Below are 144,179 nucleotides of genomic sequence, written 5' to 3'. Positions count from 1 at the left end.
TTTAGATGTTATTTATTTTTGGACAGAGAGGAAGGGGGGTAGAAAGAGAGAAGGAAACATCAATGTGTGGCTGCCTCTCACATGCCCCTGCTGGGGACCTGGCCCACAAGCCAAGCATGTGCCCTGATCTGGGAATCAAACCTGCGACCCTTTGGTTCACAGGCTGGTGCTCAATCCACTGAGCCACACCAGCCAGTAATTTCCCTCCTTTCTTATAATAGTCTTAATCTCTTTGCACTTTTATTAATACTGGTTCATTTGCTGTTGATAGTGGGATTGTGGGTGGGAGTTATTTTTGCAAGTGTGGGTTTGTTTCCTGGGCTTTATGGTTTGGTTCTGGCAGTGCCTGCATAACAGCATACAATGTGGTGGGCAGAGGTACACTCAGTCAACCAGCTGGAGGGAAGGACCCACTAAAGAATGACCCAACTACAATCAAAACCCAATTACATATAGAGCCAATATAAATGGTGAAAAGGGCATCTTAAGAGCATCAAGTTCAGGAGATCACTGAATGCCACATGTTTCCTATCATAGAAGTTCACACCACAAAGAACAGAAGTCAAAACAGATCAATTAATAAGCAGAAGCAAACACATAAAGTCTCCAAAAAATGGGAAGTAAAGAAACAACCTCCAATTGAAAGGAATGAGGAATCATCAGAAAGAGTTCTAAATGAAATAGAGGCAAGTAAACTACCAGATATTGAGTTTAAAACAATGATTATAAGGAAGCTCAATGATTTCAGGGAAGATTACCAAAAACTCCAAGGAAGTGACAATGAATTTACTACAAACTCATCAGCATGAAGAAGGACATAGAAACTATTGACAAGAGCCAGGAGGAAATAAAGAATACAATTTCTGAATTGAAGAACATGGTAGGAGGAATCAAAAGCAGGCTAGATGAAGCAGAGGATCAGATCAGTGATTTGAAGAACAAGGCAGAAGGAATTCCCAGAATGAACAAGAAAAAAACAACAAAAAAACCCTCAAAAAGAGTGAAGAGAGGTTAACAGCTGCAGGACAACATGAAACAGTATACTATCCATATAATAGGGATACCAGAAAGACAAAAAGAGGATTGATGTATACAAAACCTGTTTGAAAAAGTAATGATGGAACATTTCCAAAATCTGATGAAAGAAAAAGTCACACAAGTCCAGGAAGCACAGAGGATCCCAATGAAGATGAGCCCAAAGAAGCCCACTCCAAGACACATCATAATTAAAATGGCAAAAATCAAAGGCAAAGAGAGAATCTTAAAGGCAGCAACAGAGAAAAGGGAAGTAACATACAAGGGAGCTCCAATAAGACTAGTATCTGACTTCTCAGCAGAAACACTATAAGCAAGAAGAGAATGGCAAGAAATATTTCAAGTAATGAAAAGCAAAGATTGATTTCTTTCAAACAAGACTATTCTACCCATTAAGGCTCTCACTTAAAATGGAAGGCAAAATAAGGAATTTCTCCAACAAAGAAAAGCTAAAAGAATACACCTACACCAAATCAGTATTGCAAGATATGTTAAAGGGACTGCTTTAAGAAGATGAAGAAATAGAGTGAGAGAGAGAGAGGGGCACAGGTACAAAGGGCAAAATGGCAATGAATAAGTATCTCTCAATAATAACCTTAAATGTAAATGGAATAAATTCTCCAGTCAAAAGCCACTGGATAGCTGAATGGATAAGAAAACAATGACCTGCACATATGCTGCCTACAGGAGACCCACCTCAGAACAAAAGACCTACACAGACTGAAAGTGGTGTGTTGGAAACAATATTCCAAACTAATGGACAAGGAAAAATTATCTGTGGTAGCAATACTTATATCAGTCAAAAAAACTTCAAAACAAAAGACATAAAAAGAGACAAAGAAGGACACCACATAATACTCAAGGGAAGTATCCATCAAGAAGATATAAATATGGTAAGCTTATATGTACCCCACATATGAGCACCCAAATATATAAAGAAAAATCTTGGAGGACTACAAGAAAGATACAGACAGCAACACACTTCAAGAAATATATAAACAACAACAACAAACAACATAGTAGAAGATTTTAACACTCCACTATCAACAATGGATGGATCTTCCAAGCAAAATATCAACAAGGATACTGTGGAACTGAATGAAGCACTAGATCAAATGAACTTAACTGATATGTATAGAACCTTTCATCCCAAAGAAACAAAGTACACATTCTTTTCAAATGTGCATGGAACATTTTCAAAGATAAGACCACATGATAGGACACAAAACAAGCCTCAACAAGTTGAAGAAAATTGAAATCATATCAAGCATTTTCTTGGACCACAAGCAACCTCAAGGAAAAAACTCAAAAATATTCAAACTCATGGAGACTGAATAGCACAATATTAAACAATGAATGGTTCAATAATGAGATCAAGGAAGAAATCAAAAAGTTTCTGGAAGCAAATGAAAATTAACACACAACAGCCCAAAATCTATGGGACACAGTGAAGGCAGTCCTGAGAAGGAAGTTCATAGCAATACAGGCCTATGTAAAAAAAAGACAGAAACATTTCAAATGGGCTTTATGGTTATAAACCTAAACCCTACATCTACAAGAACTGGAGGAACAACAACAAACAAAGCCGAGAGCAAGTAGAAGCAAGGAAATAGTCAATATCAGAGCAGAATTAAATGACATAAAAACTAAAACAAAAATTCAAAGGATCAATAAATCCAGGAGATGATTCTTTGAAAGATGAACAAAATTGAAAAGCCTTTAAGCAGACTCAACAAGATAAAAAGAGAGAAGACTGAAATAAATAAAATCAGAAATGAAAGAGGAGAGATTACAACTGATACCACAGAAATACAAAGGTTTGTAAGAAATTACTATGAACAACAATATACCATGAAATTTGGAACCTAGCGGAACTGGACACATTTCTAAAAACATAATCTTCCAAAACTGAATCAAGAAGCAGAAAGCCTGAACAGAACAATAATAGCTAGTGAAATTGAAGAAGTAATAAAAAAAACTCATGGCACAGAAAAGCACTGGGCCAGACCATTTTACAGGAGAATTTTATAAAACATTTAAAGAAGAGCTAACCTATATCCTTCTAAAACTCCAAAAAATCCAAAAAGAGGGAATACTTCCAAGCTCTTTTTATGAGACTGGTATCATCCTAATCCCAAAACCAGATAAAGACAAAACAAAAAAAGAAAACGTCAGGCCAATATCACTGATGAGCATAGATGCTAAATTCCTCAACAAAATATTGGCAAAACCACATCAAGCAATACATTAAAAAGATCACACACCATGACCAAGTGTGATTCGCCCTGGGATGCAAGGATGGTACAGTATTCTCAAATCAATAAAGGTAATATGTTACATAAACAAAAGTGAAAACAAAAATCACATGATCATATCAATAGATAAAGAAAAACCATTTGATAAGGTACAGTGCCCATTTATGATAAAAACACTCAGCAAAGTGAGAGTTGTGGGAGCATACCTCAACATAATAAAGGCCATATATGAGAGACCTAGAGCCAACATCGTACGCAATGGGCAAAAGCTAAATGCTGTCTCACTAAGATCAGGAACAAGACAAGGTTGTCCACTTTCACCCCTTCTATTCAACATAGTAATGGAAGTCCTAGCCACAGCAATAAGACAAGAAAAAGAAATAAAAAGCATCCAAATTAAAAAGGAAGAAGCAAAACTGTCATTGTTTGCAGTTGACATAATAGAGTACATAGAAAACCCTATAGACTCCACCGAAAAACTGCTTGACCTAATAAGTGAATTTGGCAAAACAGAGGGATACAAAGTCAATATTTCGAAATTGAAGATATTTTTGTACACCAACAATGAAATCTCAGAAATAGAAATTAGAAAAAACAACCCATTTGATATAGCAATAAGAAAAATAAAGTATCCAGGAATAAACCTGACCAAGGAAGTAAAAGACCCATACTCAGAAAACTACACAACACTGAAGAAAGAAATGAAAGAAGACAAAAATAAATGGAATCATATACCACATTCATGGATTGGATGGATTAACATAATCAAAATGTCCATACTACCCAAAGTAATTTATAGATTCAATGCAATACTTATTAAAATACCAATGACATATTTCCCAGATATAGAACAAACATTTCACAAATTTATGTGGAACCAAAAATGACCCCGAATAGCCTCAGCAATTTTGAGAAAGAAAAACAGAGTAGAAAGGATTACAATACCTGATATCAAACTATACTACAAGGCCACTTTAATCAAAACAGTGTAGTACTGGCACAAGAAAAGACACATAGATCAATAGAACAGAATAGATATCCCAGAAATAAACCCAAGTCTCTGTGGTCAATTAATATTTGACAAAGGGTGCAGAAACATAAAATGGAGTAAAAATATCCTCTTCAACAAATGGTGTTGGGAGACCTGGACAGATACATGCAAGAAAATTAAACTTGACCATCAACTTACACCATATAAAAAATAAACTCAAGATGGATAAAAGACTTAAATATAAGTTGTGACACAATAAAAGCCCTAGAGAAGAACATACGTAGGAAAATTTCAGATACTCCATGTGGCAATATTTTCATCGATATCTCCCCTATAGCAAGGTTTATAAAGGAAAGAATAAACAAATGGACTATATCAAATTAAAAAGCTTCTGCATGGATGAAGAAAACATCAGCAAAATGAAAAAGGAACAAACAGTATGGGAAAATATATTTCCCAATGATATACTGGACAAGGGTTTGATCTCCAAAATATACAATAAACTCACATGACTTGACACTAGGAAGACAAACAATCCAATTAGAAAATGGACAAAGGGTTTGAACAGACACTTCTCCAAGGAGGACATACAGAAAGCACATAGACATTTTAAAAAATGCTCAACATCAGTAGCCATCAGAGAGATGCAAATTAAAATCAAAATGAGATACACTTCAGACCGGTCAGAATGGCCATCATTAACATCATTAATCACTGGTTCAGCAAACATAAGTGCTGGCAGGGCTGTGGAGAAAAGGGAACCTTTGTGCACTGTTGGTGGGAATAGAGGCTGGTGCAGCCACTGTGGAAAACTATAGAATTTCCTTAAAAAATTAGAAATGGCACTGTTTTTTGACCCAGCAATTCCACTGCTGGGATTATACCCTAAAAGTCCTGAAATACCAATTCAAACCTATGCACCCCAATGTTCATAGCAGCACAATTTACAACAGCCAAATGCTGGAAACAGCCTATATGCCCACCAGTAAATGAATGGCTCAAAAAACTGTGGTATATTTACAAAATAGAATACTGCACAGCAGAAAGAAAGAAGGAGCTCCTACCTTTCACAACAGCATGGATGGAACTGGTACATATTATGTTATGTGGAATAAACAAAGTGGTGAAAGATAAATACCTTATGATCTCACCTGTAAGTAGAACCTAATGAGCAAAACAAACAAATGAGCAAAATAGAACCAGAGATATGGAAATAAAGAACAAACTGACCGTGACCAGAGGGAAGGGAGGAGGGGGATAATGAAGGAAATAAGAGGAAGGTTCAAGTCAAGGAACATGTATAAAGGATCCATGGACAAAGACAACAGGGAAGAGGATTGGAAGTGGAAGGTGGGGAATGGGTAGGACAGGGGAGAGTAATGTTGGGGGGGCGGGGAATGGAAACTGTAGTTGAACAACAATAAAAAAGATTATTTTACAAAAAATGTTAAGAAAACATTTTTAAATATACAGAAAAATGTAAAAACTCAGTATTTCTAGGCAACTGCTCAGGTCAGTGTGTCCCAAACCCAAGGTTATGAACTCTTTTTAATTCTTTATAATAACACTTTTTCTTTACTATCCAGTATGATGTTTATAAATTCAACAGCAGGCTATATTCAAATTTCAAACAAGATAAGTAAAATTTTCAGAAGTTCTTCATCTGAGAGTTGACTAAAACAGTAATTTGTGGGTTATTGCTGTATAGAAATATTTCTATAAGATTTATATAGCTCTGGTTGGGTGGCTCAGTTGGTTGGAATATCTTCCCATACACCAAATGTTGAGGGTTCAATTCCTAATCAGGACACATACCTATGTTGCAGATACAGTCCATGGTTGGGGTGCATAGGGGTGACGACCAATTGATTTTTGTCTTTTGTTGACCACATCTCTCTCTCTCTCTCTTCTCAAATTAATAAACATATCCTTGGGTGAGAATTTTTCAAAATGATTTATATAAAGAAGAAGATACATAGCATAAGATAAAAATTAGAGAAACCAGCTTGCTGGCAAGAAAAAATTCATCAAGAACAAAAATTATCATCCATCCAGGTGGCACTATATTTTCATGTATATTAGTGCTCCCCACAACCAGATGGCATGTCTGTAATACATCTAGTTTGGGGAAAGATTGGCAAAAAATTTGATTTTTTTTTTACCTATTTGCCTTATGTAAAATAAGTCAAACTTGAGGCTACATCTCTTGATCTCCCCTCTTATGTGGTGGCTGGGGGGTGGTCACAGAGTCTATAAGTGTCTAACAAATATTAATTGATTAATATTTGCAGCTTTATTGCCACTGGAGAAAAAGTGAGAATATGTCAAGATTAATTATTGCAACTTGGTTATTGGATAAACATGGGAAAGAAGACAAGCTGAATGGGACAATTAACATTCATTATGTCCTGATATTTTCCCAGCCAGGTGTTATGAGTATTTATAAGACGAAGATAGATCCCCAGGCCCTTACATGGAGTTTGGGCATATCAAGTGAGGAAATGCACATGAAACCTCCTTGAAAATTATCAGTGGAGTAAATGCTATCTTTGTTTGGGTTTCCCTGAGCAGAGCCTGACTCAGGGACTCAGGGTACACAGGGTAGACTGAGGTGGTGTGCTCAGGAGAAAGAGAGGGAGGGAAGTTCTATATCTTCATCTCTTCATTTGCATTTTGGAAGTAAGTATCAGAATTTATTCACTTATTCAACAACTGTTTTTGAGCACACGCTACTGGGCACAGTTCTAGGTGCTGGATATAACACAAACAAAAGAAACCAAGGCATTTCTTCTTGGAGCCGACACTCTTATGCAGTCCATTACTTCCAGGTCTCCTTAAACCCTTACTGGGAGTATACTGATTAAACTACCTTGTTCCAAGGTAATCATCCTAGAGTGAGGGGTAGGTGGCTTGGACTGGCATCTTCTGAGAGGCCTAGGGTTCTTGGTTGACCTATGTCCTCCTTGTGGCTCCCCAGGGAGCTAGAGATGGGGTGGGTATTATTTCCATGTTATGAACATGGGAATGTGGTCCCAGAAGCACCTCACAGTCACTCTTGGAATCCATGGCAGTACATATTAAAAGTAATGTCTCCTGCTTTCTAGACCGCTTCCTTCAGTCTGTCAGTAACCAGCATTTGAAGTGAAGGTGAATTTATATTTACTATAAAGAGGAGCTCATCAAAATTCTTCTGTGACATTTCAGATTCCTAATGAATACCTGGGGCCACCAGATTCACATTAGATGTGGATATTTGTGCTGCTTGCTATTGAGGACCTTGCATGTATGCCATGCTACCAAGACATGGAGTCAAAGCAGCTGCACCTAATACATAGAAACAAACACAGAGAGGCTGCCAAGATGAGGAGGAGTTGAGGAAACATGGCCCAAACAAAAGACCAAAACTTCAGAAAAAGAGTTAAATGAAATGGAGATAAACAATCTATCAGATGCAGAGTTCAAGACACTGTTTATAAGGATGCTCAAGGAACCTAGTGAGGACCTCAACAGAGTAAAAAACATCCAGTCAGAAATGAAGTAATCACTAATTGAAATAAAGAACAATTTTCAGGGAAACACCAGTAAAGTGGGTGAAGCTTAGAATCAAATCAATGATTTGGAACATAAGAAAGTAAAAAAAAAAAAAATCAGAACAACAAGAAAAAAGAATCCAAAAGAATGAGGATAGTGTAAGCGGCCTCTGGGATAAGTTCAAGCAATCCAACATGTATACCATAGGGGTCCCAGAAGAGAAGAGAAAGAGCAGGAAATTGGAAATCTATCTTAAAAAAATAGTGAAAGAAAACTTTCCTAATTTGGTGAAGGAAATAGACTTACAAGTCCAAGAAGCACAGAGAGTCCCAAGCAAGGCTGATGCAAAAAGGCCCACTCCAAGACACATCATAATTAAAATGCCAAAGGTAAAAGATAAAGAGAGAATCAAAATCAGCAAGAGAAAAGCAGTTATTTACCTATAGGGGAGTTCCCATTAACTATCAGCTGATTTCTCAAAAGAAACTTTGCAGGCTAGAAGGAATTGGGAAGATATATTCAAAGTAACGAAAAGCAGGGTCCTACGGCCAAGATTGCTCTACCTAGCAAAGCGATCATTTAGAATTGAAGGGCAGATAAAGAGCTTCCCAGACAAGAAAAAACTAAAGGAGTTCATCATCAGCAAAACATTATTATATGAAATGTTAATGGGACTTACTTAAGAAAAAGAAGAATATCAAAACTGTGAACAATAAAATGGCAAAAATACATGTCTATCAACAATTGAATCTAAAAAACAAACTAAGAGAAGAAGAAGAACAGAGACAGAATCGTGGATACAAAGAATGTTTTCATGGTTGTCAGATGTGAGGGATCTTTAGCAGAATGGGTGAAGAGGTGAGAGGATTAAGAAGTACAAACATCGGTAGTTATAGAATAGCCAGGGGCATGTAAAGTACAGTATAGGAAATGGTGTAGCTGGAGAACTTATACTAATGGCCCATGGACATGAATGATGGTGTGGGGATTGTCTGAGGGAGTGGGAGGTGCTGGGTGGAGGGTGGAAAAATCAGGACAACTGTAATAGGTAATCCATAAAATATAATGTAAGAAAATAAATTAAACCTCAATAAGACTTCAAAAAATCTTTACATTAAAAGTTGAAGTTGATAGTTTTTATAGCAAGGACAATAGGTAGTGAAGTATACATAAGCCAAGAATACAAACAATTTTAGCCCATTTCAGTCTTAATAGAGAGTTTGTTTGCTTCTAATTTCCAAATTTGGTAAAACAAAATAATTGACTGTTGCTTTGCCTAGTTTAGAGCTTTTATAAATGATACATTTTGTTACCTCAAGTCTTTTCACTGCTGTGGAGCCCCTAAATCCATGGTTCTAGGGATGTTAAGAAATGTTTTTTTTATCATAATTAGAACTGTTAAGATGAGTAAGAGAAGAGCCCCAGTGTATTCTCCCATGGAAATAAACTCTTGAAGTTAATGCAGAGAGAAATCTATACAGTTGTTCCCAGAAGCTAACACAATGGGGAAGGAGACTTCACCACTTAATCTCCTGGTGCCTTCGTTTTCCCAGGTGTGAAACATGATGGAGAGATAAGTCATATGAGATGGTTTTGTTACATACTGTCCTAGTCTCGGTCTAGTCCTGACTCATGACCTTCTCTCCCAGCCTATGAATTTATTGTTCTCTTGGATATTATATGGAAACCTGGGGTGGAAGGTTCTTGAGGGTGAGACATCCAAGTTTCAGTTAATTATCTGCTTATTTTCAGCTGACCAACTTGTTGAAGTAGAAGTCTTCTAGTGATATTGCAGGTATCTAACATTATGGCCTCCTGAATCATCATTACTAAGACAGCACACTCAGTGAGGAGAGGGAGAAGTGGGCTGCACACTTTTAGACTGTAGCTGCCCTTCTTCACTTCACTGGTAGTTTCTAACAATGGGTCTCATCAAAGATGTAACCATCAATCAGTCTACTTCTTAGAGGTTCAGCTGTGGAGATTTATTTTATTAGGTAATTCATCGTATACTAGGATTGTACATTCACCATAATGATTAGTTCTGAATAGACCATCAGGGCTGTTTTGGCATGACCAGGAAATTTTTAAAGTATAAGAATATGGAAGACCATGGTGTGATCCCTGTATAAAGCCTGTTCTAGAAAGACCTATGTCTAACTTTCTCAGATGGACAACTTTAGATGTTTCTGGTGCTGAGGCACAGGGTTCTTTTTTGAAAGAACATGCCACCTCATGGCCGTGTCACAGTTGACTGAAGTCATTTAAGGAGCATGTTGTATCCTTGGGTGTTTGAGAAACAAGTTGTCAAAAATAAAGTATCTTTGGAGAAAATCAGGTCATTGAGGAAATCAATGAGACCATCAAGTGCAGAGTGGGGGCTCTGCTGGGGGGGTGGGGAGTGGAGGGAGAAGAAGGGACAGTCTACTCTCAGGAGTCTGCTGGACAAGTTGGGCAAGCATCATGAATGCACCAACTGCAAACGACAGAAACATTTCTTTCATCGAAGACTTGAGGAATTCTAGGTAGAGTGGTGAGTGGTTAAGCCCTGAGAATTAGGGAGAAAGAACATGTGAAGGATAAGGGAGAGGATAGTGTGCACTCTGCTCTCCAGATAAGAGAATGACACCAGGGCACTTGGGACTTGTTGTCCCTGGCCCTGGTGTGGCACCAGGAAGGCACTCAGGGCATATGCTGAAACAGATGTGCTAATAATCATAGTGATTGAGAACCAAAAAGAGGTGACTGGAAAGAGTTCACAATAAAGGTGAGAGTCATCCACAAGTGATACCTACAATTAACTATAGCCAGCAGCACTCTAGTTCGGATGGAGAAAATAAGAAGGGGATAGCTATTATTATTATTATTATTATTATTATTATTATTATTATTCATAATTTCAGCCCAACAATGTGTCATGAGCCCTCCTTACATTGTCCCATTTATTCCTGATAACAACCACAGAACTGTGTATTAATATTGCTGTTGTGTGCACTGAAAACTGAAGTTGGGCAAGGTTAAATAACTTTCCAGGATCACATGCAGGTTAAAAACTAGTAAATAGTAGAATCAGGTCTCAAATTCAGGTGTTTGATTCCATATGCTCCTCCTTTTCCTACTGTGCTCTCGTGGTACAGAGGGGAGAGCATTAGATAGCAGTCAGGAAGCTGAGGAGAGTCAGTTAATGGTTTTGCCAGTACTTCCTGGTTAATTTACTAAAATGGCCTCTCTGTGTGTTTTTTCAACTTCTGAAGTATTTCAGAATCTGTGTTCCCCACCAGCAGAGGTGGAAAGGTTATCAATCTACACCAAATATATTTTAATGAAGTCCAATTAATCAATTTTTCCTTTATGATTAATTTTTTTTTTGCCTATCTCAAGAGTACCTCTGGAAGCTTTATTGTTTTGCCTTTTATATTTCTGTCTATAATCTACCTTGAATCAAATTGTGTGCATTTCTTTGCAATTTACTGTATGTGCAGGTATCACCTGGCCCTAACTGTGTTATCCTGTGAAGGCTGGAACTTGAAGAACTATTACAAACACACTAGTGTTTCATACTCTGGCTACAGCTATGACTGTGATTAATAGACTATCCTTCATCTTTGACCCAGAAGACTCATGTCTTCTACCAGCCTCCATGAAACACACAGGCTAATTTGTTAACTTGGAAATAAGGTAAAATCTCAAACCCTTCACAGTTCTTGACACTCATGCACAAGAAAACTGTTCATTATTATAAATTGCTGAGTTTGGAGTTAGTCATTACACAGCATTATAGTGTAATAGCTGACTAACAAAGGTGCCATTTAATTAGTATAATTTGACAGACTTTGTCAAAGTCTAAGATTATTTTAAGGTTCTTGATACATACTGTCAATTTGCTTTACAGGAAGGTTGTTCCAAAATCCATTCTCACCAGCCAGTGATACTTGAGTGGATTATTCCACAGAATGCTAAGGTCATCTGTCCTTTTCCCCCTGCATGCCTCCCCTCAAGTAAGGCAATGGGACCCAAGAAACAAGGTAAAGTCATGAATTAGTCTGTGAAGACAGAAGCCTATTAAGTTGTCTTGTGAACAGTGGGTGGGTCTGTTGCCAGGAATAACATCATGGCAATTCTCTCCAAGGCCCTGAGTAAACCTGCTAAGACCAGCCCCAGACTTATATAATCTCATCAATTTTTCTCTGGCACCTTCCTGGATAATCTGCAACACAAGCTTGGTGGAAAGTGCTAAATAAAATGGTAGGCTTGCCAGAGCTTCACCCAGAAGCCAACATTTAAACCTACTTTAAACAGGACTGTTTTGTGACTGTGCCACTTGTGACAAGGAGTGAGCCAGCTATCTGTCTCTCTCTGTGTGGGCCTTTAATTCCCAGAAGGTATGTTTGCTCTCTTCTTACTCATCCCCACTCAGAGATTACAAATTCAAATCTACACCACTTCCCCAAACAAAGGACTACCAAAAGCTTGGCCTGTAGAGGCTTTCAAGGACCAGGATGAAGGCCAGAGACTTTTTGGAGTCCAGGGGTTTTTCAGGCAGAGGATAACTGAGGCATTTAAATATGGAAATTCCACAGAAACCACCCCTCCCACCACCCTAGGTCAAAGCAGTTTGCATTGAAATTACAGTATAACCTTGTTTATGCAGGGTTTACAAAACTCAGGCCAGAAATCAATACACTTATTCTGGAAAAGTCCAGACAATAAATGTTTTAGTCTTGTAGCTGAAAGGATCTATAAACAACACACAAACCAACAGGTGTGGCTATGTGCCAATAAAACTTTATTTACAAAAACTGGTGACTGGCAGGCTGTAGATTAGCAATCCTGACTCAGGAGGAGGTAGTTAAAAAATGAGGGCATAGCCTGCTCTCAGCTGCTGAGGTGTAAGTATATGTTTTTCATGTCTTCATTTAAAAAAACACTTATATAGCCCCACTGTGTTCCAAACATTTGGGATAACCTTTAAATATTGATGCACTTAATTATCACAATGACCCTATAAGGCAAGTACAATTATTCTTCCTGGGTTGGTACAGAGAGGTTAGGTAACTTGCCCAAGGCCACACAGCAGAAAGTTAGAGTGTAAGGATTTGAATGTAGGCAGCTTATTCTCTTACCCATCACCCTGTGCTGTGGAGAGGCAAGCTGGCCTTCATTGAAAGAACATCCACTGTACAGCCTGCTCTATGTTAGACAGGGAGAAATGGGAATGAGCATAGAGGTGATTAAGACTCAGTTCCCCCCTCAAGAAGCTCCAGTCCTGTTGGGAAGAGAGTAGTGCAAATTAACAATGCATATAACCACAGCAAATCATGGGATAAAGGATGATTCCATTTATACAAAGGTCAAGAGCTTTGTATAAGTGGATGGCAAAAGTCATCTATGGAGACAGAGGTCAGAAAAGTGACAATCTTGGAGAGTACTGACTAGGAGAGGCACAAGAAACCTGCTGCAGTACTAGATAGAGCTGATGTCTTCATCAAGGCATCTGGTATAACTAGGTAAAAAAAATCACCAAGTAGACTAAAAATATATAAAATTTTAAAAGAAAAAGAGCATGGTGGTGTTGAGAGGAAGCTGTTCAGACTGCAGCTTCCTGAGGCCTCATCTGGGAGGCTATCACAATAGGTCCTTCTAGGAACTGGAAGGTCCATTGGCCCCAATCCTGTCTCCCCAGAGTTTTATGGGAGGAAATGGGGTCCTGAACGAGGGATGAACCAGTGTGTTTTGGGGCAACACTGATGGTCCCACTTGGCAGGAAGCCCCAGATAAGTGCTGGCAGCTTCTAGGCTAGAGTCAAGGCCTTTCCCACAAACCCCTTTGGGTTGGGCTAAGGTCCTTGACCAGAAACCTGGTCACAGATGTAATATCTACAATGTAGTCATCCAGGTGACCCCACAAAGAGGGATGGGGAAGGCCTCTATCTGGTCATCAGCCAAGACTTGAGCCTATAGGCCAAGTTCCTGACCTTTCCCAAGGCCCTTTGAGGGGATGCCCAGGCTGTAAACTCCTTTCAAGTAAGAGTCCTCTTAGGAATCCTGATACTCCACATAGAACTAGAGACATGGAAATTTATCAGGGCAAACCTTAAGACTGAAGAATAAAATTGACTCCGGGCACTCTCTCCTTGAAAGGAAGGAAGGCTCTGACCTCACCCTTCCCAGTTTAGAGGTGCAAGGTTGCTCGTCTCCCTGATTGGAAAGGATGTCTCATCATGGTTGGGACCTCAGACCTCAGGCCTTCAGCCAGAAGGGCCCAAGAGAGGCAACATGGAGGCTCAGATTTCTTTACTTCACACCTCTCACCCTCAGTAAAACCCAAACATGGATGAAATTAGAGCTGCCCTCAGGCCCCTAACATTATCTGCTTGCCCACCACTCATCTCCCATCCATCCTTGTACCCAATCACTCACCCAGCATGTCCACTCAACTCCCCAGTCACCTACCAAGCTATTTACCCACAAACTCACCTGCACAATACCTTGAACTTGTCACACATCTCTCCTTCAAGGAAATAAGGATCTTTGGCAATGATTTTCTGCTTGAGGTTGACTGGATGTGCTGGGGATTTTCAGAGAGGGTGAGGTTATAAGGGTTGCAATAATCAGGAAGCCTTAACAGACACAGAAAGATAGGAGGGCTAAATGCTTGGGTGCTGCTGTCTGACTTCTCAGGTTCAGATGTGACACTTGGCTTTGTGAGCTTAGATCATTTCAAGTAACCTCTTAGTTCATTGTTCTTCTGACCTGCAAAAGCCAGTGAATTATCAAAATGGTGACAAACCTTCACTCCTTCTTGTATCAGTGCCCTTTGTAATGTGACTGTAGCTCCTCCCATCGAGGGATAGAAGTCTATTTTCCTCCCTCCTGAACCTGGGCTGGCCTTGTGACTTGCTTTGGCCAATAGAATGTGGCAAAATGATGTCCCAGCTATGAGCTAAGAGTTTAACAAGCCTTGGCACCCTTTGTCTTTCACCCTCTTCTTCTCTACCTGTCTCCCACTCTCAACCCTGCCTCATCACATAAACAAGCCCAGGCTAGTCCTGTTGGAGGATGACATACTACATGGATCAAAAATTTCCATTGCTCCAGTCAACAGCCAGCCAACTATCAGAAGTGAGCTCCTTAGGTGAACTGCAGCTGACCCCAGACCCATAAGGGTGCCCAGATGAGACCAGAAGTCCTGTCCAGTTCAAATTATTCACTCACAGAATCACAAGCATATAATTGGTGAGTGTATTAGATCACAAGTTTTGGCATGGTTTTATGTAGAAATACTGTAGCAGTAGGTAAGTGATAGATCAGTATTATACCACAGTGCTGTGGAAGGAATTAAATGAGGTGGTCTGTGTAAAAGTATTTAATTCAGTGCCTGACATGAAACTACATTCCATGAATGTTAACTATTATTCCTGGTGTCAGGCATTGTGTCTATGTGGAGATCAAAACTATAATCTCTGCCAAATTATTTGTACTAGAAGTTGACTCCTCCTGAGCATCCATCTGGCTGCTTGTGGACCATATGTAGTCCCACTTACAAAAGCCTGGGCTCTGCCTAAAATCTTTAGCAAAACCTTTTTAAAGTTATACAATTAGCAGGCACCCTTGAACTAGCTGAGAAAGGATGTGTGAAGTTTGGTCAACACATGGTAATATTGGACTCATCTGCCATACAAAGATGAGGTATCTGCGAGAAGACAGCAGACAGGTTTCAACAGTGTCTTCATGTTGAAAGAGAAAAATGGTGTGGCTAGACTCTGAGAGGCTACTTTCATCCTGCTCTGGAAAATGCCAGGCTTGCGTGCTACAGGACATGAGGCGTGAGCAGATGGTCTCTGGAGATCAGCCTTACTCCCGCTGCAGAAGATCTCTGAACATAACAGAATGGGAAGAATTTGTGGTGCTGCTTGACAGATTGAAATTCTAATTTCAAAAGTGAATCACAAAGTACTCAGCTCCAATACAATGGGTTTTATGTACAAGGATGGTTTTTGGTGCTTTGTTTTATAGTGGAAAACTGTCAGAATATCCATCAATAGGGGGATGGTTGAAGAAATTGTGATACTTATAACACCTATGGAATGTTTTTCAGCTCTGTTTAAAAGGAAATTAAACCTATGCTGTTTGACCTGGAGGGATCTCTTTGATTAAGAGAAAAAATTAAGCTGCCTAATAATTAATGCATAAAGAATGATCCCATTTATATAAAGCAACAAAATCCCATCTACATGTATAAATATTAGCATATATCTGTGGCTAAGGAAACAATATGGAAGGATACAGACTTGGAGGATCGGAGTGGGAGCAGTATTAGCTCTTCCTGTCTATCTTATTTGGAATAATTTCAAACTTAGAGAACAGTTGCAAAAACAAAAACAGTACGAAGAACACCTATATATGTTTTACCTAGATTTACCCACTGTTACCCCTTGAGTTGTAATATTTGTATATGTTCCCCCACCCTCACTTATTCACTCATTCTTTTCCTCTCTCTCACTGGCTCATAATCTCTCTCTCTCTACACACACACACACACACATGGTTTTTTCCTGATCCATTTGTGTATAGGTTAAATACATCATGGCAAGTTACCCCTAAATACTTCAGCATGCATTTTCTAAGACCAGAGCTATTTTGTAACATAGCCACAGCATAGTCATCTGTTTCAGAAATTTAACATTGATACAAAGTATGTTCTCTGATCACAAGAGACTTAAACTAGAAATCAATAACAGAAAGGTATATGGACATTCCCCCAAGGCAGAGAAATTAAATGGCTCACTTCTAAATAAACCATGGGTTAAAGAGAATGTCACAATAGAAATTAGAAAATATTTTGAACTTAACTGTGTTAAAAATAAAATACTTTATATAGCATCCCTATTGTATAGGCTGCAGTGTTGCCCTGGGACCCAGAAGGAACACATGTGGACCTGAGCCTAACCTGACTATGGGCAACAAGCTGAATTAGAGTGGCCCAGCCAAGCCCCACCCATGTGCAGACACATGAGAAATACTTATTGCTACTGACCACTAACATTTTTGCATTTGTTTGTTCCATAGCAAAGAGCAATCAATGAAGTAGTTAATGTTTATAAAACACTTTCTTTATGTTACAGACAGTACACACAACAAACCTTTTTCACAGATGAAGAAACTGAGTTTAAGTGACTTTTCCAAGGTCATGCAGTTGACCATGGACATATTGCTTCTCGACTTCTGCTGGGTGAGACAGTAATTGGTGGTGGTGGTGGTTTGAGCCAGTTTGAGTTAGGGCTTACTTGCTTGCCTTAAGCATGCTGTCCAATCTGCCTGCATAATCTTCTCCATCTCAGCCTCATTTCACCAGCCCCAGAATCTGGCAAGACTGGGGAGAAAAACTTGCTTTTCCCCCAAATCATTTTATACTCAGGATTCTCCAAGGTGCACCAAGTGTTTAGATACAAAAACACAAAAGCCTGTGAATCTAGTTTTCTGTCTACAGAAGTACAGGAAGTAAAAGAACAACCACCAATATGATATAAGAATAAAAGTGGTTGTGAGACTAAAATGAAATCAAACCCTTTCTACTTAATTAGCATTGCTTAAGGAGGCTCTACTTAAAAAGGAGAAAGTGGGATCTCCTGCTTCATTCTGAGCAGATCTGTTACCAAATGCTCAGAGAGGCCTTCAGGCTTAGAGGAAAAATGCATCTCGAAAAGTGAGATGAGGAACCTCATACCTAAGTTAAGCAGAGGCATGAAATTGTGGCGTGGGGAGGGGTGTGAGAGAAAGTGCATAGATTTCCACTCTTGATTAGTCCCTCCAGCCTGTGGTCTCAACCTCAGCCATCCAGAAAAATCCCCTAAGCTGAGAAGTTTTTAAAATCCCTATGCCTGGGCTACCCCCTAGACCAACTACCATTGACTATCAAACAACTGAAGGGCATTAGGAGCACCCAACCCTCGCCCTCCCGCCCTGTGCAGCTGAAAATTTGCATGCAGATTTTGACTCCTCAAACACTTAACTATGTTCATAACCTACTGTTGACTGGAAGCCTTACTGATAACATAAATGTTCAATTTATACATATTTTATATGTTATATATTATATACTGTATACAATAAGCTAGAGAAAAAAGTTAATAAGAAAATCATATATAAAAATTTACAGTATTTATTGAAATAAAGTTTGTGTATAAGTGGACCCAAACAGTTTAAAAACATGTAGTTCAAGTATTCAACTATACATCAAATTCTCTGAGGATGGGACTGATACTGCAGGTTTTGCAGCCAAGGCTGAGATTTACAGAGTTCCAGTCCCATTTTAACTAGGGTTTCTTCCACTGCTTTAGCCCCCATTAGTGAGTGCCCACCAGCTACCAGGCAAAATGCTAGGTACTTCACATGCTATCACAAGTGCTATATTATTAACAAATTAGGGGAAATGAAGCACAACCAGCAAGTGGCATATGCAGGATTCAAGTCTAAATGGTCCAGAGGCCAAGTTTTTTATATATTTCTGCCTCACACCTCTGTGGCTCAAATGGCCAGAGAATTAGGAGAGAAAACAAATTTCCAAGAGGTTCAAAAGGGAGCCTGGGCTGGATAGAGAGAAAGAACAATCCACTGTCACTGTCTGGAGTGAGCCTGGAGAAGTGGGGTTCCTGGGGTGGCCACCAGGCTGAGAATAATGCAGGCATTCTGGGGATCAAGAGGCCCAAAGGTCCACAACCCACTGTGGCTTCATGCAGGAAAGAATTCAAAGTCAAACCAGCATACAGTTTAAAGTGAAAGTGAATTTATTAGTGAAGCAATGAGACAGAAAAGGCCTGCTTTTAGTGGAATTTGCTTCCTTTAGTGAGGCTCATTTAATCAGTGGTGGGGGAGGAATATTCAGGATCTTCCAGGGAAAGGGGTGGAGATTTCTCAGAGAAGTTATGTAAGCCATTTTATATCCTTTCTGATCACGGTGTTTGAGGGTGTGTCGTTTAACATGCTAATGTATTATGAGTGTATAATGAGGCTAGGAGATACCATTAAGTGAAATTAGTCCTTGTGTTGGATTAAGCTGGTGCCCGCCAGTTTTAAGCCATAAATCCAGTGGTGGGAATTGTCTTACAATCTTCTTGACAGTTCCTGTAGTTTTTATTGATTGCAACTATTTCCTCACACACCCTATCTCAGGACCAGGCCTTCATGGACTAATAATGGAGGCAGATGAAAGATAGAATTGGACTAAGCAGGTAGAACAAAAAGCCCTCAGAGGCAGAATTTGATGCCCAATTTTCCCTCACAGCCCTTTCTCCCAGGGCTCAGAAACAAGTATGGCAGTTGGTTGAGGACTTGAGGGCCTGGAAAAAGTGCTGCAAAATCTGCCTTTGGTTTCTCCCTCCCCTTACCCTGTCCCCACACCACATCCCTCTTAAATAGTCATGAAAAGTACTTTTGATGGACCTTCCCCACAAATTCTCCAGATGGAACCAGCCATCTTAGACTCAGATGAGAATCACCACTTCAAATAAATCATATAAATAAGTGTGGAGAAACATCAAGATTCCCCTATTCCCCTGAGATTAATGGATGAAGGATGCAATTTTTAAAAGAAGAAATACTACTAGAAAACAAACAATGGAAAATGTTCAACCACACTAATAGTTTTTTAAATGACAAATTATTGCCTATTTAAAATTCTCAAAAAATACTTTAAGTGATAATACCTGTCCTGGTAGTTTTGAGGTGAGATTGGTACCTTAATGCATTAATGACTAGATTGGCAATAAAAATTGGCAACAAAAATGTTTAAAGACTTTGAATTAAGAACTTCATTTCTGGGAATTAATCCAGAAGTAAAAAAAAATCAAACACATGGCAAAAGCCTTAAGAACAAATATGTTATTGACCATAAACAAAAGGTGACTAACAAAAAAGATTTATTTAAAACAAAACAAAACAACACAAAAAACAAGGACTGCGATATGGTATATGCAGCCATAAGAACCACATGCAAGAACAGAGATAAGGAGGTTTTTTTTTAGTGGGTTGCAGGGAGTTAAGGGGAGGGGCTTTTATTACCATAGAGCTCTGTTGTAACTACAGAGTTCTTCCTGTAGGGCTTTCCCAACCAACAAAGGGTGTGAGAGCTCCTTCCATGGGACCACACGATTTCTGTCTTGGTTAAAATCTCTATAATAAATTTTGACAATGTTTACTGTAATGTTATTTATAAAAGCAGAAATCTTAATGAGGAATAATAAAAGAATAATTAAGAAAATAGTCACTAGCCCTGGCTAGTGTAGCCAGTGGATTGAGAGCGGGCCTGTGAACCAAAGGGTCACCAGTTCAATTCCTAGTAAAAGCACATGCCTGAGTTGTGGGCCAGGCCCCCAGTAGGGGGCACATGAGAGGCAACCACACATTGATGTTTCTCTCCCCCACACATTGATGTTTCTCTCCCTCTCTTTCTCCTTCCCTTCCTCTCTCTCTAAAGACAATAAAATCTTTTTTAAAAAAGAAAATAGTCACTAAAAATTGGTCATGAAACCCATTTAGCAACTTGAAAAAAGTGACTGTGATATAACATGAAATGATAAAAGTAGGACACAAAACTCTGTATTACATAATAGTTGAATAGTTGAATAGTGCTGATTACATAATAGTTGAAAAAGAAACTTATACCCCAAATGAAAGCAAATTTAGAGTGTCAAATTATGTTTTTCCTTTAATTTAAAAATGTTCTATATTGTGTTGTATTAATTTACATACAAAACACTTGATTTATTTTAAAGAAGCACAGCCTAGTATGCTTACCTAGATGCAAGATGGAAGATGAATTGAAAATAAGACAATGAGAAAGCCAGCACAGTAACTAAGGCAAAATCTGCTCAAAGAAGGTGACAGAAAAAGTGTGAAGAGGGTGGGTCAGAGTTACACATTTAGAAAGTTGAATGGAGAAATTGGTCCTGACTGGCCAGGAGGGAGAAGGGTGGAATAAATCAAAGCTCAAGATTTGAGTTTGGGCAATGCATTGAATATTGAGTGGTGCTTCTCCTGAGTTAGAAACACAGCAAGAAGAGAAGACTAGAACCAAAAAGGGCCTGGGATTTCTTTTTCTTTCTCATTATTTAAAAAAATTAACAACTTTATTGTGGTATAATTTCCATACCATAAAAGTCACCCATTTTAAGAGCATGACAATAATTTTTAGCATATTTATAGAGTTGTGCAACCATCACCACAATCCCATTTTAGAACATTTCTAATTAGAAGCCTTGTACCCATTTACAGTCACTCTCCATTCCTGTCTCCACACTGGATAATCCCTAATCTGTTTCCTGTCTTTGTAGACTTGCTTTTTCTGTATATTTCATATAAAAGGAATCACACATGTTCTTTTGCATCTGAATTCTTCCATTAAACATAATGTTTTGAAATATTTTGATGGATGATGTTTTGTCTGTGTTGCAGCATTTATCAGTGCTTCACTCCTTTTTATTGCTGGGTAGTATCCCATTGTATTTGTATACCACATTTGTTTATCCATTCATCAGATGACAGACATTTGGGTTGTTTCAATCTAGGCAGTCTTGTGAATAACACTGCATTTACCATTGATGGAAAAGTCTTTCTGTGAACATATGTTTTCACTCATCCTGAGAGGATTGCTGAGTCATATGGCCTTCTATATTTAACATTTCCAAAAACTGCCAACCTGTTTTCGTTTTACTTTCTCACTAGCCATGTATGAAGTCTTTTATTACTGCACAGTGCCTCAACACTTACTATGTCTTCTTTTTTAAATTATATTTTATTGATTGTGCTATTATACTTGTCCCATTTTCCCCCTTTTGTCAGCCTCAACCCAGCATCCCCCAAATCCCTCAGACAATCCCCACACTGTTGTTCATGTCCGTAAGTAAGGTGTAGGATCTTTGGCAACTCCATTTCCTATCCTATATTTTACATCCCCATGGCTATTCTGTAACTACTGATTTGTACTTTTCAATCCTCTCACCTCTTCACCCATTCCCTCACAGGCCCCTCCCATCAGGCAACTATGAGAATACTCTCTGTATCCATGATTCTGTCTCTGTTCTTGCTTGCTTAGTTTGTTTTTTAAATTCAATTGTTGATAGATATGTATTTTTGCCATTTCATTGTTCATAGTTTTGGTCTTCTTTTTCTTAAATAAGTCCCTTAAATGTTTCATATAATAATGGTTTGGTGATGATGAACTCCTTTAGTTTTTTTCTTATCCAGGAAGTTCTTTATTTGTCCTTCAATTCTAAATGATCACTTTGCTGAGTAGAGCAACTTGGCTGTAGGGCCTGCTTTTCATGACTTTGAATATATCTTCCCAATCCCTTCTAGCCTGCAAAGTTTCTTTTGAGAAATCAGCTGAGTCTTATGAAAACTCCCCTGTAGGTAACTAACTGCTTTTCTCTTGCTGATTTTGATTCTTTTTTATCTTTCACCTGTGGCATTTTAATTATGATGTGTCTTGGAGTGGGTCTCTTTGCATCAGTCTTGTTTTGGATTCTCTGTGCTTCCTGGACTTGCAGGTCTATTTCCTCACCAAATTAGGGAAGTTTTCCTTCACTATTTTTTCAGATAGATTTCCAATATCTTCCTCTTTCTTTTCTCCTCCTGGCAGCCCTATGATGTGAATGTAGAAACTCTTAAAGTTGTCCCAGAGGCTGCTTATACTATCCACATTTTTTTGGATTCTTTTTTCTTCTTGTTGTTCTGATTTTCTTTTTTACTTCCTTATATTCCAAATCATTGATGTGATTCTCAGCTTCATCCACTCTACTGGTGTTTCCCTGTAAATTGTTCTTTATTTCAATTAGTGTATTCTTCATTTCTGACTAGATCATTTTTATGCTGTCGAGGTCCTCACTATGTTCCTTGAGTATCCTTATAAACAGTGTTTTGAACTCTGCATCTGATACCTTGTTTATGTACATTTTGTTTAGTTCTTTTTCTGGAGTTTTGATCTTTACTTTCTTTTGGCCCATTTCTTTGTCTCCTCATTTTGGCAGCCTCCCTTGCTTGTTTCTATGTATTACGTAGAGCTGCTATGACTCCCTGTCTTGGTAGTGTGGCTTAGTGTCTTGGTAGCATGGCTTGAACTGTCCTGTAGGGTCCAGTGGCACAACCTTCCCTATCACCCAAGTAGGATACTCGAGGTACACCTCTCAAGTGGTCTGAGTACACCCTCCTCTTGTAGTTGAAACTTCGTTGCTGTTAGCAGGTCAATGGGAAATATTTACCCAGGATAGCCAGCTGCAAATACTAGCTGTGACCATTGACCACCAACTTCTGCCCTCTGTAGAGAACTGGCTCTGCCCTCTGTGGAGGATTGGGTGGTGGTGTTCTGACATGGTCTGTAGCTGTCCACTGGGCATTCAGGCTCTGGGGTTTGCTGGGTAGTACAGGCCAAGTTCAGTCACCCACCCCTATGTGTTGCCTGAAGCCACCCTGCCTGAGCTACAAAGCAATCTGAGATAGCTGCTACTTGTGCTGGGCTTGAAGTTTCCTATACAAAGCCAGGATATGAATCTAAGCTGGCTGCTGCTCATGTAGGGCCCCTTAGCAAGACGTACAAAGTTTGGGGACTCACTTAGGTTGACTGTTGCTTATTTGGAAGTTGTGAAGCATGAGCCAAGACCAGCCATTTATGTGGAAAAGCAGTTTGGGTGGGCCCATATGTTGGGTGGGATGGAGTCTTTGGGATCTCCATGGCAGGACAAACAGTGTTAGCTAGGTTGATGGAGTCTCAGATATGACATCAGCCTGCTCACTCTGTGGCTTTGTGGGGTCAGGATTCATAAAAGGAACCATGGCCTCTGCCTGCCTTTCCTTCTGGGAGAAAGCTGACCCCCAGCTCTCATCTTGATGCTAAACACTTCACTTTATCCCTGTATAACACTGATGCCCTGCAAGCTGCTAACCCCAGTGCTGGAGCTAAGAGGGAGTGAGTCCGAGTAACTCTGTGTGTGGGCTCTTTAAGAGGAGCAGCTTGGGGCTCCATAAGTTTCTTCCACTGACTCAATTATCACTAGTTTTTGCAGCCAGAAGTTTGGGGGATTTATCTTCCTGGCACTGGAACCATGGGCTGAGGGCCAGGCGTAGGTATTGTATTCCTTGCTCCCAAAGTATCCCTTCAAAATTTTTACCCAGTCCATATAGATGTGGCACCAGCCCATTCCATGTTTGCTCCTCTTCTACCAGTCTGGATGGATGTGGTTTCTTCAATTCCATAGTTGTCAGACTTGTATTCATCTTGATTTCTGATAGATGTGATACTTTTTCTATATTTTAGTAGTAATTTTGATGTGATTGTGTGAGGAGGTGAGCCATGTTTACCTATGTATGCCACTGTCTTGACTGGAAGTTTTTCATTATTATGTCTTTTTTTTATTATAGCCTTCCTAGTGAGTATAATTTGCATTTCCCTAATGACTAATTATGCTGAGCATCTTTTCAGGTGCTCATTGGCCATTTGTGTATCTTTTTAGGAGAACTGTCTTTTTAAATCATTTGCCCATTTTTAAGTTGGGTTGTTTGTTGTTCAAATTGCTTTTTTTTTAGTAGACTTTTTTTTTAAAAGCAGTTTCACATTCACAGCAAAATTGAGCAGCAGGTACAGAGATTTCCCACAGATCCACCTTGCCCTCACATACACACAGCCTCCTGCATTATCAACATTCCACACCCAATCAGAGCATTTGTTAGTGGAACCTACAATGACACATCATTACCAACCAAAGTCCATAGTTTACATTGGTGTTCACTCATGGTGTTGTGCATTCCATGGATCTGAACAAATATATAATGACATATATCCACCATAAGAGCATATTATACAGTTGTTTCACTGCCCTAAGAATCCTGTGCTCTGCCTATTAGTTCCTCCCTCCCCCACCCCCAGAGACCACCGATCCTTCTATTCTCACCACTGTTTTGCCTTTTCCATTTGTAATACAGTATCTAGACTTTTCAGACTGGCTTATTTCACTTAGTAATATGCATTTAAGTTTCCCCCATGTCTTTCATGCTCGAGAGCTCATTTTTTAGTACTAAAATATATTCTATTGTTGGATGTACCAGTTTATCTATCCATTCATCTACTGAAGGGCATCTTGGTTGCTTCCAAGTTTGGGCATTATGAATAAAGATGCACATGCAGGTTTTTGTGTGAACATAAATTTTCACCTCATTTGGGTAAATACAAAGGAGTGTGATTGCTGGATCCTAGGTAAGAATATGTTTAGTTTTATAAGAAGCTGTGAAATGGTCTCCTAAAGTGGAAGTGCCATTTTGCATTTTTGGCCAGCAATGAATGAGAGCTCCTATTGTTCCATATTCTCATCAGCATTTGATGGTGTCAGGGTTTAGGATTTAAACCTTTCCAATAGATGTGTAGTGGTATTTAATTGTTGTTTTAATTTTCACTTCCCTGATAACATATGATATGGATCAACTTTTCATATGCTAGTTTTCTCTATATATACCTTCTATGGAGAAGGGTCTGTTCAATCTTTTGCTCATTTTTTATTGTTTTAACATTTTATTGATTATGTTATTATAGTTGTCCCATTTTCCCTGCTTTATCTCCCTCTGCCCTGCAAATCCCTGACACCCACATTCCCCCACCTTAGTTCATGTCCATGGGTCATACATGTAAGTCTTTGGCTTCTACATTTCTTATACTATTAACCTCTCCCTATTTTCTACCAACCATTTATGCTACTTATTCCCTGTACCTTTTTCCCCAGTCCCCGCTTCCCTTCCCTGCTGATAACCCTCCATGTGATCTCCATTTCTATGATTCTGTTCCTGTTCTATCTGTCTGCTTAGTTCATTTTGGGTTTGTTTTCTTTTATGTTCAGTTGTTGATTGCTGTGTTTGTTGTCATTTTACTGTTCAAAGTTTTTTTAAGAATTATTTTATTGTTCAATTATAGTTGTCTGTGTTTACCACCCACCACTCCCGCCCACCCCAGCCAAACCCACCTCCCTCCCTTGCTTCCACCTCCCTCTTGGTTTTGTCCATGTGTCCTTTATAGTTGTTCCTGAAAACCCTTCCTCCCTCCCCACCGTTATCCCCTCCCACATCATCTCTGCTTACTGTCAGATTGTTTTAATTTAAATGTCTCTGGTTATACTTGCTTGCTTTTTTCTTTTGTTGATTAGGTTTGAGGTAAAGGTGAGTTCATTTGGTATTTCTCTCTACTGTTCATGTTTTCTATCTTCCTTTTCTTAGATAAGTCCGTTTAACATTAGAAATAAGGGCTTGGTGATAATGAATGAACTCCATTAACTTGACTTTACCTGGGAAGCACTTTATCTGCCCTTCCATTCTAAATGATAGCTTTGCGGAATAGAGTAATCTTGGATGTGGGACCTTGCCTTTCATGACTGAATACTTCTTTCTAGCCCCTTCTTTCTTATAAAGTTTCTTTTGAGAAATCAACGGATAGTCTTATGGGAACTCCTTTGTAGGTATTCTCTCCTTTTCTCTTGCTGCTTTTAAGATTCTCTGCCTATCTTTAATCTTGGGTAATGTAATTATGATGTATCATGGTGTGTGCTTCCTTGCGTCCCACTTCTTTGGGACTCTCTGAGCTTCCTGGACTTTCTGGAAGTCTATTTTCTTTGCCAGACTGGGGAAGTTCTCCTTCATTATATTTTCAAATAAGTTTTCAATTTCTTGCTGCTGTTCTTCTCCTTCTGGTACCCCTGATTCAGATGTTGGAACATTTAAAGTTGTTCCAGAGGTTCTTAAGCCTCATATTTTTTTTTTAAAAAAATTGTTTCTTCATTCTGTTCTGATCAATGTTTATTTCTTCCTTCTGCTCGAAACTGTTGATTTGAGTCCCAGTTTCCTTCCTGTCATTGTTGGCTCCCTATAGATCTTCTTTCATTTCACTTTGCATAGCCTTCACTTTTCCCTCTATTTTGCAACCATATTCAACCAATTCTGTGAGCATCCTGATTACCAGTGTTTTGAACTGTGCACCTGATAGGATGGCTATCTCTTCATTGCTTAGTTGTATTTTTTTTTTCCTGGACCTTTGATCTGTTCTTTCATTTGGGTCAAATTTTTTTTTGTTTTGTTTGTTTTGTTTTGATGTGCCTGTTACATAGTAAGGGGCGGAGGCTTAGGTATTTGCCAGGGTGAGTTGTGGCACAGTATGTGGGGGAGGGGTCTGAGAGGGGACAATGCTGCTTATTCAGTTCTCTGCTGACTTTCAGTCCCTTCCTCTGCTACCCACAGCAAATTGGGCCCTTCTGTTTATGATTCCCAGGTGGGTGGGTTTGTGGACAGTCTAAGGCACTATGGGTGTCTCCAATGAACTCTCCTGTGAGGCTGGGAGTTTCTTCTGCCACCTCAATCCCCGCAGGTTTTTTTCAGTTACAGGTTTTGACGCTTTATTTACCAGCACAGGAACCCTGGGTTGCATGGTATCTCTTGCTCTTCAGTTGTTCCTCCTGGTTTATCCACATGCAAATATGGGACCGCCGACTCTGTCAGCAACCGCCTTGCCTCCAGTCTTCTCTGCCCGGATGCCTGCCGCCGCATTCCTACCAGTCTGGATAAATGTTTCCTCTTTAAGTGCTTGGTTGTTGGACTTCCATACAGTTTGATTTTCTGTCAGTTCTGATTTTTTTTTTACACCTTCGCTGATAGATTATTCTACCTCCCTGCAGAACATCCCATTTCATTTGAAGATAAATGATAACCTTCTCCTTAATCTTTAGGTTCTTCCAGGCTAAACAGTCTTACTACCTTACCTTTCTGCATATGGTGGTATGGTTTCAAGAGCTGTCACCATTCTAGCCATCTTCTCTGGACATTCATCATTTTGTTTGTCCCTAAAGAACAGCACTAGCACTAAAACAGAGGTTGTACATGTAGGCTGAGTGAGAAGTTTTCCTCTCCAGTTTGACATTCTACTTTTATTAAGGTAGACTGTGACTGAATTGACACTTTTTAAGTAACTCTATTCCGGACTCATTTCAATCTCTTAATCCACTAAAACCTTAAATTACTATTATATACAATATTCTAGTAAATTTCTTATCTTCTGCTTTACAGTTGGTTTTTGAACCAAAGTGAGGCCTCTACGTTTCTTCTTATTCACCTAATAAAGAATACTCCAGGGCAGTGCAGTCTTTTAATGTAGAAACTAGCATGTCTAAATATTTAGGAAAACTTATTTTTAAAAGTACGTAATATACATATGTATACATATGCCAAATTCATTTATTAGGTTGAGCAGTTTTTTGGTGGAGTCTACAGGATTTTCTATGTACACTATCATGTCATCTGCAAACAGTGACAGTTTTGTTTCCTCCTTTCCTATTTGGATGCCTATTTCCTTTTCTTGTCTGATCTCTGTGGTTAAAACTTCCAATACTATATTGAATAGAAGTGGTGAAAGTGGACAGCCTTGTCTTCTTCCTGACCTTAGTGGAAAAGATTTTAGTTTTTGCCCATTGAGAATGATGTTGGCTGTAGGTCTCTCATACATGGCCTTTATTATGTTGAGGAATGCCCCCTCTATTCTCACTTTGCTGAGTGTTTTTATCATAAATGCATGCTGTATCTTATCAAATGCTTTTTCCAAATCTATTGATATGGTCATGTGATTTTTGTCTTTGCTTTTGTTTATGTGATGTATTACATCTACTGATTCGCGAATATTGAACCATCCTTGCATCCCTGGGATGAATCCCACTTGGTCATGGTGTATGATCTTTTTAATGTATTGTTGGATGTGGTTTGCCAGTATTTTGTTGAGGATTTTAGCATCTATGTTCATCTGCAATGTTGGCCTGAAGTTTTCTTTCTTTGTTGTGTCTTTATCTGGTTTTGGGATTAGGATGATGCTGGCTTCATAAACATAGTTTGGGAGTCTTCCAACATCTTGGATTTTTTGGAATAGTCTGTGAAGAACAGGGGTTAGCTCTTCCTTGAATGCTTTGTAGAATTCTCCTGTGAAACCATCCAGTCCAGGACTTTTGTATGTCGGGAGTTTTTTGATTACTGCTTCAATTTCATCTGCTGTTATTGGTCTGTTCAGGCTTTCTGCTACTTCTTCATTGAGATTTGGAAGGTTATATTTTTCTAGAAAGTTGTCCATTTCACCTAGGTTTTCAGATTTCTTGGCATACGGTTCTTCATAGTAATTTCTTAAAATCCTTTGTATTTCTGTGGTGTCAGTTTCAATCTCTCCTTTCATTTCTGATTGTGTATATTTGGGTCCTCTCTTTTTGTTTTTAATGAGTCTGCTTAAAGGCTGGTTGATTTTGTTTATTTTTTCAAAAAACCAGCTCCTGGATTTATTGATCCTTAGAATTATGCTTTTAGTCTCTATGTCATTTAATTCTCCTCTGATCTTGGTTATTTCCTTCCTTCTACTTTCCCTGGGCAGTCTGTTGTTGTTCCTCGAGTTCTTGTAGATGTAGGGTTAGATCGTTTGTTTGAAATGTTTCTATGTTTTTTAGGTAGGCCTGTATCACTATGAACTTCTCTCTCAGAACTGCCTTGGCTGTGTCCCATAAGTTTTGGGTTGTTGTGAGTTCATTTTCGTTTGTTTCCAGAAACTTTTTTATTTCTTCCCTAATTTCATTCTTGACTCATTCATTGTTTAGTAGCATGCTATTCAATCTCCATGATTTTGAGTGTTTTGCGTTCTTTCCCTTAGGTTTGGTTTCTAGTTTCAGTCCCTTGTGGTTGGAGAAAATGCTTGGTATGATTTCAATTTTCTTGAATTTGTTGAGGCTTGTTTTGTGTCCTATCATGTGTTCTACCTTTGAAAATGTTCCATGTGCATTTGAAAAGAATGTGTATTTAGCTTCTTTGGGATGAAGGGCTCTATATATATATATCAGTTAAGTCCATTTCATCTAGGGCATTGGTCAATACCATAATATCTTTGTTGATATTTCGTTTGGAAGATCTGTCCATTTTTGACAGTGGAGGGTTAAAATCCTTTATTATAATTGTGTTGCTGTCCATATCTTTCTTGAAGTCCTCTAGTATTTTCTTTATTTATTTGGGTGCTCCTATGTTGGGTGCATATATATTTACAATGTTTATGTCTTCTTGGTGGATTCTTCCCTTGAGTATTATGAAGTGACCTTCTGGGTCTCTCTTTATGGCCCTTTTTCTGACGTCTTTTGTCTGATGAGTATTGTTACCCCAGCTTTTTTTTTTTCCTGTCCATTTGCTTGGAAAATTTGTTCCCAGCCCTTCAGTTTCAGTCTGTGTAGGTGTTTTGTCCTGAAGTGGGTCTCCTGTAGGCAGCATATGTGTGGGTCATACTTTCTTATCCATTTGGCTATTTTATGTCTTTTGATTGGAGCATTTAATCCACTTACATTTAAGGTTATTATTGATAGGTACTTATTCATTGCCATTTTTGCAACTGTGTTGCACTATCTCCCCGCCCCCTCGCTCTCTCCCCCTCTCCCCTTTTCCTTCCTTTCCTTAAGGAGTTCCTTTAGCATCTCTTGCAGAGCTGGTTTGGTTTAAGTGTATTATTTTAGAGTTCTTTTGTCTGGGAAGCTCCTTATTTGTCCTTCTTTCTTGATTGAGAGCCTTGGTGGGTAGAGTAGCCTTGGTGAAGGCCTCTGATTCTCATTACTTGGAATATTTCTTGCTATTCTCTTCTGGCTTGGAGTGTTTCCATTGAGAAGTCAGCTGCTAACTTTATTGGGGCTCTCTTGTATGTTACTTCATTTCTCCCTTACTGCCTTTAAGATTCTCTCTTTGTCTTGGAATTTTGCCATTTTAATTATGTGTCTTGAAGTGGGCCTCTTTGAGTTCCTCTTGATTGGAACTCTCTGTGTTTCCTGGATTTATGTGACTTTTTCCTCTCATCAAATTAAGGAAGTTTTCCATCAGTACTTTTTCCTTTTTTTTGTTAAAGATTTTATTTATTTATTTTTAGAGAGGGAAGGGAGGGAGGGAGGGAGGGAGGAAGGGAGGAAGGAGGGGGAGAGAGAGACAGAGAGACAGAGAGAGAGACAGAGACATCAATGTGCGGTTGCTGGGGGTTATGGCCTGCAACCCAGGAATGTACCCTGGCTGGGAATCGAACCTGGGACACTTTGGTTCCCAGCCCGCGCTCAATCCACTGAGCTATGCCAGCCAGGGGCCCATCAGTACTTTTTCAAATAGGTTTTCTATCCCTTGCTCTTCTTCTCCTTCTGGTATCCCTATTATACGGATATTATTACATTTCATATTGTCTTGCATTTCTCTTAATCCCTCTTCATTCTTTCTGAGCCTCTTTTCCTTTTCTTGCTCATTTTGGGTGTTTTTTTCTACTTTGTCCTCCAGCTCACTGATCCCATCTTCTGCTTCATCAATGCTGCTGTTGGTTCCTTCTGCTGTGTTCTTCAGTTCAGAAATTGTATTCTTCATTTCCTTTTGGCCCTTGTTGATAGTTTCTATTTCCTTTTTCATGTTGATATCGTTTGCAGTGAGTTCATTCTAGTTTCCCTGTAGTTTCTGGTAGCTCATTGTGAGCTCATTGAGCTTCCTGATAACCGTTGCTTTGAACTCAATACCTGATAGTTGAGTTGCCTCTATTTCATTTAGCATTGTTTCTGAGCCTTCCTCCTTTCCTTTCATTTGCGGATTGTTTCTTTGTCTTCCCATCATTTGTGAGACTCTTCTTGTTAGCTTCAGCTTCTTAAATTGATCTGTTCTGGCTCCCTGGGTTTATGGTGTGATCTTCTGTGGTAAAATACCTGTGAGATTCAGTGGTGCAGTCTCCTTGATCTCCTGAGCTCACTGGTCTTGGGCTGTCGTTTAAGTTGGTTCTGTGTTTGTCTTTGGGTTTTGATTGTTGTTGGGTCTTTCTTTGGTGGGTCCTTCTCACCAGCTGGTTAACTGAGGGTTGCTCTGTCCACCACCTCTTGTATTTTGTGCTGGTGAGGGCAGGTTGTATTGAAGCTGGTTCTTCCATGTGTACAAGGTTTTTGAGGATTCTCTCTTTCTCTTGTTCAATTGTTTGTACTGGGTAGTTTCTCCACTATTTAGTTGTATTTCTAGATAAGTCCTGGATTGAGGTTTGTGTGGTTTCCACTCCCTCCTTCGCCTTCTTCTGTTATCTGTTGGTGGTTCCCTTGTTGTTGGGTTTCCTCTTTCAGTGGGTATCCTGGTGTTCACCACTCCCACCTACTCGTCTGGTTTTTCAGTATCCGCTACAATTTTTGGTCTCTTATTTTCATATATGCTGGGGTACAGTTGGCTGTTTGCTCCGTTCCCCAGTAGATCAGCTAGGTTTTTCTCCCATGTGCAGGAGGAAGTGGAATCTGCTCCCTCCTATCTCATCGCCATCTTCCTCCTCTGATTTCTTTTTTTTAATTTGTTGTTCTTTTCATAGTGTGAGGAGGGAGTGTATATACTTATGCCTCCATCTTGGGCAAAAGGTCAGTCTTTTGCTCATTTTCAAATTCAGTTGTTCATTTTCTTATTGTGGAGTTTTAAGATTTCTTTAAATATTTTGGATAACACTCCTTTATCAGATGTGTGCTTTGCAAAGACTTACTGTCAGTGTTAGGCTTGTCTTTTTCATCTCTTGACAGTGCCTTTTACAGAGGAGATGTTTTTAATTTTAATGAAGTCTGGCTTATGAAATTTTTCTTTCATGGATTGTGCCTTTGGTTTGTAACTAAAAAGTCATCTTCATTCTCAAAATCTGAATTTTCTCCCAGATTTTCTAGGAGTTTTACAGTTTTGCACTTTATACTTTATGTTTATGATCCTTTTTAATTTTTGTTAAAGTTGTAAGTTCTAAGTCTAGATTCTTTTTTTTTAAATGTGGATATTAGCTGTTCCATCAATTTGTTGAAAAGACATGTTTTCTCCACTATATTGCTTTTGCTCCTTGTCAACTACTGATTGGCTATATTAATGTGGGTCTATTTCTGGCTTTTGTCTATTCCATTAATCTATTTCTTTTTTTTTTTTCCACCAATATCATAGTGTATTAATTATTGTAGTATAATGTCAGTCCTCCAACTTTGTCCTCCTTCAATATTGTGTTGGCTACTCTGGGTCTTTTGGCTCTTCATATAAAATTTAGAATCATTTTGTTGATGTCCAAAAAATAGTAAGTTGTGAGTTTGAAACTCCATTGAATCTACAGATTAAGTTAGGAAGAAATGACATCTTGACAATAATTTTTTCTATTCATTAATAGAATCATTTCCCATTTATTTTGTTCTTTAATTTCCTCCATCACAGTTTTGTCATTTTCCTCATAAAGATCTTGTATATATTTTGTTAGATCTATATCTAAGTGTTTCTTTTGGGGGTGGTGTTAATGTAAGTGGTACTGTGTTTTTAATTTCAAATTCTACTAGTTCATTGCTGGCAGATAGAAAAGTAACAGACTGACCTTGTATCTTGCAGTCTTGCTATTCACTTATTAGTTCCTTTTGCAGGGTATGGGGACCAGTTCTTCCAAATTTTCTACAAAATAATGTCAGCTGCAAAAGAGACAGTTTTACTATCTTTCCCAATATGCATACCTTTTATTCCATTTTTCTTATTGCATTAGTTAGAACTTCTAGTACAGTGTTAAAGCAATGGTGCAAAAGAACATTCTTGTCTTACTCCTGATCTTAGCTGGAAATTTCTAGTTTCTCACCATTAAGCAAAATGTTGAGCTGTAGGCTGTTTGTAGATATTCTTTACCAAGTTCAGGAAGTTCTCCTCTATTTGTTCTTTGCTGAATTATCATAAATGAGTTTTGGATTTTGTCAAATGCTTTTTTCTGCATCATGTGATGTGATCATGTGATTTCTTTAGCCTGTTGATGAATTACAGCAATCGATTTTCTGATGTTGAACCTATCAATCTAGCATACCTGAGATAAATCCCACTTGGTCCTGATATGTAATTTTTAAAAAATTGCTGGATGGTTTACTAATATTTTGGATTTTTGTATCTATACTTATGAGAAATATTGTTGCATAGGAGTTTTCAAATGACATGCCACAAGAATTTTTAAAACATGCAATATCTGACTAGTCAGGGACACTGACCTTTTTCCCTTAGATTGTCGAATTTTATAAAATGACAACAGCCAATACAATAATAGTCATGCAGTGTGAATGAATTAAAATTATATCTTTTTTGGTCAGATTTGCAAAAAATATATTTTCTGGAGTGCTGGAGCATTTTAGTAATTAGTTTATGTGTGCCATGAGGTGAAAAATTGAAAATTAATGGTCTATAGTTTTTTTTTTCTTGTAATGTCTTTGGCTGGTTTGAGGATAATGCTGGGCTCATAAAAGTTATCATTACCTTGATCATGGTAGCTTCATAGTAGTAATTTTTAAAATGAGAAATGTAGCTTTCCAACTCTGCTCTGAAATTTCTTCTTGAACTACATAAATTGTTTATTAAAAAGTAAGAATTGTAGATATAGTACAATGGGTTGAATTAGAAATTAAAAAAAAATTTTGTAGTTAAAGGTTCTAGAGCCAGACTCTTAGGTCCTATCAGTTACTAGCTGTGAAGTTTTGGGCAAATTACTGTAAATTTCTCTGTGCCTCAGGTTTTTTTCACTGAGGATAATGAGAATTATAATAGTACCCTCCTCAGGGAACTATTGTGAGATTTAAATATATTTCTGAGTTGTTCAAGGCTCTTAGATGGTGCATGCACATGACAAACACTCAGTAAACAAGACATTATTATTACTATTAATTGCACTTTGAGACATTGTATCTCCTTTAACACAATAATTCCACTTATTGGGATGTGTTCTAAAGAAAGAGTCATGGATATTCATCCAGATTTAGCTTCAAGAATGTTTAATGCAGTATTCTTTACAATAATAAATTGAAAACAAGGGGGATTTTTAAAATTATGGTACACTCCTGTAATAAAATACAATAGTATCATACATGATTTTTTTTCAATGTTTGATACCTTAGAATGCTGTTTGTGATTACTTAAAAAAAAAAACAACAGAAAAAATACATATAGTAGAACAAGATATAAAGTATGATCATGGTTAATTTTTAAAAATAGTATGTGAAAAAAGTTGGCAATTGCAAAGACTTATGTGCGTAAAACAAAAGGCCTTGGATACTTTATACCAAAATATCTAAAGTGATTGGCTCCTTTGGGTTAGAGAAGACTCTGGTAGCTGATAACAGAAACCACAAGTTGAGGTAAAGCAAAAAAAAATGTCATTAGACATGTTGCCTAGAAAAGGCAAATCTATAGACAGATAACAGATTAGTTTATCTAGGGCTGGGGTAGGCATGAAACTGACTACAAATGAGCACCAGGGATCTTTTCATCCCTATTTCCTAACACTGCACTGGGTGATGGTTATACAACTTTACAATAATGTACTAAAAATATCACTGAATTGTACATTTAAAATTAGTGAATTTTATGGTATGTAAATCATATTTCAATACAACTTTAAAAGGGGGAGGGGCTATTTACTATAGGATGGGTATAAGGGGAGGTCTTCAGATTCTGAGGAGGAACCACAGCCAGGCCTCAGGGAGAGGCCTCTCTCTCACCTCATCTGTCTCACTCTTCTGTCCCATTCCCATTTGAGACAGGCCCAAAAACAAAATAAAAAAACAAGATTGTGCCCACCCCAGGACTCCTGCACTATGGCCACTAATAGCACTCTTACTAAAATCCCCAGCATGGGTGAGGTCTCCACTAGCTATGGCCTACCCAGAGGTCCCAAAGGGGAGCTAGTCTCAGCTGGGCTGCTGCCATCTGGGTGTTAAGAGCTTTATATGACATTTCTATAGTAGCCTTTTGTAGTTGACTGTACTTTGGTGGGCCCCCTCATGAATATATCCTGGTATTTGTCCCTTTTGAATCCCTCCCATGTGGACTAGAAGCTTGGGCATGTATGTGACTGGTTCCAGCCAATAGGTCAGTAATAAGTATGTTATAAGCAAAGGCTTGATAAGCACTTGCAATTGAAATTTGTTTTCCTGGAATGTCAGAAGAATGCTTCATTTTGGAACCCAGACTCCATGTCATGAGGCAGTCTAAGCAACCCCATGCAGAGGCCCACCTGGGAGAGGACTGACCAAGACCCTTGGTCAGCACTACCATCTGAACTCCCAGGTATTGGCTGCTTCCCCAGTGACCCAGGAGGCAACATGTGGAGAGAACCACCTGAAAAACCCACACAACCCAAAGAAAAAATATACAACTATAGTGTTAAAACACTAGATTTTGTGGTGGTTCCTTATGTAACATTAGGTAGCTAACAAATTCTTTATTCTTTTTGTCATCAGATAGCTCTGGTAAATATTGAGATGCAAAAGCTACAAAGCACTGAGTAACTGGAGCCAAACTGAAGTACCTCCACTTTCCTATGACACTGCTGCTATGTCCTGAAGCAGCAGTAGGAATGCAGGAACACTAGCCAGCATTTACTGAAGGGTGACAGATGTGAAAGACCTACTTACTACTTAACATACCAGGCTGTCTCTTGAGTTTAGTGCTCAGTGTTATCACCACACAAAAAAAGAACAGGCATTGGTAACCCAGCTTTAAAAGGGGCTTCCTCAAGGAAGCCTGGACAGCTTTCCTCTTCACAGTAGCAGGCCAAAAGAACACTGTTTGGATGCTAAAACTAGTGCTGGAATGTCTGAGCAGTAACAGAATATTACATCAACTCAGTGAATCTCCCCACAACGTACTTATTTGCAAAAACTAAAAAATCAAAGTTAAATTTGCTAGAAATGGGACTAGTGGACAGCATGTGCTTCCTAAATGATGGGCTGAGAAGAACTCAGCATCATGTTGTAGTATTTCTGCCAAAGTACCTAACAGAATGCTAAACAGAAGGAAACAACAGGTACCCTCAAGTTCAGGGACATTCTGCAAATCAACTTGCCAGTACTTATAAAAAATGTCCATATTAAGAAAGACCAGGGCAGTTTCTGATCATAAAAGACTAAGAAAGCATGACAACTGAACACAATGCTTAATCTTGATTTTTTATGCTATAAAGGGCAATGTTAGAACCATTACTGAAATGTGAATTAGGTCTGTAGATCAGATAACAGCATGGGGTCAAGGTTAACTTATGTGATTTTGATCATTGTACTGTGGCGAGGTAAGAACATTTCTTACTTTAAGAAATGCATACCATAATATTAAGGGTAAAGGAACATGGTATCTGCAACTTGCTTTTAAATTATTCAGAAAAAGTGTGTGTACATGTATGTATAATGTGTGTAAAGAGAGCAAGAAAAAGGCAAATGTGTAAAATATTAATATTTAGGGAACAAGGATAAAGGGTATCTGGGAATTCTTTGTCCTCTTGCAAATCTTCCATCAAACCTGAAATTATGTCAATTAAAAACAAAACATTTTAAAGGTAATATTTACTGAGTCATTCCTTTTGAAACTGTCACAACCACCCAGCCTGCTCTAGAAAGGTCTCTCCTCTAATCTGAACAGGGTTTGTTACTGCTTTTTGGCTCACACACCCCTTTAAACATTTGTTGATGCTTCAGGCCCCTCCCCTGAAAAACAATTATACTCTTATACTCACTTCTTTGCACAGAACAACCTCAAGTTATGAACCCTTACCTGGGAGACCAGCAAAGAACTATCCACACACCAAAGGAGGGAGGTCCAAGCAGCACGTGTAGGAAGTGCCTGGCTCAGGTCAGAAAATAGGTCCCCATTCTGGGTTCAAGGACCCTTTGGCCTGGGAGAGCTCATCCTCCATTTCACACCACACTGCAGACTGGGCAGGGCTATTGCAGAGACGGGTCCAGCATAGACAGGATCAGTCCCTTCGGTCTGTGTGCTATTTTACTTAACCTCTCAAGCCTTTTTTCTCTTCCCTAAAAGAGGACATTAAAGCACCACTTCATGGAGTCCTTGGGAGAAGAGCTCAGTAAGAGCAGCCATTATTTTCATATTTTTAGTACCCAGAGTGTGTCTGTTCAATGTCTTATAAACTTGCATGTTTCCACCCTAGCTTTGGCTCTGGAAATGCCAAGTGTTTTTCTGCTGCTATATGGAGACACAAGACCACCACCCAAGGCTTAAGCCCAGACACTTAAGTTCCCAGTAATTCTTGTTTTTCCAAGAACCTCTGAGATCAGGCCTTTGCTTTTCATCCTACTTAAAGCTTAATGCCTTTTGTTGGACATAACTTTTATTTTAGCCTTTAGCCATACTCAGTTTAACTAGAATACTAGAATACTAGACATTTTGACCAAATGTGAACATATTAGTAATGTGTTTGCTTTTCAACTGCTACTCATTTTCACCTTGAAGTTTTCTCTCAAAATGAGACGAATTATAAGGTGTCATTTAAAGTGAGACAGGGAGAGGCTATGAGTAGCTGGACAGAGAGCATCATGTACTACAAGTTTAGGGGTTTCGCATAGAAATTGGTGGGAGCATGGGCTTCCTATACCTATAGCCCAGAGATTAAAGCTTATGGTTTCCATACCAGCACCACCTATCATATTTGCCACACCAACTAATTTGACTTCCAGTTATAGTACACATCATGCTGGGAAAAGTTCCTGAGCTGAAGTTTTTCCAGAAATCAATGGTGTGCCCATCCACCTGAAATAAGGCCTGCCTGGGCCACCATGGGAGGGACCATCTACAGCCTAACTGCCCTCTTTGTGGCTTTACAACCCAGAAACAAATAGGCTGCAAAGGACTGGTTTGCTTTTTGGCATAAACCCTTTGAATTTTTATTTTTCATTGTTTCTGTAAAATATTTTTACTTGAATAACTTGCTTAATATTTTGCAAGAAAAAAAAAGGAAGATATTAAGACACTATTTCCGTTTGTTTATGAAATGCACATGGCCTATCAGAACTAATTAAACAGTTAAAATAGTTTTAAGAAATGCTGCTGCTCTTATTGGGCTCTTAATTTCTCTGGAGATTCTAGGTGAAGACTGCATACAGGCTCATTATTAGCAGTTTTTGCTGACGTCCTTGGGGAATGAAGGTGGCATTTCTGAGCATAGATTTGATGTGACTGAAGAAGGAAGACAAATGCCAAGATCAGGTACATGAAATAAAGGGGGTTGGAGTTAGTAGTCACCATATTTTATCATGTATACTGTGGACTTTTTTTGCCAAAATTTTTAGAGAAAAATAAGGATGCACATTATACATGGGTATAATGATTACATACCATCAGTATAATAATCACGTGTATAATGCACACAGATGCATGAGTGCACATTATATACAGCAAAATATGGTATACTTCAGACATTTTTCCATCTTACAGTAATATATTAATAGAAATTATGCAGCATGCCTCTATTCATTGGGAAGTTTGTTTCAAAGGGTTATTTTCCTCACCTCAATCTTTAGTGAATTTATATGTATAATTGTTATGTAGTTATTCCATCATGGGAACAGCACACCTGTTTAGTGTTGCATTTTAGACTTATATCTGTTTTATTGATGTAGCTGTAATACAAAGTCTCCTTAACCTTGTGAAAATGTCATGGCTTTTAAATTATGATTTATTCTGATTATGGAATAAATACATGAATAAAAAAATCTAAAAAAAAAAATAAAGTGAAGACAGGTCTGTCCTGACCCCTGCAGTATCACTGCTGTGGAGAGGAGTGTGCAGCTCTGTGATGTACATCCGTGTAATCTAGGAGCTCGTCTGTGCAAAGGCTCAAATGCCCATCTTCCTAGAGTGTCAACACTACTTAAAGCTTTGGGGTAAAAAAAAAAAATCCATTATTTTAACATAAAAACACATATACCTAAAGAGTAAACAAGTGAGTGTTAGGTTACAACTGATCCCACCCTCTCTGTTGAGTCCTTGCAGGGTGAGGCTGGGAAGTGTTGGTTTAGCTCTCTGGAAGGAGAGAAAGGTGGTAAAGAGTCTAGAGGATTCATACTCTGGAGGCAGGCCATAACAGCTTTGGTGAACTTGGCAAATGAGTGACTCTGTGTCCAGTCCTGGGCCAAGTGCTGGGGAGCCCTGACCTCGTTAACAGAGAAAAATGACAGAAAAACTTCTAGACTATATTCACATGAGGGCACAATGCATTCCCCTTGAACAGAGAGATTCAAGCTGGCTCTAACTACAGTCTGTAGAACAGAGGTTCTTTTTTTTAAATTTTTTAAAATATTTTATTTATTTATTTTTAGAGGGAAGGGAGGGAGAAAGAGAGAGAGAGACACACACACACACATCAATGTGCAGTTGCTGGGGGTCATGGCCTGTAACCCAGGCATGTACCTTGACTGGGAATTGAACCTGCGACACTAGAACAGAGGTTCTTAACCTGTGGTCCACAGATCTCTGATGCAAAATTTTAAATGTGCCAGTTTTCTAGAGAGTACTCAGGTTTCTTTGGAATCTGAAAGGGATACGTGTCCCAAAAAGTTAAGAGCCACCACTCTTAATTAAAGAAAGTTTGAAAGTAAAATGATTAGATTGAAGATCTAGTTGTTACAAGGAAAGATTTTTATTTGATAATAGCCAATACTCTCGGAAATGCTCCTTCTAGATCCCAAAAAAGCTTATTGAGAGTCTGTCTCCAACACCTCCCACGTGCCACACACACCAACCAGCCTAGTCCTGAAGACAATATAGGTCTGTCCAAGGCCAATTCTCCTTCCACCACTGCACACTTCCACCCAGTGGTGTAATCTAAATGCAGGCCACTCAGCCACTCAACACCAAGCCAACTTCATAGGCACAGGGAAACTGAGACCCTCAACTCCAAGACCAAGCCCCTGGTGGGAGATGCAAACAGAACAGGTGAAGCAATGTGTAGACACAACATTTAGTTTATTTTGACTGTGACCAAAGTCAGAGAAAGACAATAGAACCTCACTGACTTAGAAGTCCTGCAGGTTCACTGACAACACATCAAGGCTGGGTAAAAGGTTGGCATTCCTTTACGTAACCATCTCATAATCCTCATCATTCTAGGACAGGATAGTGCCTCTTAGGCACTGCATGAATCTTTACAGCAATCACATTTGCTCATCCTTTAAATTAGGATGGACTAAAAATATGAGTTTGATACTCATTCTATAAACTGTCCAGTGGAAGGACAGCAGCATCTTTCAGTGTCAGTTAACTTTGGAGTCTGAAGTCCCAAGATGTGGGTTGACAGCCTCTCCAGAAAGGACTGACTGGACAGCAATTTTGCTGATAGGCTGCTCACTACTCATTCCATCGCCCACCTCTTTTCTCAGCTCAGCTGAGAATTTGAATGAATGTCTAATCATAGAGATTAGAACTCACAGTGAAATGAATAAGGTTTATGTGAAGACCCATCTCTAATAGCATATGTGTTTCTCTGTGAAGAGCTATATTCAAGTCACATCAGCGTCGGAGCCTCAGGAAGAACGCATGTTTACACTCTGTGCTCTCCAAGGGGTAATACTTATCATAAAAATCTAAAACATATTCCTCAGTCTTGAATCCAAACTTCTGGTACAGCAGCATAGCGGGGTTGCTCGCTGAGACATGAAGGGTTACATCCTTGCCCATACAGGTCTGCCAAAAGAGTGGAAAAATACAAGATGAATAGGAGAAAGCCTGAGGGAAAAATGAGTAGGTAAAGAAACTCTTTTAAGTGTAGATAGTTTAGGAAACTGGAGAAGTTAGGGACTTAGATTTTGCAACACCTCGCAACAGCTGGAAACCAAATGACGTTTTACCTGGATCAAAACATTCACCAAAGCATTCATCAACACTAAGGAAACTGATGGTATGCTGAATGTTCTTTTTTCTCTCTGAAGCAAAGGGCCAAGGGAGGTATTTTATTGTCAACTGTATTATTTGTACTTCAATTACATGTAAATGTATCAAACATATCTATACCAAACACTGTGTCAATCTTGAAGAAATAGTGAACAAGGTAAGCTCTGCTTTTAAAAACTAGATGTTAAATTATGTGACCAGATAAGACATATTAAGACTTTCATTTAATTATAAAACCTTAAGAATTTACATGGACCTTCAGAATCCCAAAGTCTCCCTCCCATTCCTCCCAAACTGACAGAACTCACTTCTCGAACTGAGATTTCTATATTTAGGATAGGCCCAATCCTAGGGAAAAACAATAATAATTATTCTACCAATACAAGGCAAGCCCTTGGATTCTTTAATTAGCTACACAGGCTAAAGTATCCCAAAAGTAATATAGATAAGCAACCTGTTTTTAATGAAGGCGGCATCAAAATACTGATGTTGACAGAGTGCTTGAGAGTTTATACTTCATGGTTCCCCCAAGGCCTCTACTTAAGAACTCTGTCAAAAGTAGACAGCTACCTTCTATTCTCTGTTGAATTCACATTTTGTATCCAAAGGCATTTTAGAACAAGAAAGAACTACTATTATACCAAGGACAAGAGCGTATCCTATGATAAGGCTGGTATTCCTTATCATAGGATACTCTGCAAATATGCACAGTCTGATCACGGTCATCACCAAGTACTACTGCCTGTGTCCAGGCCTGGGCTGGCTGGGGGCCAGGCACCCACATACCAAGATAAAGACTCTCCTCCCACTCAGGAAATGCTCTGTAAGGACTGACTGGACCAGTCCTTGTGTCAAGCACACACATCAAACTGTCATCTGTGCCCTGCCCTCAAGCCCTTGCCAGAAGGGAAAGGCAGAAATCCTGTAGGCATTCTGCTAGGTTGAAGGATGAACACAGAGTAGAGGTCAATTCTGTGACTGGAGTAGGCAGAGAAAAAGGAGGCATGGGAGAAATAACTGAGAAGCTCTCAGTTCAAGACAACACAAGGTAGCACATATAAATTGTTGAGAGGTGAGAAGAAAACAATTTCTAGAAGACAGTTCCCAAGGTTCTGGCCAACACTTGGAATTGCTGAGCAAGTTTCATTAAAAACTGGAAAAACAACATTCTATCAACTCCATCCTCCATTTAATACTGTACTGTATACTTGATAGTTGCTAAGAGAAAAACCTTAAAAATTCTCATAATAAGAAAAACAAAATTTTATAATTATGTTTGGTAATGGATGTTAACAAGACAATGTAATAATGATCATTTTGCAGTATGTACAAAAATTAAATCATTATGTTGTACAGTTGAAGCTTATTAATATAATGTTATTATGTCAATTATACCTCAATAATAATAAAAAAAAATCCCAAACAAAAAAAGAATCTAGACCAGTAACACAAAATCATCCATACCAGATGGTTTCTAAATAAGAGTTGCCAAAAATATGCTGGGTGAAATAAAATCCTTGCATGTTTGTCTGATGTTAGTATATAAATATACAGTATATTTTCTTTAAAGGTGATACAGGTATTATCAAAGGATGAATTATAATTTGATATTAGAATTAAATCTTGGAAGGTTCATACCAGGTTATATGATGATAGCAAAATGAAAAGCAACCAAGAATTACAAAATATGTGCTACTAGTGATTGATAAAGCTTAGCTACAATGTTTTAAAATATTTGAAAACTAAAAACCATAGTTCCACTTCCTTGTCTGAGTCGTGGTGGCACTGATTCAAAGAGCAGCAGCGTTTCCAATATGGACAGTATAACTGCTTCAGGCTTTTGCTATTTTCTCATTTATTTACTACACATATTCACAAACTGGCTTCTTCAAAATCCAGATCTAAATTGCAATTTTATTTTAGAGGGTTGAAGATTTTTGTCTATGTGTTTTGTTTTTTTTCTTATAAAGTTACTTTCATCAAAAGAAGCACACAGACTACATATACAGTGCACACCAACAGAAGTAAAAAAAAAGTACATTATACATCTTCTACTGCAAATTCACAGTACAAAAGATACTGTCTTTTAAACATATACTGTAAAAAAAAAGAAAAACAATATAATAAGAAAAAATGGATAACATTACGCAACACACCAGAACCCACGGGCAGCTTCTGAAAACCAAAGGGCAACCCATCTTGCGGAGAAGGATGGTGACTGGCATTGTCACTTGGTCTCATATTCCACTGGGCCGTGCAGGGAGGGCCCTGCTCAGATCCACTCTTCCTCTAATTCTTTCCAAAGAGCCCAGAAGCAAGTGTGTAGAAGATGAGCACAGACAACATACCTGAATGAGATGATAAATCATGAAAGTTGCAATCCCTGCTCTTCTCCATTCAGGATGGACAAACAGAAATGAAATGTAAGCTTCATTGTACTTCACGTCGGGAACCATGAAGCCAAAAGCAATGATGACTTTTTTATACAGGACAACAACACTGAAGTCTGGGTACTGCAAGCACTCAGACAGGTCAATGCCTAAAGAAAAGAAACAATTGGAGATTCAAAACCATGTGCCTTTTGGAATTAATGAACACCAAGCTATTCAGTCTGTACTTACAGCTGCACCTGCATGCTAAAAAAACAAAACAAAACAAAATAAAGTGAGACAAAGACATTACCATACATAGCACACATTCAGATCATAAAATTAAAAATGAATTTTAGAATATACCAAAATTAACATCATCTTTTCTAAGTATGTATGTAAAAGAGGAAAGGCAGGATAGGATGGATAGTAGGAGTGAACAGGTTGAGCACTGGACACACCTGGTTTTCAATTCAGCCTCCTTGGCCACGTGTATCAATGGGCACATCTCTAAATGTCTTAGCTTCAGTTTTACCTTGTTTAAGATGAGAGTGTACCTAGACCTCACAGAGTGGGAGTCAAGATCCCCTGAGAGTGTCCATTTCATTGTAGTCTTTATCTCAGACATACTCAATTTATAAGCTCTTTTGTACAAATGCTACATTTTACAATAAAAAGGTTAAATAAAAAATGAGCTCCTGCATAGGTTATGAAAGTCACCTAGTGTAAAGGCAGGAAGTAGTGACTGCTCCTGGAATGTTCCTTTCCACTTGCACAGCTCTGCCACCACAGGCACTATGATATGATTATGAGACAATGAAGATGACAAAGCTCTCATCCTGATGAAATCTTATCTAACATCTGGAAGACATATTATATTTCAAAGCACAGTGGTAAAGCAGATCCACAAAAATGTGTTTATATTTAACAACAAAAATGTGTTCTCTTAACTGATGGCTTTGGTGCTTAGATACAGTATATTATAAGGCTGATAAAATGACAAATCATATTGGGTTAAAGTCTGTGATCGGCATATTTGGTTTTTTAAAAACACCTTTTGGCTGTACTGACACTCTCTTAGAAATAGCTAAATAAACAGAGCACACAGAATTATTAAGCAAAATCAAAAGTGTCCAAATGCCCCAGCTGCCAGTCTGTGTATGGCTGATAGACATTACCTGCTATCTAAACATATGTAGAAACAAACAGAATGAATCTTTTATTCTGGAAGCAGAAGAAAATAGGGAAGAGAAACAAACAAAAACACTGTTTATTACTTTAAATGCAGGCTTATTCTTGATCTTAGGGAAAAAAGGGGTATTTATATTTTAATATTTTTATATTAGTAGAGACAAACTATATAAAATCATGAGTGAAGGTTTTAGGGTCACATGACATACAGTAATTTTAAAAATTACTGAAGTTAACTATACAGAAAACTGATCTACCCAGTTTGAAAAGGGGAGAACATACCAGGCCAGAAAAACTCCTGACACATAGAGTTTATCGTTGGGATGTGATTTGGCCGGACATAGCAGTAATCGAGAGGTGCATCAGGCTCTGGAGTCCAGTGAGAGTCACTTCTGTGCAGATGAGAACGAATCTGTGACAGGAGTTGCAGTTTGGGTGGCTTTGTTTCATAATCACGCCTCCAGTACCACAGAAGATAAACAAATTCAAGTCAAAAAATACCCAATATTACTCCTAACCATTTGATTCATGCAAACTCTGATCTGCTTGAAATTTTGAACTAACTTGCATTATTTATATGGCAACTAGCTTGACCACAGCTATAGTACATTTTGGTATGAATTTAAAATTCATTCTTTAAACATCTGTTGACCAAACCCCTCTGTACCCACCAGTAACTCTACTGGTGCTCGTAAGCCTTATGAACGGAGTGAGGAAACAGAATTAGCATCTGATTTAATCCTCTGAATGCTCTCACCAAGACAGAGTCTAGGGCAGGGAAGGTTCAATCCTGCCAAGGTAGCTGGGGACCACCAGAGACCAGGGGAACCAAAGCAGGCTCACACACTGCCTTTCCATGTGTCTGCCTGGGAAGCAGTGCTATGCAAGGAGCATCAGGTGACTACAGAGCTGCAGTGCAAGTGCAGTCAACAAAGACTATGTGCTCTGTTAATCACAGCCAAGATAGCACTGGGGACCTCTCGTCTGCTCTGCTTTGCAGCAGAAACTGTCCCAACATCCAATCCAGCTATAGGTACAATTTGAGACAACTCTCTCATTTTTTAATTTCATAGACTATTAAATACATACAACTTTAAATTTAAAACAAAACAATGAGTATGGTCATCTTAATGAAATCCAACAGTTAACTTATCCTTGCCTTTTCTATTTCTATCAAAGGATCATCCTTTCTGCAAAAAAGCTTAGTTGAAACAAGTCAGGGCTGAGGCTAGGTACCAAAGCAGACATGGTCCTTGCTGACTCCCGCTCACAGGTTTTGGTATTTCCTCATTCCAGGAGAGGGATGGGGGTAGAAAGCACAAACATTACTTGTCATGACACAATCCACATCATGGCTCTTCTCCATATACCTGATATATGGTTTCAAGATCCGAGAAGTATAAGGGCTCACAATGCTCTGGTCCACAACCAAATCTTCTGATCCCACCAAACGATATAAAAACTTGGTGGTTTGGTGCCGAAATCCTTTCCTGGACGGCAAGGCAGTCTATGAGAAAGAAACACTGGTTATATATAAACAAAATTATTCAAAAGATTGATTTAATTTCCATAGATAATCAGTACTTATAATGTTTTCATGTATCAGAAAGGTCTTTTTTACATCCTATTTTAAAAGCTCATGTCAACAAAAAAATTCATAGTCATGAATTTGTATAAAATTAAATATGAAAAACTCATCCTAGTTGTAACAATTTTAAGTCAAAATAACTTAAAAGATTTAAGTTTAAAGTTTAAAATGTTTAAAGTCATTAAGTGAGTGAAATGCAGTACTGAGCATGGAATTTACAGCTTCTATAGGTTTCATTTTGTCTATATTACATCTTCAGTCCATTCAACAAACATTAACCAGCTCTAGTGCCGTGAAGGTAAGTATAGTTATCCAAACAGCCATGGGGGCCAATTATTGCAGTATCTATATGTGGATTGATTAAAATATGTCTCTATTCCAATGAGTAAATTTGACAAAAATAGGTATCATCCCTAAAACAAATCACAATAGTGGAGAGGCCCTACCAGAGTCAAAGAGGATGTGGTCTTTGCTCCTTAGGCGGGTACCCTAACTGAACTGGTGGGTTTCACCTTGGGAGCCTGACTGAAGATGTCTGTTCTCAGTGAGTGCCACTCTAGGACCCTCAGTCATGTAGTAACAGAACACATGCAATTAGGGTTTTATAGCAAAGAGCTAAAATTAAAGATTAAAAGACATTTATAAAATAGTTTGCCAAGGGTTGGATAAAGTTTAGAAACTTGAGAGTTCTTTTTGTAGAATCAGTTTACTCTTAGCCTAGCAAATAACTCTGTTGGAAGAAGAGCAAGAATTCTTTCTTTCATAATTTGCTCTCATTACTTTCCCAAACTGAACACCAAAACTTTTAAAAGCGAACTTTGAAATTCTTCTAGGAGTTTAAAATAAGTTTCAAAGTGAAATCGCAAGCTGTCTTATATAGTTTCAAAATATTGACCCAACACTCCCTCCTATACTTTTGGATATTTGTGGCTCCTCATATCAAAAGGTAAAGTCAATTTCTCTTCCCCTTGAATCTGGGTGGGCCTGTACGTGACCAATCAGATAGTGACAGAAGTATCATTCTGGGACTTTTGAACCTAGGCCTTAAGAGGGCTGGCAGCTTCTATTTTTTCCCTCTTTGAGTTCAGCTACCATTGTGTTCAGGCTGGACCGCTGAACAACTAGAGGATGTAGAAACAGGTTCTGGGGGAAGAGAAGCCATCCTGTTCATTCCAATCCTGATCCAGCTCTCAGATGAATGCTGCCACAGAAGAATCACCCAATTGAGCCCAGTCAACCCACAGCATCAGAAGAAATATTAAATATTCATTGTTTTAAACTACTAAGTTTTGGGATCGTTTGTAATACAGCAACAGATAACTGAAATGCCAGGCACTGGACCACTAGCCCACAAAACACTATCCAGTTAATGTCTCAAGATGAGTTTGTAGAACTCTATAAATGTTATATAGTACCCCAACTTCCTTCCATCACCCCTGCTTTCTCCCAAGTCTAAACCACACTCAACTTCTGTCCAGATCACTATCACTGCCACTGCCTATCGGTCTTCCCACTGCCTGTCACTCTTACCCCATATCATCTGTTCTCCACACAGAGACAAAGCCAGATTCTTCCTTTAAAAACTAATTAAATTCACCTCACTTGATGGAAACTCCTACCTGCCTTCCCCCTGTATGTTCATAATACAATTCAAACTCTTTACTGTGACCCATGGGATCTGGCTCCATTATTTCTGTGGCCTCATCTCCCATCATCCCCTTTCTTAGTCATCACTATGTTCTAGCCCCCGACACCAAACTTACTCCTGCCTTAGGTCCTGTGCCTGCATCTTCTGTCCTAAATCTTCCTCAGCCTGGCTCTTCCTTGTATATCAGAACTTGGTTCAAGTGTTACCTCTACAGAAAGGCTGTCCTTAACTACCTTGTCTGAAGTGGTGTTACTGCTCTCTGCTCCTCCACTCCACTGCAGCCTTGTAGGAAGTCATCCTGTTCATTAAGGGAGTTAGTACTGTCGCCTCCCTGCTCACTGATGGCAGCTCCATAAGGGTGGGAAACCTTGTCTGTCTTAATTCACTGCAGTACTGCCCCAACGAATAGTGCTTGGCACATATGAAGCATTCAATTGAACATCAGTTGAATGACAAAATGGTGGGGGGGTGAGGGGGGTCCCAAAGTCAAGTAAGTTTGGAAAATGTTCAAAGAGCTTCTTCACACTCCTGGTTCTAAACAAAATAGGGAGATAGGTGGGCTGTTAGGTCCCTTCCCCAAACCCAATCTAGGAGAGGTCTAAAGAGTGAGAGGGAAGACAGACTATAAAGGCTGTGGGAAACCCCCAAGGACACCAAAAGTGTCTGGATATAGGTAAGGTGGCAGTAGGCAGTCTAGAGCACAGAAAGGTATTGCATCATGATGGGGATAGGGATATTTCCTGATTGGACCACTTCCTCGACTCTGGACAGATCTCTGGCAAACAACTTTTGCCAGGAAGCACCAACTAGAGAGGTGATATCAGAACAGTGCTGGTACCTTCCTGAGGTGGAGGACAGACACCCTTGGGACAGCCCCTGCATATTCTCTAATCCAGTGACAGCAGAGGGAGGTGTAAAGGAGCACAGGGGCCAGAAGTCCTGGGAGTTTCTTTGAGGTGAGGTTGCATGATTGTAGAAAAAGGTGAGGATGCTAAATGATTGAGCCCAGAGCCTCCCATTTTACAAAAGTTGCCAAGAGGGTGACAAGCTGGAAACCAGACTTTTCTCTTCTCTCCAGGTGTACACTGCTAGCAAAGGTAGCTGGTAAGACTAAGGGAATATACATTCGCAGTGGAAAAAAATCAAGGCATGTGCCCTGGCTGCCGTAGCTCAGTGGACTGAGTGCGGGCTGCAAACCAAAGTGTCGCAGGTTCGATTCCCAGTCAGGGCACATGCCTGGGTTGCAGGCCACGGCCCCCAGCAACCACACACTGATGTCTCTCTCTCTCTCTCCCTCCTTTCCCTCTCTAAAAAATAAATAAATAAAATCTTTTAAAAAATCAAGACATGTAAATAAGGAGTATAAAACAAAAGATAAAGTAAACAAAATGCACTGGGAAAGCCAGAAATGATCAGATCAGCAAGAAATTTTTTAAAGCACAATAAAGAGTCATCAGGAAAATGGAAATCAAAACTGAAACATACCACTTTTTTTTCTTCTTCATTAAACTTTGATTTAATGGGTTTCAAAATTCTGTGACAGATTTTTGGTCAGGTTGTTTCCATTAAAAAGTACTGATTTAATAAACTAGTAACTTAAAAACTGCCACACACACAAAAACCACATGGTCTACAAAATATTCACCTCTCCTTCTGAAGGTTTTACAATGCATTCCAATTATTAAAGTCTTTCACTATTAAACTTAAGTGTCCTGTTGAGACAAACAGTTCTAAGACCTTTCTTCCATCACTAAGACTGGGGTGACAGGTATTAGAGATAATATTCATTTAGCCTTCTGAGATTTCTGGGCACACTTCGTGACTTTCCCAGCTCCAGCTGCCTTCTTGTCCACTGCTTTGATGACACCAACAGCAACTCTCTGGCTCATGTCACGAACAGCAAAGAATCCCAAAGGAGAATAGTCAGAGAAGCTCTCAGTGCACATGGGCTTGCCAGGAACCATATCTACAATGGCAGCATCACCAGACTTCAAAAACTTTAGGCCATCTTCCAGTTTTCCCCAGAGTGACAATCAATCTTCTGCTTCAGCTGAGTAAATTTGCACACAATGTGAGCTGGGTGACAATCCAGCACAGATGCATATCTAGCACTGATTTGGCCTGGATGGTTCAGGATAATCACCTGAGCTGTGAAGCTAGCTGCTTCCATTGGTAGGTCATTTTTGCTGCCAACACCCACACTGCCATGACAAACAACTCTGACACATATGTTCTTGACACCGATGCCGACACTGTCCAAAGGAAGAGCTTTACTCAAAGCTTCATGGAGCATTTCAAAGGGCTTCACTTCAGTTGTAACACTGACTGGGGCAAAGGTGACCACTATGCCCCGTTTGAGAATACCAGTCTCCACTTGGCCCACAGAGACAATATCAATTTTGTAGACATCCTAGAGGGGCAAATTCAGGGGCCTGTCAGTTGGATGAGTTGGTGTAGGGATGCAATTCAGGACTTCAAGCAGTGTGTTCCACTGGCACTGTCATCTGTCTGGGTGACTTTCTATCCCTTGAACTAAGGCATGTCAGCACTTGGCTCCAGCATGTTGTCACCGCTCCAACCAAAATTGGCACAAATGCTACTATGTCAGGGTTGTAGCCAATTTTCTTAACATAGGTGCTGACTTCTTTAACAATTTCCTCATATCTCTTCTGGCTGTAGGGTGGCTTAGTGGAATCCATTTTGTTAACACAAACAATCAGCTGTTTCACACCTAGTATGAAAGCCAGAAGGGCATGCTCATGGATCTGCCCATTCTTGAAGATACACACTTTAATTCACCAACACTGGCAGCAACAATCAGGACAGCACAGTCAGCCTGGGATGTGCCTGTAATCGTGTTTTTGATAAAGCTTCTGTGACCTGGGGCATAAATTATGGTCACATAATACTTGCAGGTCTTGAATTTCCACAGGGAGACATCAATTGTGATACCACACTCATGTTCAACTTTCAGTTTATCCAAGACCTAGGCACACCTGAAGGAGCCCTTCCTCATCTCAGCAGCCTCTTTTTCAAATTTTTAATAGTCCTTTTGTCGATCCACCACATCTGTAGATGAGATGGCCTGTAGTGGCAGACTTGCCGGGATCTATGTGTCCAATGACCACAATGTTGATGTGAATCTTTTCCTTTCCCATTTTGGCTTTAATTAGTGGTGGTTTTCACAACACCTATGTTCTGGTGGCAAACCCATTGCGAAAAAGCTGATACCACTTGATACCCACTAAGATGACTATAATCAAAAGACAGATAACAACAAACATTGGTAAGGATGTGTGGAGAAATCAGAATCTTCATACAACACTGGAGGGAATGTAAAATAGTGTAGCCATTTTGGGATCTAGTCTGTAGTTTTTCAAAAAGTTAAACATCATGCTACTATTTGACTGGCCAATTCCACTCCTGGATATAAACCCAAAAGTGAAAACGTATGTCCACACAAAAACCTGTACACAAATGTTCACAGCATTATTTACAATAGCCAAAAGGTGCAAACAACCCAAATGTCTATCATCTGTTAGATGGACAAATAGAATGTGGTAGAGCCACAGGATGGTATATTAATTATTTAACCATAAAAAATAACAGCACTAATATATACCACAACATGGATGAATACTGAAAACATTATGCAAAGTGAAAGGAAGCAGTCAGAAAAGACCACATATTATGAGCTTCCATTTATATGAAATTTCCAGAATAGGCAAATCTATAGAGACAGAAAATACATTAACAGTCGCTGGGTATGGAAAGGAGGGCAACAACAGCTAAAGTTTAGGTTTCTTTTTAGGATGACAAAAATGTTCTAAAATTGACAGTGGTGATATTTATACAATTCTGTGGCAATATTATAAACCAATGAATTGTATACTTTAAATGGGTAAACTGTATAATATGTGAATTTTGTCTCAATAAAGCTGTTTTTATGTGTTTTTTTTAAGTTTTATTTATTTAGTTTTAGACAGAGGAGAAGGGAGGGAGAAAGAGAGGGCGAGAAACACCAATGTGTGGTTGCCTCTTGTGCACCCCTACTAGATAGAGACCTGGCCTGCAACCTAGGCATGTGCCCTGACTGGGAATCAAACCGGCAACCCTTTGGTTTGCAGTCTGACACTCAATCCACTGAGCTACACCAGCCAGGGCTCAATAAAGCTATTTTTAAAAAGCATAATAAACAGGCTTGAAAGTAATGAAGGGGACTGGAAATAGGAAGGAGTAGTCATGAAGCATCTGTTATCCATTATCAGATATTAAATACAACATCACTGAAATAAAGTACCCAGTGAATGAATGATGTTAGGGACAGGTGGAGGATTGCTTCAAAAAGGCAAAGTAAGGGGGACTTCCGGCCAAGATGGAGGCATAGGTAAACACACTGTGCCTCCTTGCACAACCAAGATAGGGACAACAATTTAGAAACAGAATAACAACCAGAACTGATAGAAAATTGAACTGTATGGAAGTCAGACTACCAAGAAGTTAAAATAGACATGTTCACCCAGACCGGTAGGAGGGGTGGAGTTGGGCAGCCAGGTGTGGGTCGCAGCTTGGAGAGCAGAGAGTGTTGGGACTAGGCACGTAAGGCATCTGGGGCTCATAAGGCATCTGGGGCACCTAAGGCATCTGGGGCACCTAAGGCATCTGGGGCACACAAGACTGCAGCAGATGGTCCCTGAGCGTACAAGTGGCAGCTGGCAGACCCTGGCCAAGAGGCGGAAACAGGCAGACACAGCGAGGTGGCAATTGTGAAGCAAGGCACTGCGCACAACCCAGGATCCCAGCGCTGGGGAATAGAGCCTTGGGACACTGATTGAAAACACCTGAGGGGGTTGAGGCGCAGGGAGACTACCAGCCTCACAGGAGGTTGATGGAAAGTTTCACAGGGTGCACAAGCCCACGCATGCGGGAATTGGCACCAGAGGGTCCCAGTTAGCTCAGGGGAAGCGGCGAAAGGGACTGAGGTCCAACAGAGAGCAGAGCAAGCGCCATTGTTCCCTCTCTGACCCCACCCCCACATACAGCTTCACAACTCAGCAACTGGGGTCCCCTGCCCTAGTGAACAGCAAAGGCTCCGCCCCTCATGTGTAACAGGCACAACCAGACCAAAGGAAAAAAAAAAGATGGCTCGAACAGAAGTGAAAGCCTCACAACCAGTACTTTTAAGTGACCGAGAGATAGCCAACCTATCAGATACACAGTTCAAAGCACTGGTGATCAGGATGCTCACATAATTGGTTGAATTTGGCTGCAAATTAGATGAAAAAATTAAGGCAACAATAAGTGAAATGAAGAAAAATGTACAGGGAACCAATAGTGATGGAATGAAAGCTGGGTCTCACATCGATGAAGTAGACTAGAAGGAAAAAAAAAACATACAATCAGAAAAGAATGAAGAAATAAGAATTCAAAAAAAATGAGAGGCTTAGGAACCTCCAGGACATCTTTAAATGTTCCAACATCCGAAAGAGCAACAAGTGGAAAACTTATTTGAACAAATAATAAAGGAGAACTTCCCTATTTTGGCAAAGGAAACAGACTTCCAGGAAGTCCAGGAAGCTCAGAAAGTCCCAAAGAAGTTGGACCCAAGGAGGAACACACCAAGGCACATCATAATTACATTAGCCAAGGTAAAAATGAAGGAGAGAATCCTAGAAGCAGCAAGAGATAAGGGGACAGTAACCTACAAAGGAGTTCCCATCAAACTGTCAGCTGATTTCTCAAAAGAGACCTTATAGGCAAGAAGGGGCTGGAAAGAAGTATTCCAAGTCATGAAAGACAAGGACCTATATCCCAGATTACTCTATCCAGCAAAGCTTTCATTTAGAATGGAAGGGCAGATAAAGTGCTTCTCATATAAGGTCAAGTTGAAGTTCATCATCACCAAGCCCTTATTTTATGAAATGTTAAAGGGACTTATCTAAGAAAAAGAAGATAAAAAACATGTATAGTAAAAGGACAGCAAACTCACAATTATTAACCACACCTAAAACAAAAACAAATTAAGCAAACAACTAGAACAGGAACAGAACCACAAAAATGGAGATCACATGGAGGTTTAGTAACAGGAGAGTGGGAGGAAGCAGGGGGTAAGGTACAGAGAATAAGTAGCATAGATGGTAGGTAGAAAACAGACAGGGGGAGGGCAAGAATAGTATGGGAAATGTAGAAGCTAAAGAACTTATAACATATGAACATGAATTAAAGGGGGGGAATGTGGGTGGGAGAGGGTGTACAGGGTGGAGGGGAATGAAGGGGGCGTAATGGGACAACTGTAACAGCATAATTAATAAAATACATTAAATAATAAAAAAAAAAATAAAAAACTCAAAGAAAAAAAGGCAAAGTAAGGGAGATTCAAGATAACAGCGGAGTAGGTAAAAACTACACTCACCTCCTCCCAGGACCAAACTGGAACCACAACTAAATTATAGAACAATCATCCTGAATAACCAACTGAAGACTAGATGAAGAGACATCTTATAACCAGAGATTTACAGAAGAAGCCACATGGAGACTGGTAGTAAGGGTGGAGACACAAAAAGCCCTGGCCCTGCTCCCACAGGTGGCAGCTGAGGTTCCAAAGGGATATGTCAGCTGGCGGGGCAGGAGGTGTTGCCCCTGAGAAGATGTGATATAAACACCAAGCAGGGCTCCCTAGCCCAAAGCACCAAAGCCAGCAAAAGCCACCTACATAATATCTGGTTGTGAAAAGCAATGAGGTTTCTATGTACCAGGGAGAGACAGGAATCCGCTTAAAACACAAGTATCTTTTTAAAAGGCTAATGCACAAAATTTTACTCATAGCAACTCACCCTGGGCTCCAGCAGAGGAAGGGCAGGGCAAACGAGAGATGTGTGAGGAGAGTCTGAGATTTGTGGCTCTGGGAAGAGAGCTGAGGGACACCTGTCAGGATCTCTGTGCTAAGTCATTCCCCTATTCTCTTTTTTTTTTGTAGTAAAATATTTAATAACATAAATAACATAATATTTTTTATTATTTTTTTAATCGTTGTTCAAATACAGTTTTCTCCTTTTTACTCCCAATCCAGTCCCCCTTCCCACCCTCCCCACTTCCCTCCCATTACCACCCTCCCCTTAGTCTATGACCATGTGTCCTTTAAGTTTGTTCCTGTGAACCCTTCCCACTGTCCCCTTAAATTCCCTCTTCTCTCCCCTCCGGTCACCGTCAGCCTGTCCTCTATTTCAGTGTCTTTGGTTATATTTTGCTTGTTTCTTTGTTTTGTTATTTAGGTTCCTGTTAAAGGTGAGATCATATGGTATTTGTCTTTCACTGCCTGGCTTGTTTCGCTTAGCATAATGTTTTCCAGCTCTATCCATGCTGTTGCAAAGGGTAGGAGCTCCTTTTTTCTTTCTGCTGCATAGAATTCCATTGTGTAAATGTCCCATAGTTTTTTGATCCCTATTCTCAATATGCCATAGTTACTGGCTGGGGCCCTCCTAAACCGGCATTAGCCTGGGGGAAAGACATATCCCCACCCTCTGGTTTTCCTCACCCTCCACCCTGAGGAGCTTACACCCTGCTGAGCAGTACAGCCAGAGGCTCTTTCACTGACTGAACCTAAAAGGCAGCTGGAAGGCAGAGGTGAATCTAGGGATGCCTTGGGACTTTTGCTGATCTGCCCCCAGGCCTGGTGCTGTTAAAAGCCAGTTTTGGTAACCAGCTTGGTCCTTCTTGTCTACATCTAGGACCAGCAGAGGCAGCAGAAACTGAATCCCTCGTAACTCCACACAGGTTGCCAAGGGCGAGTCACAGGCAGCACTTTACTCTGGCCTGTACCATAGTCCATCCCAAGAGGCCCAGAATCAATACACACAGTGGCCTGTATCAGAAAACATCAGAGCAGGATCAAAGAAACTTCACAAGTGACATATGTAAAGGGAAATCTTGGCAGGAACCAAACCTTACTGAGGCCAATTCTGCTTTGTGTGTCAGCACCTACAGAACTGCTGGCACTCCACAGCTGGGATTGAGCCTCACAGCCAGCCCGAGGGTCAATCCCATGTACAAATGGGCCAACAGCAATCAAGACTCATTTGCAAGAGGAGGGCCCACATAACCCATACAAGGGACATTCTTGGAGCACCCAGCTGAGGTGATGAATGAGACTGCACCACTGGAACCCAAAGGACACCTACTATATAAGGCCACCCCACAAACAACGGGAGTCACAGCAGATCTACGTAATACATAGAAATAAACACAAAGATGCAGCCAAACTGGGGAGACAAAGAAACATGCCCCAAGTGAAGGAACTGGAGAAATCTCCACAAACAGAGCTCAACGAAATGGAGGCAAGCAATCTATCACATATAAAATTAAAAAAAAAATGGTTATAAGGATTCTCAAGGAACTTAGCAAGAACTACAACAGCATTAAAAAGGATTCAGAACCATACAAAAGGACCACTAAGAAATGAAGAATACATGCCCTGCCTGGGTTAGCTAAGTGTATTGAGAGCAGGCCTGTGAACCAAAGGGTCAACGGTTTGATTCACAGTCAGAGAACATGCCTGGGTTGCGGGCCAGTAGGGAGAGGCAACCACACCCTGATGTTTCTCTCCATCGCTCCTTCCCTTCCTTTCTCTCTAAAAATAAATAAATAAAATCTTTAAAAAAAAAATACAATTTCTGAAATGAAGAATACACTGGGAGGAATAAACAGTAGGTTGGATGAGGAAGAGGATCAAATCAGTGATTTGGAAGACAAGATAGAGGAAAACACTCAATCAGAGCAGCAAATAGAAAAAAAGACCTTCAAAAAATGATAGTTTAAGGGACCTTTGGGAAAACATAAAGCATAACATCTGCATCATAGGGGTACAAGAGAGAAGAGAGAACAAGGGATCAAGAACCTATCTGAAGAAATGATGATGAAAAACTTCCCTAACCTGGTGAAGGAAAAAGACAAATCCAAGAAGTACAGAGTTTCAAACAAGATGAAGCCAAATGGGCCTACACCAATACACATCACAATTAAAATGGCAAAGGTTAAACACAAAAAGACAATCTTAAAAACCACAAGAGAAAGAGAGCTAGTTACCTACAAAGGAGCTCCCATTACACTGTCAGCTGATTTCTCAACAGAATCATTTCAGGCTGGAAGAGATTGGCATGAAATATTCAAAATGATAAAACTCAAGGACTTACAACCAAGGCTACCTTACCCAAGAAAGCTATCATTTGAAGAAGAAATAAAGAGCTTTCCAGACAAGAAAAAGCTAAACAAGTTTGTTACCACCAAACCAGTATTACAAGAAATGTTAAAGGGCCTGTGTTGAAGAAGAAGAAAGAGGAAGAAGAAGGAAGAAGGAAGAGGAGGAGGAGGAGGAGGAGGAGAAGAAGAAGAAGGAGGAGGAAGAGGAGGAAGGGAAGGAAGGGGAGGAGGGGGAGGAGGAAGAAGGTGGAAGAAGAAAGAAGAAAGAAGAAGAAACAATAGAGGAACACACAAAAATACATACCTATCGATAATCACTTTAAATGTAAATAGCTAAAATGCTCCTAAGACATAGGGTGGCTGAATAGATAAGAAAACAAGACCTACATATATGCTGTCTACAAAAGACCCACCTCAGAACAAAAGATACACATACAGACTAAAAGGGATGGAAGAAGATATGCAATGCAAATGAAAACAACAAAAAGCTGAGGTAGCAATACTGATAGCAGACAAAACAGACTTCAAAACAAAGGCCACACCAAGAGCCAAAGGACATTACGTGATGCTAACGGGATCAATACAAGAAGACATAACCCTTGTAAACATGTATGCACTAAGCAATGATGCACCTAAATATGTAAAGCAAACCTTGATGGACACAAAAGGAGAGACAGACAGAAATATAGTCAGAATAGGGAATTTTAACACCCCATTGACACCAATAGGTAGATCTTTTAGACAGAAAATCCATAAGGAAACAGTGGCCTTAAATGACACACTAGACCAGATAGATTTAATTGATATCTTCTGAGCATTTCACCCAAAAGCACCAGAATATACATTCTTTTCCAATGTACATGGAATATTTTCTAGAATGACCACATGTTAGGACACAAAATAAGTCTCAATAAATTTAAGAAGACCGAAATCAAATCAAGCCTCTTCTCTGACCATAGTGGTATGAAACTATATCAATCATGTACACATACATGAAAAAACCCTGAAGAACACACAAACACACAGAGGCAAAGTAATGTGTTTCTACACAATGAACGGGGTTAACAATGAGATCAAGGCAAAAAACAAAAGACACCTTGAAACAAATAAAAATGAGAACATAACAACCCAAAATCTATGGGACACAGTGAAAGCAGTCCTAAGAAGGACATTTATAACATTATCTCAAGAAACAAGTAAAAGCTCCAATAAATAATCTAACTTTACACTGGGAACTGGGGGGGAAAAAAGACAAAGTCTAAAGTGAGTAAAAGGAAATAAATATCAGAGCAGAAGTAATTAAAATAGTATCTAAAAAAAAATACAAAAGAGCAATAAAATCAAGAGCTGGTTCTCTGAAAAGATAAACAAGATTGACAAACCTTTAACCAGACTCATCAGGAAAAAAAAGAGGACCCAAATAAATAGAAAAGAAGTAACAACTGACACCAAAGAAACACAAAGGGAATATGGAGGCATAAGTAGAAATGCTTCCCTTCCTTGTACAACCAAAAGAGGGATAACCACCAATTGAAAAACAAAAAACAACCAGAACTACCAGAAATTCAAACTGCATGGAAGTCCAACAACCAAGGACCTATAGGGTGGGCAGAGAAAGGCAGCTGGGGTGGAGAGGACACATGGCAAGGAAGCAGCTAGAGGATCAGTTGATCCCACATCTGTACACCAATAAGCCAGGAAGAACAACTGGGGAGTGAGACAGACTGAGGAACCCAAGATATCAGTGTGGGAAACTAAAGACCCCCTGACTGTAAAACTCTGTGTGGGTTGTGGCAGGAGAAACTCCCAGTCTCACAGGAGAGTATGTGGAAGAAACCCATGGGGTCCAAGAATGTATATAAGCCCACCCACCCGAGAATCAGCACCTGAAAAGGCACAATCCACTTGTGGGAAACAAGGGAAGGCACAATGGAGCAAACAAGAGGCACTGTTCCCTCTCTGACCCTCCCCCACAGACAGTACAAAAATGCAGCAACGTGGGTTGCCTTACCCTGGTGAATAAGTGTGGCTCCTTGCCTTACAATGTAAGAGCTGCACCAAAACAAAGAAATATGGCCCAAATGAAAGAACAGATCAAAAGTTCAGAAAAAAGAACTAAGCAACAAGGAAACAGACAACCTACCAGATGCAGAGTTCAAAACACCAGTAATCAGGATGCTCACAGAAATGGTTGAGTATGGTCACAAGATAGAGGAAGAAGTAAAGGGTATGAAAACATAAATAAAGGAAAATATACAGGGAACCAACGATGAAGGGAAGGAAACCAGGACTCAATGATCTGAAACAAAAGGAAGAAAGAAAAATCCAACCAGAAGAAAATAAACAAGAATTCAAAAAAAATGAGGAGAGACTTAGGAACCTCTAGGACAACTTCAAATGCTCCAGCATCTGAATTATAGGGGAGCCAGGAGAAGAGAAAGACCAAGAAATTGAAAACTATTTGAACAAATAATGAAGGAAAACTTCCCCAATAAGGCAAAAGAAATAGACTTTCAGGACGCCCAGAGAGTCCCAAAGAAATTGGACCCAAGGAGGAACACACCATGGCACATAACAATTAAGTTACCCAAGACTAAAGATAGAGTCTTAGAAGCAATAAAGGGAAAGGAGAAAGTTACCTACGAAGGAGTTCCCATCAGGCTATCAGCTGATTTCTCAAAAGAAACCTTGCAGGCAAGGTGGGGCTGGAAAAAAGTATCCCAAATCATGAAAGGCAGGAACCTACATCCAAGATTACACTATCCAGCAAAGCTATCATTTAGAATAGAGGGGCAGATAAAGTGCTTCCCAAATAAGGTAAGTTTAAAGGAATTCATCATCACCAAGCCCTTATTATATGAAAAGTTAAAGGGTTTTATTAAGAAAAATAATAAGATCAAAACTATGAACAGTAAAATGACAACAAACTCAGAACTATCAACAATTGAACCTAAAAATGTTTTAACAAACTAATGACTAGAACAGGAATAGAATCACAGAAATGGTCATCACATGGAGGGTTATCGGGGGGAGAGGGAAGGGGAGAATATGGGGGGGGGGGAGTTACAGGGAATAGAAGCATAACAGGCACAAAATAGGCAGGGGAAGTTAAGAATAGTATAGGAAATGGAAGAGCCAAAGCACTTCCATATACAACCCATGGACATGAACTAAGGGGTGAGGGGTATGCTGGAGTGTGGGCTGGTGCAGGAAGAAAGGGAATAAAGGGGATAAAAAAATTGGGACAACTGTAATGGCATAATCAATAAGATATACTTTAAAAAAAAGAAACACAAAGGATTGTAAAAAATACTACAAACAAACATATGCCGACAAAATAGGTAAATTCCTAAAAACATATAATTTTCTAAAACTAAATCAGAAAGAATCAGAAAATCTGAATTGACAGAACACAAATGGTAAAATTGAAGCAATAATCAACTCCCAATGAACAAAAATCCTAGACCCAATAGTTACACAGGTCAATTTTACCAAACATTCCAAGAACTATCACCTATCCTTCTCAAACTATTCCAAAAATTCAAGAGAAAGGAAAACTTCCAAGCTCATTTTATGAAGCCAGCATTTTCCTAATTTAGAAACCAGATAAAGATACCACAAATAAAGAAAATTATAGGGCAATATCCCTGATGAACACTAAAATCCTTAGCAAAATACTAGCACGCTAGATCCAGCAAGACATTCAAAAGTTCATACACCATGACCACCTAGGATTTATTCTGAGGATACAAGATTGGTACAGTATCTGCAAGTCAATAAACATGATAAACCACATAAGCAAAATGAAAAACAAAAACCACACAATCATATCAATAATGGTAGAAAAAACATGTGATAAAATCCAACACACATTTGTGATAAAAACTTAGCAAAATGGGAATAAGTGGAATACACCTAAACATAATAAAGACCATATTTGACAAACCCAGAGCCAACATCATACCTAAGAGGCAAAACTAAAACCTTTTCAATTAAGAGAAGGAACAAGACAGGGATGTCCACTTTCACCACTCTTATTCAATACAGTACTAGAACTTGTAGCCACAGCAATCAGACAAGAAGAAATAAAAAGCATCCATACTGGAAAGGAAGAAGTAAAACTGTCATTATATGCAGATAACATGATACTATGTATCAGGGTGTCCAACCTTTTGGCATTTGTGCCATACTGGAAGAAGAGTTGTCTTGGGCTACACATTAAATACATTATGACACATAATCACATAAAAATCTCATAATGTTTTGAGTAAATTTATGATTTTCTGTTGGGCCACATTCATAACCATCCTGGGCTGCCTGCAGCCCACAGGCCACAGACTGGACACCTCTGCTATATACAGAAAAACTCTTGCCATGATACTATATATCGAAAACCCTAAAGACTCCACCAAAAAACTAGTAGAACTGATAAATAAAATCAGTAAAGTAGCAAGATACAAAATTCATAGTCAGAAATTGGTACTATTTTTGTACACCAATAGTGAACTATCAGAAAGAAATATTAAGAAAACACTCCCATTTACAATTACAACAACAACAACAACAACAACAACAACAAAATAAGGAACCTAGGAATACATTTAACTAAGAAGGTAAAAGACCTGTACTTGGAAAATTATATGATACTGAAGAAAGAAACTGAGAAAGATGCAAATAACTGGAAGCATATACTATGTTCATGGATAGGAAAAATTAAGATCATTAAAATATTCATACTATCCAAAGCAATCTATAGATTCAATGCAATTTTTATTAAAATACCAATGGCGTATCTCACAACTAGAACAAATATTCCAAAAATTTATATGGATCCACAAAGGAACCCTAATAGCCTCAGCAATCTTAAGAAAAAAGAACAAAAAATATCACACTACCTGATATCAAACTATAGTACAAGGCCATAGTAATGAAAACAGCATGGTACTGACAGAAAAACAGACATATAGATCAATGAAACAGAATAGAGAGCCCAGAAATAAACCCACACTTTAATAGTCAACTAATATTTGACAAAAGAGGCCAAAAAATACAATGGGGTAAAAACAGTCTGTTCAATAAATGGTGCTGGGAAAATTGGACATGTACAAAAAAAAAATGAAACTAGACCCTCTTCTTACATAACACAAAAGAATAAACCAGAGTGGATTAAAGACTTAAACGTGAGGCTTGAAATCACAAAAATCCTAGAAGAAAACATAGGCAGTAAAATCTCAGACACTGCTTGTAGCATTATTTTTTCTGGTATATCTCCTTGGGCAAGGGAAAGAAAACAAACAAATTGGACTATATCAAACTAAAGAGCTTTTGCAAAGGAAACCATCAAGAAAATGAAAAGACAACCCAATGACTGGGAGAATATATTTGCCAATGATATATCTGATGAGGGGTTAATACCCATAATTGATAAAGAACTTACAAGACTCAACACCAAAATGCAAACAATCCACTTGAAAAATGGGCTGGTTCTGGCCAAGATGGAGGCACAGGTAGAAATGCTTCACTTCCTCACATAACCGAAAGAAGGATAAAAACCAATCTAAAAACAATAAACAACTAGAAGTGGCAGAAAATCAAACTCCATGGAACTCTCACAACCAAGGAGTTAAAGAAACATTCACCCAGACCAGTAGGAGTGGTGTAGATGGGCAGCCAAGCATAGAGGATTTGCAGGAAGACAGCGGACAGTGTGGGTGAGGCAGGGCTGGTTGAGAGGACTCACCAGAAGGCGGCAGACTATGTGGGCAAGGCAGAGCTTGCTGCATGGGAAACTAAAAACTCAAAGCTGGCTGTAAACTACTGCAGGGGTGGCCACAGTGGGAGAAATTCCCAGTGTCACGTGAAAGAGGTCATTGGAAAGTGGGGCTCGAGCTGAGCCAGCAAGTTCCATTATTCCTTCTCTAATCCCTTCCCCACAGACAGCACCACAATGCAGCAAAGAGGTTACCTTACCAGGGTAAATACCTAAGGCCCAGCCCCCTTACAGCATAACAGGTGCACCAAAACAGAAATATGGCCCAAATAAAAGAACAGATCAAGCTCCAGAAAAGAGCTAAAGCAACAAGGAGAGAGACAAACTACTTGATGCAGAGTTCAAAACACTGGTATTCACAATTCTCACAGAACTAATTAAGCTCAGTAACAAAATGAAGGAACAAATGAAGGTTTCCCAAAGTGAAACAAAGCAAAATATACAGGGAACCAACAGTGGAGGGAAGGAAACCAGGACTCACATCAACAATTTGGAATAAAAGGAAAAAATAAACGTCCAGCAGAACAGAATGAAGAAACAAGAATTCAAAAAAATGAGGAGAGGCTTAGGAAACTCTGGGACAACTTTAAATACTCTAACATCAGAATCATAGGGGTAGCAAAAGGAGAAGAGGAAGAGCAAGAAATGGAAAATTTATTTGAACAAATAATGAAGGAAAACTTCCCCAATCTAGCAAAGGAAATAGACTTCCAGTAAGTCCAGGAAGCCCAGAGAATCCCAAAGAAACTGGACCCCAGGAGGAACACACTAAGGCATATCATCATGGGTAATCTTAAGGCAATCTTAAATTACCCAAGATTGAAGATAAAATCCCAAAGAAATTGGACCCCAGGAGGAACACAAAAGGCACATCATCATGGGTAATCTTAAGGTAATCTTAAATTACCCAAGATTGAAGATAAAGAAAGAATCCTAAAACAAGCAAGAGGAAAGGAGAAAGTTAACTACAAAGGAGTGCCCATAAGAGTGTCAGCTGATTTCTCAAAAGAAACCTTACAGGCAAGAAGGGACTAGAAAGAAGTATTTGAAGTCATGAAAGGCAAGGACCTACATCCAGGATTACTCTACCCAGCAAAGCTATCATTTAATATGGAAGGGCAGATAAAGTGCTTCCCAGATAAGGTCAATTTAAATGAGTTCATAATTACTAAGCCCTTATTATATGGAATGTTAAAAGGATTTATCTAAGGAATAGAAGATCAAAAACTATGAACTGTAAAATGACAACAAACTCACAACTATCAACAACTGAACCTAAAAAACCCCCAAAACTAAGCAAACAACTAGAACAGGAACAGAATCAGAGAAATGGGTATCACATGGAGGGTTTCAGTGGGGAAGGTGAGGGGAAGAATGGGGCGGGAGAATGTACAGGGAACAGGAAGCATAATTGGTAGGCATAAAATAGACAGGGAAAGGTTAAGAACAGTGTAGGAGATGGAGAAACCAAAGAACTTATATGTACAATCCATGGACATGAACTAAGAGGGGGGAATGCTGGAGGGTGGGCGGGGGGTGGAGGAAGGATAAAGGGGAAAAAATTGGGAAAACTGTAATAGCGTAATCAACAAAATATACTTTAAAAAAATTAAAATGGGCTAAGGACTTGAATATACACTTCTCCAAAGAGGACATACACACAGCCAATAAACATATGCTCAGTATCACTCATCATCAGAGAAATGCAAATTAAAACCACAATGAGATATCACCTCACACCTGCAGAATGCCTATCAGTAAATCAAGAAACAACAAATGCTGTCAAGGATGTGAAGAAAAGCAAACTCTCCCCCTGACTGGTGTGGCTCACTGGATTGACCACCGGCCTGCAAACCAAAAGGTCGCTGGTTCAATACCTAGTCAGGACAAATGCCTGGGCTGTAGGCCAGGTCCCCAGTGGAGGGTGCACAAGAGGCAACCACACACTGATGTTTCTCTCCCTCTCTTCTCCCTACTTTCCCCTCTATCTAAAAATAAATAAATAGAATCTTTGAAAAAAAAAAAAAAAGGGCATCCCCATGCTCTATTGGTGTGAATGCAGACTGGTGCAGCCACTGTGGAAAGCTGTATGGATTTACCCCCCAAAATTAAAAATTTATGACCCAGTGATTCTACTTCTGAAGATTTATGCAAAGAAAATTGAAACACTAATTCAAAAGAATATATGCATCCCTACGTTCATTGCAGCGTTATTTATAATAGTCAAGATCTGGAATCAGCCCAAGTGTCCATCAGTAGATGAGTGGGTAAAAAAGCTGTGGTAAATTTACATAATGGAATACTACTCAGCTGTAAAAAAAAAAAAAGAAAGAAAATTGTACCCTTTGTGACAGCACAGATGGACCCAGCGAGCATCATGTTAAATGAAATAAGCCAGCCAGAAAAAGACAAGGACCATATGATTGCACTCATATGTGGACTCTAATGAGCAAAATGAACTAACAAGCAAAACAGAGACAGACACACAGATAGAGAGCACACTGACTGCTGCCTGAGAAGGAAGCTGGGTAAGAGTGTGGAGGAATAGAGGAAAAAACTCATGGACATGAACAACAGTGTGGTGACTGTCAGTGGGCTGGGCACAGAGAGAGGTGAAGGAGAGTACAGGGGGGATAAATGGTGATGGAAGGAGACTTGAGTTGGGGTGGTGAACACACAATGCGGCATACAGATGATGTGTTATAGAACTGTGCACCTGAAATCTGTATAATTTTCTTAACCAACATCACCCTAATACATGCAATAAAAAGAAAAAAATATAAAATAAAATGAAAGGAAAAGCCCTGGCCAGGTGGCTCAGTTGCTTGGAGGGTCATCCCATGCACCAAAAGGTTGTGGGTTTAATTTCCAGTAAGGGCACAGCTGGGTTGTGAGTTCCCTGCTCAGGGAGTGAATGGTAGGCGACCAATCCATGTTTCTCTCATATCAACGTCTCTCTCTCTCTCTCTCTCTCCCCCCCGCCCCCACTTTCCTCTCTCTCTAAAATCAATAAACATATCCTTGGGAGAGGATTAAAAAAAGAAAGGCAAAGGAAGAGATAAAGAAAAGAACTAATGGTGTCAATATCCATATTAGGAACCCAAAAGGAGAGGAAAAAACATAAAGGAGGAATATATTAAAGAAACAATTATGAAGAATTTCCCAGATTAAAGAAGCACAAAAGAGAACATCCAGTTTCCAGTCTGGCATATAAACAGACAACATCCTAACAAGTAAAAGCTGAACAAACTGAAAAATCAAACTTCTTAGATCCATCAGAGAATTGAGGTCACAGGGCAAACTGCTACCCCCAAACAGGAGAGACAGACAGAAGGATACAGAGAATCACAATTTACCAAGCAGAAACCCATGAATAGAAAGCTCTGTGAACAAGTGTCAGGTAAAAACCTAAACTACAAATGCAAAATTGCTGGGGGTTCAGTGTGAACAAATCTTAGAGACAACACTCTGGGGAAGGGGAAGGACCATTTTTGCGAGTTTTCTTGATACTTCAAGGAGCTCTACTAGGTTCTCGTGGTAAAAAGCAAGGAAAAATTGCCTCATGCTTCTGCCAAGAGGAGGGGAAAAGTAGTCATTTTGAAATACATCAGAGTATAATGTACTCTGTTCTTAACAAGGCCTGTCCTCAAAAGAAACCATTTTGTCAGAGCCTACCCTAATGTCTTATTTTTTTAAAGTATTTTGTTAGAAACATTTCCCCCCGAGTTTTACTGAGAAATAACTGATATATATCACTCCATAAGTTTAAAGTATACAACATGGTGGTTTGATATACATTTATTCTGAAATGATTGCCACAATAGGTTCAGTTAACATCCATCTTCTCATATAAGTATCATAAAAAGAGAAAAAAGAAAAAAATGTTTTCCTTGTGATGATGTAACAGGGGGCAGCCAAGAGGGGGGACCCCAAATGGGCATTTGAAATGGGGTCCAGAACTCAAGGTGTCTAGGAGATTCTGGGTTGTCCTCCGCCCACCCCCCCATGTGGGTTGGAGGAAGGGACAAATGGAGCAGGGCCATTGAGAGCTGTATTGCACAGCAACAGCTTGGCAGCTAACCTCTGGCGTGGTCATTTAACATATCTATAACCTTTAACTGGTTGCAGAGATATGTTAAATAGCTGTGGCCAAGTTCTCAGCCAGGGGAATGGAAATAACTTCCCCCGAATACGTAACTGGGGGGCAGGTCCCCCGAGTTACAGCACCTGCGTGGGAGCTTGGAGAAGATTGGCTCCATGACAAGGGACCACGCCTGCCCAGACTCATGATGGCAGCCCAGTAAAACTGGAAGGCTTTGAGAGTACTGGCAGGTGTAATAGAGTATGGGAGGAGTCGGAAATGGGGCTGCAGAGGAAGACTGGCGCAGGGATTTAAACCGAGACATGGCAGCCATTGGGAAGAGAACCACTCGGTCTTTAGCAGAGTGGGGACTCCCGCAGCCCTGCAAGAGAGAATCACCATGCGGCTTTAGCAGAGAACCGCCACTCTGCTTTGGCAGAGTGGTGACCCCCCCCCCCCCCCGCAACTTGCAGTCATTGAGGAGAGAGAACCACATGGTTTTGACTGAAGTGGGGACTCCCGTGGCCCTGGGGGAGAGAGGACCACACAGCTAGAGTGGTGGAGAGAGGACCATGCACCTTTGCCGGAGTGGGGACCCCCGCTGCATTAGAAGGGGGAACCACCACCTGGCTTTAGCAGAGATCCCGGCAACATAGCTGATGGTGCCAGGAACTGAGAGAGGCCTACCAGCCAAGACGGATTACTGGGAAGAACCAGGGACTGCCTGAGCCAAGGACTTCTATTTCCTTTCCTGAGATACAGTACCCAAGACTGGGCAAAGGGGGAAGGAAGGACTGTGTCTGTTTGTGGGTGTTTTAAGGGACTTTGGGATTTTGATGAAGACATTAGGTCACTACTTTAAGTTTGTATAGCATTAAATAAACATTTCCTTTCCTTTTCACGAATCTCTGGCATTGAGAGACATCTTTCCTATAGACAGCAGACATAATGGACCCGGGGGTTCCTTTCGGTAATAGTATATCATCCCAGGCCCCCCTCTTTGTTCTGTAACAATGAGAATTCTTAAGATTTACTCTGTTAACAACTTTTCTATATATCATACAGCAGTGTTAGCTATAGTTACCATGTTGTATGTTACATTCCTAGTATTTATTTATCTTACATCTGGAAATTTGTACCTTTTGACCACCTTCTTCCAATGCCCCCTCCTGCCATCCTCTGCCTCTGGTAACCACAAGTCTGATCTCTGTCTATGAGTTGTTGTTTTTAACCCCACATATGAGATAATACAGTATTTGCCTGTCTCTGTCTGACATATTTCCCTCAGCATAATGTCTTAACAATTTGAATGCTTCACAAATTTGCCTATCATCTCTGTACAGGAGCCATACTAATCTTCTCTGTGTTGTTGCAATTTTAGTATATGTGCTGCCAAAGTGAGCACATTATGGTTTTATCAGAGCCTAAACAACCTGTGGAAAGGGAAATACCCAATTGCAGGTCCCTCTAGCCACCCCATCCCTACTAGCTGGGGAGGAAAAACTGAGAAGCCCTTGCGAAATTCAGAGCCCAAGAACACATGCTCACCAAAAGAATGATAAAAGTTGTGTGCACAATAGTAAGATCCCTATATCCCACCTCAACTCCCTGCTGCCAGATGGTTGCCCTCCTCCCCACTGAAGTCTGGAGGTCTGATCTGTAGACGAAGTATGACCGGGCCTCTGGACAGGGAAGCTTGCATAGCATTAAGGTGTGAGTATTATAAAACTAAAGGCTGAGGTCCCCTTTCTCCACTTGGCAACCAGGGTCCTCAGACAGAAACAATCCTTTATGGCAACTCTGACAACAGAAAACACCTCAAGGAAGAAATACGGGAGGTCCTCAACAGAGAGCTATTCCATTGTCTAAATGCTTCCTGCATTGCTGTTAAATTGGTCCTCAGCTTTACCCAATGCTGGCTTGGGATTCGGGCTTAAAGTTCAAGGCCTTTCAGGCAAGGAAGGCCTCACATTTTACTTCCCAGGCAGCTCTCCTCAGAAAGCTACTAACTATATGTTCTGCTAAACCAGAGGGTAAACTTACAAAAAGGTAAAGATGGAGCACAGAAACAGGATATTCAATACAAAGAAGGAACAAATGAATCCCCAGTGAAAGGTGATCCCAGGACCAGAGTATCACACACAAAAGGCAGCCAGTAGAGTGGTAAGTGTGACTCAAGGGGCCAACATACTGAAGCTATCATCACTAAGTCCCTGCCGCTACTGAACCATTTTTAACCCTGAGAAGTAGTGGCCCAGAATCTCTCTGTGCCCTGCTTGGCTTCACCATGTACTCTGAGACTCTACTCCATCCATGCTTGCTCTCTGGCTCAGCTGAGGACACTTGTCCCACACTTGACCTATGAGCTGGAAGAAAGCATGTCAGCCCAGGCAGGAATACAGAGGACCCCATTCCCACGGTCCAGACTTCTGTCACACTGCCTGGTATATACTGCAGCTCAGGTGGTAGTGAGCCTTATGTTTCCCAGGACTCCCTAATGACCTTGACCACTGACTTTTCCAGGACAGGCTCATGAGAGGTATAGCCAGAACATGACTATATGAGTTTCCTGGAGCTGTTGTATCAATGGGGTGACTTAAAACAACAGAAATTTATTTTCTCATAGTTCTGGAGTCAGGAAATCAGGAATCAAGATGTCAGCAGGGCCATGCTCTTTCTAAACACTCTGGGGGACAATCTGTCCCATGCCTTTCTCTTGGCTTCTGATGTTACCAGCAATTGTTGGTATCCCTTGGCTTATAGACATACATACCATTCTCCCTCAGTCATCACATGGTATTCTCCCTAAGTGCCTGTGTCTGTTCTCTTCTTGTAAGGACACTTCTCATAGTGCATTAAGGGCCCAGCCTACTCCTATTTCCAAATAAGGTCTCATTCACATATACAGGGGGTTAGGATTTTAATGCATCCTTTTGTGGAACACAATTCAATCTACAGCAATGACCCATAAAGACTACTTAGCTTATCTTCTCCTAGAAGCCTTCACCTGAGAGTCAATTTCCTTACATACTAAGTGCTTCCCACTTCATTTTTTTAAACTGAAAGTGTACTGTTTAGGGATACAGACATTGAAAAAGTAGAAGGATGCTTAACAAGTAAGAAAATGACTCCCTCTGGGAGGAGCAGGCAGTGCACAGGATGTCGCAGGTGTTTATAATGCTGTTTCTTAACCCAAGAGCTAGAGGCATAGGTAGTTATTTTATTCGTCTCTATAAACTATACTCATATGTTCTACGCATTCTTCAATGGATATGACACATTTCATAATTTAAAAAAATAAAGTATACATGTTAAAAAAGCAAACCCATGAGAACAAAAAACAGATGATGGCAACAAAAGCATATGAATAAGTGACAATGACTTAGAGAGGCAAAACTTAAGGCAGCAGTGAGGACAGGCCAGGAGCAGTATGATTTATAGGCCAGAGCCTCAGGAAAGGGCAGCAACTGGGGACACCAGGTCCTAGTAAAGTTGAGTGTCTCTTATTTAAGGGGTTAAAGCCCCCACTGCTCATATGCAGAAATGATATTCCCCTCCATGGGAAGAAGACTACACTCTGCAGAGGCTCAAGAGATTCTAGATACAGGGGCACCTGACACAGCCAAGGGTGGAAGTACTGCCCTAAAAACAGAGACATTCAGTGGAAGTTTACCAGCTGATGGGGTAGCTCCCACACCCGCCCCCTACTTGCTCCTAGGATGCAGACAGGCAGGTTTTTACTCCCCAGGAAAGACGAGAAATAGGAGAAAAAATATTAAGGGGATAGATCTGGAGTAGGGGTCAATGACAAACTATAGCCCAAATCTAGCCTGTTTTGTAGTAAATAAAGTTTTACTGGAGTACAGCCACGCCCATGTATTATGTGTTGTGCAGCTTTCACAATACAACAGTAATGTTAAGATGGTTGCAACTGAGACTATGTGGCCTGCAAAGCAGAAACTATTTACTATCTGACCCTTTACAGAAAAAGTTTGCTAACCCTTGGTCTAATAGTAGTACTCTGAAAAGACAGAACAGAGAAACCAGAAGATAGGAAATTAAAAAGACTTTCTGTAACTCAAGGAGAGTTTCAAATTGAGAGGGCCCACACGTGAAACACTGAGTACAATGAAAAAAAAAAGCCCGAAACTACTGAATAATACCAGAACAGTGGCAACAAAGAGAAAAGCCCATTAGTTGCCAAAAAACAAGATAGAAAAATGTGCAAAGAATCCAAACAGGCAATTCACAGGGAAACAACTGGGGAATATGAAAACTGTTTAACCTTACTGATAATCAAACAAATTCACTTTACAGCTCTCAGTTAGCTAACTAGTCAGAGGCTGGTAAGAACAAGTGCTAGCAAAGATACAGGGAAATATAAGACCTCTCATTCCTGTGTGAAGGTGTGGTTCTGGTAGTTTGAATGGAATTCATTGCTCCCGAGTACACCTAGACTTGGGTTCCACTAAATCATCTCAAACAACGCTGACACCACACTGATTCCTTGGCTGCTATGTCTCCATGTTGTCTCCTAACCACACAGATGTTTACATGTTTTCAGATCCTGCTAAGCACAGGATCTGGTACACTAACGTTCTCAATACAACCATCAATCAAAGCTATGAAACAAACCATGGACAGCTACCCTCAGGGACAAAATAATACAATGAAAATGTCTAGGTTCTGCCTTGAATGCTCCAAGAGGGAAAAACCCCAGATGTATGAAGTGGTATTCAGACTAAGCTATTTCAAAAAATTAAGCCCAGCAATTTTTGTATTTTTCTTTTTTGCGTTTTTGTTTCTCTCCCAAAATTACTCAGGACTTTAACAGTCACAGCATAACTGTGTCCACTCCATGGTGCTGCCTGCCCCACCTCCACTCCCACCCTGAATTAGAGACAGTGTGCTAACTCACCTGGTATCGGTCAAGGATTCTGAAGTCCTGACAGGTGGTTCTGTATGTGGCTTGGGCTGCCGGAAGACTGGAAACTCCTCCTTCTTTGACTCCATAAATTCCATCAACTAACAGAAGAGCAGCATTAACTACTTGATCCAAGTCAAAAAGTGGTAAGCCCCTCTCCCTTTTTGCTTGTCTGATAATCAATTTACGCTTCAGCCTCCGAGCTTCTGGTGTCATAGCAACAGCACTGGGACAAGCTTCCAGCCTCTTCAGAAGCAATTTCTCCTCATAGATGCTCACAGAGGTGTATTTGGACCCTTTAGGTTTCCTGTCCTTCTCCAGCTGTGGCTTCCTCTTTTCTCGAGCCCTTGTTTGCAAAGATGTGTTGGAATCTGTGTCTTCACTGTCAATGTCCATCCTGTCGGGTTTTTCCTCCTCACTCTCTACTTCCTGCTTTATCTGCTCGGGTGCTCTGACCTTCTTTCTGCCCCCAACCACTGTCCCAGAAGCTGTTGACCCAGCAGGGGGTGGGACATACTCCATCCCTGGATCTATGACTCCATCACCTTCCATCTCATCATCATCTGTGCAGAGCATAAAACAAAACAGAAGAAATGCAAAGCACACCACATGCAAGGTGAAAGCATACACTTTTATATCATGGGCCATACATAAAAGACCCACAAAGGGTTAAGTCTTACCATGAAATAAGGCTTGTGGTGGCATCACATCTGGAATCAGATCTGCTTCCGAAAGCAAGCTAGGTGTGGCTGAGTGAGAGGCAGGAGTCCCAGGGGCAGAGAAATCCAGAGAAGGAGAAGGAGATGGACTTGTCAGCGGAGTGCGGTCAGAGGAGCTCAAGGATGAAAAGTCAATCACTTCTCCTTTTTCTAGAATTACATCAGGCCGGCGGCCTCGGCTTATGAATTTTACTGGGGTTGAAGAAGTGCTCCTGTCAAGAAAGCCAGCTGCTTCCTTCTGTGCTCTTCTAATGTCTTTTGCTTCCTGAGTACGAGATCTTTTCTCTTTTAATTCCATGGCCGATTCCACAGGATTGCGACTCGCACGTTTTCTAAGGCCCTCAACAGTAATGATGGGATCTAAAATTGGTTTTGAGGCTGCTGGAAAAGAATAAATATCTAAATTTTTTGAAATTATATTTTATTAATTATGCTGTTACAGTTGTTTAGATTTTTCCCCTCTTTTCCCCACCTTCACCCAGAACTCCTCACTCCCTCTGGTAATCTCCACACAAGTTCATGACCATGAGTCATGCATATAAGTTCTTAGACTACTCCATTTCCTGTACTGTACTTTGTATCACCAAAGCTATTCTGTAACTACCTATTTGTATTTCTTAATCCCTTCACCTCTTCATTATTCCCCCATCTGACAACCAACTAAATGCTCTCCACAAGCATGATTCTGACTCTATTCTTGTTTGTTTAGTTTGTTTTTTAAATTCAATTGTTGATAGACATGTATTTTTGCCATTTTATTGATCATAATTTTGATCTTCTTTTCTTAAATAAGACTTTAAAATTTCATACAGTACTGGTTTGGTGATGATGAACTCCTTTACCTTTTTCTTGTCTGGGAAGCTCTATATTTGCCCTTCGATTCTAAATGATCGCTTTGCTGGGTAGAGCAATCTTGGCTGTAGGACTCTGCTTTCCATGACTTTGAATATTTCTTGCCAATCCCTTCTAGACTGCAAAGTTACTTTTGAGAAATCAACTGACAGTCTTATGAGAACTCCCCTATAGGTAACTAACTGCTTTTCTCTTGCTGCTTTTTAGATTCTCTCTTTACCTTTCACCTTTGGCCTTTTTATGATGATGTGCCTTGGAGTGCTTTGCATCTATCTTGTTTGGGACTCTGTGCTTCCTGGACTTGTATGTCTATTTCCTTCACCAAGTTAGGGAAGTTTTCTTTCATTATTTTTTCACATATATTTCCAATTTCTTGCTCTTTCTCTTCTCCTTCTGGAACACCCATAATGTGAATGTTGGACCACTTAAGGTTGTCCCAGAGGCTGTTTATACTACCCTCATTTTTTTAAATTCTTTTTTCTTCTTGTTGTTCCAATGGTTGTTTTTTGCTTCCTTACGTTCCAAATCATTGATCTGATTCTTGACTTCATCCATTCTACTGTTGTTTACCTGTAAATTTTTCTTTATATCACTTAGTGTATCGTTCATTTCTGACTGGATCTTTTTTGTTCTGCTGAGGTCCTCACTAAACTTAGTGAGCATCCTTATAAACGGTGTTTTGAACTCTGCATCTGATAGCTTGCTTATCTCCATTCCCTTTAGCTCTTTTTCTGGAGTTTTAATATTTTCTTTCATTTTGGCCATGATTCTTTGTCTCCTTTTTTGGCAGCCTCCCTGTGTTTGTTTCTATGTATTAAATAGAGCTGTTGTGACTCTGTGTCTTGGAGTGTGGCCTAATATAGTAGATATCCTGTAGGGTCCAGTGGCATAGCTTCCCCTATCACCAAAGCTGGGTACTCTAGATGCACCCTTAGTATGTGGCTGTATACACTCTCCTCCTCTACTTGAGCTTTGATTGCTGTTGGCAGGTCAATGGAAGGGGTTTACCCAGGCCAGTCAGCTGCAAGCATTGGCTGTGACCACTAACCACCATCCTCCGCCATCCATGGAGGATCATCTGTGCAGGGGCAGGGTGGTAGTGCTATGACATGGTCAGCAGCTGCCCACCAGGTGCGCAGGCTTTGGGATTTCCTGGGTGGTGCTAGGCAAGGTCAGCCTCCATGTGTGTTTAGCCCAGGGCCACCTTGCCTGAGCTATAAAGCAATCTTAGATAGCTGCTACTTATGCTAGCTAGGCTTGGAGATTCCCCGGTGAAGCCATACTGTGAATCCAGGCTGGCTGCTATTAGTGGCAAGCCTGAGACTCACTGAGGCCAGCAGTTCCTTTTTTGATGTTTTAGGGAGTTGTGAAGCATGAGCCAAGACTAGCCAATCATGTGGAAAAGCAGCTTGGGTAGGCCCATAAGTTGAGTGGGGCAGAGTCTCTGGGGATCTCCAAGGTAGGTCAAACAGTGTTAACCAGGTTGATGAATTCTCAGAGATGGCACTAGCTTTTGGGCTCTGTGTCTCAGTCAGGGAAGGGTTCAGAAAATGAACAATGAACTCCACTTGCCTTGATGCCAAACACTTCAATTTCTCCCTGTATGACACTGGTGTCTTTCAAGCTGTTACCCCAGTGCTGGACTTCAGAGGAATTGAGTCTGAGTAGGTGAGACCATGTGTGGGTTCTTAAGAGGCCCTGCTTGGGGCTCCAGAAGTTTCTTCCATTAACATAAACCCTACTGGTTTTTGCAGTCAGAAGTTGCAGGGACTTATCTTCTTGGCACTGGGACCCTGGGCTGGGAGTCTGGTGTGGGCTGAGACTCCTCATTCCCAAGATACCCCTCCTGAATTTTTATCCACCACCTGTGGATGTAGGACCAGACCATTCCATGGCTCTGCATCTACACCTCTCCTACCAGTCTGGATGAATGTGATTTTTTTAATTCCATAGTTGTCAGACTTCCACTCAACTCAATTTCTGATGGTTCTGAGTGATGGCTGTTCTATATTTTAGTTGTAATTTTGATGTGGTTTTGTGAAGAGGCAAGTCATGTCTGCCTGTGCCACCATCTTGACCAGAAGTCTCTCTAAATTTTTAAATAATCACTCAGCTTTCATTTCTTTCGCTAAATTTATTGTTGTAAACCTATTACATTCAAAATAGAGAAATGCTTGATGAATGCTTTATTTTGTTTTCCTGTCATTTTTACTTCTGGTCACTAGTTTAAGAACTTTTTCTGACTCCTCTTTCCTATACCCCATCGCTAATCTCACATTTTCTTTTGGGTGGCTTCTCCTAATTGTTATTCCCTCTCCCTTCCGTTATTTAATTAACTCAATAAATACTTGTTGAACACTTGCTAAGTCAATGAATGCTTTAAATGAGGAATTATACCTATCTCTTAAGGAAAAAGTTGTAATCACATTTAAACAACTAATTACTATCTTACCTATTAGGATTGGTAAACATTAAAAGTTTAATAATGCTCAGCAAGCATAGGGAGAAATGAACATTTTCATACCAGAACGTAAATTTTACTACAATTTTTTGGAAGGTAATTTGGCAATACTGATAAAAGTTTTCAATTAGCATGTGTTTTTGATAAAGCAACATGCTTCCAGGAATTTATCACAAAAAATTGCACAAGTACACAAATATAATATTGTAATACTATTTAAAATAACAATAGAAGGTTCTAGAAATAAGCAAAATGTCCACCAACAGGGGTTTAATAAATTTCTATATAGTCATTCAATGGAATGCAATGAAATAAAAGATCTGCATGTACAGCTATGTAAAAATATCCAAGGTATACTTGTAAGCAGGGGGATAACTGAAGTACAAGTATTATGGGTCCATTTACAGTTTTTCTTAAAAAATAACAAAATGTTTAAATATGCAGAAACTACTTCTAAAGGCATTCACAAGAGTCAACAGTGGTTACTATGACGAGTGAAACTGCAGGAAAGGGTATATGTAGAGGGGCACTGTCCAGAATTTATACCCTTCAATCCTATTTGATTTTTTCACAAATATATTTTTTAAAATGTAAAAGCTGTCCTGTACAATTTTGTTAACCAGTGTCACCCCAATAAATTCAATTTAAAAAAGTAACAATAAAAAAATAAAAATGTAAAATTTGAAGCTAGGTGAATGGTGAACGTGGGGATTCATTATATTACTCTCCATACTGCATATATTTAAAATTTTTCATGATAAAAAGATTAAAATAAGGACTTCTGGTCAAGATGGAGATATAGGTAAACACACTTTGCCTCTTCTTGCAACTACAGAAAAAATACATCTAGACTATAACACAACTACCACCCAGAACTATCAGAAAATCGAGCTGTAAGGAAGTCCAACAACCAAGGATTTAAAGAAGTCACATTCATCCAGATGGGTAGGAGGGGTGGAGATGTGAAGAGAGGTAGAGAGGCGCAGAAAGGCACGATACTGTGGAGGCAGTGTGGAGAGGCAGCAGAATGGGCCGTACCACATTCACATGTGGTAGATAAAAACTGGGAGGGATATTTCAGGTGCACAGGATCACTGGCCCAAACCCGACTACCCAGCAGCCCAGGGCTCCAGCACCTCGAAGATAAATCCTAATAACTTCTGACTGTGAAAAAAGTGGACATGGGGTGTGGAAGAAACTGCCAGATTATCAGGAGACTCATCTTAAAGGTCCTGGATAGACGTAGGATTTACACAGACCCACCTCCTCTAGGATTCAGCACCAGGGCAACAGCTGGAAGGGCACAAGTGGCATATGAGGAGAAAGCAAAGAGACTAGAAACAGGGCAGAGGCTGGGAGACAGCTTCCTCCCAGGAAAACCACCAGAAGCTAGGCATCCACAATGTCTCCTCTCTGAGTGCTCTCCCCTACAGAGCCACAAAGTGGTAAAAGGGGTTGCCCCACACTGGCAATCATCTAAGGCACTGTCCCACACTATTAACAGATACAATCTTCTAAAATAGGCCAGGCTACTAAGACACGGGGTCAAAGTAGCTCTACATAAACACAGAAACAAACACAGGGAAGCTGCCAAAATGAGGGCACAAAGAAATATAGCCCCATTGAAAGAATAAAATAAAACTCCAGAAAAAGAATTAAACAAAACATAGATAACCAACCTATGAGATGCAGAGTTCAAAACACTGCTTATAAGGATACTCAGTGAACTCACTCAGTATGGCAATAGCATGATAAAGACCTAGGCAGAAATGAAGGTTACATTAAGTGAAATAAAGAATAATCTACATGGAACCAATAGTGGAGTGGATAAAACTGAATATCAAGTCAATAAATTGGAATATAACAAAGAAAAAAGCACACACTCAGAATGCTAACAAGAAAAAAGAATTTTAAAAAATGAGGATAGAATAATAAGCCTCTGGGACATCTTCAAATATACCAACACCCCAATCATAACAATGCCAGAAGGAGAAGAGGAAAAGAAACTGAAAATTTATTTGAAAAAAAAAAAAAAAAAGAAAGAAAACTTCCCTAATTTGGTGGAGGAAATAGACATATAAGTCCAGGAAGCACAGAGAGTCCCAAATAAGTGGGACCCAAAGAGCACCACACCCAGGCACATCATAATTAAAATGCCCAAGATTAAAAATAGAGAATCCTAAAAACAAGAGAAAAGAAGAGAGTTACCTACAAAGGAGTTCTCATAGCTGTCAGCTGATTTCTCAAAAGACATTTTGCTGAATAGAAGGGACTAGCAAGAAGCATTCAAAGCAATGAAAAGTAAGGTGCTGCAACCTTGAGTACTCTATTTAGCAAAACTATCATTTAGAATTGAAGGGCACATAAAGTGCTTCATAAACCAGGTAAAGCTAAAGTTTTTCATCATTACCAAGCCATTACTATATGAAATTTTAAAGAATCTTATTTAAGAAAAAACCCACAACTATAAACATTAACATAGCAACAAATTCACAACTACCAACAACTGAATCTAAAGAAACAAACACAAACCAAAAACCAGAAGAGGAACAGAATCATAGATACAGAGATCATTTGAATGGTTATCAGCTAGGAGGGGGAAAAGATGCAGGGATTAAAGAGCATAAATTGGTAGGTACAAAATAGACAGGGGGATATTAGGAATAGCATTGGAAATGTGAAGCCAAGGAAATTATATGTACAAATCATGGACATGAATGAAGGGAAGGGACTTCAGGAGGGAATGAGGGGACCGCAGGAGGGAGGGGGACAAAGGGGGGGGAAACTGGGATAACTATAATAGCATAATCAATAAAATATATATATTTTAAAAATTTTCAAACAAGGGGAGGCAAGATGGCAGAGGAGTGACTGGAAGCCACACTAACCTCCTCCCAGGATGAATCTGGAATTACAACTAAACTGTGGAGAAATCACCTGGAAAAAAACAACTGAATATCAAGAGAGAAAGCTTATGGCCTCGGACAGACAGAAGAATCGTCTTCAGCACTAACTGACTGATAACGAGTGTGGAAAAGGCTGGCTGGGTGCCCACAGATGGCAGCGCCAGAGGGATAATTAAGCAATTATCCCTGATTGGATCCCCCTGAGAAGTATGGGATCTAAACCCTAAGCTGGGATCCCCAGCCTAGAGCACCAGAACCCAAAGGACATACATATAACAACTAAAATTGGTATCTGTGCATTGGTGATGAAAATTGGCAGAGTTACTCTCTGCCAGAGATGGACAACCGGAGACACAAAGAGCCGTTTAAAGGACCAATGCACAAATATTCATATGCATCCATTTACCAAGGGCTCAGGAAAAGGCCGGGGCAGGGTGGGCTAGAGATGCCTGAGGACAGACTGGGGACAGCAGCTTAGGGGTGAGAACTGAGAGAATAGCCTCTGGGATACTGGTGCTGAGTCATTCCCCATATGGCAATAGCCATTGTGCTTAGGCAGACCACTCCCCCTCAGAGCTGTAACAGCCTGAGGGGAAACAACAGTCTCACCCCCAGGAGATACTCTGCCCTGGTTCTGTGGTGCTTAAATCTGACTGCTGAGAGCAGAGTGACTAGATTAACGTGAAGGAGACAGCCACAGAAAGTAGATCCCTGGCAGTCTCGGAGCAGGCCACCTAAGGTCAGACAAGGTCAACATCTGACATCTTCAGAGGCAGATCGAAAAAGAAAAAACAGCGGTAAATAGCAGAGGCTACAGAGATGAAATCCACTGTGGTCTTCTCCATTATTAGCAATATTTTCTTTCCTGCATAGGTTTTTAACATTCATTTCTTGTCTATCATGTTTGTGCAAATTAAGTCAATAGAATTTAGACTATAGTTTGTTTCTCTCCTTTCTTGTAGTAGTCTTAATCTCTTTACACCCTTGTTAATACTGGTTCATTTGCTGTTGATAGTGGGATTGTGGGGAGTAGGAGATAAATTTGTGGATGTGGGTTTGTTCACTGGGCTTTGTGGTTCTGTTCTGGCAGCACCTGTACAACAACATACAAGAATATATGGTGGGCGGAGTAACCCTCAGTCAATCAGCTGGAGGGAAGGACTCAGCAAATGACAAAGTAACAACAATCAAAACCCAATTACATCCAGAGAGCCAACATAAACAACATAAAGGACATCCCAAGAGGATTAAGTTCAGGAGATCAAGGAAACTGCACCCCCGAATGCCACACATCTCTTACCATAGGAGTTCACACCACAAAGAAAGGAAGTCAAAGCAGATCAATTTGAGGAGCAAAAATGAACAAAGAGTCTCCCCTAAAATGGGGAGATAATGAAACAACCCCCAATCAAAAGGTAAGGAGAAATCTCAATAAAGAGTGCTAAATGAAATAGAGGCGAGTAAACTATCAGACATTCAGTTCAAAACAATGGTTAAAAGGAAGCTCAATGATTTCAGTAAGAATTACCAAAAACTACAGGGAAGTTACAAGAACTTTACTGCAAATTATACCAGCATGAAAAAGGGCAAGGAAATTATCACCAAGAGCCAAGAGGAAAAAAACACAATGTCTGAATTGAAGAACACAATACAAGGAATGAAAGGCAGCCCAGATGAAGTAGAAAAATCAAATAGGCAAGCTGGAAGACAACGTAGAAAAAAATCCCAGAGTGAGCAAGAAAAGGAAAAAAGACTCACAAAGAAAGAAGAGGGGTTAGAGAAACTGCAGGACAACACGAAACATAATATCTGTATAACAGTGATACCAGAAGGAGAAGAAGATAAAGAAGGGATAGAAAACATGTTTGAAAAAGTAATAATGAAAAACTTCCCAAAACTGATGAGAGAAGTACCACAAATCCAGGAAGCAAAAAGGGTCCCAATCAAGAGGAACCCAAAGAGATGTAATCCAAGACACATAATTAAATAGGCAAAATTCAAAGACAAAGAGAGAATCTTAAATGCAGCAAGGGAGAAACAGGATGTAACATACAAGGGAGCCCAGATAAGGCTACCAGCCAACTTTTTAACAGAAACACTACAAGCCAGAAGGGAATGGCAAGAAATATTCCAAGTAATGAAAAGCAAAGGCCTACATCCAGTACTACTCTATCCAGCAAGGCTTTCAATTAAAATGAAAAGCGAAATAGTTTCCCAGACAAATGAAGGCTGAAAAATGCACACACCTTCACCAAACTAGCACTGCAGGATATGCTAAAGGAACTGCTTTAAGAAAAGGAAGAAAAACAGTGAGAGAGAGAGAGCAACACAGATACAAAGGGAATAAACTGGCAATGAATAACTACCTCTCAATAATAACCTTAAATGTAAATGGATTCAATGCTCCAATCAGAAAACATACGGTAGCTGAATGGGTAAGAAAATATGACCCACACACATGCTGTCTACAAAAGACTCACCTCAGAAAAAAAGACCTATACAGACTGAAAGTAAAGGATTGGAAAAAAATATTCCAAGCAAATGGACAGGGGAAAAAAGCTGTGTAGCAAAACTTATATCAGAAAAAATAGACTTCAAAACAAAGGCCATAAAAAGGGACTCAGAGTTCCAGCCAAAATGGAGGCATAGGTAGAAACCCTTCAATTCCTTGAACAACCAAAAGGAGGAAGACAACCACTCTAAAATCCATAAACCACCAGAAACATCAGAAAATCAAACTACATGGAACTCTGACAACCAAAGAATTAAAGAAAAAATCAAATGGAACAACCAGACCAGCAGCACCCCAGGGCAGCAAGGACAGTTGCCCTACCTGGATGAATACCTAGGACCCTGTCCCCCTAAAACTTATCTGGTGTGCCAAGACCAAGAACTATGGTCCAAATGAAAGAACAGAGCAAAACCTCAGAAAGAACTAAGCGATGAGGAGACAGCCAATATGTCTGATGGAAAAGTTCAAGCCCTCGTAATCAAAATGCTCACAGATCTGATTGAGCTTGGTCAAAAAATGAAAAAAACAAATGAAAGATACCTAAAATGAAATAAGGTAAAATATTCAGGGAACCAACAGTGATAAAGAAGGAAACCAGAACTCAAAGTAATGGTTTGGACCAGAAGGAAAAAAATAAACAATCAACCAGAAAAGAATGAGAAAAGAATTCAAAAAAGTGATGAGAGATTTACGAACCTCTGGGACAACTTGAAACGTTCCAATATCCGAATTACAGGGGTGCCGGAAGGAGAAGAACAGCAGCAAGTAATTGAAAACTTATTTGAACAAATAATGAAGGAAAACTTCCCCAATCTGGTGAAGGAAATAGACTTCCAGGAAGTCCAGGAACCCAAGAGAGTCCCAAAGAAGTTGGACTCAAAGAGGAACACACTAAGGCGAATCATCATTAAGTTACCTAAGATTAAAGATAAAGAGAGAATCCTAAAATAAGCAAGAGGAAAGGAGAAAGTTATCTACAAAGGAGTGCCCATAAGACTATCAGCTGATTTCTCAAAAGGAACCTTGCAGGCAAGATGGGGCTGGAAAGAAGTATTTGAAGTTCATGAAAGGCAAGGACCTATATCCAAGAATATTCTACCCAGCAAAGCTTACATTTAGAATGGAAGGGCAGATAAAGTGCTTCCGAGATAAGGCCAAGTTAAAGGACTTCATCATCACCAAGCCATTATTATACCATACGTTAAAGGGACTTATCTAAGAAAAAGAAGATCAAAACTATGAACAGTAAAATGACAACAAACACAACTATCAACAAATGAACCTAAAAAAAAGAAAAACAACTAAAATAAAAACTAAGCAAACAACCACAACAGGAACAAAACCAGAGAAATGGGTATCACATGGAGGGATTTCAGTGGGGAGGGAGAAGGGGGGAGGGTAAACAGGGAGGAAAAGGTACAGGCAAGAAGAAGCATAATTAGTAGGCATAAAATAGATGAGAGATAAAAAATGGTATAGGAAACACAGAACTCAAAGAACTTATATGTACAACTCATGATCATGAACTAAAAGGGGGGGAAATGCTGGAGGGTTATGGGGGCAGAGCGAAGGGGGGGATGAAGGGGGAAAATTGGGAATTTTTTTGTTAATTATACTGTAATAGCATAATAGGATTTGTTTCCAAAAGAAACAAAATATACATTCTTTTCAAATGCACATGGAATGTTTTCAAAGATAGACCACATGACAGGACACAAAACAAGCCTCAACAAATTCAAGAAAATTAAAATCATATCAAGCATATTCTCAGACCACAAGGGCTTGAAACTAGAAACCAACCTCAAGGGAAAAACTCAGAACACTCAAATTCATGGAGACTGAATATCATGCTATTAAACAATGAATGGGTTAAGAATAAGATCAAAGAAAAAAATCAAAAAGTTTCTGGAAACAAATGAAAATGAACTCACAACAGCCCAAAACTTATGGGACACAGCGAAAGCAGTCCTGAGAGGGAAGTTCATAGCAATACAGGCCTACCAAAAAAAGATAGAAACATTTCAAATAAACAACCTGACCCTATGCTTACAAGAACTTGAGGAAAAAAAAACAAAGGCAGCCCAGAGGAAGTAGAAGGAAGAAAATAACTGAAATCAGAGCAGAATTAAATGACATAGAGACTAAAAGCACAATTCTAAGGATCAATGAATCCAAGAGCTGGTTCTTTGAAAAGATAAACAAAATGACAAGCCTTTAAGCAGACTCATCAAGAAAAAAAAGAGAGAACCCAAATAAACACAATCATAAATGAAAGAGAAGAAATTACAAGTGATACCAAGAAACACAAAGGATTGTAAAAAATTAATACGAGTAACTATATGCCAAGAAATTTGAATGCCAGGGTGAAATGGAAAATCTCTAGAAAAATGTAATCTTCTAAAACTGCATAAAGAAGAAGCAGAACACCTGAACAAATTGGTAACAGTTGGAGAAATCAAACCAGTAATCAAAAAACTCCAGGTACTCAAAAGACCTGGACTGGACCATTTCACAGGAGAATTTTACAAAGCATATAAGGAAGAGCTAACCCCTATCCTTCACAGAATATTTTTAAAAAATCCCAATAGAGGGAAGACTCCTAAACATTTTTACAAAGCCAGCATCATTCTAATGCCAAGACCAAATGAAGACACAACAAAGAAAGAAAACTACAGGCCAATATGGCTGATAAACAGAGATGCTAAAATCCTCAACCAAATATTGGCAAACTGCATCCAACAATACAATAAAAAGATCATACACCATGATCAAGTGGGATTCATCCTAGGGATGCAAGGATGGTACAACATTCACACATGAACAAATGTAATACATCACATAAACAAAATCACATGATCATATCAATAGATGCAGAAAAAGCATTTGATAAGATACAGTACTCATTTACAATAAAAACACTCAGCAAAGTGGGAGTAAAGGGAGCATACCTCAATATAGTAAAGGTCATGTATGAGAAACCTACAGCCAACAACATACTTAATGGGCAAAAGCTAAAAGCTTTCCCACTAAGATTAGGAACAAGACAAGTGATGTCTGCTTTCACCACTTTCATTCAACATAGTATTGGAAGTCCTAGCCACAGAAATCAAATAAGAGAAATAAAAGACAATCAAATTGGAAAGGAGGAAGCAAAACTGTCATTGTTTGCAAATGACATAATAGTGTTCATAGAAAATCCTGTAGACTCCACCAAAAATCTACTCAACCTAATAAGTGAATTTGGCAAGAGTGGAATACAAAGTCAATAATCAGAAATCAAAGGCATTTCTGTATACCAGCAATGAAATATTAGAAAGAGAAGTCAGATAAAAAATCCCATTTGATATAGCAACAAGAAAAATAAAGTACCTTGGAATAAACCTAACCAAGGAAGTAAAGACTTGTACTCAGAAAAGTACACAACACTGAAGAAAGAAATTAAGGACGACATATAAACAAACAGAAGTATATACTGTATTCACAGTTGGAAGACTTAATATCCTCAAAATGTCCATACTACCCAAAGCAATGTATAGATTGAACACAATCCCTATTAAAGTACCAATGACATATTTCACAAATATAGAACAAACACTTCAAAAATTTATGTGGAACCATAAATGACTCTGAATAGCTGCAGTAATTTTGAGAAAGAAGAACAAAATAGGAAGGATCACAATATCTGACATCAAACTATATTACGAGGCCACTATAATCAAAACAGTCTGATACTGTCACAAGAACACAAATACAGACCAATGGAACAGAACAGAGAGCCCAGAAATAAACCCAAGTCTCTACTGTCAGTTAATATTTGACAAAGGGGGCAGAAGCATAAAATGGAGTAAAAATAGCCTCTTCAACAAATGGTGTTGGGAGATCTGGACAGGTACATGCAAAAAAATGAAACTTGACCACCAACTTGCTATATATATATAAATAAACTCAAGATGAATAAAAGACTTAAATATAAGTCGCAACACTATAAAAGTCCTAGAGGAGAACATGGGGAGGAAAATCTCAGATATTCCACCCAGCAATATTTTCAGATATGTCCCCTAGAGTAAGGGACATAAAGAGAAGAATTAGCAAATGGGACTTCATCAAAATTACAAGCTCTTGCACAGCTAAAGAAAATATCAGCAAAATGAAAAGGGAACCAACTGTATGGGAAAATATATTTGCCAATGATATATCAGACAGGGATTTGATCTCCAAAATATATAAGGAACTCATACAACTCCACACTGAGAAGACAAATAATCGAATTAAAAAATGGGCAAAGGAGGACTTCTGGCCAAGAAGAAGGCATAGGTAGGTACACTGTGCTTCCTCGTACAACCAAAAGAAGGACAACAACAAATTTAAAAAGAAACAACCATAACTGCCAGAAAATCAAACTCTATGCAAGTCTACCAACCAAGGAGTTAAAGAAGAAACATTCATCCAGACCAGTAGCAGCAGTGCAGATGGGCTGCAGGAGTGGAGAGGACATGTGGCAAGGTGGCAGCTGAAGGACCAGGGGTGGAGAGGTGTTGGGGGAAGTTAAAGCAGCGGCTGGCAGAGCAGATGATCCTACATTTGCATGTGGGTAAACCAAGAGGAACAACTGGGGAGTGAGACAAACCACACAACCCCGAGTTCTCATGTGGGGAAATGAAGCCTCAAAACTTCTGACTGAAACAACCTGTGGGGGTTGAGGCACCAGAAGAAACTCCCAGACTCAGAGGAGATTGATTTCATTGGAGAGACCCATAATGTCCTAGAATGCACACAAACCCACGCACGATTTGCTTGTGAGCAGTTGGGGAAGTGACTAAAAGCTGGCAGAGAGCCCAGCAAGCAGCATTGTTCCCTTTAGGACCCACATACAGCACCACAATGCAGTGATATGGGTTGCCCCACCCTGAAGAATACATAAGGCTTGGCCCCTTGCTACTTAACAGGTGTGCTGGGGAAAAAAATGGCCCAAATAAAAGACCAAATCAAAGTTCAGAAAAAAATACAACTAAGCAATGAAGAGATAGCCAACCTATCAGATGCAGGTTTTAAAACACTGGTAATCAGGATGCTCACAGAAATGGTTGAGTATAGTCACAAAATAGAGGAAAGAGTGAAGGCTATGCAAAGTGAAATAAAGGAAATTACACAAGGAAGCAACAGTGACAGGAAGGAAACCAGGACTCAAATCAATGATTTGGAACAAAAGGAAGAATAAACATTAAACCAGAACAGAATGAAGAAACAAGAATTCAAAAAAATGAAGAGACACTTAGGAACCTCTGGGATAACTCTGAACATTCCAACATTTGAATCACAGGGGTGCCAGAAGGAGAAAAGGAAGAGCAAGAAATGGAAAACTTAGTTGAACAAATAGTGAAGGAAAAGTCCCCCAATCTGGTGAAGGAAATAGACTTCAAGGAAGTCCAGGAAGTTCGGAAAGTCCCAAAGAACTTGGACGCAAGGAAGCACACACCAAGGCACATCATAATTACATTACCCAAGATTAAAGATAATGAGAGAATCTTAAAAGCAAGAAGAGAAAAGAAGACAATTACATTCAAAGGAGTTCCCATAAGACAATTAGCTGACTTCCCCAAAGATACCCTGCAGGCAAGAAGGGGCTGGAAATAGTATTCAAAGTCATGAAAGGCAAAGACCTACATCCAAAATTACTCTATCCAGCAAAGCTATCATTTAGAATGGAAGGGCAGATAAAGTGCTTCCCAGATAAGGTCAAGTCAAAGGAGTTCATCATCACCAAGCCCTTATTACATGAAATGTTAAAGGGACTTATCTAAGGAAAAGAAGAAGATCAAAACTATGAATAATAAAGTCACACCTAAACCTAAAAAACAAAAACATAAACAAACTAAACAAACAACTAGAACAGGAACAGAATCATAGAAATGGAGATCACATGGAGTGTTATCAGTGGGTAGAGAGAGGGAGGAATGAGGGCAAAGGTACATGGAATAAGAAGCATAAATGGTAGGTACAAAATAGACAGGGGGAGATTAATAGTATAGGAAATGCAGAAACAAAAGGACTTATATGTACAAACCATGGACATGAACTAAGAGGTGCAAATGCAGGTTGGGGAGGGCAGGGCAGAGGGGATTAAAGGAGGGAAAATGGAACAACTGTAATAACATAATCAATAAAATATATTTTAAGATATAATAAAACATGGGCAAAAAACCTGAAAGACACTTCTCCAAGGAGGACATTCAGAGGGTCCAGAAATGTATGAAAGGCTGCTCAGCATCACTGGCCATCAGAGAGATGCAAATTTAAAACCCCAATACTACTTCACACTGGTCAGAATGACCATCATAACCAAATCAACAAACCACAATTTGTGGCGAGGGTGTGGAGAAAAGGGAACCCTAGTATACTGTTGGTGGGAATGCAGACTGGTGCAGTCACTGTGAAAAACTATGGAATTTCCTCAAAAAACTAAAAGTGGAACTGCCTTTTGACCTGGCAATTCCACTGCTGGGATTATACCCTAAGAATCCTGAAACACCAGTTCCAAAGAATCTATGAACCCCAATGTTCATAGCAGCACAATTTACAATAGCCAAGTGTTGTAAGCAACCTAAGTGTTCAGTAAATGAGTGGATCAAAACACTATGGTACATTTACACAATGGAATACTACACAGCAGAAAGAAAGAAGGAGCTCCTACCCTTTATGACAGCATGGATGGATCTGGAGAGCATTATGCTAACTGTAATAAGCCAGGCGGTGAAAGACAAATATCCTATGTTCTCACCTATAAGTGGAAGCTAATCAGCAAAGCAAACAAGCAAGCAAAATACAACCAGAGACACTGAAATAAAAAACAAACTGACAGTAACCAGAGGGGAGGTGGGAGAGGATAAAGAGGGGAAAAGGGGGTAGGGTCGTCAAGGGACGTGTACAAGGACACTTGGACAAAGCCAAAGGACTGTAGGATGGAGGGTGGGAGGAGGTGATGGCTCGGGTGGGGGGAGAGTGGTGGGTGTAAAATGGAGACAACTATATTTGAACAACAATTTAAAAGAGAGAGAGAGAAGTTTAAAACAAAATCAGATTAAAATAGAGCACCTTCCAGATATCAAAGGAAATTTTACAAACTGGTAACTTGATTGAAATTATCAAATATTTTAATGAAATTATTATTTATGGTATACCAAAAAAAGTGTCACAATAAATTGCCAAGCAGAGTTACTCAGGAGGCAGATGAGGTATATCTGGTAAAAATGGGATTGTTTCCTAAGCTCACACTTGCTTGACTTTGGTCTGGTTAGCACCTTCTATACTGTGCTCACAACAGTACCTTTTACTTTCAAGGTAGAGGCAGACAACTTCTCTCCTTCAGGTTTCATTGTTGGGGGCTTGTTGTGAACAAGTTTCCACCATCCTGGTTCTCCAAATTCTTGAGCACCTGAACGGAAATACATAGGACTTCCCACACTGAGGCAACCTGCTACTGTGCTCCACCAGGTCGAAGTCTTTTTCCTAGACAGTCCAAGAATATAAAAATTATTGGTATTTTAATTCAATCATTATATAGAAAATATACTGTGTATTCTACAAAGTCTAGCCTATGATATGCCACAAAACCTGCAATCTTTGAAGGAACATAAGTCAAGACAGAAGTTCTGAAGTCTGTCTGCCTTCAAATCCTGGCTCTACAACCCTCTAGCTAACTCAGTTTCTTCATCTTTAAAATTAGGATCATAGAACTTGCTTTTATATGTGAATTAAACACAGCTCTCAAAAAACATGCAGGAGAATCAATCACCCTAGTAAATACTTCATTTTTTATATTATATTTTGATTATGGTATTACAATTGTCTAAATTTTTTCCCATTCACCAATCCACCCAGCACCTCCTACTGTCTCAGGCAATCTCCACACCATTTTTATGTTCATGGGTCATACGTGTAAATTCTTCAGCTACTCCATTTTCTATACTGTACTTTACAACCCCATGTTTATTTCTGTAACTACCTATCTGTACTTCTTAATCCACTCAGCTCTTTCTCAATCCCCCTACACTTCCCTCCCATCTGGCAACCAACAAAATGAACTCCGTGTCCATGACTTTGTCTCTGTTCTTCTTGTTTGCTTAATTTGTTTTTTAGATTCAATTGTTGATATGTATGTGTTCAGTGCCTTTTTATTTTTCATAGTTTGGATCTTTTTTTTTTTTTTCCCTAAAATAAGTCCCTTTAACCTTCTATATAATAATGGTTTGGTGATGATGAACTCCTTTAGTTTTTTCTTGTTTGGGAAGCTCTTTATCTCCCCTTCAATTCTAAATGATAGCTTTGCTGTGTGGAGCAATCCTGGCTGTAGGTCCCTGCTTTTCATGACTTTTCCATGAATATTTCTTGCCAATCCCTTATAGCCTGCAAAGTTACTTTTGAGAAATCAGCTGATGGTCTTATGGGACTACCCCTCTACATAAATAACTGCTTTACTCTTGCTGCTCTTTAAATTCTCTTTTTATCTTTAACCTTTGGCATTTTAATTATGATGTGTCTTGGTGTAGGCATATTTGCATCCACCTTGTATGGGTCTGTCTGTACTTCTTGAAATTGCATGTCTATTTTCTTCACCAAATTAGGGGAATTTTTCTTTCATTATTTTGTCAACCAGATTTTGAATTTCTTCCTCTTTCTCTTTTCCTTCTGGCACCCATTATCATGCAAATGTTGGAACACTTGAAGTTGTCCCAGAGGCTACTTAGGCTATCCTTGTTTTTTTTGGACTACTTTTTCTTCTTGTTCTGCATAGTTGTTTTTTGCTTTCTTATGTTCTAAATCATTGATTTGATTCTTGGCTTCATCCATTCTACTGTTGTTTCCCTGTAAATTGTTTTCCTGTAAATTGTTTTTTATTTAAATTAGTGTTTGCTTCATTTCTAACTCTTCTTTTCTATGCTGTTAACATCCTCACTAAGTTCCTTGAGAATCCTAGTAACTAGTGTTTCATGCTGTGCATCTAATAAATTGCTTATCTCCATTTTATTTAGTTCTTTTTCTGGAATTTGGTCTTTACTTTCATTTGTGCCATTTTTGCCTCCTCATTTTGGCAGCCTCCCTGTGTTTGTTTCTATGTATTAGGTAGAGCTGCTTTGACTCCATGTCTTGGTAGTGTGGCTTAATGTATAGGTGGCCTATAGGGTTCAGTGGCACAGCCTCCCTTACCACCCAAGCAGGGTACTCGAAGTGCGCCCTTTGTGTGCACTGAGTACACCCTCCTCTTGTAGTTGAGCCTTGATTGCTGTCGGCAGGTCAATGAGAGGGATCTGCATATGCCAGTCAGCTCCAAGGACTGACTGTGACCACTGAATGACAATTTCCACCCTCTGTGAAGGATCTGTTTTGTGGGGGCAGGGTGGTGGTACTCTGATGTGGTCTGTAGCTGTCCACTAGGTACCTATGTACCTGGGGCTCTGGGCTCCCCAGGTTGTACAGGCCAAGGTCAGCGCTCTCCTGTGTTCTGCCAAGGGCCACCCTGCATGAGCTATAAAGCAACCTGACTGTAACTTGTGCTGCAAACTTCTGACTGCGAAGACCAGCGGGGATTGTTCAGTAGAAGAAAGAGTCCCAAGCAGTTCCCCTTAAAAAACCCACATGTGGACTACCACAGACACATTCCCTCTGAGCTTCCACACCACTGGGGTAGCAGCTTGAAAAGCACCAGTGGCACACAAGGAGGAACTGAAGTATCTGTCATCGAGGTGGGAGCTGGCAGACAGCTTACTCCCAGACAGAAAGGTGGGCAGCAGCCATTGTCACTTTTCTGAGCCTTCAAGCTGCTACTTGTGCTGGGCTGGAGATTCCAAGGGAAAGGCAAGCTTTGAATCTAGGCTGGCTGCTGCTAGTTCCAGGCCTGGGGCCACCTAGCTCTTGCTCATTTGATAGGATTTTGGAAGTTGTAAAGCAATAGCCAAGACCAGGCATTCATATGGAAAAGTCAGTTAACAGTTTGGATGGGCCTGTAAATTTGGTGGGACAGTTAACAGTTTGGATGGAACAGTACATTCAAAGGGATGGAGTATCAGGGATCTCCAAGGAAGGGCAAACAGTGTTAGCCAGGTTGGTCAAGTCTTCAGATATGGCACCTGACTGTTTGCTCTGCGGCTCTGTGTGGGGAAGGCTCAGAAAAGTGACAATGGCTGCTGCTCACTTTTCTGGCTGGGAGTAAACTCTCCGCTAGCTCCCACCTTGATGACAGATACTTCAGTTCCTCTTTGTATGCCACTGGTGCTTTTCAAGCTGCTACCCCAGTGTGTGGGAGCTCAGAGGGAGTGTGTCTGTGTAAGTCCACATGTGGGTTTTTTAAGGGGAACTGCTTGGGACTCCAGAAGTTTCTTCTACTGAACAATCCCTGCTGGTCTTTGCAGCCAAAAGTTATGGGGACTTATCTTCCTACTGGAACCCTAGGCTGGAGTGCTCGGTATAGGGCTGGTACTCCTTGCCCCTGAGATATCCCTCCCAAATTTTTATCCACCACACATGGATGTGGGACCAGCCCATTTCACATATCTGCCTTCTCTACCAGTCTGGATGGATGTGGTTTCTTAATTTCATAGTAGTCAGACTTCCATTCAAATCGATTTCTGATGGTTCTGAGTGATGGCTGTTACATATTAGTTATAATTTTCACGTGGTTGTTCAAGGAGTTGAGCTGTGTTTACCTATCTACCCTAATAAATAGTTCATTTTACCCAAGGTATCAGGTGCATCTATTAGTCTGTTCCTATTGGCCTTTACACCACAGAATGGGTTAAAATTATATTGCACAATATGTTCCAAAAACAAAGAATTTAACATTGGGGGTGGGGTAAGCAAGTATATAATTACACAAGAGTATATATAACAAAATTTTTTAAATATGTTAAATGTCTAATACTCAGGTTCCTCTTGAAAATTCTTTCAAACGCAACTGTTTTATTTCCACCTTGAAAACATAAGTCAATTACCAGAAATTCTTTCATAAGAAAGCCAGTTTAACAGTTCTAAAGTAGTGGTAGGAAGCAAAAGAAAAAAGTATTCTTAGCAAAAATGATGTACTAAAAAGAAAGGCAAAAAAATAAACCAATAGGCATAAACACCATTAGTGATGAAGCAAATAACTTTAGCTTTTACCAGCAATATTCTAGTTCCACAGCACCTCTCCAGTCTAAACTTTTTCAAACTTTTGCAGGCTCCCTCCTCTTGCCCAAACAGTGTGACCATAGGGGATGTCATTTCACTTGCTTTCTCACACAATGACTATTAGTTCAGTTGGTGGTATCCCATCGATCCCTTAGGTTCTGGTCACTTCTTGATCTTTTTGCTTTCTGTTCCTCAGACCTAATACTTCCCATGGTCCTATCCTCAAGTTCATTGAATCTACTTTCTGCCTATTTAATCTCTCTATTGAACCTCTCAAGTCTACCTTTGAATCTCTCTAGTCAATATTTCATTCCAGTTACTATACTTTGCAGCTCCAGAATCTCTTTCTGACTTCTTTTTAGGTTTCCTACCTCTTTGCTGATATTTCTGGTTTTTCTTACATCATTTTCTCAACTTTCTCCACATCTTCCTTTGGTTCTTTGCACATCTTTGACAGTTGTTTTAAAGTCTTTGTCTAGTAAATCCACCATTGGTTTTTTTGTTTTTGTTTTTTTTTTAAGGAAGTATCTGTTGGATCATGTTTTTTCCTTTGAATGGACCATACTTGGTTGTTTCATTGTATTCCTTTTAATTTTTTAAATTTAAAATAGGACATTTGAATTTAATAACATAGTAACTCTGGAAATTAGATTATTCCCAAAGTTTGGTTTTAGTTTTTTGATTGACGTAGGCTGTCCCTTGTGCCAAAGATCAGCATGAATTGTATAAACTTAAGGTCTTCTCAGGTCATTTCTGAGTGTGTGCCTTCCCCTGAGCACGTATATTAATCTTCTAATTTCCCTTGTATATGTAGTTGCTTTTGAATGTCTGGCTCCAAAAAGCAAACAAAAAGACAAATGAAGTGGAGAGGGGTGGAACCAGCCTATTAAATCCCTTAAAAACTGATTCAGCTAGAGGGGAAGTAGCTTGTAACAGAGGAAATGAAACAATGGCCACCTACCTCTTTGTACCTGTTGTCAGGAACAGCAGTGATCTGAGCACAGATCACAATATTTGGAGGACAGGGTCTTTTTTCTCCACCCTGGCTCCCATAAGCTATATGCAAGCTGCTCTGAGGACATGCATATTGTTGCCTGCCACAGCTGAAGTATGAGGGATAGGCAGAAGCTACAGTGAATCCTAAGAGTTGAAACTGAAATTAAGAGCAATTTACTATCCAAACCTTCCCCTGAAATTTGAAAACCTTCAACAGACTCCAAAAACCCCATTTTTGGAGTTACATCAGACAGATTCTCCAGTTGTAATTACTGTCTAGGTAGGGAGACAAATTTCTGGTGCTTGCTACTCTGCCATCTCCCTAGAATCTTCATATAACTTTTTGAATTTTAAATACTATGAATGTGTTGTTTCATATTTCATCAAATATAAGACCTTCTAATTTTAAAATATATCATTTATATATAAGAAAACTATCAAATTTTGACACACCATCACTTGTAAGATATATCCAGCTGTCAGAGAAATAAAAATCTGAAATATTGTGCACCTTAAAATCAATAAAGAATAAGCTATTCAGACTATTCTTCACTAATCAAAGGTACTCCTTCTGGAAGAATTCAAGGCTGAGATTGTACGAGCAAATTAAATGAGCACACACACAATGGCAATTAAACTGTGGTAATTAATAAAGCTTCTGTATATTTTTTAATTTATTTCTATAATAGGTACATATAGTTATTTAGATTATCCCTAAATAATCCTTTACACACTTAAACTAAATAAAAATTAAAGGCAGCTTCCAATCAAGATAGTGACATAGGCAGGTGTGACTCACCTCTTTGCATAGCCACATCAAAATTACAATTCAAATATAGAAGAACCATCACTTAGGAATGTCAGAAATCAAGTTGAATGGAAGTCTGACAACTACAGAAATGAAGAAACTACATCCATCCAAACTGTTAGGAGGGGCACAGAAGTGAAACAGGCTAGCCCCACACCCACGTGGATAAAATTTCGGAAGGGGTATCTCAGGAGCAAGGAGTCCCAGACACACACCAGCAGCCCCAGCCCAGGATTCCAGTGCCAGGACGGTAAGTCCCCACATCTCCTGGCTGCGAAAAACAGCAGGTGGAGGAGGCAACTGGATCTCAGAGCAGTTCATCTTGGGGAACCACACACAGACTTACCTACTCAGACTTGCTTCCTCTGAACCCCAGCACCAAGGTGGCAGCTTGAAAGGCACCAGTGGTATACAGGGAGAGACTGAAGTGTGGCATCAGGATGAGCAGAAGTCATTGTCCCTTTACTGAGTCCTAACTCCACAAAGCCGGTAAGCTGGTACCATATCTGAGATTCTATCAACCTGGCTAACATTGTGTGACCCACCTTGGAGATCCAGAGAGGCTCTACCCAAGCTACTTTTCTATAAGAATGGCTGGTCTTGGCTCCCAAATCCTATCAAACAAGCAACAGCTGGCTTCCATGAGCCCTAGTGGCAGTCAGATTAGAGGCACAGCTTGGCTACACCTGGGAATCTCCAAGGCCAGCACATGTAGGAGCCATCTCAGACTGCTTTACAGTTCAGACAGGATGCCCCAGACAAAACACAGGTAGAGGCTGACCTTAGGCTGTGCCACCTGGGATATCCCAGGACCAACACACCCAGTGGACAGCTACAGACCATGTCAGATCCTCACCACCATCCTGTCCCTACACATCTGACGCCCCATCGAGGGCAGGGGTTGGTGGTCCATGGTCACAGCCAGTCTTTGCAGCTGACTGGCCTGGGTCAGTTCCTCCCATTGATCTCCCAACAGCGACCAAGGCTCAAATACAAGAGGAGTGTGTTCTCAGCCCACACAAAGGGCACACTTCGAATACCCAACCTGGACAAAGGGGAGGCTGTGCCACTGTACCCAACAGGCCACCATACATTAGGCCACACTACCAAGACACAGAGTCAAAAGAGCTCTACCTAATACATAGAAACAAACACAGGGAGGCTGCAAAGACGAAGAAATAAGGAAACATGGCCCAAATGAAAGAACAGATCAAAACTCCAGAAAAAGAGCTAAACAAAATGGAGACAAGCAATCTACTAGATGAAGAGTTCAAAACACTGTTTTTAACGATGCTCAAGAAACTTAGTGAGGACCTCAGGAGAATTTAAAAAAAAACCCAGTCAGAAACAAATGATACACTAATTGAAATAAAGATCAATTTACAGGGAAACAACAGTAGAATGAAGCCAAGAATCAAATCAATGATTTGGAACATAAGGAGGCAAAAAACAACTATTGGAACAACAAGAAGAAAAAAAGAATTAAAAAAAATGAGGATAGTGTGAAACAGCCTCTGGTCCAACATTCTCCTCATAGCTATGCCAGAAGAGAAGAGAAAGAGTAAGAAATTGGGAATCTTTCCGAAAAAATAGTGAAAGAAAACTTCCCTAATTGGTGAAGGAAATAGACATGCAAGTCCAAGAAGCGCAAGAGTCCCAATTATGATGGATGTAAAGAGGCCCACTCCAAGACATATCATTATTAAAAGGCCGAAGGTTAAAGATAAAGAGAGACTCTTAAAAGCAAGAGAAAAGAAGTTAGTCATCAGGAGGTTGCCAGATGGGAGGGACAAGGAAGAGAATGGGTGAAGAAGTGAGGGAATTAAGAAGTACAAATAGGTAGTTACAGAATAGCCATGAGGATGTGAAGTATAGTATAAGAAATGCAGTACCCAAAGAAATTATACACATGACCAATGGACATGAACAATGGTAGGAGGATTGCCTGAGGGAACAAGGGCCACTTGGTGGAAGGGTGCAACGGGAGAAAAATCAAGACAACTGTTATAGCATAATCAATAAAATATAAATAAAAAGTAAACAATATTAAAGGCACAAAAGCAAAATCTATAAGTATCTGAAAGAAAATGTATTCAAATTTAGAACTTCATTACACAGTATGCTATTCTCCTACCTTTTATAGCAAATAAGAAATGGTTACTACTGTTAAGAACTAAAACATGTTCTATGAATAGGAGAATTCAAATCTTTATTAGCTATGAAAAAAGTTTGACTGCAAATGTTTTTTCAGCCTGGTTCTCTCGGGTATAGTGATTCTGTGTATGTTCATACAGAGACAACAGAGCCCGTGGTGACTCGATCAAGGAGCAGTTTCAGGTGACCTCCCAATCACTGAGTTTAAAGCAGAGTTCCAAAATAAAGGTTAGCACTGGTCAGAAAACCGAGTAACAAAGAATCACAGAGTAAATTTTAATTCTCTTTCACTCCTTCTGGTTAGAACAAGGAGTAACTTTGTTGTTTGAAATTCTAACATATGTATTCTCCCCTTTTGATGAAGAAAGTGGGTCTCATGGGCCTACAACTTAATGGCATTTTATTTCTAGTGCATTTATTTTTATAGTTTCATTCTATTTATGACAAATGATAGGAGTTTTTCACTTCCCAACTTGGTGTGAAGTTTTTTTTTATAAAATAAATGCATTTTTAAGTGACTTGATTTAAATAACTATATAATAATTCAAGGGATGCATTATTATGGCCAACACCACTAGTCTAGTGGTTAAACTATATAGCAACTGGAAAGTAATTAATGCCTTTCAGACATATTTAAAAAGAACAGGCTGTAGAAATGAACAAGTGAAACCGAACAAGTTCTGTTAAAAGAAAGGCAATATCCTTAACAATAGTCAATTTAAATCCAATTTCTTCCAGAAGACAATCCATTAAACAGAACAGCACTAAGAGATTATGAAAACATTCCAAGATCTAATTTTATCAGTTTTTTTCCCTTTCTTGTCCCTTATAAATGGGATCTATTGAGTTCCACAAATAGTGCTAAATCATTCAACTAAGACAACAGATTTCCTTTCTTTGAGAAAAAGAACGAGTTATACTGTCAATTCTTTCCTTAGTACCACTAAAATACTCCAGAACAAAAATGACTCCTTTAGTAAAAATGTACTGAATCTATTCTATTTTTAACTCATAGCAAGCCTCTAGAAGGTCATCCCTCCTTACAAATGTCTTCCCTGAATTCCCAGGAACATCAGCAGAACTATGACTTCTCAGCACTGGAGGAAATAGAGGCTGCAGTGAGTTCAGAGTGAGGACACGTACAAACTCCCAGCTCTGACATGATGTGATCAGAGCCTTTATCTCATCTACACTGACCCAATATGCAATATTTATGAATTTCACACACGACTTCAGATGGCAGTTAACAATCAGAACCTCAAACAGAATTCACAAATGCAGTTGCAAACTCACTAATTCCTAAATAGCAATAAAGATCTTATTAGGTCCACACATTCATTTAGTTAAAACACATGGTCTCAATGTCTGTGCACTGGCATCCCTAAGTCTGATGAACCTAAGTAGCCACCAAGGAGGAGTACACTCAGCAGCAAATTTAAAGCATTATTACGAAAAGAATGAATGAATAAGCCATATGTGTACTAATGTACCTAGACTTTGCTAAGCACTGTAATACCAAAATTATAAAACTGTTCTCCCAGTTAATAAAACAAATACTAACAAGTCTCTATTAATGAAGAGCAATATTAATGGGTACAGTCAATAATTGTCATTATTTTTCTTCCGATCTTCCCATAAGGACATTTTCTGACTTACAAAATTGTCTGTAACTGCCACAAGCAAACATGTATTCTAATTCTCCAGAGCAGCAATTTTTAACTGGTGTGCCATAACAATTTTTAAAACACATAGTACCTGACCATTTTTACTGACCTCTTTTCCCTTAGACTGTCAAATAAAAATAAATAACAACAGCAACACAACAATAGCCATCCAGTATGAATGAATCAAATTATGCCTATGTTTTTGGTCAGGTCAGCAAAAAATTTATTTTTGTGTGTGCTGCAGAATTTAGAATTAGTTTATGTGTTCTATAAGATGAAAAAAGTTCAAAATTACTGCTGTAGAGGGCTGTATTAGGCTGTCTCAAGCTGTCTCAAATATTCTTTGTTCTTCACATCTTTGTTCAAGTAAAAGACTTTTTAAAAATCACATTACCTATTCCCTAGTAAAAAAGTCCAATGTTTCTCAATAAAAGCGCAGATATCCTCTTTCCACCTGAAATAACCTTGACGTCCACTTCCTTCCAGAGACAAGTTGTACATTGCCAACATGACAACCTGAAACACAAAGTAAACAAGGGATGGGAGAGAGGCATGATTAAGGGTGTTAATCTGTAGGGGGGTGGAATATGTTTTATATTCTAGGTAGTAATGCTGGAGAATGGAGGGGAGAAAGGAAGGATAATATTAGAATATTCTTAGTATAGAATTTATTTCCATAAGGAGGATCCTGAAGCTATAAAGAAGTCTATTAAAGTTTATTTAATTCATCCCCCCAATGTTTGGGTCCACAGCTTTAACTCCCAATAGTCCCATGAGAGTGTCTATGACCCAAGGCAATTCTGATGCTTCCAAACTGAGTTTCAATTCCCCCCATCCTTAACTTTACAAAACTTTTGGACAGCCTAACAAATAACCCCGTGAACAGATTTTTCAAATTCTTTCACTTATTTTTGCATCAGGTCTACATTAACCAACAATCATCTTCCTTTGAGCAGTTATTGTTCATGGGGAGTTACTGTTTAATGGATATGGAGTTTCAGTTTGGGAAGCTAAGAAAGTTCTGGAAATGGATGGTGGTGATAGTTGCCAAACAATGTAAACACACTTTATTCCACTGAACTGTATGCTTAAAAATGCTCAAAATTGTAAGCTTTTATGGTGGGTATATATTACCACAATTTTTATTTGTTTTGTTTCACAGGCCGGTGCTCAATCCATTGAGCCATACCAGGCAGGGCTTATTACCACAATTTTTAAAAGTTATTTTTCAAGAAGTACTTTAAGGAAAGAATGAAGCGAACTTCTGCCCACTCACTCCTACAGTACCTCAGAAACATAATTCACTGTTAATTTCAGTGGCAGATACATAAGTGTCTGTTAATTTATTTCCAATCTATTTTTTTTATATTTGAAACATTTCATTACTTTAAAAAGTTAAAAATTCAAATGTACATGAAAATAACTTTACCTATTATCACAATACTTACTGAGGAAAATTACAAGCTCAATATATAAAGGACATGGTTTTCCTCCTCTCCTGGAATTCATAATCTAAAAGAATGCATCCCAGTTTAGTTTTCTGCTCACATGATTAGACATACTCATCAGTAACAGGCCAGCCTTGTGAACCAGTGTATCCCCAGGGCCTAGTTCGGGGTTGGCACAGACACAGCAGACACAAGTATCTTGAAAAACAATCATGGTATCTTTCTTTCCTTGTAAAGTAAGAATGACTGTCCAGGACAAGAATGTAAAAACTACACTGTCCTTCCCAAACACATGATAAAGATTCTCCTGCATTTCAAACTTTTTGTTCACAAGCCACCAAAGAGGAAGACAGAAGATAAAAGGAGGCTGTGGAAGAAAGAGGCCTTTTAGTCAGGAGACCAGACCTTTTCACTGTTGGTATTCAGTAATACAAGCAAGCATTTCCATTTATTACTTTGATAAAGCAACAAATACAAAGTTTAAGATTTTAAAACATTCCAATGAACATTCCAATTCCGACATTCCAATGAAATTTATTCAAGACCAACTGAGTGTCTGTCAGCTCTTTGATGACAGACTGAGTTTTTAAGATGCAACGAGAAACACTGGTCAACAGCTTGCCAAGAACCAGATGCACCTGATGGAAGTTATCATTTCATCACACCAGTATTATCCACCACCAATGTGTCTTTGGAAGTAAAAGAAATAATTTCCAAGTGTTATTAGTCTAATTAAATGTGCAAATTGAGCCAATCGTATATTCTGAGCAATACAATCAAAAACTAGTTTTTCTTTTAAAAAGAACCTTCAGAGAATACTCATATTCCTGAAAATAACAAAATACATATATTTGCTCTTCCATTTTACAGCTTTTGAGAAGCTACTTGCAAGCTAAGTGCAAATCTGCCTACATGTGCACACATCAGAATAATCTATTAACATTAAACTGACCCTGCCTAGAGTAGGTTGCATGTGCTCTTTGAGAAAAATATTGGAATTACAACATTCATGAGACTATATCCTCAATACAAACTTCACTTTCTACTCATATATTTTCAGACAAGTCAAAGACTCCTTCCATTCACCACTGACAGATTTCATTAGATGTCCTAATAAAGCTGATAATTAAGATAAATCTAAGGCTGCTAAAGCAACTACGATTTGCAAGGAACACCTAAAGTGGCTTAGATGGTATAATATACAATCTTTTCTCATTACCCTGTTTTATTTCCTTCATAGCAAAAAAGTGCAATGGGTAACTAACTTAGTTGTACACTTACAATCTAAAATAAATGTCTAGAATGTCACTGCATGGGGCAGGGGTCTTAGCTGTGCAAGTTCATCACAGTAGCCTCCAGGCCTAGAACAGTGCCTGGTTCATTACAGGTACTCAACATTTGTTGAATCAACAAACATAAAATTGAATACGTATAATGTGTTCCTTTTTAGAACTTAAACACTGTATATACATTATCCTTACTATAGACATATTAATATAAAAACAAAACCAAAAAAATTAATACAACCGAAGATCAATAAAAAGTTATCGCTCAGGCTATACGATAAGGCTATCTCAATCAGACTAAGCTGGATTATGGTACTGGTATTCAAGGTGACTAAAAGTGGACATAAGTATTCATCAAGCAAAAAATATTTAAACATGTTTGAGTTCAAATGCAGAAAAGCTGGACTGTGTTGGTTTCTACAATCAACCACCTTATGTCTTCCTAATCTATTTCCAATGGGCCATCTTTCCATTTTTAAAAATGGTTTCATTTTTCCAAAAAAGGCTGCCAGAAAAATGTGAACTTAATTTTCAATGAAAGTCAGAGTTTGGTATTACATAAAAATGAAACTGTGCCTTGATCAGTGTGACTCAGTTGGTTGGCTATCATCCTGCAAAGGAAAGGTTGGTAGTTGGATTCCCAGTCAGGACACATGCCTGGGTTACAGGTTCAGTCCCTGGTTGGGGCGCATATGAGAGTGAACCAAATGTGTTTCTCACACAGGTGTTTCTCTTCCTCTCTTCCTCCCTTCCTTCTCTAAAAACAAATAAAATCTTTTAAAAAAATGAAATCGTGTGTTTTCAAGAACCTCAAACCCAATTCACGAAGTTAGCACTGAGTACCAAGAACTTTCTCCACACATTCAGTACATAATTTTCATGGGTAAATAAAAAGTGATGCTCAAAACAGCTCAAAAGCTCACAGAAGTTCCTTTCTCCATACATTCCAATAAATTCCTTGGGGGACCAAGCTCATGAATTATACAGAAGAGCCTTTTACTCACTTGCTGCCATGTTAGCTTCAGCCTTTCATACTGCTCTTTGCCATCTTCTGAGCAATCCGAACAAGTAAACCTAAAAAAATTATCACCCTTAAGGTAACTGAGCTGTTCCCTCAGCTGACCTAGGAGAAAAACAAAAACGTTTATCATAGAGCTGTGGTAACCCAAATGTTTAGTTTTTATCAACCAGATTTTCCAAGTTTCCTATGCTGTTTTTCTCCTCCCCACCCCACCCCCCCACAGCCAGTCCACAATAGGAGGCAGGGAAGGGAGTAGAAAGATTTGTATTCTTCCAACATCAAGTGTGTGCCCAACTTAAGATCACTGGTTCCTTTACTTTTAGGAGAAAGATACTAGGCAAGGCTCACTTGTTGCTCACTGGATTTTCCAGCTACTAACATTCCTGACTCCTATAGGTCTCTTTACACATTCAAACAATATCTGTCCACCCACTGAAGTATCAGGCACTAGGCTAGGCACTGGAACTACTCTGCCCAAAGCAGGTATAGATAGTAACTGTTCTCAGTAGCTTAAATTCTGTAAGAGACACATGAGGAAATAGGTAATCACAACAGCACAGTTCTCCATCCTCACCGTATATCAGAATCACCTAGGGAGGATTTTGGGTTTTGTTTTTAACATGCATTGGCCCACCCCACATGAAATGAATCAGTCTCGGAAGCCCGGCCTGGGTTTGCATTTTTTAAAGTTCCCAGGTGGCACATACTCTATGAAGACACAAAAATCACTGTGGTGCTAAGGGCAATGTGAGGGCACATAAAAGGGATGCATAACCCACATTGGAAAGATAGGAGAGCTAGAAAAAGTGAGTTCTACAAGATGATTAGAATTGGCCAGGGGAACAGAGATGCTTGTGTATGCGGGCATTGGAGGCTATAGCGATGCATGTTCCAGAAAGGAAATTAAAATTTGCTAAGTTCCTAAGGATAAAAAAGACTTGTTTGTAGAGAATGATTGGATTGGCCAAAAAGTCCATTTAGTTTTTTCCACAAATAGAAGACACGTTTTCATCTTCACCAATAACTTTATTGATTTGGATATTTTGAGTATGTCAGCTATCTCCCACTATTGGTGTCTAGTGAGTAGAGGCCATGTTTAGTAGAAGCTGCTAAACATGTTCCAATGCATAAAACAGTTCCACAGCAAAGAATTGTTTGGCCAAAATGTCAACGGTACCAAGAAATTTCACAAACCACTTTTGGTCCTCCATACATTGCACAAATCTTTTACTTTTGCATTTCAGTTGTGTTCTTACCTTTCTTGAAATAATAAAGCATAACATGCCAAAAATGTTGCTTATTTTCTTCCATCTTCAGCATTAAAATGGCTACACAAATTTTCATGTTTTTTTAATGCACACTGATATGACAGCTGAATGTCATAATACAATCAAATTGTTTCAAATGAAGTTAAAGACATCTAAGCACAACTAGAACCGTCTTACAGAAAAAACTAAATGAACTTTTTGGCCAACCCAATAAAAGCTCACCGTAACAGAAAGTTCTCTTTATGTGCGAGGATAAGAGGAATCTAAAGAGAGAGGCTAAAGTAGCAAGGGCACAATCATAAAGTGCAGTTGAAAATGTATCCTGTGAAAACAGGGGGAAAGCCACTGAGATCTTTAGGCAGGATCTTGAACTAATAAGCAGAAAGAGCTCTTAAGTAAAAATTACCTAAGATATAATAAATTCTAGGTTTGTTTTCTGTGAAAAGTTATGTATTAGTAGTAACTGTTACCTGAATAGATGAGTCTTTAAAACATTTCTACACACTAGAAAATGCCCTACTTTACAATTACATACAAAAATTTTTCTTCTCTGACCTAGTTACAAAGTCCATTACACAAAGAATTCCTCTAGTATATACATCTTTACTGTTCTCCACCTAATACAAAACCCCCTTTTTTTTTGGTAAAGACTCATGATGACTGGCAAAGTATACTCTTCCTAAAGAACTAGGAAGCTAGCAGTTGAAAAGACTGAGCTGAAAAACTAAAGTATCAGGGAAGCATGTGTGTATATATCTATTGCCAGCAGATCAGAGGCCAACAAGTAGAAAACAAGAATAGTCCTAGAAAAAAAGGACAAAACACGTTTACTCTGCTAATTCTAGCCTTACTTCAGCATACAATAGCAGGAGTTTTCCATTAAGGTAAATATTAAGAGTAATTGTTATTAACTTGAACTTTAATTCTACACTGGGCCTAGAATTTGGATTCAAATTCTTAACATAGCCTTGTTGGAAAAATCTGGCTAATTCTTTAAGGAACACAGAATTTACAATTTTCTAATCTTTATTGAATTACCATAAAGAACATTAATTTAACAACTTGATAGATGTTGACAGTTTTTATTAGTATAAATGTGCGTTTTATATAAATTTAGTTAAACTAAAAATAAATATAATAATTATCTTTTTATTTAGGTCTATTTTACATTCATGTTCTTTCATAGGGTAAAAAAACCAACCACACAGAAACCGACAAACCAAAGGAATCGAGAAGCTCCTTACTGGCTGGTATCCATTTTTGGCATTTGTCACAGAAGTAGGACAGCTGCTCCTCCATCCAGGATACATCTCCTTCATCACTGTTGAGGGAATCCCCACTCTGATCATGAGACAAGTCTACTGATGCCTGGTCCTCTGATTCAACAATCAGGAGAGTTTCCCCCTCTACTTCACCCTCCTCCAGTCCTTCTGAGGTAGATGTTCTTGTGGCTTCATCATCATGGCGACTTATCAAACTACTCAGGTGGATGTTACTATCCATCCCTTTTTTCTCACAGGGTCAGAAGTGCTTTTTATAACAATCGTAAACTCTGGACACCACACTTAAAGGGACTTTTATCAGGACTACACAGACTTCAGAAGAGTGCCCACTTCTCTACTCAGATATAATGAACTTCTAAAGCAATAATTTAGATTACATAATCCATTGTCCTTGTACTTGATTGAGTTTAAAAGAACAGTGACCAAAAAAAGGAGGAAGATCTCACTAAGCTATTCTCCATCAACACTCACGAACACACACATTCAACACTACTTGTCCCACCAATATTTCACATTCATTTCAAGTCATGCTTTTTGAGATCCTTTGCCAATGTCTTCTCTCTTTCTGCTTCAAGTTGCTCAGTCAAAATAATCTGTTCTCCCAAAAGACGAATGTTTTCTTTTTTCCGATTTTGCCTCTCAATGTCTCTGATCACTCCGTCACGAAGCCTCTAAAAATGTAAAAAACAGATTTCAGTAACACCCTGAACAGGTGGTTCCCATCTCTGTGCCATTCAAATCCAAATAACAGCATTACCAAAATACACTTAAAACTTCCAGACTCTATTTTAACTTTCTGCATAAATGTAAAATGCAATAAAGAAAACATCAAATTAATCTGGTAATGTACTATCATGTTATTATCACTTAAATGACTACTTATCAAATATTTTAAGAAACTCCTGAATATTCAGTGTAGAACATTTAATTGGAAATAACAATTAAAAAAGAAAAAAAACCTGCTACTGTGTTGAATTTTAAAAGTTTACTTGATATGTGACACTTAAAAATTTGGTAAGGATTACTACAGTAATTCTTTGAAATACTTTTTATTCTAGTTGAATAAATATCAATGAAAAAGAGATTACTAAAATATGAACAAGCAAGCTGTAAGGTGCTGAAAACCTAGCTTCTAATATATGAGACAAAATTAAAATTATATAATATTATTAGTCAATTACAAAACAGAGAGAGAAGGAAAAAAATGCTACTAACAAAAGAAAAAATAAAGACCCATCAATGTAGTTATTTTGTTAAGCACTAAAGAAAGGTAGAAAATTCCAGAACATGGACCTAGCACCTAAGAGGAGACTTTTTAAAGCATCAATCCAGTCATGACCAACATTTTATCATTACAAGTCACAAAATGCTCTAATAAGTTTTTAACAAGTTTTGTAAGGCAGAATTGATGGAGACAGGTCCCAGGGTCTGAATATTTTAATAGTTATTTGTTGAGGACTGCCCTGCCTGGTCTCAGGAAGCTGTAACCCCCCATGACTTAGGCTGAGTGAAAGACCTCCAGACCAGGAGCCACGAAGGAGACAAAACTTATTTCCCTGGCATGAACACTGCCTGTTCATATGCCTCATTCCTTTTCATGCTTGAACGGCAGTCAATGACGGGTAACAATTCTCTTGGATAGAGAATGAACCTAAGACAGACACATTCACAAAGGAATGACAGGGACAAGACTTGTGGGGCTGTGGAAATAACCGGGTAATCGATATCAATCACCAATTTGGCCAAAGCCTGAGTTTTTGTTCTTGGATGTGAGAAATCCAAGTCTCCTGGCTGCCTTTGTCTTCTCAGGCCTGCAGGGGCCAAACAGCCCAGATCAGAAACAAACAGCTCCAGGGGTAATCAGGCCTAAGACATAGAATACGAAAGACACTGTGAAATCTGCTTGCTGGAGGATGCTCTTTAATTAGAATATGAACTCACGGGCATGAAACAGAACTAAGCTTTAAGTCCTGTAGTCTTTTTAAATAAAACCCCCAAATCTCTGGCTTGGGATCCCAGTAGGAAATCTGCCAGCACCTTTCAAAAGCTAACTACGTGTAATTTGCAAACTGTATTGGTATTCAAGAATAAAACCCTGCTTGTGCAGGAGGATGAGGCGCTATGGTGCCCTCCAGGAGAAAGGGTGGCCAAGTGGCACCCTCCAAGAGAGAGGGTGGCCAAGGCGCTCCCCACGTGAGGAGTGGCCCTTCTGTTCCTATTCCCCCACAGGACCTAGTTGTCTCGGTGTTATGTTTTTCTCCTGTTTCGACAAACCATCCACAGCGTTCCGTGCTCACCGCAGGCAGATGGGCATGCATCACTTATTATTATGTCTATTTGAAAGATTCAACAAGTATCTACCTGCTGGACCTCCTCCAGCCCTAGAACTTCACTCCATATTATGGGGGAATAAAGAGTCATTAAGACTAATAAATCAACTGAAAACCAATTTTCTTGATCCCTGAACCCTTGGCCAGACTTCCAGAAACAGAAGTGGAAGTACTCATTCCACTCCTCCCTCCCCAATTCTTCCTATCTAGTGCTCCTCACACCACTACATACCCACACACCCACTCTAACCCCTAAAGCCCACACCTTCCACTGGAATCATTCTGCACCTGCCTGAGATCGTACCCTGCCTTTTCAGACTTTAGCATATACTTAGGATCTTGCTCTCCATACATCATTTGCTATCTTCCTCTAAGTTTCAATGTCTATGTTGACTGCCTCCAACATCTTTCTTCTGATGTGTACTTTACTGCCCTACCAGTGACTAAGACCTCTTCATTATTCCAATTCTAACACCTAGAACTCTGGCTCCTCATGTAAGTATTACCTGCTTTGCTGGGTTCCTGTGAGGATTAAAGATGATGTATGTCAAGTTCTTAGTGCAGCACGTGGTACATAGTAGACTGTGAAGAAACAAGTCATCATGTCTTGCTTCCCTTGAATCCTCCTACATACCCACCCCATCAATCATTTGGCCAACTCTTTCTCACTGTTAGAAAGTAAGCCCACAATGAATAACTGAATATAAGATAAACACAAGTTATTCCGGTCATCTTTTCTTCATCTCTAACTTCCAAATATCTTAATCTTCCTGTTCTTCAACCCTCCAACACAGTGGTTCTCAAACCTGGCTGAGAATCCCCTGGGTCACTTTTAAAACATACATAAGCGTGATCCCCATCCCCAAGAGATTCTGATTTAACAGGACTGGAGTAGTGCCCAGCCTCAGTTGCATTGTAAAAACTTGGCAGGAACATCGAGTGTGTAGCTAGGTTTCAGAACCAAGCTCCAATAACTCAGCTTTACCTGGCACTCTTCAATATTCCCTGTTCACTGACCTCAGAACTATATCTCACATAACCATATTCCTGCCTCTGTTACAAAATCTACCCTCTTAGAAACCCAAATCTCTAGTCTCTTCCATGCCTTTCATCATTAATCATCCCTTCCCTCTCTCCCGAGAATTCTTGTATTTTTACAGGCTTCCTCTCTTCTGGATTTCCTTGGACTGTGAACATGGAGGACAAAGACCTCATCCGCTTCACATCTGTTTAGAGAGCACGTAGCACAGTCAATGCAAGAAAGTCAACGCAATAGCAAAGACTTTCTTGCTACTGATTACTTCCAGCTTAGGCAAACTAAGCTCAACCAATAACTGCACCAAGGTGTTCTCTAACTGTTCACCAACGACCTAGTTCCCGTTCTCACACTCAACATGCAGCACAGTTTTGAATCAGTCTCAGCAACAGTATGCTTCCTTATCTTTAGTCCCCAAAAGTGCCTGGTATGGTGCCAGGCACATAGTGATCAATCATTAAATGTTTGCTAACTTGAATAAGAAAAAAAATATGGGCCGAGAAACACAAAACGGCCCGTCATTCCACTGATTAGTAAGTCTTGTTTCCAGAAATAAAAGTACCTTAAAAAAAGATAATTTGGAGGCTGGTATCGCTAACGTCCCCAGAATCTAGTTTTCATAGCAACCGACTCCTTAAATTCCACCCCCCTGCAATGAAAAAACAACATACAGGCATCTCACCAAATTACCTTGGCCACAGGCACTAAGGAAAGTGATCGGTGCTTCTTTACCACAGGGTAAAGTCTTACTAGCATTTAACTGCAGTAAGACCTAACCTTGGGCCTGGGGGTGGAGAGGCCGGTATCCCGCTGAAAGTACCCCAAGGAAATCCCTTCCCCTCCTCCACTTTTCTGCGATCTCACTAACATTCTGGAGGGTCGTAACACGACAGGGTGGCTGTGACTTGAAAACGGGACCGCTGACCACCCCACAGGCGTGCGTTCGAGGGAACCTCGCAAGTTCAGCTAGGAGAGCCGGGCTCCCGGGAGCCGGCCTGGTGAGGGTGGCCTGTGTCTCCAGGACGCACGCGGCCTGGGAGCTGCAGCACCCAGGGCCTAACCCGCAGTAGCCAAAACGTGAGGGTGCCGGGCCTCGTCGCAGTGGAGGAAAAGAAAGAGAAGGAAATATCAGGACTAGCGAGAAACCAGGCGGAGAGACCGGGACCACCACCGCGCAAGGCCCGGAACAGACCATCACGTGACACCGACCTGCTGGTCCTGTCGCTGCTTCAGATGCACGCCGGCCACAGTGGCCACCGTCAGCACCACCGAGAGGCCCAGCACCAGCTTCGAGCTCCTCGACATCCCCGCGCGGGCCACCTCGGCCGCCCTCGACCACCCCCACGGGGCTCCGGAGCGACGACCCAGCGTGCGTCGCGGACTGTGCGAGCCAGACCCGACACGTAGAACACAGAGCTCCAGTCACTTTGAGTGCCTCCCTCCGCCGCCAGGCACGAGCAATCAAGAGCCGAGCAGCGCCCCGGCTCCTTGGGAAGTGCAACTTTGGTTGAAGCCTGGGAAAGGAGGGATGTTCTTCTAACCTACAGGCGGCAGGGTTAAAACACTGCCAATTCAAATTCTAAAGAAGAGCTGGGGCGCAAAACTGGCCCCAGCACCACTTCGGGGGTGGGGTGGAGGGGTTCCATGACTGAGCCACTACATTTTATCACCCTACCACCAAGCAGTGGCAGGGAATGTCGGGCTCGGGTGGAGGAAGGAATTCCTGCCGAGGTAGGTCGCTGACCCAGTTGCCATTGCTCAACACCAGCCTCACTAAACTCAGCCTTCATTGTCCTTTTGGGGGGGACGTGCCACCAGGAGATGAGTTTTGCTAGTTAAATGTCGTAGACACAGTCACCTGCTATCAACTTGCTGATTTTCTTACAGTCTGATTTTTCTTAAAATCGAAAAGCCTTATCGCTAAAGAGCATGCTAACTGGGCAGAGACACCGCCTTACCTCCTGATATGAAAAGCACTAGTCACCTCCTTGCCCATGTAATCCTTAAGAGGTCACTTTTACACCCTTAGAGCCTCGGTTCCCGCCATTTTTAAGACTGGGTTCTTGAGCCCACATCACTAGGAATATAAATGATGGGAATGGAGTGCTTCGAAAATACTGTAGCTTAAGGTACTGTCCAAGGCACAGGAAGATGTTTGGCTTTCTAATAAAGAGATAATGTCATTAAATTATTCTTTTTTCACTAAAATTCACAGAGAACAAAGTTCTTCCTGTGGAAACAACTTTGGATGCTATTAATTTGGGCTCAGTCTGAGCCTCACCCAAGGGCTTCTTCCAGGTTCATCTCCGTAGTGCTTTGCTATTCCAGCCTATGTTATGCAAGTGTAAGTTGCATGAAGTGATACTGCTTTTAGGAAATGTAGTATAATGAAACTTTAAATAATAAAAAATTTTCAAATACCCTTTTCAAATGTCATTTTGTCTGTAATGTTTCTCGACCTGAGGAATATGCCATTGAACTGGAAAATGGGGTTTCTGCCATAACAGACATTGAAGTTAAAAGCAATTTAATTTGGGGTGTATTTGCATATTTCTGTAAAGAATAAAAACTATATACACTACTTTTAATTGTGGTCTTCTCAAAATATTTTTTTTTCCATCTAAGGCAGTGAACCTTCAACATGTCCTTAGACTATGCCCCAGAGAGTTAGATGGTCTTTCATTCTATGATCACTACTTTTTCAACTTGTCTTTTTGAAATATTTTGTTATTCTACTTTTGAGTGATCCTTTACATGTTAAACAGTGTTGAATTAAAAAATGGATGGATAATCCATTGAAATATTTATAAAGCTAGGCAGGATGTATTTTGTTATTATTGTCTTAAATTACTGGGTTGTGAGAGAATGCATGCCATCAAACGCTGAAACCAACTTTTTTTTTTCATTAAAATAATATCCATCTAGTCTAAGTATATTTTTTAAGTGTGCACAGTATGTTTAAACAAAAGCAGTTTTCTGGGACAACTTGAAGAATTCCTACTAATGAATACAAGTCCAGACTTGCTGATTGGCTTTTTTTCCCCAACAGACTTTAACTGAATGCACTAGGAGAAATGGATTCAAGGTACCCCCGTTCCCATGCCATCCCTCAAGCAGCTAAGTTCCTGCAAAGAAGACAGGCTGGCATATCAAAGAGTCACAACATAAAAAAGGAGTTTACAAGTAGCCATATGGACTGCATGTTTGTGTCTCCCTCCCCCTCCACATTCTTATGTTGAAATAGTAACCTCCAATGGCAGATGTAATGGTGTTAGGAAGTAGAGCCTTTAGTAGGTAATTAGGTTTAGATGAGGCTATGAGGGTACATTCCCTGACAATGGGATTAGTGTCTTTATAAGGAAAAGAGACTAGAGCTCGCTCTCTTCTACCATGTGAGGACACAGCAAGAAGATGGCCATCAGCAAATGAAGAAGAGGACCCTCTCTAAAACCTGACCATGCCTAATACCAGTGGCTTGACAGGCTGGAGCAGAGAGGCAGCAAGGGAGGGGATCTGCGCTGAGGCAGGGGCAGCTTTACTGCCCTGGTAACCAAGCAAACACTATCTGAAGTCCTGCAGCTGAGCATGTAGAGGCTAACAAGAGTTATTGACAGAGGGAAAAGCCCCCTATCCCTTTCCCTCCGTGGATGTGGGTGGGACCAGGGGGCAGCTGCACGTGTACCATATAGGTCAATGTGGTGGCAAGGGGAGACACTGTCCTGTCAGTCTAGCCTGAGAAAAGGATGGATAGGTTGGGGAAGCAGAACCCTCCCAGAGTGCAGAAAAGCTTGGGCTGGGAGATTTAAACCAAAGGAAGGGAGAAACGCACTCTTCCTTTGGTATCCACTATGTGGCCTGAAGTGGGCTGAACCGTTTTTAGATCGGCTGGTCCCAGAAGACTTGTGGCCCTTGGTGGGTCTGAAAAGAGGGGAACCTGAGATCCTATAGTGATGAGGAAAGAAGCTGAACTGCTTGGATGATCATGCTGCTGCATTTGCAATTCCAGATGAACAGTATTTTGAATGGGAGAGGGACTCCAGGCACAGCCTTGGACTGGTCTGGCAGAGGGTGGCTGGGTTTTCCTCTGGGTGCTCTGGAGGGGAAGGGCTTTGAAGAAGGAGCCTGCCATCCTCCCAGACTGTGCAGCTTTTCAATAAAAGACCTCTTTCCTTTTCTCCCAAACCTCTGCCTCTGGAATTTGCCCATGGGTTGTGGCAAGCAGCAGAACCCCAATTTCTGTTCAGTAACATGCAGCAACTTAATCTTAGATATCCCAGGCTCCAAAGCTATGAGAAATAAATTTCTGTTGTTTAATCCACCCACCCTATGGTTTTGGTGTTTTTGTTGTTGTTGTTATAGCAGCTACAGCTAAGGCAACAGTAGACTATTCTCTCAAAGTTAAGTGTGGTTCTAGATCTACTGCTCTAGGATCAGTATTGCTTGACACTGAAGATTCAAGACCCAGTGTTTTGTCTGAATCTTCCAGCAACTCTCTTCCAGGAGCCAGGAGCTGGCTGGTCTTAAATTTCTCACTCTCTTCCTCTCAGTGCTAAACCATCTCTATTGCTAATTAAATGGAAAATTCCTCCTTAACCACTGGCAACTCTGGGTGAGAGGTACTTCTGAAATAATCACAGTAATAAGTACAGGTAGAGTTTCTATTACAAGATCTAAGACTCAAAATTGAGGCCCACCCATCCACAGGGAGGGCAAAAACAAAATTACTTCATAATATTAACAAACAGCACAATTCAGGCACATACTTGAGAGCTGTTTATCCTTCAGGTAGCATCTCCCCATTTCCTTCCATCCCTCAGCCCCTAGCAACCACCATCCCACAGTGCTTCTATGAATTAAACTTTTTAGATTCCACGTATAAAAAATATTTGTCTTTCTGTGCCTGGCTCATTTCACTTAGAATAATGTCCTCTAGGTTTATCCATGTTGTTGCAAATAAGAGGTTTTCATTCTTTTATGAATGAATAATATTTCATTGTGTATATATACTATACTTTCTTTATACATTCATCTGTCAATGAACACTTAGGTTATTTTTCCATCTTGGGTATTCTGAATAATGCAGCCGTAAACAGGAGAATGCAGCTACCTTTTTGAGATCCCAATTTCATTTCCTTTGGACATATACCCAAGGATTGCTCAATCATAAAGTAGTTCTATTTTTAATTTTTTGAGAAACCACCATACTATTTTCCACAGTGGCTGTACCAATTACATTTACAGTGCACCAATTTACAGCACACCAGGGTTCCCTTTTCTCCACATTCTCACCAACACTAGTTACCTCTTGTCTTTTTGATAATAGACATTCTAACAGGTATGCGATAACATCTCATTGTGGTTGTAATTTGCATTTCCCTGATGATTAGTAATACTGAATACCTTTTCATATACCTGTTGACTATTTCAGTTACAAGATGAGTAAGTCTGGGAATCTAACATACACCATAGTGACTGTAGTTAATACTATGTGTATACTTGAGATTTGCTCAGACAGTAGATCTTAAGTGTTCTTGCCTCATACAAAAAGAGTATGTGAATTGATGGATGTGTATAATTAGCTTGGTTGTAATAATCATTTCACAACATATAAGTATATCAAATGATCACATTGTACACCTTAAATATATATAATTTTTGTTTGTAAACTATGCCTCAATAAAGCTGGAAACAAAAGAAATTTTAGATATTTTTAAAGAACCAAAAAGAAAAAAGTTATTTACATATATACACACATACTCAAAAGAAAAAAGAAAGTTCTGGTACATGTTAATGTAGCATAGATAATGTAACATAGATAAATCTAGTGCATGCTAATGTAGCATAGATAATGTAACATAGATAAATCTTGATATCTTGAAAACATTATGTTAAATAAAAGAAACATAATCATGCCCTGGCTGGTGTGGCTCAGTGGGTTGAGTGCTGGCCTGCAAACTGAAACATTGCTGGTTTGCTTCCCAATCACAGGACATGCCTAGGTTACAGTCCAGGTCCCCTGCTAGAGGAGTGGGAGAGGTGGCCAATCAATGTTTTTCTCACACATCAATGTTTCCCTCTTTCTCCCTCCCTTCCCCTCGCTCTAAAAAAATAAATTAAATTAAATCTTTTTAAAAAACGAGTCACAAAAGACCAGGTATTGTTTGATTCTGTTTACATAAAATGTCCAGAATAGGTAATATCATAGAGACAGAATGTATTGGTTGAACACTTGTTGCCAGGGGCTGGGAGTGTTGAGAGATACAGACTGCTAATGGATTTCATTTTGGGGTAATAAAAATGTTCTAGAAGTAGATCATGATGGTGGGTACACAAAACAGCTGATTTATAAACTTTAAAAGGGTAAATCTTATGGTATATCATTATTTTAATAAAGCTGTTAAAAGAATGTGAAAAACAAAGCTGTTTATATATAAAAACTCATTTCATCTTCACAGTAACACTATAAAATACATGCTATTATTACCCCTATTTTCCAGGTGAGGAAACTGAGGCACAGAGAGATAGGTAACGTGGCTGGAGGCCAAAGTTATAGAGCAACCTGATTGGTTTTAGTTTTGTTTTCAGAAGACATAAAAGATTAAACTTGCCTGGTTTAAAATTTTGAAACAGAAAACATGTATCTTCAGTCACTAGATACAAGGAGAATGTATATATTTAGCATTTTCCAATTATTTTAGAATTGGAAATGCTAAATATACACATGGGAGGAGAGAGGCAAGAGAGGGAGGGCAATATGAGGAGATACACAGATGGGATGGGAGAGAAAAATAAACAACAGAGGACAGAAAAGTGGACAGGGACTCTATGTTCTAAGGTAACAGCATTTGCCCTAAGGGCTGATCCCTTGAACAGACTTCTGAGAGACATGCCCATTCCTGTGGCCCTTTGTAATTCTGCTTTAGGGTCTTCCATTCCTCCCTTTGATAGAAGAGCCCTGCAGCCCTCCCTCAGGTTATTGTTCTCAAACACGGGCCTCTTGGAGCTCAGCTTCGCTGCAAAAAAGAGGTGGGAAGCAGGATTTGTATATTCACTCAGGGGACAATCCCTTAGGTTTGGGAGGCCTCAGTTTTCTTTTCTGTACTATGGGGACAATGATATGTCTGCTACCTCCTTGGTTTGCTGGTTGAGATGATTAATTAGTAGTATGTCGGTGTCCCAGCCAGTAAGTCCCCAGTGGTTCCCTACCATGAGAAATAAGACTCACTATGGAGGGGTCGGGGGCACAGGGAGAGGGCTCCTATCACTACCTTTGGGAACAGTGGCCCTGAATCCTTGTCTTCACATATTTAGGAAATGTCTGTTTGTTTGCAGCAGTTGGGCCTTTTGGTGACATCCCAACATGAGCCCTCTCACCTCTCTAGGTGTTTGCCCAAGCTGGTGGATTAGAGTTTTATTGTTTCCAAATACTTGGATGTGATTGAGTTCTCTCAGATTCAAATACAGTCACATTGTCAGAAAAAATTACCAACATTACCATTGTTAATAGAAGAAAAGAACTGTTAGATTCTTTCGATTTAATTTCTGACTGCTGTAAATTTATGAATCATTGTTTAAAAAAACAGTGGCTTTAACTGACAATAGCATGTGTTGGTAAAGACATGGAAGAGCTGAAATGCTCTGTACTTTTGGTGGGAGTGTTACTGGAACTACTTCAGCTGTATTTGCTGAAGGAAGCTGAACTGGTTTCAAGCCCAATGAACTAGTAACTTCACCCCTAAATACAGGCCCAGCAGAATAGCCTACATATAAGTAGCAAAAAACATGTACAAGTATATCTGCATAAATTCCACTTACGGAAATCAGTGTGGTGGTCACCTTGTTGGGAAAGGTCAAAGAACATTCACTGGGAGAAAGCAATGGGACTTTTGGATGCTTGTATCATTCTGTTTCTTGACCTGGTTGTTGGTACTAGGTGTGTGTAAAAATTAATCAAGTGGTACACATATTTTGTAATCATATCTATGTGCATAACCAACTTCTTTGCAAAATCGTATGCAAAATTATGAACTGAAAAAATGTTTTACATATTATCATTATTTCTTTCACCAAGAAAGTTTTTTCTCCATGATGACTATCAAGAATTGAAGAGGTTACCATTTAAAATATCTTGATCAGAAATTATGTACAGACATTTTAAACATAAAATGATATTAAAAGTTGAACTCAGAGAGAAGTAGCTTTAGTTTTTTTTATGCTGCCAATTTAAATAGTTTTATTTAAGAGTTGTATTTTCCACTTTGTAATACAGTGCTTATAAAGTGTATTGTTATTTCCTTTCCCTGTGTCTAGTTTTTTTTGTAATAGTGACACCTATGTTTTTTGGGGGGTTTTTTGTTTGTTTATTTTTTTTTACTTTTTAAAATTTTATTTTATTTATTTTTTTTTAGAGAGAAGGAAGGGGGGGGGGAGAAAGAGAGAGAGAGAGAACATCAATGTGCAGTTGCTGGGGGCCATGGCCTGCAACCCAGGCATGTGCCATGACTGGGAATCGAACCTGCGATGTTTTAGTCCACAGCCCACGCTCAATCCACTGAGCTACACCAGCCAGGGCTCCTGTGTCTAGTTTTTCATTAAAAAAAATTACAGACTTGCTTTCAGAAAAGTTTATATAAATTCAATATTTAAACTTGCCATAATACTTTTTTATTTTTCTTCTCATAAAATATAGTATCATGGATTTTTTGTTTGTATTTTTGTGAGAATATTATATACAGGAAATGTGAATAATTATTATCCACGAAACCCATTTAAAATTATCCAAGCTCCCTCAAGTTGATACCAGTGTGGTATACAAATACCCTTTTTAATGTTTATCAGGATGGGACAAAGATTAGGAAGCATGACTGATTTACCTATTTCAATTACTAATTTATCCTATCCTAGTCTCTTGATATTCTGAGATCACATCAGCTCCCATCCCTCTCAGCTTTGAACTGACCCACATGTGACTAGAGTGACCACTGCTCTCCTGAAAAGATCAATGGTGCTACTATTCACAGCTCCTGTCCCCTCATTGTCAGGTCTGATAGGAGCTAGAGAAGGTATTAGTGGTAAAATTAAAACAGGGAGCCTTAGAAACAAATCTGCTCAAACTCAGGTGTACTGGAGGTCTGAGGAGCTTCAGGAAATCCTACCCTCACTGAGTTGTTTTCAAATGTTGAAGTTTTTTTGAAATTGATTGCTTGCATGATAATTTTTCTTATGTAAAATCCCTGGGAGACATAAACACTGCCATCAGATTGAACTTACTCTCTAAGTCAAAAATATGAAGCCAACTTTCTTAAAAACAGTGGCTCCCCATTTGTATAAGATAAAGCCCTAAATTCTTTAGAATAGCATTCTACCCTATGCCCGCCCTCCCTCCCCACCCCTTCAGCCACTTCTAAGTAAGAGGAAAGATCAAAAAGAAGACTTGGAGAAGAACCAAGAAATGAAAACTAAGTGGAGGGGAGCACCGTCATCTCCTTGTATTTGATCAACGTGGTCACATAATGCTGTTCACTTTCACTCATACAAGGGTGGGACTTGAAAAATGCCTTCACCATGGAGTGTGTAATTTGGCTTGTGTTATGTGGGCTTGAATCAGGGCCAGGTCATCGCAGTGAGGTTGTTTCATACATTTACAATATAGTGACTTGGGAAAGCTGGTTTCCAAGTCACTTCTGTCTTAGAGAACATTAATCATCAGTACTGTAGTGGGAGGTATTAATAGAAACACACTGCTAGATTTAAACTGGAATAGATGATGGGCACAACCATAACAGGTGAGGGCAGAGGCATAAGGCAATGAATTAAAAGGTTGTAAGAGGTAGGGCTGGGAAAGTAAAAAGAGCTTTGAGGGGCAGTTTGCTTAGGAATAAGATGGAGGGTGTCAGCTGAATTGATGCCAGTGATCAACTTTTGTGTAAATGTTACATACAATCTCAGCACCCAATGACTGCGGAAACAGTACACCATATGGCACCCTATGATGCACCATTATGACTATTTAAAAAGCAAATATAGAGCCCTGCCTCGTGCATGGCCCTGCAGTGGGCTGTACAGGTGACTGATATAATGGGATCCCATCTTCTTCAGGCTTAGGTTCTAAAGTCAGCCACCAGCATGTAAGACAAAAATCACAGTTGAAACTGTTTTTGAAAATCCCTTAGGAAGATGACATATTGGAGACAATAGACTTTCTCTCAGTTAGTCCAACACAGTTTTTCCCCTGGCACTGGAATTGATGATGGAATTCAATGAAGGAGTTACATAATTGATTTGGAATTCTGCTCAGGATATTTATGTCTTCCCCATTTATGAATTTATTTAATTATTTATTTATATCAGTTTATATTCATGTAAGTAAGATTCATTCAGTTTAGATTTAGTAGGTAAAGTTTTCAACCTCTACCTACTACTTTTTTATATTTTGGGTTATAATGCAATGTTACTTTATTTTGTTGCTCAAATTGCTCCAGCTTTGGCCACTAGGAGCTTTTAGTTGGCTCTTGTGCCCTTTGACCAATCAATGTCAAAGCTAGAATTCCATAGGTAGAATTAGCGATTTCTCCAAGGATCCCTGGTTCCTTTTAATTGAAGAATGGTTTTAAAAACCAACACTTGGGCCGTATGTGTGCTTGTTGGTTGCCACTAGAGTGTTAATTAGTTTAGGCCCTGTCAGATGACAGACCAAATAAATATATGTGCATATGCTTAACCTGTATACAGACACATAACTACAAATACTTCTCTGTGTATAACCATCTGAATCTATATTAAGTTAAACAGGATGTCTCTGATTCTAATCCCTTGCTACATGGATCATTCTAGTCTCCCCTTGTTTATCTGTAAATTCCCATACCAACAGTGAGAAACCTGGCTCCCATCACCCACCATCCATTTTTTTAATTGTTCTTTTTCAATATACTTGTAGAGCTGTCTCAAAATGTTAACACTAACCCTCATGGGGAGTCACTTTATCAGCTAGAGTACCATGCCTTTTTCAGTTCCCTTGCTTTTAGTCTTACAGAGTCCATGAATCCAAAGTTACTAAGTCAGCACCTGTTCACCAACTCCAGGCAGTGAGGTTGTTTCATACATTTACAATACAGATAGTGGTTAGATTTTCTTGTTACAACATGTGTCATATCCTGGGATCTTTCAAGAATATTTTTAACTCACTTCTGTAAACACTATGGAATTGACATAAATCCACTTTCCCCACACCCAATTTTAATAGATAATATTATTTTTAATCTTTACCTTTTAAGTTTCAAATACAGATCACTGTGCTTCATTTATCAACTTAAATGGTATTTTTGACTGCCAGCTCTAAATATGGAAGAAATCAGCATATTTACCCTACTTTCCACCTTCTCTCTCTTTCTCAACTTTTGTTAGTTACATAATTTTCACTGCCAGAATTTATATTGTTTATATTATATTCTATAACCATAATTCCCACATTTATTTTCAACTTAGTCCCACATTTCAATGGATTTCATGGTCATTATCAGTTCTTTCAGTGTTGTTTCTCAGTCATCTATTAACAACTTCAAAAAAAGGTTATAGGCTCTCTGCTCCTCCTGTTCTACAGACAGCTGTGTCTTCCTGCACAGGGCCAGACTCAACCTTGAGACATGATGGTGAAGGTTGGAGTGAACATATTTGGCCATATTGAACACCTGGTCACTAGGGCTGCTTTTTACTCTGGCAAAGTAGATATTGTCACCTTCAATGATCCCTTCATTGACCTCAACTGTACAGTCTACATGTTCCAGTATGACTTTACTCATGGCAAGTTCAGACACAGTCAAGGCTGAAAATGGGAAGTTTGTCATCAATGGAAAGCCAATGTCCACCTTCCAGTAGTGAGATCCTGCCAACATCAAATGGGGTGATGCTGGTGCTGAATATGCTATGGAGTTCACTGGTCTCTTCACTACCATGGAGAAGGCTGGGGCTCTCTTGAAGGGTGGGGCCAAGAGGTTCATCATCTTTGCCCCTTCTGTGGATATTCCCATATTTATGATGGATGTGGACCATGAGAAGTATGATAATTTCATGAAGATCGTTAGTAATACTTCCTGCACCATGAGCTACTTGGCCTCCCTAGCCAAGGTCATCCTGACAACTTTGGCATTGTGGAGGAACTCATGCCCACAGTCCATGCCATCATTGCCACCCAGAAGACTATAAATGGTCCCTCTGGGAAGCTGTGGCATGAAAGCCAAGGGGCTGCCTAGAACATCATCCCTGCTTCTCCTGGCACTACCAAGGCTGTAGGCAAGGTCATCCCTGAGCTCAGTGGAAGATCACTGGCAAGGCCTTCCATGTCCCCACTCCCAATGTGTCGGTTGCGGATCTGACCTGCTGCCTGGAGAATGCTGCCAAATACAATAACATCAAGAAGGTAGAGAAGCAAGCATCAGAGGGTGTCTCCAAGGGCATCCTGGGTTATTCTAAAAATGAAGTTGTCTCGTGCGACTTTAGCAATGACACCCACCCTTCCACCTTTGATGCTGGGGCTGCATTGTCCTCAATGACCACTTTGTCAAGCTCATTTCCGGATATGACAATGAATTTGGCTACAGCAACAGGGTAGTGGACCTTAAGGTCCACATGGCCTCCAAGGAATGAGGGTCCCCGGGACCACCAGCCCTAGTGACAGGAAGAGAGGCCCTTGGCTGCTGGGGAGTCCTTGCCCCAAATTCATTCCCCAACACACTTGACAATCTTTTGACCTACAGTCTCCATCCTAGATCCCCTGAAGTGGGGAGGGCTTAGGGAGCTCTACTTTGTCATGTACCATCAAAAAATTCCCTGTACCCCCCCAAAAAGGGGGTTATAAAAACTGTATTTCTTGATATATTTATTTTATTTTATTTTATTTTATTTTATTTTATTTTATTTTATTTTATTTTATTTTATTTTATTTTATTTTATAGAGGGAAAGGGAGGGAGAAAGAGGGAGAGAAACATCGATTGGTTGCTCTTGCATGTCCCCAACTGGGTACCTGTCCTACAACCCAGGCATGTGCCCTGACCAGAGATCAAACTAGTGACATTTTGGTTTGTAGTATGATGCCCAGCCCACAAGCCACACCAGTCAGGGCTGTATTTCCTGAATTCTTGCACACTCAAAAATATTTTTGTGTTGGCTTTGTACCTAAAGCACAGTTAGGCTGGGTATAAACTTTTGTTCATACTTTCTTTCTATTAAAATTATATAGACTTTGCTCCTCTGGTGTGAAATATTAAATAGCTGTGGAGACTTGAGGGCAACCTAATTTTCCCTTTCAGTTATTTAATTATTTTGCATGCTTTCCTTAAGTATACTCGCTTTATCTTTTAAATCCAGTAATTACTAGAATATGTTTTTGAGTCAATTTTTTATTGGATATGATGCACCCATTTATTTTGTATATTCATACTTCTTTTATTTCTGAAACACCTCTTAAATATGTAAATATATTTTTTCTTCTATTACTTTAATTTTCTTTTTTAGAGACACCAATTATTTGTTTACTGGATTTTTTTTCCTGCTTTTCACATCTATTGTTTTCTTTCTAATTCTTTTAAACTCTGATTATTTCAATTACGTTTTGTCTACTTTTTTAACTCTATTCCCTATGTCTCTTACTTTATTATCAGCAGTGTCTATTCTACACTAAGAGTAGTACTTAGAGTGTATACTCTTACGAATTTCATTTGATATTAACGTCTGGGATGCTCTTTTGAAATTTTACTTCTTTTTTCAACCCTACCACCTCATATTTTATATTTTTATTTAAAAAAAAAACATTGTATTTATTTATTTATTTTAGAGAGAGTGGAAGGGAGATAAATATCAATCGGTTGCCCCCAACCAGAGACCTGGCCTGCAACACAGGCCTGTGCCCTGACCAGAAATCAAACTGGCAACCTTTCACTTTGTGGGCTGATGCTCAACCAACTGAACTATGCTGGTCATGGCTTCATATTTTATCTTTTTATTGTGGTTAATAATAGTGATATTAAGTACATTCAAAACAGTTTGCAACCATTGTTCCTATCTATTTCTAGAACCTTTTCATCTTCTCAGACGGAATCTCTGAACCATTAAATAATAATACACCAAACTCCACCCCCCACCAAAGCCCCGGTAACTTGTATTATACTTTCTCTCTCTATAAATTTGCTTACTCTAGGAAACTCATGTAAGTAGAGTTATATAACATCTGACTTGTTTATTTTATTTTAATTTTTTATTTTAGAGAGAGGGGAAGGGAGGGAGAAAGAGAGGGAAACATCGATGTAAAAGAGAAACCTTGATCACTTGTCTTCCATATATGTCCTACCAGGGACTGAACCTGCAACTCAGGCATGTGTCTTGACCAGGAATAGAACTGGCAACCTTTCAGTTTGCAGGGCAATGTCCAACTAACTGAGCCACACTGGCTGGGGAAACATTTGACTTTTTACATCTGACTTTTTTTCATGTAGCATGATGTTTTCAAGATATATCCATAATTTTACATATATCAGAATTCATTCCCTTTTAAGATTGAATAGTATTCTATAGTATATATACATCATATTTTGTTTATTCATTCATCCATCAATGTACATTTAGATTATTTCCACCTCTTGGCTATTGTTAATAATGTTTCTAAGAACATTGTTATACAAGTTTGTATACATTGTTTGAACATTTGTTTGGCTCCCTGCTTTTAATTCTTTTGGGTATATACCTAGAAACTATATTGCTGGATTACATGGTAATTCTATATTTAATTTTTTGAAGAACCACCATGTATATTGTTTTCCATAGTGGCTACACCATTTCACATACCTACCAACAATGCATGAGAGCTGTACAACAGTTCCAATTTCCACACATCCTTGTCAACGTTAATTATTTTCTTTGTTCAAAATAGCCATTCTAATGGGTTTGAAGTGGTATCTCATTGTGGTTTTGAACTACTGATATTGGCCATTATTTTATGAAGCATAAAAGTTTTTAATTTTGTTGACATCCAATTTATCTACTTTTTCTTTTGTTGTCTGTCTTTTTGAAATCACATCTAAGAGACCATTGTCAAATCCAAGGTCATGAAGATTCTCCTCTATGTTTTTTTCCTACGAACCTTTAGTTTTAGTTCTTACACTTAGGTCTTTCATTCATTTTGACTTAATTTTTATAAATGTATAAGATAATGTTACAACTTCAATATTTTACATGTGAGTATCCATTTTTTTTGGCAGCATTTGTTGAAAAGACTTTCCTTCTTCCCAATTTTCTCAGCATCATTTGTTGTGAACTTGACACTCTTGTTGGAAATCATTGACCCAAGATACGATGGGTTACTTCTGGGCTCTCTATTCTATTTCATTTGTCTATATGTTTGTCCTTATGCCCCAGGAAGAACCACACTACTTTGATTACTATAGGTTTATAATAGGTTTTGAAATCAGAGCATTTGACTCCTCCAACTTTGTTCTTTTTTTCAAGATTGTTCTGGCTATTCTGGATCCCTTGAGATTGCATATAAATGTTTAGACTTGTTTTACCATTTCTACAAAGAATGACACTTGGATTTTTGATAGGGGTTACATAGAATCTGCAGATCACTTTGGGTACATCATCACCTTGACAATTCATGAACATAAGATGTTTTTCCATTTATTTATGTCTTCTATAAATTTTTTGGCAATGTTTTGAGTTTCCAGTCTCTACCTTTATTAAATTTATTCCTAAGTATTTTATTATTTTTATACTATTCTAAGTGGAATTTTTTTCTTAATTCCTTTCTTCAATTGTTCATTGTTCATGTAAAGAAATTCAACTGACTTTTGCACATTGAGTTTGTATTCTGCAACTTTGCTGAATTTATATCTGTTTTACTCTGTGGAATCTTTAGGGGTTTCTACATATAAAATCATGTTATCTGTGAATAGGAATAGTGTTACTTCTTTCCCAATTTGGATGCCTAATCTTTTTCTTGCCTAATTGCTCTGTCTTAAAACTTCAGTACTATGTTGAGTAGAAATAACAAAAATGGGCATTCTTGTCTTGTTCTGGATTATAGAGAAAAAGGTTTCAGACTTTCACCATTGAGTATGATGTTAGCTATGGGTTTTTCACATATGGCCTTTATTGTGATACAGAAGTTTCCTTCTGTATGTAATCTATTAATTTTTAAAATCCTTACCTAAGGATATGTTTATTGATCTTAGAGAGAGAAGAAAGGAAACAGAGAGAGGGGAGAGAGAGAAAAAGTGAGGAACATCAATGTGAGAGGGAAACATCAATCAGTTGCCTCCTGTATGCACCCCAACCAGGGATGGAACCCACAAGCTAGGTATATGCCCTGACCAAGGATTGAACCCACAGCCTATTGGTGTACAGGATGATGCTCCAACCAGTTGAACCACCAGGCCACAGCTTATTAATTTTTTTTAATAAGTAAAGGTTGTTTAAAATGTTAAATGCTTTTTCTGTATTAATTGAGGTGATCATGTAGGTTTTTCCTTTATTCAATTATTGTGGTATGTTACATTGATTGATTTTCATTACATTGAACTAAGTTTGCATTCCAGAAATAAATCCCAGTTAGTCAAAGTGCATAATCTATAAATATGCTGAATTAAATTTCCTAGTATTTTATTGGGGATATTTACATCAATATTCATCAGGGATATTAATCTATCAATTTCTTTTCTTGTCATGTCTTTGTCTGGTTTTGGTATCCATGTAATGCTGGCCTCATAGAATGAGTTAGAAAGTGTTCCTTCTTCATTTTTTAAAATTTTCACCAATAACTTTATTGATTTGGATTTTAAAGTATATTTTATTGATTATGCTATTACCATTGTCCCAATTTTTTCTCCCCTTTATCCCCCCTCCACCCTGCACCTCCTCTTTAGCATTTCCCCCTACCCTTAGCTCTTGTCCATGGGTTGTACATATAAGTTCTTCAGCTTCTCTATTTCCTATACTATTCTTAACCTACTCCTGTCTATTTTATGCCTACAAATTATGCTTCTTATTCCCTGTACCTTCCCCCACCATTTTCCCCTCCCCCTCACTGCTGATAACCCTTCCTTGGATTTCCATTTCTGTGATTCTGTTTCTGTTCTAGTTGTTTTCTGAGTTTTTGTTTTTGTTTTTTAGGTTTAGTTGTTGATGGCTATGAGTTTGTTGTCATTTTACTGTTCATAGTTTTTGATCTTCTATTTCTTAGATAAGTCCCCTTAGCATTTCATATAGTAAGGGCCTGATGGTGATGAACTCCTTTAACTTGGCCTTCTCTGGGAAGCACTTTATCTGCCCTTCCATTCTAAAGGACAGCTTTGCTGGATAGAGTAATTTTGGATGTAGGTCCTTGCCTTTCAGGATTTTGAATACTTCTCTCCAGCCCCTGCTTGCCTATAAGGTTTCTTTTGAGAAATCACCTGATAGCCTTATGGGAACTCCTTTGTAGGTCACCATCTCCTTTCCTCTTGCTGCTTTTAAGATTCTTTCCTTATCTTTAATCTTAGGTAACCTAATTGTGATGTGCTTTGGTGTGTTCCTCCAGGGGTCCAATTTCTTTGGGACTCTCTGAGCTTCCTGGATTTCCTAGAAGTCTATTTCCTTTGACAGACTGGGGAAGTTTTCCTTCATTAATTGTTCAAATATGTTTTCCATTTCTCACTCTTCCTTTTCTCCTTCTTGCACCCCTATGATTCAGATGTTGGAGTACTTAAAGTTGTCCCAAAGGTTCCTAAGCCTCTGTTCATTTTTTTCAATTCTTGTTTCTTCATTCTGTTCCAGTTGGATGTTTATTTCTTGCATTTGCTCCAAATCATTGATTTGAGTCCCGGTTTCCTTCCCTTCACTGTTGTTTCCTTGTATATTTTGCTTTATTTTACTTTGTGTAGCCTTCCTTTTCCCTCTATTTTGCAACCAAGCTCAATCAATTCTGTGAGCATTACATTTACCAGGGTTTTGAACTCTGCATCAGATAGGTTGTCTATCTCTTTGTTGCTTAGCTCTTTTTCTGGAGTTTTTTTTTCTGTTCTTTCATTTGGACCATATTTCTTTGTCTTGGTGCATCTGTTAAGTTGTAAGGGGGCAGAGCCTTAGGTATTTGCCAAGGTGGGGCAACTCTCTTTGCTGTGTTGTGGTGCTGCCTGTGGGGGAGGGGACAGAGAGGGAACAATGCCATTTGTTCACTCCACTCTAGCCCCACTTTCCAATAAACTCCATGAACCTTTGAAACCCCCACAGTATTTCACAGCTAGAGGTTTTGAATCTTTAATTTCCTGGTCCACCAGCCTCTCCTCACCTGCATCTCCCACTGCCTTGCCATGGGTCCTATCTGCCTGCCAGGCTGCCCATCTCTGCCCCTCATACCAGAATGGATGAATGTTTCTTTAATTCCTTGGTTGTCTGTTAGAGTTCCATGCAGTTTGCTATTATGGCAGTTGTAGTCCTTATTGTTTTTAAATTGGTTGTTATCCTTCTTTCAGTTGTGCAAGGAAGCAAAGTGTTTCTACCTATGCCTCCAACTTGGCCAGAACTTCTTCAGTTTTTAGCAGAGTTTGGAAAGGCTTGTTGTTTGCTCTTATTTAAGTTGGGTAGAATTTACCAGTGATGCCATCTGGTCCAGGGCATTTCTTTGTTGGTAGGCTTTTGATTACTGATTCAATCTCCTTAATACAAGGCTATTCAGATTTTTTATTTTTTCATAATTTAGTTTTGTTAGATTGCATGTTTCTAGGAATTTGTCTAGTTCATCTAGACAAATCTACTGGTTATTCAATTTTCTGGCATATAAACATTCATAGTATTCTTATAATCATTTTTATTTCTGTAAAATTAGTAATATCTTGACTTTCATTTATGATTTTAATGATTTGAGTCTTCTATCTGTTTTTTATCTTAGTTAATCTAAAGGGTCAGACTGATCTTTGTGAAAAAACAAGTTTTGGTTTTGTTGATTTTTTTAATTCCTTATTTATCTCTGCCTTAATCTTTATTATTTCCTTCTTTCCTCTAGGTTTGGGTATGGTTTGCTCTTTTTTTCAGTGTAAAGTTAGGTTATTAATTTGAGATCTTTCTTCTTTTTTAATGTATACATTTACAACTATAATTGCATTCTTAGCACTGCTTTAAATGAACCCCTTACATTTTTGAATGTTGCATTTTTGTTTTCACATGTGTCAAGGTATTTTCTAACTTCCATTGTGATTTTTTTCTTTGACTTATTGGTTGTTTGTTTAATTTACACATATTTTTTACTTTCTAGTTTTCTTGTTTCATTCCATTGTGGTCATAAAAGGTACTTTGTATGATTTTAATCTTTGAAAATTAGTGGAGACTTGTATTGTAACATAACACATGATCTTCCTGAACATTAGAGAATGTTCAGGAAGTCGATTGAGAAAAAGGTATATTCTGTTGTTGTTGGGTGGAGTGTTCTGTATATGTCTACTTGCTCTATTGGTTTATAGTGTTGTTCAAGTCCTCTATTTCCTATAACAGTTGAAAGTAGTATGTTGAAGTCTCCTGCTATGACATGAGATACATGGTTAATGAATTATTTTAATCTTTACCTCTCTTCAACCAAGATTGACACTGCTCACAGTTGGGAGTTTCTCTTCATCCTCTCATCTTCCCCACATTCACTGACAGATTGATTCTACAAACAAAAATTCTCTAATGATTTTTCATTAAGCCTTGCACTCATTCTTAATTCATTCATGCATTCATTCAACAAATATGTGCTTGATGCCTATCATGTGCCAAGTACTGTTTTAGGTACTTGGCATACATGTATATAAACAAAAATCTTGCCTTAAGGGATTCTTGTGGGGAAAAAAATAGTGCAAATAAACATAAAGAAATAGCTTGTATTGTGTGTGAGAAAGTGATAAAGAAAAGCAGAGCAGGGTAGGAGGATTAGGAGTACCAGTGAAGAGAGAAAGTCAGATTACAATTACGGGTAAGATGATCAGGGTATGTACCTTGACTTGTGATATTTGAGCAAAGATGAGAAGGAACAGAAAGAAAAGCCATGTGGACATCTGAGAGAGGAGTGTTTCAGACAGAAGGAAAAGCAGGTTTACATAAAGGTTCCGAGGAGTATTGTGCTTGATATATTTGGAGCATAACAAGGAGGACCATGTGGCTAGGGTAGAGTGCTCAGGGTAAAATAATGGTAAGAGAGGGGACCAGAGGGGTAATGGTGGAGCCAAATTTCTTACTGCCCTGTAGAACATGCGAAGGATTTTGACTTTTACTTTAAATAGAATAGGAGTCATTGCTGGGTTTTCAGAAGACAGCTAGCACAATATAATTTACCATTTAAGACATCACTGTGGCAGCTGGGTAAAGAATAGACCATGGGGGTCAGAATGCTGTTTCAATAATCCAGACAAGAAATAGTGATGGTTTGCTCCTGGGTGGCTGCAGCAGAGATGATGATAAGTGGGTGAATCCTAGATATGTTTTAAAAATGGAACTAACAAGATTTGCACATGATTTGGGTGTGGGATATAAGAGAAAGAGATCATGAAGGATGACTACAAGGTTTTTGGTTGGAACAATTAGAAGAATGAGGTCACCATCCACTAAAATGAGAAGGTTGTGGATACAGGACCTTGTGAGCAAAGACCAATGGTTCACTATCCCCACAGAAAATGTGAGTTGTCACCCTGGCTGGTATGGCTCAATGGATTCAGTGCTGGCCTGTGAACCAAAGGGTTGCCAGTTCGATTTCTAGTCAGGGCACATGCCTGGGTTGTGGGCCAGGTCCCCAGTGGGGAGCACATGAGAAGAAACCACACATTGCCTCTTGCACACATTGATGTTTCTCTCCTCTTCCTCCCTTCCCCTCTCTCTAAAAAATAAATAAATAAAATCTTTTAAAAAATTAAAAAGAAAATGTAAGTTGTCTACTTAGACATCTAAAAGGAGATGTTGAGTAAGCATTTTGACACACAAGTCTCCTCGCATAACCAAAAGAATGACAACAATTTAAAAACAAACAAAAAAAAACAACCAGAACTAACAGAAAATTGAACTGTATGGAAGTCTGACAACCAAGGAGTCAAAGAAGAAATATTCATCCAGACTGGTAGGATGGGCAGCGGGTGAAGAGGACTCACAGCAAGGCGGCAGCTGGCAGAGTGGCCAGTCCCACATTCGTGTGCAGATAAAATGGGAGTAACACCTGGGGAGCAAGACAGACCTCGCAACACTGGGTCCCAGCTCAGGAAAATAAAGCCTCAAAATACTGATTGAAAACACCTGTGGGGGTTGAGGTAGCAGCAGGAGAAACTCCCAGCCTCACAAGAGAGTTCATTGGAGAGACCCACAGGGTCCTAGAATATACACAAACCCACCCACATGGGAGCCGGCACCAGAAGGGTGCAGTTTGCTTCTGCATAGCAGGGGAAGTGACTGAAATCTGGCAGAGAGCAAGCACTATTGTTCCCTCTCAGACCCCTCCTCCACATACAGCATCACAACACAGCAAGGTGGGTTGCCCACCCTGGTGAACACCTAAGGCTCCACCCCTCACTACATAAAAGGTGTGTCAAGACCAAAAAAAAAATGGCCCAAATGAAAGAACAGATCAAAGCTCAAGAACAAATACAACTAAGTGATGAAGAGAGAGCCAACCTATCAGATGCATAGTTCAAAACACTGGTAATCAGGATGTTCACAGAATTGGTTGAATTTGGTAGCAAATTAGATGGAAAAAAATGAAGGCTACACTAAATGAAATAAAGGAAAATGTACAGGGAATCAATAGTGATGGGAAGGAAAATGGGACTCAAATCAATGGTGTGGACCAGAAGGAAGAAAGAAACATCCAATCAGAAAAGAATGAAGAAATAAGAATTCAAAAATATCAGGAGAGGCTTAGAAACCTCCAGGACATCTTTAAACATTCCGACATCCGAATTATAGGGGTACCAGAAGGAGAAGAGGAAGAGCAACAAGTGGAAAACTTATTTGAACAAATAATAAAGGAGAACTTTTCCATTCTGGCAAAGGAAATAGACTTCCAGGAAGTCTAGGAAGCTCAGAGAGTCCCAAAGAAGTTGGACCCAAGGAGGAACACACCAAGGCACATCATAATTACATTAGCCAAGATTAAAATTAAGGAGAGAATCCTAGAAACAACAAAAGATAAGGAGGCAGTTACCTACAAAGGAGTTCCCATAAGACTGTCAGCTGATTTCTCAAAAGAGACCTTACAGGCAAAAAGGGGCTGGAAAGAAGTATTCCAAGTTATGAAAGGCAAGGACCTACATCCAAGATTGCTCTATCCAGCAAAGCTTTCATTTAGAATGGAAGGGCAGACAAAGTGTTTCTCAGATAAGGTCAAGTTAAAAAAGTTCATCATCACCAAGCCCTTATTATATGAAATGGTAAAGGGATTTATCTAAGAAAAAGAAGAAAAAATATGAACAGTAAAATGACAGGAAACTCACAATTATTAACAAACACACTTAAAACAAAAACAGAAACAAACTAAGCAAACAACTGGAACAGGAACAGAACCACAGAAATGGAGATCACATGGAGGATTATCAACAGGGGAGTGGGAGGAGGAGAGAGGGAGAAAAGGTACAGAGAATAAGTAGCATAGATGGTAGGTAGAAAATAGACAGGGGGAGGGTAGGAATAGTATAGGAAAAGTAGAAGCCAAAGAATTTATGTGTATGACACATGGACATGAACTAAAGGGGTGGAATGTGGGTGGGAGAGGGTGCTCAGGGTGGAGGGCAGTGAAGGGGGGAAAATGTGATAACTGTAATAGCATAATCAATAAAATATATTTTTAAAAAAAGAAAGAGGAGAACTAAGATTTCTTCCTAAGAAATCCAGGAGCACTAGATTTTTCCACGTGGAGATTTTTGGCAATGGTGAAAAGAGCTATTTCAGGTGTTTTCTCTGTGGGTGTGGATTTCAGAGACAGTGAAGTAAGAAACTGAAGATAGAATAGGCAACCTTCAGAGGAGTTCAGCTGCAAGGTACATAGCCTACATAGCCTAGTAGATGATGGTTAAAGGGATATTAAGATACCTTTTTGAGCCCTGGCTGGTGTAGCTCAGTGGATTGAGCACAGGCTGCGAACCAAAGTGTCACAGGTTCGATTCCCAGTCAGGGTGCATGCCTGGGTTACAGGCCATGACCCCCAGCAACCGCACATTGATTTTTTTTTCTCTCTCTCTCTGTCTCCCTCCCTTCCCTCTCTAGAAATAATAGATAAAATCTTTTTTTAAAAAAAGATACCTATTTTTTTGCTTTGTTTTTAAGGTATGAGCAACAACAGCCTACTTCTGTCCAGAAAGAATGACTCAGGAGAGAGGGAAACACTGGTGTGATTTTTTTGAATAAGCAGGAGAGGATGGTATCTTATGTACAAGGAGAGGTGTTGGCTTCATATAAGAGCATGAATAGTAATTAGAGCATCTATGGTAACAGAGTAGGTGAGTGCAGATGATAAAGGTACATTAGATGTGGCAGTGGGAGTATGTAGAAGCTACAAGCTAAGAATCTAAGATGTCTGAGGTAGGGATCAAGGCCATCCATCAGTTGAGAGAGAAAATGGAGAATGAGGTATTAGTCATTGGAGGAGAAAGGAGGAGGTAGGAAATAGCCATCTAGAACAGTGAGCGAATGGACAAGGGAAGTAGAATATGAATTCTGGACAACATAAGGATCCAACTGAAGCTCTTGACAGGTATTTAAAGCATTTTTGTCCAGCTTGTTCAGCTCCATAAGCACAAATCCAGAACAGGTGGAAAGGTGGATTTATTCAGCTTTGAGATTTTGTCAAATGAGTATGATGAAGTGAAAGAGAAATAAGGAAGGGGAGGGTGTAATGATAATTACTGGTCATGGAAAGTAAGCTGGGCAAGGATGGGACAAAGTACAAAAAAGGTGATGCAAAAGTAACAAAATTAATGAATTGGAGGTTCAGGTGGGTCAAACAACTGCTGAAGATCCAATAAAGGATGATATAATTGGAATGTGTGAAACAGAGGTTATGTCACAGAAACAGTCGCTGGTACTGACAAGGGCTAGGCAGAGCCCTTCAAGCCAGCTGTGGTGATGAACCAAGTCTTTTTCTTTTTTCCTCTTATCCAATCTGTTGCAAACCACATACACATACACATACACACAACTAGAACAAATAAAAAATGTTTTAGAGACATGTAAAATACACTGATCAAAAAAAGCACTGATCACATGATTGGATGTCACAGTGATGTCAAACTGCTATAAAAGTTTCTAAATGCTTACTTTAGATTTCCCATGCTTATCTCATGTGGATCACTAATAAGAGTGTGCCTGCTAGCACTGGCCTATGGCCCAAACTAAGTATCTCTGTCTCAGATGTGACCATACAAATGAATGGTTGAGGTGGTATAAAGGCCAAACTCATTGGAAAATTTCAAGAAAGTGAAAGTCCAGAGGTTGACAATATCACTGACACATCTGTTGAAATCACCCAACATTAAGATAGGAATAGTGTTAGAGTGATTTTGAGCCAAGAGCTAAAATTGTCAAGAAGGGGTGGGGAGAAAGCCCCAGGGGAGCAGATGACAGCAACAGTGGGATAGTGGGTAATACATGCTCGTAGATTATATTTAAAGCTGAGGTTTGGAGACGAGAGAGGGTGAATGATTTGGAAGCAGCAATGAGGAGTCAGAAGAGCACCTATCACCTTCAGCCTAGTGTGGGAGGCAAAAAAACAGCCAGCCATGGGAGGGTTGCAGGAGATACAATGTCTTCAAAAGGAAGTCAGGTTTCCACTAGAGTAGGCAGGAGAGAATTGTGTAAAGAAGCTTTTACTGCACAATAGAAGGAAGGTTTCGTGAGCGGGCAGTGGTGGGAAAGGGACAGAACAAAGAAAGTGCAGGGCCTTTCTAGGACTGGAGTGCAGAGGTGAGGGCTGAGCTGGGCCTCTAGGGCTTCTTAAACGTGAGTCAAAAGTATACTGCTAGAAGTCCTGGATCCAAGACAGGTCATTAAAGCAGGGCTGAGTGTTCAGTATAGACAAGATTGGGGGTGTGGGGACCTCTCCTGATCCTCATCCATGGAGATAAGGAAGTCTTAGGGAAATGAGTACCCTCTTGATTCCAGTCATGGGGATAAAAGGCCTCAGAAGGAGCATGTCTCAAGACTTCTAGCAAAAGGGTCCAGGGAAGACACCACCAACAGCCTATATAACCCTTGCCTGCTTTTGCAAACAGGAGGCTGTTGCTTTTAGTATCTCAGAATTTAACACTTATTTGGGAAAGTATTCTATGTTAATCATTTTCTGATCTCTGCAATTGCAAGTATCTTCTATTCATACTCTTTTTGTAGCTGGGATTGACACCTGGCTCTTCAAATCCCATATTTTGATTTAAGGTTTCAGAGCAGTCTTAGCTTTCCTGATAATGGATTTGCATTTCTGTTTCTTTGTCTCCTTGTTGACTTTGGATATTTTATATCAGGAAAAAGAAATGCTGACTCCATTATTTTAGAACTAGAAGTTCCTTTTTTTGTCTATGAACAATCTTCTTTAATAATATTTTATTCTTCATTTCATTGAAGAAACCCAAATGTTTACACATTTAGTTCTTTTCTCTCGTGTTGAGAATTCCTTCACCAAAGAATCCTCTAATGTTCTGCCTTTGAGATAATAGGTCTGGCAGTCAATTTTCCTATTTCTCATAAGGCCTAATCTGTGCCTGATGTCCCTGAGAAGAAAGATTCTGTGGTTCAGATTCTTCATTACTGCACTGGGCAGGAGTTGATGGACAGCATGGGATAGAAAGCAGCCTCAGGGTTCTAACTGCTCCTTCTTTATATGGATATCCCTGTAATATGCCCCACCCCTTAACCCATGGCAAATCCCAAATAGTCATACCAATATATATCTTACCCCACAAACACTGTTTACAAATCGATGTTGACATACCTCTATAGAGAGGTGTGGGTCTATGTTCCCTCCTCTTGAATCTGGGTGGAATTTTGTAACTGCTATGACCAACAAAAGCGATGTCCTATGACTTCCAAGCTAGGTCAAAGAAGGCAGCAGGACTTTATCCTTCTTTCTTCTCTTTTGGGATGCTCACCAGAACCCAGTTGTGAGGAAACCCACAACACATGTGGGTGTTCTGCCCAACAGCCCCAGCTAAGGTTCTAACCAAAAACCAGCATTAACTACCAGAAGTGTGAGTAAGTAAACCCTCAGGTAACTCTAGCCATAACCTCTGTTGCTTTCGGCTGAGCCCCAAGCTCTGTGAAGCAGAGACTAGCCATCCTCACACTGCCTTATGTAATATCTGACCCACAGGAACCATGAAAAATTATAAATAATTATATTTTTATTAAGCCACTAAGCTTTGGGGCTTAATAAAAATATAGTATTTAGCAATAGATAACTAAGATAACCCATCTTTAGCATTTTCTGAACCCTTGCAACATCCTATGATTTAATTTTTGGCAAAAAATAGAAATGAACTCCAGCTAGTTTATATGCGCACATATATGGAGGATTGTGAGATTTTCAAATCATTGAGGGGAGAGCTAAATGGCCAAGGCATAAGGAGGGAAGAAATTAAAGACTTCATTGAGTATTCATAGATCTCTCTTTCATCTACAGTAGTGCAGTCCAAGAGACCAAACATGAGACACAGATATTATACATTTTCTAGTGCCATATCACAAAATAAAAAGAAAAACGGGTGAAATTAATGTTCATATATGTTGCTTGACCCAATATATTCAAAATAGTATCCTTTCAACATATAATCAATATACAAATTTATTGAGATATTTTCCATTTTGTTTTTTGTACTAAGTCTTTAAAATTTGGTAACTTGCACTTACCATACATCTTAATTCAGACCAGCCATGTATCAAGCACTCAATAGCCACATTTGGCTCATGGCTACCATATTGGACAGTCAGGTATGAAAAATAATTGTTAATGCATCCAGAACATTTTTTTGCCTGTGTCTGTTTAAAGTATCAGATTTTCCAAAGAAAGAGTCTCATTGGTCTTTCTTGGGCTTACTCTGGACAAATCAGTCATGGCCGGGAGCCATCATGTAATAATCAAGACCTGACCAGTGAGGGCCATCTTGGGTAGCAGAGAAGATGGAGCTGTGAGTCAGGCAACTATCTCAAGAGAAAGAAAATGCACTCATGTTAATATTTAATCATTTCACATGTAATAGCAAAGTAATCATGTTTTTTGCTTCCTATAATTTCCTGATGTTTTGACATCTTATAGCTTTGCTGAACCTAGGAATACTTCCCTTTCCTCCCAAGGCTAGCAAGCCAGTTCCTAGAGACAGCAGAGGATTTGCCTACAAGTGTGCCTTTCATATGCAAACCACCAATCCAGAGTCCACACCCCATCTGCCCCCTTTATCAGGCTCTCACACTCAGGTCAGATACCAGCAAAGTAGTTACAGCCTTTGTCCCAGACTCCACTGTAATGATCAACTAGCCAATCTTAAACCTGTTCAACCTACCTCATCCATTCCTTCCTTTGGAAATCACCAAAGGCATTTGCCCACATATCCTCTTTCTCTCCCTCTGCCTCCTGACCAACTTTGGTGCTTCCCTCAGTGGCTGTGCATGTTGTACTTCCTGTTTCTAGGGAACTGTGAATATAAATTTCTTCCTCTGTGACAGTCATTTCTATGTCTGTGTGACTTACCATACATGATAAAAACAAATCCTGAGTAGTTTTAAAACAAATTTACACATTTCACAAGGTTTCTGAGTATAAGATGGTACTTAGTGAAAACTCCTTTTCCTATTTGCCCAGTGTATTTCACTGCCCCAGGATAACTGCTGTCTTAGTGTTTTACAAATCTTTAAGTATATATAAGCAACTACAAAGATTTTTTCCTTTTTTTTACCAAAAAGGTAATATAAACTACATTGAATAATATGATGGACAGATCTTTGTGGAATAAGGGAGTTACAAAATTAGGAAAATATATGCAACACTTAATCTTTTCTAATAGTAACCTATTTTATAAACACTATGCTTACAACCAAACCTAAAACAAAAACAAAAACACACTAAGCAAAGAACTAGAACAGGAACAGAACCACAGAAATGGAGATCACATGGAGGGTTATCAGCGGGTGAGAGGCTGAGGAGAGAAGGGGAAAAGGTACAGAGAATAAGTAGCATAAATGGTAGGTAGAAAATAGACAGAGGGACATTAATAATAGTATAGGGAATGTAGAAGCCAAAAAACTTATATATATGACCTATGAACATGAACTTAAGGGGGAATGAGGGTGGGAGGGGGTGTACAGGGTGGATGGGAATAAAGGGGGGGAAATGGGACAACTGTAATGCATAATCAAAAAAGTATATCTTAAAACACTGCTTAAAATCATTTATAATATATAGTTGTCTCAGTTTCCTTCTGTTTGAAATGATTTTTTTTTTTGGCATTTTAAGGTTAAGCTGGTGTATTTCAGAGCTTGGAAAAAGACAAGTGTAAAAATCATAGCAGAATCATACAAACCTAACATGTAGGTTTAACCTTAAATAAGTGAGTCAAGGTTTACTATTTTTCTCATAATGTATGAACTTACATTTTTACTTGAGAACTTTCTGTGAGAAACATGGAGGCATAAGATAAAGCAAGCATATATCAAACTAACATGGGGACAAAAAGAAGGAATAATATGTTCCCAGGAAGATCTATTAGATGCTAAATAACACACAAAGCCCTTGCTCTTCTGTTCTTTTCTGATGTGTGCTTTTTCATAGACCATGCCAAATCTTTTCCTCTAGAAATAGTCTGTAGTAAGGTACAATCCCTTCCCAGTGATGGTGCTATAGGCCCTTTAAAAAAAATTTCCCAACCCTGGCTGGTGTGGCTTAGTAGATTGAGTGCCAGCCTGCCAACCAAACAGTTGTTGGTTCAATTACCAGTCAGGGTACATGCCTGGGTTGTGGGCCAGGTCCCAGGTAGGGGGCGTGCAAGAGGCAACCACACATTGATGTTTCTCTCCCTCCCTTCCCCTCTCTCTAAAAATAAATAAATACAATCTTTAAAAGAAAAACAACTTTTTTCCTCATGAGGAAAATGGTCATTTTTCTCATGCAGCTGCATTTTTACTAAGCAGGACAAAATGTAATCTGGGATTTGTTGCATTCCAAATATCATCATCCCCTTTGTTAGCAACAGCAATATTTTTTAAGAGCAGAGACCAAGTCTTTGCTCTCTTGGGTCCCTAGAACCTAGCATGGTACTCTCTCTATGTTTGTCAAGTGAAGACAGGAAGTGTGCTCTTCAGGAACCAACAGTCTGCAGGGAAGTTCAGCACTTTTGTACAATACCACCTAGACATATACAAAGCAGATTAAAATAATTCTGTAAATTTTGTAAGCATATTAAAATACTGGGGTATTACTTATACAAGTTAAAGTACAAATCTGAAGTATACAGCACAAGGAACTTTTATAAATGAATACGTTCATAGAGCACATTTCTAGCACGTCACAACGCACCCTTATGTCCCGTCCCAGTCACAATTCTGTTTGTATCATCTTAGATTTATCATTCTTGTTTTTAAACATTATGTAAATGGATCATATAATGTGGTCTCTTTTGTGTCTGGCCGCTTTCACTTGATTTATGCATACTATTGCACATACCAGTAGTTTGTTCTTTTTCAGTGCTGGGCAGTGTTTCTTAGTATAAACATATCACAATTTACATACCCATTCTTCTGAATGAACACTTGGGGGGTTTCCAGTTTAGTCTGTCATAAATAAAGTGCTGTGAACATTTGTACACTTAGCTTTTTAAAAAATTATTCTTATTTATTTATTGACTTTTTGTTGTACCATTTATATATTTTAATATGTGTATAGATTTATACAACTACCAAGCAATCAAGATACAGTCTCATCACCCCAAAAACTCCCTACTACTCCTCACCCCTAATTCCTGACAATCACCAAACTAGTCACTATCACTACAGCTTTGCCTTTTTAGAATGTCATGTTGATAGATGGAATTGCAGACTGTGTAACCATTGGAAGCTGGCTCTTCTACTCAAATAACTCCTTCAATATCCATCACTAGTACCATCCTTTTTTATAGCACATTTTTTTTTAAGATTTTATTTATTTATTTTTAGAGAGGGGAAGGAAAGGAGAAAGAGAAGGAGAAAAACATCAATGTGTGGTTGCCTCTCATGCACCCCCCACTGGGGACCTGGCCCACAACCCAGGCATGTGCCCTGACTGGGAATTGAACTGGCGACCCTTTTGTTCACAGCCCGTGCTCAGTCCACTGAGACACACCAGCCAGAACTAGTACCTTCCTTTTTATTGCCAACATTATTACATGTTTTTTGGTAGACAAAACCCTCACTTCTGTTGGGTATACTTCTTTTTTAGCTTTTAGAATTATTGCTGTGTATTGGTTTTGGGTGTATAGCTTAGTGATTAGACAATCATATAGTTTGCATAGTGTTCCCCTCAATATCTCTAGTACCCCAACTGCCACCACACATAGGTATCACAACTATTGAGTATACTTTCAGGAGTGCAATTGCTTGGTGATAGTTTCATCATACATTTAACTTTAGTAGGTACAGCCAAATATTTTCCCTAAGTGGTTGAGCCAGCAATGTAAGATAGTTCTGATTGCTCCCTGTCTTCACCAGCATTTGGGAAACATCCTGGACAGTGTGATTGTACATTTTAGTTATTCTCATAAGTATGTATGCAAATTAGATTTTAGGGTTTGCCATAAACCGTGGAAAGAATTAGTCATCTTTTGTAGCAGAAGCTGTTGGTGCCCTGCTCAGATCCCCTGGGATCTTTTTTACTGTCCCAGGGCTGCTGCAGGTGCTGTTGCTAATGGCCCACACCTGCAACTTTATCCAGCACTGGTCCTTGGGCCATTAGAGCTGCCACACAGTTTTTATCACCCAGGGCCCCAAACACACTGGGGTGGTCACATGCAATGTTGACTGTAAGGGGTACAAAAGCCCCCATTCCTTTGCCTCAAGGCAGACATTCACAGTGTTGCAATTTATACTTTTGAGCTCCCCAGGGGATCAGGCTGAGAGTGATTTCACCTGAAACCACATCCTCCTTTGGCTTTTCCGCCTACCCAGTCCTGCTCCTCTCACTCCCTTACAAGGTTTTTCTGTGAGCCAAAGTGGGGAGAAGGTTTTCAGGAACTACTATGAAGGACACGTGGACAAAGCCAAGGGGGAGGGTGGAAGCAGGGGTGGGAAGTGGGATTGGCTGGGGTGGGGGGGGGGTTAGTGGTGGGGGGTAATGCAGGCAACTGTAATTGAACAACAATAAAGTAATTAAAAAAGAGAGAAATTGGGAAGAGCTCTCACTGGTGTGAGTCAGTGGATTGAGTGCCCATTTGATTCCCAGTTAGGGCACATGCCTGGGTTGCAGGTCAGGTCTCGATTAGGGGTAACCGACTGATGTTCTGCTCCCTCTCCCTCTCCCTCTCCCTCCCCCTCTCTCTAAAAATAAATAAATAAACAATTTAAAAAAGAAATTGGAGAAGAACTCCCATTTTTGGCTGTGCTTCTAAGGAAACTGACACCACACAGCTTTGCAGCATCCATTTCTCCATTCTCCAACCCGAAGGCCTCACTTTCTGTGTATGCTGTTAGAAACACTAAATGTTTGACTGCAACCCCCAGAAAATCTGATAAGCAGTGGGTTAAACAAACAAGGGTTTGTGTGTTTTCTCAAGCAACTTTTGTCTCAATGTGACAAGTGCCAGTTAAGTGGCAGGTTTCCAGGCAGAACTATGAGATAAATGGGATTACCCTTGACCATCCATCCCAATGGCTGTTCAGCACCCTTCCCCCTGTGTTGGTCCCTCCGGTTGCTTTCCCCATGTGTCTCAGTGATCTCAGAACACTCAGCAATTTTCAATCAAAAATTGAGAATTTTTAGGTTACTGTGTGCTTCAAAGACTTTGCACACATAAATTAATATTTTATGCCAAACAATAGAAATGTTTAATTCCAGAGAATTTTATCATTAGACAAATGAATAACTGTGCACTTAATTATATTAAACTTTTAAAGGCATCCCTCTAGTTATTTCTTTTCAGAGAAGTAATCATATAAACTAATCCATGCTCAGGTTTTGATGACAGTCATGAATTCTTTGGCTCAGTTAGTGTTTGTAGAGGGCCTGGCCCAAGCTCTAAATAAATTGCAAGGACTACAAATATGAATAATATATTGACCTCTCTTTTACAGATTCTTCATGTACACCCATCATTGCACATTTTACTCTTTTGTCATTGTCAATTTGCTGGTTTTTATCCATTTAGATTATAAGCTTCTTGAGGTCAAGGATTATGTTTTATCTCTGTGCTCCTATAATTAGCATAGTAACTGAAACATCCTGTGCATGTTTGTGGGAAGCAAAGTGGCAGAGAATAAAGAAAGAGAGGCAGGAAGGGAGGAAGATGGGATAAATTAAAGATGTCACCAATTCTTTGTGTTTTCCCCACTAAGAGACAGAGTCTATATTCCCCTTGAATCTAGGCTGACATGATACAATTCTAGGCCTAAGTTTTGCTCCCTGGGGAAAGCCAGCCCGATATAAGAAGTCCAACTATCCTGAAACTACCACGCTGTGAGGAAACCCAAGAAAACCTTGTAAAGAGACCATGCAGAGGAGAACTGAAGAACCCAACTGACAGAAAGGACTGAGGCCTAGACCCAATTGTTCCAGCCAGATCTCAGCTATTTGAGCTATTCTAGCTGAGGCCCCAGACACCACAGAACGGAGCTGGGCTATCTTCCACTGTGCTCTGATGAAGTTACTGACCCACAAAATCATACTCAAAATGTTGTTTTAAGCTGTTAAGTTTGGGGGTGGTTTGCTACACAGCAAAAGATATTTGAAGCAGGAGGTATTCATCACCAAAAGGACAATTTACTGTTTTATCATTGCTAATAGTTTTTATTCTATTTAAGATATACCTGTGAAAAGAGAGCAGTCCTTAATACAAAGTAAAAGTTGTAATAGTGGGACAGGAAATAGTAATAGTTGTAATCTTGGGACAGGAAATATTTCTGATACATTCCTCATACCCTAACAAGGGTAAGGATTAGTCATGTTGGATGCCTAGCCCTGTTGGTCAGGGCCAAGAGGGAAACTGGGAATCCTCTGTATGTGTTGAAGGTCAATTATATATTTACCATGGTGAGGGAGATAAGGTAAATTAATAAAGTGGGTTAGTCATGGAAGGCATAGGGAACGGTAGGAATAGTGAATTGGGAGCCACCATTCTCTCACTCAACTCCAGCCAATTTTGGCCATGAGGGAATATGGGCCCTGTGTTGCTAGATCATCTATTCTTTTTCAGAAGCAAAATAGCCAGAGTTTTTACATAAATCTCTAGATTTTATATCTGGGGCTATAATATGTCATTTTGCCAATTTCAGCATTGTGGTCCAGAGAATGAGAGCACTGAATTAGGTGTCATGCTCAACATACATTTCACGTGTGTCTCTCTGGACATCCTGTGGCTTTTGAAAATGTAAATTGGCCTGTGTGTATGTGTGTTCCATCGAGGTCCAACCAAAACAGACTCAGTGCTTGACATAATAAGTGTTGGTGGAGATGTGGAGCAACTAGAGCTCTCACACACTGCTAGTGGCTGTGTAAACTGGTACAACCATTTTTGAAGAACTATTTGGCAATAAGACTATCCTTATGACCCAGAAGTACCATTCCAAGGTAAATACCCGAGACAAATGCAATATATGTCTCATCAAGAGACATATAATGTGCCTAAAACATTATTAGTAAGAGTCAAACATTAGAAACAAATAGTGTCCATCAACCATAGAATCAATAAACAATGTATTCATTAGTAGAGCATTAGACAGCAATAAAAACCGACCTATGGTTTCAGCATAATCATGGTTATTCTTGGTAAGAGGATGGTAACTTGATGGGGTATGAGAGGACTTTCAAGGCACTGGTCATGCTGTTTTTCTTGTCTTTGAGCTCATTATTTGGGTGTATTCACTTTGTGAAAAAATTCACTGAGCATACACTTTTGGTTTGTGCACTTTTCTGTACATGTTGTATTTTAATACAAGTGTTTAAAAAGCAAAATTTGAAATATGTAGCAGTTTACTTTGAATGTAGGTGCAAAAATGAGGACAACAAGCTAGAGCAAGATTCTGGTTACTTAGCATGGACATATAGGATGAGAGAGAATGAAGCCTTTGTTTTCTTAAGCTACCAGAAAATAGTGAAATAGCTAGGGTAGCTGGCTGATTGTCCTCCCTTCTCCCTATTTGTGAATACAGGCTGCCTAACGAGAGGCTAAATTTCCCAACCTCTCATATTGAGTCAATGGGAAATAGGTAGATGTGAAAGAGATGAGACTTTCTGGTTATCTCCATCATATGATGAGCCACTTGCCATGGATTTTGGCTTTTACTCTTTCTCAGGTGCCTGAATATGGAGATGGCAAGGACCCATCATTGACTGTGCAGACCAGAATCACGTCTTGGGGGATGGCAGAGCCACAGTGACCATGTGATTCAGAATTACACTGTCATCCTAGATGATCTAGAATGTTGATGTGAGAGAAACAAATGTCTTTTTTAATTAAGCTGTTATATTTGGGGGTTTCTTTCTTGCAACAGCTAAGTCTCTGCTCTTTCCCAGATGTTTCTTAGTGCAGCTGTCATCTTACAATCACAAGTGGCAGAGACTTGGGGTTCATGGGCTGCAGCTGTGGAATTTCCTAATGGGTTGAAGTCAGTCAGAATTACCATGTAGTCTGGGACCATTTCAGCCATAGCTGTCGAAGAGAGCATTGAAAAAAATGGCTTTATATTAAATATTGATTTAGTGAAGTTAGAGCAGTGATTCTCAAAGTGTGGCCCAGAACAGCAACATTAGCATCACTGGGAGTTTGTTAGAAATACAAATTCTTGGGTTCCACCCCAGATGAAGTAAATCTGAAATCTGGGAATGGGACTCGGCAATATGTGTACTCATAAGCCCTCCAGGGATTCTAATGCATACTCAAGTTTGACACCCCTAAGCCAAACCACAGGCTTGGGGGAGGGGAGCAGTCAGCAAACTTTTTCTGTAAAATGCCAGATGACATTATATTTAGTCATTATGTCTTCTGACATTGTATTTAGTCATTATATCTCCTGAAAGTTTCTGAGACTTTCCTTATTTTTGATGACATTGACAGTTTTGACAAATACAAGGAGGTATTTTGCAGAACATCTCTCACTTGGAATTTATCTCAGGTTTTTCTTTTCTTTTTGTTTTAATTACTTTATTGTTGTTCAATTACAGTTGTCTGCATTACCCCCACCCCCCCACCCCAGCCAATCCCACCTTCCTCCCCTGCTTCCACCTTCCCCCTTGGTTTTGTCCATGTGTCCCTTACGGTAGTTCCTGAAAATGCTTCCCCCCACTGCTCCCTCCCCCCTCCCCTTGGCTATTATTAGATTGTTCTTAATTCCAATGACTCTGGGTGTATTTTATTTGCTTTTTTCTTTTGTTGATTATGTTCCAGTTAAAGGTGAGATCATATGGTATTTCTCCTTCAACATCTGGTTTATTTCACTTAGCATGATGCTTTCCCATTCCATCCATGTCTCCTTTCTCTCTGCTGCATAGAATTCCATTGTGTAAATGTACCATAGTTTTCTGATCCACTCATTTACTGATGAACAGCTAGGTTGCTTCCAACACTTGACTATTGTAAATTGTGCTGCTATGAATACTGGGGTGCATAGGTCCTTTTGGATTGGTGTTTCAGGGCTCATAGGGTATAATCCCAGCAGCAGAATTGCTGGGTCAAAAGACAGCTCCATTTTTAGTTTTCTTAGAAAATTCCATACTGTTTTACATAGTGGTTATACCACTCTGCAATACCACCAACAATGCACT

At 39.5% G+C, this 144,179-nt stretch overlaps 2 protein-coding genes, 1 non-coding gene and 3 pseudogenes across 4 annotated transcripts; 2 read left to right on the top strand and 4 right to left on the bottom strand.

Moving 5' to 3' along the window:
* The first annotated feature begins 38,197 nt into the window (after window positions 1-38,197).
* On the top strand, window positions 38,198-38,415 carry LOC123815234 (annotated as a pseudogene).
* Window positions 38,416-40,606: 2,191 nt separating this feature from the next.
* Window positions 40,607-105,078, bottom strand: KAT14 (lysine acetyltransferase 14). 2 transcript variants are annotated; one of them, XM_045833276.1, is made up of 10 exons: window positions 104,815-105,078; window positions 102,286-102,404; window positions 98,942-99,063; window positions 89,090-89,271; window positions 72,996-73,415; window positions 72,310-72,878; window positions 46,480-46,616; window positions 45,392-45,567; window positions 43,898-44,088; window positions 40,607-41,342 (listed from the first exon to the last, which is right to left on the bottom strand). In XM_045833276.1, the coding sequence occupies exons 1-10, from the start codon at window positions 105,071-105,073 to the stop codon at window positions 41,169-41,171; spliced, it is 2,349 nt and encodes a 782-aa protein (XP_045689232.1). In that variant the 5' UTR covers window positions 105,074-105,078; the 3' UTR covers window positions 40,607-41,168. The 2 variants fall into 2 exon arrangements, with proteins under 2 accessions (XP_045689232.1, XP_045689233.1); XM_045833277.1 differs by having other exon boundaries at window positions 72,996-73,412.
* LOC123815090 lies at window positions 50,130-51,503 on the bottom strand (annotated as a pseudogene).
* Window positions 68,690-68,796, bottom strand: LOC123815448. Its single transcript, XR_006785105.1, has one exon. It is a non-coding gene; the product is annotated as a U6 spliceosomal RNA (small nuclear RNA).
* Window positions 105,079-105,090: 12 nt separating the features above from the next.
* Window positions 105,091-109,614, bottom strand: LOC123815092 (protein PET117 homolog, mitochondrial). Its single transcript, XM_045833278.1, has 2 exons — window positions 109,429-109,614; window positions 105,091-105,524 (listed from the first exon to the last, which is right to left on the bottom strand). The coding sequence occupies exons 1-2, from the start codon at window positions 109,522-109,524 to the stop codon at window positions 105,369-105,371; spliced, it is 252 nt and encodes an 83-aa protein (XP_045689234.1). The 5' UTR covers window positions 109,525-109,614; the 3' UTR covers window positions 105,091-105,368.
* Window positions 109,615-119,864: 10,250 nt separating this feature from the next.
* LOC123814974 lies at window positions 119,865-120,861 on the top strand (annotated as a pseudogene).
* Window positions 120,862-144,179: the final 23,318 nt, after the last annotated feature.

Source organism: Phyllostomus hastatus, unplaced genomic scaffold (assembly GCF_019186645.2).
Source record: "Phyllostomus hastatus isolate PE091 unplaced genomic scaffold, TTU_PhHast_1.1 phas_contig_17, whole genome shotgun sequence".
Lineage (NCBI taxonomy): Eukaryota > Metazoa > Chordata > Mammalia > Chiroptera > Phyllostomidae > Phyllostomus > Phyllostomus hastatus.
This window is presented reverse-complemented; position numbering and strand designations above follow the sequence as displayed.

Excerpts from the sequence above, each read along its gene's own strand:
- KAT14 (XM_045833276.1), bottom strand. The coding sequence starts at position 105,073 with ATGGATAGTAACATCCACCTGAGTAGTTTGATAAGTCGCCATGATGAT. Across the intron at positions 73,416-89,089 it reads CTCTACCTTGAAAGTAAAAG|CAGCCTCAAAACCAATTTTA; the intron begins GTACTGTTGTGA and ends ATTCTTTTCCAG. Across the intron at positions 44,089-45,391 it reads TCAGGAGTTTTTCTGGCCTG|GCATTGACCTGTCTGAGTGC; the intron begins GTATGTTCTCCC and ends TCTTTTCTTTAG.
- LOC123815092 (XM_045833278.1), bottom strand. The coding sequence starts at position 109,524 with ATGTCGAGGAGCTCGAAGCTGGTGCTGGGCCTCTCGGTGGTGCTGACG. Across the intron at positions 105,525-109,428 it reads AGCAGCGACAGGACCAGCAG|AGGCTTCGTGACGGAGTGAT; the intron begins GTCGGTGTCACG and ends TTACATTTTTAG.